Consider the following 144179-nt stretch of genomic DNA (forward strand, 5'->3'; position numbering starts at 1 on the left):
CTGTGTTTGTACTGTGGCATCATTCTTGGTGAGGGTAAGATGCTGCTCAGGGTCATACCAGCCTGGGCTACATAATCAGAGAGCTCCTCTATGTCTCTTTTCATGTAGTCCAGGGAGGTACGTCTCAGGTCATTCACACCGGCATGGACAATGACTGAGTCATATTTGTACTTGATTTGGAGTGACCTGAGTGCTTGTGTTATGTGGTGGATTCTAGCACCCGACAGGCAGCTTACTGTAACCTTTTCCTTGTTCAGTCTGGTGAGCGGGACATCAGTGTGTCTGACTGTGGAGTCAACTTTTACAAGTGTATCAGGCATGTTGTTTGGCCTTAAGGGCTGTGACTGTTTGGCACACTGACTTTGTGAACTATGTGTTGCATGTGCTATGTTTTGAGGTAGTGGTTGCTTGGGTGTCTGCTTTGGAGGCCTCTGTTGTTTTGGTAGATTTTTAATTAGAGCCTCCGGGAATGTTTTTGTGTGTTTATGTGTTTGGTTTGCAGTTGTGATAGGTCTATGTGAGAATGGGTTTGTGGTGTGTGTGGTTACCTCCTCCTGACTGTTTTTGCCAGTACTGAGTTCAGAGAGCTCAGCCTGCAGTTTGGCTAAATAGTTGCATCTCTCACATATATTTGTATTTGTTGGGGGGGGGGGTTGTCTGTGTACATGAGGCAGGTGTAACATTGCCTCAAGATTCCCAGATTCAACATGTTGTAGCTGGCCTTAGAGGATTTTATGTGTGGCCATATTTTTTACCATAATACTGATCAGTAATTACTCCCTTTTTGGGTTTTGCTCTATCATGTAGTAGCTTCCTCCTTCTCTTGCATGGTTTGGTAATGGCTGGGGTCCACCAGGCCAGATGCCTGCGTGTATGGGATTGGGTCTTGGTTTTATTTGGGATTGCATAATCCATGCATTCCTGAATGTGTTCATAGAATACATTTATAAAGGGTTCTGAGGTGTGGCCCATATTTTCCACAGGCACAAGGCCTTTAATGGATTCCACCTCAGTTTGGAGGTGTGCAACTTTTGCTTTACACATGTTTTTCACTGTGGTTTTCTGCCCAGGGACTGGGGTCAGGATGTGAATATCCAGTGAGATTACTCTATGGTCTGATCTTACCAGTGAGGGATACACTTCTCATCTTGGGCATAGAGTACCCATGTTGCTGATTATCACATCCATTTTGCTTACCCCTCTTGTGGGAGTGGTAAGTTGTTCCATAGCATTTTGGTTTATGAATTCTAGGAACCTTTGGCCTAGGGTGTTGGAGCTAGAATAATGCTCCCAGTCTATGTTTGAGTATTTTCAGTTGCCCAATATAATGTTGTTTGGAGAGACCTTGATATTTTCATGTGTTCTGAGGTAGGCCAAGTGCAGTTCCTGGAGTTAGGAGGGTGGTCTGTAGCAGGCTACTAACTGGGAGGCAGTTTTAGCCACTGTTACTTGCCTGTGGATAGTCCATGCTGCTTCTTGCTGTGGCACCAACTTAGGGGTGTGGTTATCCTTGACAATTGTTGATAGTCACCCTCCTTTTGTAGTTTGTTCCATGTTTTGGGGCTGTAAAGCATGGTATGAGGTGTAACCTGGTAGTGTTAGGGTGCTCTTGTGAGCCTTGACCCAGGTTTCTGTTACAGAACAGATATCAACATTCAACATGCTGAGGAGAGTTTGGACTGCATGCATCTTGCAGTTTAGACTTCTGGCATTGGGTAGCATTACTTCTAGGTTCTTATCTCTTGTGATACCTATGGAGGTGGGTTTGTGTTTTGAGCCTTACCTATTCAAGGCACGGTGGGGATGACAACAGCCTTTGCCAGTATCCAAAAGGCCAGGGGTGATAGGTGCAAGCCATCCGTAGCAGGTGGAGCATCGTGTCTTGCTCAGCATGTCATCCCAGGCTGACAGGCATTGGATCCCCTTTGACTAAAAGCAATACTTAAGCCAATTATTGTAATTGATCATCTTGTCTTCATATTGTGGCATCATGCTTGGTGAGGGTAGGATGTTAGTCAGGGTCATCAAGTTTGCATATACTACATGGTGTTACATTGCTTAACACATGGCAGTCATGCCTCAGGTGGTGCTGCAAGGCTGCCTATGTTGGATGCACATACTACACTCCCTGTACATGTTTGAAAGCAGGTTGTGTCAACTTAGGCATCCCTTTTACTATATGTGTGAGTCAGAGACAGGTATCATTTCCAGGGTTCCTACTGAGCCAGTGTATGTGCTATGCGTTGCCTCTTTGCCAAGGCATACTGGGCACGCCTCCTTCTGCCTACTGGGGCAGGCTCAGGCTGTTCCTCCTCCGAGTCACGCTCTGCCTGTGATGGCCTTGGCAATGGTGGGGGGCTGTTTGGCCCAGCCCTATGCTGGTCCTGCTGCAGCTGTTTTCGCAGAATCATATTATGTAGCATAGCACATACCATGACAATTTGGGTACATGTAGTTGGTGAGTACTGCAAGGCTCCACCAGATGTGTCCAGGCACCGGAACCGTGACTTGAGCAACCGAAACACACGCTCGATTACATTTCGTGTTTGTGCATGTGCCTCATTATGGCGTTCTTGTTCAGGTGTGTGTGCATTTCTGATGGGAGTCATCAGCCACGGCTCCAGTGCGTAGCCAGCATCCCCCACTAAGTGACCATGTGGGATGTCCCCATTGGCAAATGTCTGGTACAGCTGCGTCAAATGCCAGATATGGGAATTATGGTAGCTTCCAGGGCAGCCAGCACACACATTCATTATTATGCCCTGGGCATCACACGACCTGGCAGTTGATGGAGGGGAAGCCCTTGCGGTTAATTTAGGCCCTACCCCGCTCACCAGCTGGTGCTTTGATGTGTATATGCGTGCGGTCTATTGCACCCACTACCTCAGGGTATTCCGCTATTTGCTGGAAGAGACGCATATTGCTGGCCAATACCTCACGGGAATCGGGGAAATATACATGATCACCGACATGTGCTGACATGGCATCCAGGAACTGGTGCAGTACCCTGGATGCTGATGCCTGTGATATCCCCATCATATCACCAGTTGGTCTCTGGAAGGTACCAGTTGCTAGTATTCTTAGGCCAACACATACCTTGGTTTCCACTGGGATGGGTTCCCCTCTGTTGGTTCTGTGTGTGAGGTGTGGCCTGCACAGCTCAACAGTTTGCTGTAGGATGTCTCTGTCCACTCTACAGCGCTCCAGTATCTCCAGCTCATGTAACCCCTGGTAGGTGACCCTGGGCCTGTACACTCTTCTCTGTCTCCTCACTGTGGGTTGTCCAGCAGCATTTGTGTAGTCACCACGCATGTTGCGTATGTTTCCTTATAACAGCTGTGGCAGCCCCTAGCATTTTTGGTTACTCCTCTGTTGCAGTGTCTCTTGAGAGAAACATACTGCACTGTTGTTTGCAGAGTTTTAAGTGCTGGGCTGGGCTACTGTTCTGCCTGTGTAATTGCCTGCTTCTGATTATTTTCACCTGCTAGTTCTACCAGTATTCCCTGCTAGCTTCCTAGTATTTCTTCTGCTTCCTTTTCCCTTTCTGTTTCCTCAGGGGGGAGCAATGAGCATACAAGTGCAAACACGCTCACAGCGGCTAACACGTGCGCACACATAGACGGACTAGAATCTGCTTATTCGGGTTAAACCTTATGCACACCAGCGCAAACAAGCTTACAGGTCCTAGAGGCAGAGGGGGCGCGCAGAATCAGGGCAGTCGAGAAACCTTTTCCGACAAGCCCTTTCAGCATCCCTGAGGTGTTGCCTGACTGTCCACCTTCGGAGGCAGTCGGGGGAAGATTATCTCTGTACCCTGAAGCCTGGCTTTCCCTAACTCAAGACAAGTGGGTACAGTCTATCATTTCCGAAGGCTACAGAATCCCATTCTTTCTCATTCCAAAGCAATCCAAAAAAATCCCTTCCCGACGTTCCACCCAGTCAAGGGGAGCAAGCAGCACTAGAAATTTCAAAGCTGCTTGCAAAAAGAGCCATTCAGCCAGTTCCAGCAGACCAACAAGAATCTGGAATCTACTCCAAATTCTTTTTGGTTCCAAAGAAAACAGGGGACTGGAGACCCATTTTGGATCTCAGCAACTTGAACAAGTTTGTCAAGAAAACAAAGTTCCGGATGGTCACACTGCAGTCCATTCTACCCCTTTTGGGGCGGGACAACTGGATGTGCTCAATAGATCTCCAGGATGCGTACTATCACATCAGAATGAGTCGACGTTCCAGGAGATTCCTCCGCTTCAAGCTGGGAACCAGTCACTTCCAATTCAGGGCCCTGCCCTTTGGACTCACTACAGCCCCCCGAGTGTTTACCAAATGCATGGCAGTGGTCGCCTCTCATCTGAGACGACAAGGATTCCAAGTGTTTCCGTATTTAGACGACTGGCTCCTTACAGCCCCCACCAAGCATCTTTTGCTTCTTGCCAGAGACTACACTTTTCACACATGTCAAACACTAGGCATTTCAATAAATTACGAAAAGTCTGTCTTGTCGCCTTGTCGTGTTATTACCTTCATAGGCGCAAATCAAGACACAGTCAACATGTCAGCCAGACTCACAGAGCAGAGAATAGCAGACATACACAGACAGGTCTCTCTTGTCTTGCAGAGCAACAAAGTCAAAGCCAGATTGATCCTGAAGGTCTTGGGGATTATGGCGGCGGCCATCCCTCTTCTAACATTAGCTCGCTTCCATATGAGAATCTTACAATGGATGCTCTTCACACAATGGTCTTTCCAACGACTTCCAATGTCCCATCCTATTCGGATAACACAATCGTGCAAGAATCATCTATCTTGGTGGATCACATCTCCCCAGCTCTTCCTAGGGAGACCTTTCGTCCCTTCCCCTCCGGTTGCTACAGTGACAACGGGTGCCTCCCTGATCGGGTGGGGGGGGGTATTACCAGGGCAGGACGGTCCAAGGCATGTGGCAACCTTTCGAGTGCCACTTGCACATAAATGTCCTAGAGATGAGAGCAGTGCTTCTAGCGTTGCAAGCCTTACAAGACTCTCTTCCCAAGGGAACTATAGCAATTCAGACAGACAATATGTCTGTAGTGTGGTACATCAACAAACAAGGCGGAACCAGATCTTACCCCCTATGTCGAGAGGCACTCAGACTGTGGCAATGGGCGATTTCTTCACAGCGGTTTCTGTTAGCAACGCACATTCCGGGAAGTCCAATGTGATTGCGGACAAATTGAGCAGAGCTATTCTCATGCCTCACGAGTGGTCTCTGAAGAATTCAGTGTTGGAGAAAGTTTTTCGAAAGTGGGGCCGGCCTTGCTGCGACCTTTTCGCTACTCCCCAAAACAGCAAGTGCGATTTTTTCACCCTCTTTCCCCAACCAGGCCACCCCAGCAGAGCTCTAGTACACGATTGGCCCCGGGGACTTCTGTATGCTTTTCCTCCCTTCCCACTGATATCTCAGCTAATACAGAAAGCCATCGCTCAGAAAGCTTCCATGATCCTCATTGCCCCTTACTGGCCTTGACAGGTTTGGTTCCCATTTCTCCACCGTTATCTGTTAGAGCAACCTTGGCATCTGGACCCAGTTCCAGATCTCTTGACCCATCAGTCGGGTCAGTTGCACCACTCCCTCCCTTCTCTGAACCTCACAGTGTGGTTCCTCCAATTCCAACTCTAGCCAGGCTTCCTCTAATATCTCACTCAGTTCGAGATATTTTGATAGCCTCTCATAAATCTTCCACTCGGAAGATTTATCATAGTATGTGGAAACGTTTTTCCTGTTGTGCGCAGTCAAAGAATATAGATCCTTTCACTGCTTCCATTCAATCAGTTTTAGACTTTCTAGCCGAACTTTTCCACTCAGGTTCGTCTCCGTCTACCATCAAAGTTCAATTGGCAGCAATATCGAACTTTCATGTTGGAGTCTCAGAGTCCTCCATTATGTCTCACAAACTCTGCAAAGCCTTTTTAAAGGGAGTTTTTCTCCTCAAACCACCTATCAGGGATCCTCCTCCTCAATGGGATCTCAACTTGGTTTAGCGTCCTTAATTCTTCCCCCCTTTGAACCTGCGGCTTCATGTTCAATGAAGTTACTATCTTGGAAAACACTCTTTTTAGTAGCTATCACTTCAGCTAGAAGAGTCTCTGAACTCCATGCTCTGTGTAGTCGACCCCCTTATCTTTTGTTTCATAAGGATAGGGTGTCCTTACGTACTAACCCATCCTTTTTGCCTAAGGTAGCTTCACTGGCAAATTTGAATCAAACCATTGATCTTCCTGTGTTCTTCTCTAATTATTCGAACAGGTCAGAACAAAAATTACATTGCTTAGACGTTCATCGCCAACTTAGGTACTATTTAGACAGGACCAAACAATTCAGGAAGTCTGATCAACTGTTTGTTTCTTATGCAGAAGGTAGAATGGGCCTTCCAGTTTCTAAAGTATCTCTCTCTAGATGGCTTACTTTGTTGATTACCCTTGTGTATGAGATCAAACATCAACAGTTGCCATCCAAACCCAGGGCTCATTCAACTAGAGCTTTATCCACATCTGTAGCTTTCCAGGATAGGCTGCCTATTGATTCGATTTGTTCTGCAGCTACTTGGGCTTCTCCCCATACCTTCATTTCTCATTATAAGTTGGACTTGGCCTCTAGGGACCGAGCCAACTTTGGTTCCACTGTACTCAAGAGTCTGTTCCGATAGGCCACCCGGGACAAGGTGTTAGGGATGCGGTCCCATCCAGCAAGAATGAAGGCGAGATAGACAACTTAACATTTAGAAGTTATGTACCTACCATAACGTTCCATGTTAGTTGTCTTCTTCTCGCTTTCTTTCTTGCATCCCACCCTCCTTCCCCCTAGCCTGGACAGACCCATAGGAGTTTGTTTTGTTCCTTTTATGGAATTTCCTTGCTGGGCTTAGCTTTCAAACGAGATCTGAGGAGTTACCGCCTAGCATTGTGGGATATAGGGGAGCCTCGAGCCGGTGGAACTAGCTCTCGAGCTTTTAGAGTGGCCGAGTCGGAGCCGAGGATCGGCTCCGAACCCATCCAGCAAGTAAGAAGGCGAGAAGAAGACAACTAACATGGAACGTTATGGTAGGTACATAACTTCTAATTATATGTCTTACACTCAGCTTCCCCCCTTAGCAACCCCTACTCGGTGGCCATGTTGTTTTCAGCCTGCTATTCCCTTACATTGTAAATTCATGCTTTGCATAAAACCCAAATTTTTATTTTTCTGTTTTTTATAGCGCATCCCGTTTGTGCGGCACTGCGCTACATTTAAACATCGTCGATCGCCGGGGGGAAAAAATTTATTTCATTTTTGCATCGGGGTACATTGCCAGTGGCCACATATTTGGCCATTGGCATGCTGCCTGGAACATATGCAACCTTTATTTTGAGCTGACAAGGCACCATTGTGTTATTTGCAGAACGTTACTCAGTTGTCAACTGAGTACATCTCTGCAGATAACATGGCTCTTACACGGGCAGGTTTCTGCTTCCTGGATCGCTAGATTACCTCATTCGCATGCCTTTCGGCTGCAAGTGAGGTAATTAGCATATCCACGCCCTGTCCATGTAAGAGCCGTTTTAGGTGCTCTCTTACACGCAAATACAGGCTGTTCCTGGATCGCTATGGCTGCATGGAGTCTTACACTACTCTTAGACTCCGTGCAAGTCATCATGAATCCTGCCCCTTGTGTTCTGACTGTGCTTCTCAAACATTTTGGAAATATAGAGTATATTTCAGAGCATTTGTTATAACTAGAATTGCCTTAATATTGCTACAACTCAAGTGTTCTAGGTTGCACTGCATCTGAAGTGTTTGTATGTTTTAACTGCTTTTCTGTATATATAGACTTTTTTGTATATGTAGACTAGCTACTTATTCTGCTGTGTTACTTCCTCTTAAATCGTTTTTCAGTTGTGCACTTGCCTTGGTTCATTTAAAAACATTTTAAATTGCTAATTTTGTAGAGTTTTAATTGCATTTACTGTCTAGGACTACACACTCAAGTTTGTAAGCCTTTTCTATGTTTATTTACTGTATTATTGCATTGTTTAGCCTGTTTCAACAAAAAAATACTATCTTGTTTGCTCGTTTCCCACCTTTACTAGCCAGTACATATCCCAGGCTTTGCTTGTCTCAGGACTTTATTTTCTGTGCTCAGAGCTGTCCAGACCTTGCATTGGTAGAGGGAAGTCCTACTGCCTACCAGTGGGACTGGTGAGCATTGTACTGCCTATCTAACGCTAGAGGAGTGGTTTCCAGCTCTGAAATTGTAATTTTATTAGCCTTTTGGGCTGATTTCAATCCCTTTCAACTTTCTGGCTTAAAAACGCGTGTGTTTGCACATTTTTCACATCGTGCAGCACTGCGAGGCTACAGTTAAACTATTCCAGGTGCCAGAAAGTCTGCTCTTCAAATTTTTCCTTAAAACTAGCTGGTTTCTCAGAAGTAGCATTAAAATCTGAACCCCTGTGACTAGCACTTGATCTAGAACCTGCTGGAAAGTACTAAAAAGCCTGAAGCAGATACAAGCACTCAGCTCTCCTTGTCAGTAAAGAGAAATTAATCATAGGCACTAAACAGCCTATAACTGCAAAGTATCTTACAAAGGTAAGGGAAAACAGCTCTTAAACTTTACATAAAAGCACCTAAACAGGCATGTCCAAGGGTCAGCTTCCGTTGATATCTCCTGTCCACCTGGTGAATCTGGGCATACTAGGGCAGTACGGCAACTGCCTCATGTACACAGACAATCCTCTCCTCCTACCACCCAACACTACAACCTGCGAGAGATGCACTTACATAGCCAAACTAGAAGCAAAGCTCTCTCCCGCCAAGATTGTGCTAGACAGTCAAGAGGAGAAGGTTAACACCTGCATCACACCTCAAGCAACTCATAGCCCTTCAAAACCCACACCATCAACACCCACACATAGCAACACTAAACCCACATATGCGGAGTCCCTTAACATTAACCTGCCCAAGCAACAAGGACCTCCGAAGCTGAAACGCAAACACCAGTCACAACCAAAGTGACACATAGCTCACAACACCAGTGTGCCACCCAGCAACAGCCCCTAAGGCAAGACAATGTACCCAACACTTTAGTCATAGGTGACTCTATAGTCAGGCACACTGATGTCCCACTCACCAGACTGGACAAGGAGAAAATTACAGTCAGCTGCTTGTCGGGTGCCAGGATCCGCCACATAACGCATGCACTCAAGTCACTCCACAACAGGTACAAACACGACTCTGTCATTGTCCATGCTGGAGTGAATGACTTGAGATGTACCTCCCTGGACTACATGAAAAGAGATATGGAAGAGCTCTTGGATCATGTGACCCAGGCAGGTATGACCCTAGCCCTGAGTAGCATCCTGCCTTCGCCCAGAATTATAAGGACAAAATGATTGACTTCAGCAATTGGCTAAGCTTCTGTTGTCATTCAGAGGAGATCCAGTATTTGTCTGCTTGGGAAGACATGATCGACAAACCACGATGCTTTGCCAGAGATGGTCTGCACCTGTCACCCCTGGGATTCAGGTTACTGGCTAAAGCTTTTGCCACCCCTATAGTGCCTTTTTAGGCAAGGTTCAAAGGATAAAACCACCACCGTAACAGATAAACAGGCAAAATCTGAAGCTAATGCTACTCAATGCTAGAAGTCTAAACCTCAAAATGCACTCTCTTGAGGCACTCCTAAAAATGGAGAACATCGATATCTGTGCAGTAACTGAGACCTGGTTCAAAGCTCCAGAGAGCACCCCTGCAATTCCAGGCTACAATTCATACCACACTTTTCGGCCACAAAACCAGGACCAAAACACTAAAGGTGGAGGAGTGTCCATATTCACCAAGGATATTCACACCTCCAGGCTAGTTGCCCAACACAATGCATTTGAAATTCTCCAGGTGCAACTAACACTAGGTAAGACTGCAATCCAAATTGTAGCTTGCTACAGATCCCCAACCATGCCCCAAGATTCTCATTACACCTTTCTAAACATACTGGAAAATATTAAGATACAACCAAACACCTTAATACTGGGTGATTTCAACTACCCTGCCATTAATTGGGAAAACTACTCAGGTACCAACTCCTTTTCCCAACAGTTCTTGGAATTCATAAATTCCAACGCACTGGATCAACTAATCCATTGTCCCACCAGGGGCTCCAATATCCTAGACCTGGTCATTACCAACATGGGAGATAGATGCTCCACACCTGTGGTCACCCCCTCATTGGTCAGGTCTGACCATAAGCAAGTCACTCTTGACATCCACATCCCACCCCCACCCCCAGTAAGGAACCCTCCTTAAAAAACTTCTCCAAAGCCAACTTCAAGCTACTGAAGTCAGAAGTGACAAACTTCACAACACCCACGCAGACGGGATCTGGAAGTTCGACTGCAGAATCCTACACTAAGGCACTGTACGAGCACATCCACTCGTGCATGAATCGTGCCATCCCAAATAGAACCAAGATGCTATTCTTCAAAAAAAGGAAGCCAATCTGGTGGTCCCCTGCTATAAACAAACTATACAACAGAAGGAAGAAACTGTTGCAAAAAAGAGGAAAATCCCAGGATGCAAAAAACTCCCTCACCAGCCTCAGTAAGAAGCTAAGATCCCTCATAAAATCCTCAAAAGCTAGTTATGAAAATAAAATTGCCAAAGATTCCAAAGACAACCACAAGGCATTCTATAGTTATGTCAATAATCTAACTGTCAATGCTCAGATCTGCTTTGAATTACAACAGAACGGCATTAAATATACTGATCCCAAGGATATTGCCAATATCCTGGCAGATCGATTTAGTGCCAACTTCACCCCCCTCTCACCCCCTAAAGGGCCCATCTCAATACCAAAAGATTGCCAAATTCCGGTAATCACGGCCACACAGGTAGAAACCGCACTCTCCAAAGCTAAGAATACAGCATCCCTGGGACCAGATGACATCCCAGGCTGTGTACTACATGAACTACAAAATGAACTGGCACCTCACCTAAGTGTCATGTTTAATCATAGCCTCACCTCAGGCTTCGTGCCCACTGAGTGGCGCACAGCTACAGTTATCCCACTCCACAAGGGAGGATCCACCTTGGATCCCGGGAACTACCGTCCCATCAGTCTGACAAGCCTGATTTGCAAGGGCATGGAGCGCATTATCATGGAACTTATAAACAAAGACATTGGCAACTTTCAAACACTGGACCCCACCCAGTTTGGGTTTGTGAAGGGCCGATCTTGTCTCCTGAATCTGATTGACTTCTTCGAATCAGTCTCCAGAGCTGTGGACGAGGGTAAGGCAGTCCACACAGCCTATCTGGACCTCGCCAAGGCCTTTGACACCATCCCCCACTCTGGAATCATAGATAAACGTACTAAGCTGTGCATAAATCCCTACGTCACTCAATGGGTTGCTAACTGGCTTACTGAGAGAACCCAGACATTAAAAGTAGCCGACTCCAAATCCAGCTCCAGACAAGTGACAAGTGGAGTATCTCAGGGTTCAGTCCTGGGACCACTCTTGTTTGGCATCTACTTCTCTGAAGTACAGGCCAACAGTAAGGGACTCTGGCTAACAAAGTTTGCAGATGACTGAAAACTGGGAGCCATTATTGAATCCCCAAATTATGTGGATATTCTACAAAAGGGCCTTACAGAAACAGATGCCTGGTGCCAGAGCCATGGGCTCAAGCTTAATGCCAAGAAATGTATAGTTATCCCCTTTGGAAAAAAACATGTACCCATGAATTACCACATAGGTGGCAGGACACTAAACATCGAAAGTGTGATTAGAGACTTAGGGACACAGGTGGACAGTGGTCTCACTTTCGATAACCACATTGCCACAACAGACAGGAAATCCGTCTATGTGGCACACCTCATCACTAAGGGCTTTTCATCCAGAAAAAAGGAGGTCATTGTCCCACTGTACTCATCCCTCATTAGACCCATTATAGAGTATAATGCCCCGTTTGGTATGTACCTCACAAGACATCTGCAACAGCTGGAAAGGTCACAGAAATACCTCACTAAAAGAATCACAGGCCTAAAGCAGATGCCATATACTGACCGTCTAAAAAAAACTCCAGCTATACTCTGTGGCATATCATCTACTCAGAGGCGATCTCTGCTTAACATACAAGGCCATGTCAAACCCTGAGCTGTTGGACATGCTCCACTTAAAGAAATCCCAATCCCTCAGAGCCACACACTCCAGGGATCTAAACCTTGTCATCACAATGAACAGAACATGCTGGAGGGATAGGTTCCTGACCCAGAGACTCCCCATACTCTGGAATAGACTGTCCATACATATCAAGCAGAGCGCCTCATTGACCCTCTTCAAAAGGAACCTTGATGATTGGATGGGAGATAGGAAATTCACCCCGGGGATCATGTCAGTCGCCCTGCTAGACAGGGGCCCGGGGAAGTAAATATTGTGGGAAGAAATATCCAGGGAATTGTTATGGCTAGGCTTGCATAGGCCCTAGGGCCGATAGCCTAGTACCAACCTATAAACAACAAGGGGCTTCCCTTTACACAACCCCATGCCACCCAGACCCTAACCACAGACGCATCAGACTATGCTTGGGGTGCACATCTGGACGGCAGGTGCATTCAGGGCCACTGGAACCCAAATCAAATTCATCTGCACATCAACCAAAAAGAGATGCTAGTTGTTCAGTATGCTCTGACTGCTTTTAGATCCCTACTGTCTCCATGGTCTCTACTAATAAAAACTGGCAACACCACAGTGATGTGGTACATCAACAAGCAGGGGGAAATCCACTCTTACCCACTCTGCAGGCTATCCATGATCCTTTGGAACATGGCCTCAGCCATGCATATTCACCTGCAAGCTTAATTCCTGCCAGGCAGCCAGAATTCTCTGGCAGACAACTTAAGCAGACATCTCCTAGACCCACATGAGTAGCAATTAAGCCACAACACTTTCAGCCTTGTGACCCAGAAATGGGGTACCCCGAAGTTGGACCTATTTGCCCCCCCCTACAACCACTAGGTCAGCAAATTATGCACCAGGGAACCCACAGCGATGCCTGGAAAGTGGATGCCCTATCCTTCCAGTGGGCAAACCTATCAGTCTATGCATTTCTCCCTCTACCTCTTCTTACAAGAGTTTTACTCAAGATAAGGGAGGAAAGACCCTGGCCATGCCAACACTGGTACCCACTGCTGCGCAATCTGTCACCGTTGCCTCCATGGTACCTCCCTCAGATCCCAACTCTCCTGACTCGGCAGGAGGGACAGTTCTTGCATCCGCAATTGCAGACCCTAAACCTTGCAGCCTGGCTTATTCCTTGACTTCTCCCCCAGTGGCCAGCCTAAGCAAGCAGGTACTGGGTGTCATACGTGAAGTCAGAAGACCCAGTACTAGAAAATCATATGCTGAAAAGTAGAAAAGGTATTGTTCCTGGATCCGGACTAAAGGAGCGGACCCAGCACAGCCCTCCTTACCTCTCATCCTGGATTACCTAGCAGACCTACTCTACAGGGGCCTATCCTTCTCTTCCATTAAGATCCATGCCTCTGCCATCTCTGTTCATTAAAGCACTGAGCCACCTCTCTTCTCACACCCTCTCATCAAGGAGTTCCTGAGAGGGACTAACAACTTAAGGCCACCAAGAAGAGGCCCTACCCCTGCTTGGGACCTTAACTTTGTGTTGGAAAAGCTCACGCTACCCCCCTTTGAGCCTGCAATGTCAGCAGACTTAAACTTCCTCTCTTGGAGAGCAGCCTTGCTTCTGGTCATCACTTCAGCTAGAAGAGTGACTGAGCTACAAGCACATGTCCTTCAAGGATGCAACTGCAGTCCTGACATATGGGTTGTCCTGACTCAGGCAGCCCTTCGGTCAGCTGGATTCCAAAGTCTGGGTCCGGCGTCGGCTGATGTCGCCCTTTCCCCGACGTCAGAGCGCCTGGGGTATAAAAACGTCAGCCGACGCCATCTTCTCCAGTCTTTCTTGCCGCGTGGTGCCCGAAGCAGAAGCAGTTCGCAAGTGCCGGTCGACCAGCTCCTGTGTTTTCAGCTACTGAAGTCTTCAAAAAAGCTAAGTACCCCATTGGGGACCTTTTCTTGCCTCAGCCGATGTCAGATAAAAGTGAAAAAGTTAATAATTGTTTAACTTGTGGAAAACAAATACCTCATAAGGATTTCCACTCTTACTGCTTACCTTGCCTAGGCCCAGAACACAATGTCTCGGCCTGTGCAGCTTGTGCCTCTTTCAATAAACGCACTCTTAGGTGTCGGTCTGAGTTTGCACAGGATTATTTTGGGGAAGATTTCTGTTATATCATGCCGTCGGAGCTTCCGACAGCACATTTGCCTAAAAAACAGAAGGATAAGGACCGACATCCGCGGTCTCGGCCGACACCACGCTTAGGCCTACCGTGAGTATCTCGGTCTCTTCTGAGCCGGTTTCACAACCGCTACAGACCGACGACACCGCTCCACCGGTTACTTCGGTACCGGAGGCCAGCTCGGTGCCGGTTTCTGTGCTCCCCTCTGAGACCGTAGCCCAGGATATTTCTGACACCTTTTCAGTGGATAAGACTACTCCAGCACGTGGGGCTGCCAGGCCTCCAGTGTCTATGTCCATTAAGGCCTACACACGTGCTAAGGCTGCCAAACAGGCTAAGTCTCTCCCTCCAAGATCTGTTTCCCTGGGATCCACTTCTGGTTCTCAAATTTTAAGTTTAGCTGAGGACCTTATTTCTTTGATTAGGGGTTCACAGCCTCATCCAGATAGAGGCTCTAAGCTGCCTTCTGACAAGAGGCCTAGGGTTGAGCAGGTAGACTCCCAGTCCTCCGATGAGGCCTCAGGTGATTCTGCACATTCAGACTACCAGGAGGAGGCCTTCCCGGCCTACGAGGATTCTGATGCGGAGGAATCTATTCCCTCTGCTTCTCCTCCTGAGGAGTTTTCCTTTGGGGAAACACTTCATTCCATCAGGGAGCACTTCAAATGGCAAGGCCAAGAATACTCAGATTCTAGGAAAAGGTTAAGGGAATTTTTAAAGCTACCTCAGCATAGACCCTTAGCTATTCCTCCAGTTTTAAATGTTTTAGATGATGTGTATTTAGAATCTAGTGTTTCCCCTGACTCCCTCCCCCCTGCTCCTGTCAAGCCAGACAGGTACTACAGGGTCCCAGACACACATCAATTTCTGTACAAGGGCCATACTGCTGACCCTGAAACTATTTCTCAGGGGCCTAAAGGGGTTTCCTCCACTACTGCTAAGAACCCACTCCCTTCGGAAAGAGATTCTAGGGCTTTAGAAAGGTGGGGCAAGAAAGTATATACATCTTCCACCCTTTCTATGCGAGCATTAAATTGTCAATTTCATATGATTCAGTATCAGGAATACATGTTGGATGACTTGCAAAAGAAACTGGCTTCCCCTGAACCATTAGATAGAAAGGGTTTACAGGAATTGGTTCATAATACTAAGCAGGTTAGCAGCCATTTCCTTCAGTGTGGATATGATGCATTGGAAGTTTCATGTAGAGCAGCAATGACAGGTGCGGTCATGTGCAGACATGCTTGGTTAAAGGAACAAACATTGCCAGACCATGTGAAAAATTAAGCTTTTGGACGCACCACTAGAGAAACATAAGTTATTTGGTGCTACTGCACAAGAGGTTTTAAAGAAAATAGAGGAAAAGGCAAAATCAGTGTAAATAGTCAAAGATTTCCTCCAGGTACAGCCTCCAAGATTCAGCAGGAATTGGCCTTCTAAACATTGGTCCTTTCCTGACACAGACAAATTTCAAAGAGGCAAAAACAGACGTGGCAGAGGTAGAGGGCAAACTCGAGGCTCCTACAGAGGACATCAATGGCAGCCTCCAAACCAGAGAGGTGGGGCAGGACCTTCCACTGCTCCACCAGGACAATCTCAATGACTTGACTTTGACTCCGCCATCCAGGACTCAATTAGAAGCACCTTTGGGCGGAAAGTTATCTTTATTCTCAAAAAATTGGCACAATATTACAAAGGACAAATGGATACTGGAGATAATAGACAAAGGATACAGGTTCCATTTACACACACTGCCAACAAGACAAGGCAGGCCATACCTGCCACCAAATCAAAGGGCAGAGGCACTCAAACAAATAACAAACCTACTTCAAATAAGAGCAATAGAAAAGGTTCCTTCTGCAGAACAAGGACAAGGATTTTATTCAAGACTGTTCCTTGTTCCAAGAAAAGAAAACCAATGGAGACCCATTCTGGACTTGTCCGCGCTGAATACTTACCTTATTGTGCCAAAATTCAAAATGCTGACTTTACAGCAACTCCTTCCCATGCTGGGCAAGGGGTCTTGGCTGGTAACTCTGGACCTCAAGGAGGCATACCTGCATGTCCCAATCAGACAAAGTTGCAGAAGATACCTCAGATTTTTTGCAGGCTCAGAGCATTATCAATTCTCAGCATTGCCCTTTGGCTTATCTACTGCGCCCAGAGTGTTCACGAAATGCCTGGCATCAGTAATTGCACATTGCAGACTTCAGTGGATACAAATATACCCTTATCTGGACGACTGCCTTATACAAGCGGACAGCCAACAAGCCTTATTAAAAAACTTGGACTATGTCATTCACCTACTGCAGGCCTTGGGATACACAGTCAATATTCAGAAATCAAGTCTCGTACCATCCCAACAAATACCTTTCCTGGGTGCCACGCTGGACACAAACACCCAGATGGCGTTTCTGACAAAAGAAAAACAAAAACAATTACCAGAATACTTCAGGAGATTGGCAACACACACCCAGATGACTGCAAGGAAAATCCTGCAGGCCCTGGGTTTCATGGCATCTTGCATTCTTCTGATTCCACATGCAAGGCTGCATATGAGGAAACTACAATGGTACCTAAAAAGTCTATGGTCTCAGCACAGCCACAGCCTGGAAACATTGATTCCACTCATTCCATGCCTTCAAAAGGAATTTCTGTGGTGGGCTCAAGCAAGCCATAAAAACAAAGGTCTGCCTTTCAGCAAGCCTCATACAAGTCAAACCATAACAACAGACGCCTCAGACCATGGATGGGGGGCGCACATGGAGGGCAGATGCATTCAAGGACAATGGACACAAAAAGAAAAGCACCTGCATATCAACCAAAAAGAAATGCTGGCAGTGATACATGCAATCAAGGCCTTCGAAAAGTTCATGCATCAGGGCCATCTACTAATAAAGACAGACAATACCACAGTTATGTGGTACATAAACAAGCAAGGAGGTACCCATTCCTACCCTCTTTGCAGACTGGCAGTGAATCTCTGGGATATTTCCCTACAATTGAAAATAGAGCTACAATCCCAGTTTGTACCAGGGAAGGACAATGTTCTGGCGGACAGCCTAAGCAGAAACATCATGGATCCACACGAATGGATGTTGCATCCAGACATTTTCTTACAAATAGCTCAAGCATGGGAAGGCGGATATAGATCTTTTTGCCTCCCACTTCAATCACCATCTGAAAAAGTTTTGCACAAGGACATACCATCCTCAAGCATGGAAGGTGGACGCTCTCTCCTTCAGTTGGAACTCTCTAACACTATATGCCTTCCCACCTTTTCCTTTGATGACCAAGGTGTTACTAAAGATCAAGATAGAGCAACCGAAAGTCATACTGATAGCTCCAGACTGGCCAAGACAACACTGGTACCCACTGCTACGGAGCTTGACACACACCATTCCGTGGCTCCTTCCTCAATGGCCACTTCTTCTGACACAGCACAATTACAGGACACTACACCCCAGCTTGAAAACATTGAAGCTGACAGCTTGGAAGATTCCATGACTATTACTCAGGATACACTTTCCAAAAGGGTAAAAGATATTATCCTGGAGGCGTGCAGACCTTCCACTAGAAAAACATACTCAGCAAAATGGAAAAGATTTCTTATCTGGAACAGCAAAAAGGGGCAAGACCCATCAGTGATGAGCATTCCACAGATCCTGGAATACTTGGCTGAAATGCTCCACAATGGCATTTCATATTCTTCCATAAAAATACATGCTTCAGCAATATCTGCCAAATATAACACTGATCCGCCTGTATTTTCTCACCCATTGCTAAGACAGTTTCTAAGAGGTATAAAGAACATCAACCCTCCAAGGAAACCACCAGTGCCTGCATGGGACCTCAACTTCATGCTGGAAAAATTAACTCTTCCTCCCTTTGAACCAGCAGCATCTTCAGAGTTGCAATTTCTGTCTTGGAAGACAGCCTTCCTTCTGGCAGTAACCTCAGCAAGAAGAGTCTCTGAGCTACAGGCCCTTATGGCAATACAACCATTTCTCATTTTTCACCAGGACAGAGTTTCATTGAGAACCAATCCGTCATTCATGCCAAAGGTGGTATCCAGGGTGTCCCTGAATCAAGCTATTCACCTGCCTACCTTCTTTCCCAATCCTCAAAATAAAGGAGAGAGACTTCTGCACAACTTGGACATACACAGACAGTTGCGCTACTACTTGGACAGAACAAAGTCTTTCAGAAAATCTGACCAGCTTTTTGTAGCTTTCGCTGCTGGATTGCAGGGAAAAGCAATTTCCAAACAGACAATTTCTAAATGGATTGGAAATTGCATTCGATTCTGCTACTCTTTTCATGGAAAAATGTGCCAGCTGACATCAGACCACATTCCACCAGAGCTACAGCCACCTCCACAGCCTTTTTAAGAGGAGTGGCAACAAAGGACATTTTAGAAGCTGCTACATGGAGCTCCGTGCATACATTTTCCAAACATTACAACCTGCCTTTATACTCCAGGTCCAGAGCAGGGTTTGCCTCTGCAGTCCTGCAGGGCATTTTAGCTACACCATCTTTGTCTTAGTGCCTACCACCCCCAGGTTGGCTATGGTATTCAACCCATATGTCAGGACTGCAGTTGCATCCTTGAAGGACATAGTACAGTTTTGTACCTACCATAAATGTAGATGTCCGATAGGTATGCAACTGCAGTCAGGTTTTCCCTCCCACCTACCCCTCTGTGGTATACTTTTGGGTTTCTACCCCTCATTTTAGCTACCTGGGGTAATCTTTTATGGTGTATTTGTTTTTATGCTGTTGTACTTGTCTGGAATTTTTCTCTATTTTTCAAAATTTAGCCTTCCTTAGAGGGCACCTGGCATCTGGGGCAAGAAACACTGAAGAAGATGGCGTCGGCTGACATTTTTATACCCCAGGCGCTCTGACATCGGGGAAAGGGCGACATCAGCCGACGCCGGACCCAGACTTTGGAATCTGGCCGACCGAAGGGCTGCCTGAGGCAGGACAACCCATATGTCAGGACTGCAGTTGCATACCTATCGGACATCTACATTTATGGTAGGTATAAAACTGTACTTTATGGCTGTGGAACCCTTCATCATTTTTCATGCTGACAGGGTCTTCCTCAGGACTACCCCAACTTTCATGCCCAAAGTGGTGTCCTGTGTGGCTCTCAACCAATCTATCCATTTGCCCACCTTTTTCCCAAAGCCTCAAAATAAGGGGGAAATGATCCTACACTCTTTAGATGTGCACAGACAACTTAGATTCTATCTTGATAGGACTAAGCCCTTTAGGAAATCTGACCAGTTACTTGTCAGAGGGCAAGGCCGTATCAAAACAAGCCATCTCCAAATGGATAGCATGCTGTATCCATTTCTGTTACAAGCACCATGGGAAGCCACCCCCTCAGCGGGTCAGAACACATTCCACTAGGGCAACTTCAACCTCTACAGCCTTTTTCAGAGGAGTCCCTACCAGGGACATTCTGGAAGCTGCAACTTGGAATTCTGTTCATACCTTCACCAAGCATTACCACCAACTTATCTTTTCCAAATCCAGGGTGGGTTTTGCAATCACAGTCCTGCAAGGCATACTAGCCAGCCCCCAACTCTTTTTGACTGCCTCCACCCATTCTTCAGCTTTGGGAATCAAGCCAAGTGTGATGACTGCAACAATGAAACATGAAGAACATAGTACAGTTGTGTACACTTACCATAAATATAGATGTTCAAGTGTATTCACTGTTGCAGCCCTGGCTTCCCACCCTCCAGCCCCCTTCTCTCTCTCTCTTTCTTCCTCACTCCTTACAGGGCTATTGTTTTCTTTTTACCGGAGGTGTCTTTCCACCATAACTTAGCTCCCTATTTGGGGTCTCTTGACATTTGGGGCAAGAAAAACTGATGTAATGGCGTTGGCTGCCTGTTTTTATACCACTGACGACCTGATGTCAGTACTGAAACGACAACTAACGCAAAAATATTAAGCCTCTGGTATTCAGGGCGACTGAGGGCTACCCCTGGCTGGATAACCCCAAGTGTGATGACTGCAACAGTGAATACACTCGAACATCTACATTTATGGTAAGTGTAAACAACTGTACTTTCCAAATTGACAGCCACAGATAGACTTGAAATAACCTAAAAGAAAGGTTATCCATTAAGATGCATGGTACAACCTGTGCTTCTTCTAAGTGCTGTCCGGCTTTGTCTTATCTTTATAGCTGTTTCAGCTGGGAAAATGCTTAAATGCTTTCAGAAAACATTTTCTCCAAGCCATTTCTCTTCATCTGATTATTTCCTAGAGACATGAGAACCAGACACAAAACTGCCAAGCATGCATTTGTTTACTAAAAAAACTCTTATAATATTAAATTTTATTTTTCATTTACTTGCTTTCCCTTAAAATGTGTTATTAGATTAAGCTAAGGAGCTTAACCCAGTCTCTCTCCTATGCAAGAATGACAAAAAGCACATTCATTTTTTTCTTTAGTAATGCTGTTTTAACCAGACTTTTTTTACATTGCAGTGCCTATATTTCTTAAAACTGAACAAGGAGAAAGAGAGAAGAAGGAAGAAAGAAAAGAGAAAAAAACAGGAGCACCTATTTACATTAGTATTCCCAGTACACTTAAAAGTAACTGAGAAAACTTTACTTTATTGGATGCAAAAAAAAAGCATGCACTATTAAATTAGTACTATTAAGAAAATAATTTGATCTGATATTGTCAATCTTCATTTAATCATTGACTGTGGGTTTGGTTCCATATATCGGGCTTTAAGAAATGTAGCACTTGTGGGCAGAAAATCCCAGTTTCTGATGCTCAGCTTTAATCAACAGGCACTCATTGATAGGTGCAACAAGCTGATATTGAAAGGCCTCCTATCACTTCATCTTCAGGCACTCCATCCATTTCAGGGGCTCAACCCCCCTCTTAAAAACATAAGCAGAAGAGATCACCCAATAGATCCTGTCATTTAGGGGAACATCTCGCCAAAACTTGTAGACCTTCAGAGCCGACCACTTCAGCTCCTATAATCCTCAGGGCCTCCCCTCTGCACCGGAGCTGAAGATTCTCCCTGGAGCCGATGGCAGCCAGACCCAAGTCCCCTCTTCTCCAGCAACCCAGGCCCTCTTCCAGGCCTGTTTTTTTAGTTTCTTCCATTAGGTCCTCCCGAAGCTGAGGTGGACAGCATGATGGTCATATTGTTCAAGGCACAAATTCATCTGGGGATCTTGCTTGCTCCGTTCCCTCTCGGATCCACAAGCAATATTCCTACCTTCACCCCTATCTCTCCTTCTCTAATCCGACTCCGGGTTTCAAAGTTATTGAGTCCGAGCCTTCCTGGAGCTGAGATGTAGAAGCCAATAGGTATGGTTACCTCTACTCCAATGGCCTCCCTGATTTGCTCAGCTCTGACTGTTTCAGAGCCAAGCAACGCTTGTAGCTGTAGCTTTGGCTTTGGTTCAGAGGGGGTGACATCAGCAGCAACATTTTTGGAGCTGTCTCTTCCTCTCAGGGCTTCGGCATTGGAGAGCTCGGATTCATCTCCTCACTCGGATCCTGGGGCAGTAGGGGTTCATGGAGCTTCCCCATCAACAGCTTCAGCTCTGGTGGGGTGCCTGTGGTGTCCCAATCTCCCTTGGTGTTTGAGGTGATGGAAAGCGTTTTCTCTGTACCCAGAAGAGCCGTGACTCTACCTGCTTTGGATCCTGGCCCCCCTTCAGCAGTTTTTGTGTTTGCGACATCTACTCTGTCCCTTCCTGGACAACCTACCCAAAAGGACTTCGTCTATTTCCCAATTAGGACCCCTGGAGTCTTCCGATACCTCTCCAGAGCACCCCACTGAGGAGGTCCCACAGAAGCACCAGTGCAAAAGTAGACACTTGGATTCCCCTTTGGAATCCCTGACTGTGGACACCAATCTCGATGAAGTGGAAGGGTCCCACAGATCACCACCCGAGGATGTCTCCTTTGGAGACATCATGGAAATCCTTCACCAAAAGGTTGGTTGGTCTTCCAAAAGCCCTAACCCAAAGGAATCCGTGTTTCTGGAAGCCTTTGGGTCAGGCCCATCTACTTCTTGGGTCCCCCCCCCAGGCCCCCTTATTGTCCTTGTGTCTTGCAGAGCGTGGAAGGAACCAGACACAGTGGAACATATTCTTAAGTGAGCCGATAAGATCCTTAGAGCCTTTTCTGACCTTCCACATTGGACTAAGGGTTTTCCCGTCAATGCCAGGGTCATTGCAGCTGCCATCAAAAAGAGCTGGCTCAGCAAAGCTCCACTGTCCATCCCCGTAACAGGGAGTCTAGGCCTTTAAACAGGTTCAGGAAGTGGGTTTATGCTTCAACGACCTTCGCATTGCAAGCGCTGAACTGCTTAGAACATGTAACCAGGCTAAAGAGGGTCTTAGTTAAGGAACTCTCTAGTCCTGTCCCAGGGTTCATGTCTGCCATGGAACAGATTAACTTTTCCTCAAGAATGGCCACCCTACAGTCTACCTGCAGTATGTCCATGAGGTTGATCTGTCATGTTGCAGAGGGTGCCTCACGGGAGGCTGGATCAGGCATTGCCATCAGATGCCACACCTGGATGTGGCTGTGTGATTTTTGCGGAACCCTATAAGGTGTATTTTGTCGACGCTGCTTTCAATAGAGCAACAGTTTTTGGTCCAACAGTTAAAGACACACTCTGCCAAAGTGAAAAGGATGGAAAGACCTTGTCTGCCATCGGGATACTCTTCTCTACCCCACAGCAGACCTTTTCCAGGAACCAGGATGGAGGTAAGAAGTTATGGTTCCGTAAATGTCAAGGTCCTTTTCAGGATTCACAAGATGACATGTCTCCCAGAAGCACCAGGGGAAATGGTTATAATAGCAGATGCCACACCCTTGACAGAGAGGGTCTGATGAACCAAGGGTCTCAAGATTCTTTCTCGAACAGACCCAATCAGTAATCCTGAAGAATTGGCCCACTGCCATACTATGGAGCCAGTCGGGGGATGTTTGTCTCTACACCCAACACCCTGGGAAGCCATCACAAGATCATTGGATGTAAAAAATTATATCCAGAGGCTATTCTATACCCTTTTTCCAAAAACTCCTCACCAAACAAAATCCTCCTCGATGTTCCACTCAATCAACGGGAGGTGGCAGCATTAGAGATTTTAAAGCTGCTGTCAAAATGAGTCATCCAAAGTGTTTTCCCAGACCAATTCGGATCAGGCATTTACTCCAGATTCTTTTTAGTGCCCAAAAAGATGGGGTACTCAGACCCATTCTGGATTTCATCTGTAAACAAGTCGGTTGCCCACTCAAAGTTCCGAATGGTCATGATACAGTCCATTCTGCCCTTCCTGCAGAAGGACGACTGGATGTGTTGTACAGACCTTCAGGACGCATACTATCACCTCAAGATGAACAGGCGCTCAAGATGGTATCTTCGCTTTAGGCTGGGAGCCAATCACTATCAGTTTAGAGCACTGCCCTTTGGTCACATCACAGCCCCCAGGGTGTTTACCAAGTGCATGGCAGTCATAGCAGCTCACCTGAGACTACAAGGATTCCAGGTGTTTCCTTACCTAGATGATTGTCTCCTAACTGTTGCCACCAGTCATTGACTTCTTCAAGCTAGAGAATATGTATTCCATCTAGCCTCGACCTTTGGTATTTCTATCAATCTAAAAAAAGTCCAATCTTCATTCAGTTCAAGTCATAGACTTCATTGGAGCTTGTTTGGACACCACTTCATCTCTAGCCCTTCTAACTCCAGACAGGATTTTCAACCTGAGATCTCAAGTCAAACAGATAATGGGCATTCCTTCCCCCCAAGCAAGTCTTGTTCTTAGGGTCAGTGATGGCTACAATTACTCTGGTGCCATTAGCCCACCTTCACGTGAGTGTACTTCAATGGACCTTAGCCACTGGTCTCTCCTTCACTGTCTATTAAACTACCCAATCAGGATCTGACAAGCTTGCAAACAGTCTCTCATCTGTTGGATCCAATTCAAAGATCTTCTCTAAGGCATTCCTTTCGTCGTCGTCCCCTCCACCACTATAACTACAGATGTGTCCCATCTTAGGTGGGGGGGCATTATCTGGGATAGATGGTCCAAGGCACATGGTCCTCCCTAGAGACCAATTTGCATATAAATGTTCTGGAGGTGAGAGCAGTGCTTCTTGAGTTGCAAGCCCTTCATTCCTCTCTCTCCTTGTGGGAACTACTGCTATTCAGACAGACAACTTGTCAGTTGTCTGGTATATCAACAAGCAAGGAGGAACCAGGTCTTATCCTTTGTGTCTAGAGGCCATGAGGTTGTAGCAATGGGCGATCTCTTCCAACTGCTTTCTCATAGCAACCCACATTCCAGGTAAGTTGAACATACTGACAGGATCAACAGGGCCATTCTAATGCCTCATGAGTGGTCTCTCAATCCTTCAGTGGCAAATATGATCTTCCAGAGATGGAGTCAACCTTGCTACGACCTGTTCGCATCTCCCTCCAACACCAAGTGCAGCGAGTTTTTTTGCCCTGATCCCTCCTCAGGGACATTCACCAAGAGATGCTGTAGTCCATGCTTGGCCCCCTGGTCTACTCTGTGCCTGTCCTCCTCTTCCGCTTATTCCCAAATTTCTGCAGAAAGCTCAGAGGTTGAAGTGCCAAGTCATACTCTTTGGCCCATAGAGTGTGGTTCCCCTTCCTTTCGTCTCATCCAGTTCGTCCACCTTGGACTCTGGATGCCTCTCCAGATCTGTTGTCCCATCCTTTGGGACACTCCCATCCAGATCTTCCAAACCTGAAATTAACTTCTTGGTTTCTCCACTTCCAATGATGGCTAGATTTCCCCAGTCAGAAAAATTTTGATTACGACACACAAACTGTCCACTAGACAGTTATACAACAGTAAGTGGAAGAGGTTCTCCATCTGGGCTTGTAAGAACAATTTAGATCCCTTTTCTGCTCCAGTTTCAGGTGTGTCGGACTTGTTGGCATATCTTTTTAGCAAAGGGGCAAGTTTTTCAGTGGGGAAAGTGCAACTGGCGGCCATTTCCAATTTTCAAATAGGGGAGAATTCTTTCTCTCTAGCTTCATCTAAATTGTGCAAGGCCTTCTTAAAAGGTCATTTTCTTCTATGTTCTCCTGTTAAGGATCCTGCACTTCCCTGGGACCTGACCTTGGTTTTATAGGCTTTAGTTTCGCCTCTATTCGAACTTTCAGCAAAGGTAGACATAAAGTTGCTGATGTGGAAAACTATTTTCTCAGTGGCTATTACTTCATCCAAGAGAGTATCTGAGTTACAGGCTTTGTCTTGCAAGCCTCCATATTTGATTTTTCACAAAGAACAGAGTTATTTTGTATACTAATTCTTCTTTTTTGCTCAAGGTCGCTTCTGAAGCTAACTTAAAGCAAGTCATCAGTCTTCCTCTTTTCTTCCCAAATTTTCAAAACAAAGAGAGCCTCTGCTTCATACGTTGGATATACATAGACAACTCCCGTTCTATTTAGATAGAACCAAAACCCTTAGGAAATCTGACCAACTCTTTGTGTCCTTTTCCAAGTCCTGGTTGGGTAAATCAGTTTCCAAGGTTACCCTAGCTCATTGGATAACTAGTTGTATCAAACTTGCATATTCCACTAAGGGCATTCCCTTACCTTGCCACATTAAGGCCCATTCTACTAGATCTGTTTCTACCTCTTCAGCCTTTTGGTCTAAACTTTCCATTGATGAAATTTGTTCAGCTGCTACTTGGTCAAATCATCATACCTTTATTTCCCATTACAAACTGGACGTTATTTCTAGGAACAGGGCTTCCTTTGATTCTGCTATGCTCCAGAATATCCTTCTTTGAGGGCCTTCCAAGTTCTTTCTGTAGCTGGGGACTCTGTTCCATAGGTTGAAGAGCAGATGAAGGCAACAACATCAGATAAAGAAGTTATGTCCTTACCATAATATGTCATCTGTGTTGTTGCCTCTCATTTGCTGTTCAACCTTCCCTCCCTCCATCTCCCTGCCTTTTGAAGGACCTAACGGAAATTTTTTGGGCAGATACTTCTGTTCTCCTTCGAGCTACTGAAGTATTATTTCTACGTAATTTCTTTTTCTTTATTTGTATCATGATTATGTGATATTCTATGTTGCAGCAAACTTGATCCGAGGGATTTGGAGGAGATGAGCGTTATGGGTAGGGGAGGAGCTCAGATGTTGGAGCCTACTCCTTTGATATGCAGCTGAGTTGGATCTGATGCCCAGATCCGAAACCCATAGGTTGAAGAGCAAATGAGAGGCAACATCACAGATGGAACATTATAGTAAGTACATAACTTATTTTTCATTCAAGTTGCTTTTGAACAGAATAAATACTTTGCTTTGTGTAGTGAAAGACTTCCATAGAAGCAGTTCTGTCTGTGATGCAAAATCTTCCTGGAAGCATGTTTTATTTTGTAAAAGAGATAGAGGTAGCTTGAGCAGGTGTTTGATACCATTGGACTTGCAAAGCTGTAATAGGTCTGGCAGTATGGTCTGTTGAAGATCTATGTGGAAGTCAGAGGTCACCTCCTCAGTTTGTATGATGCTGAGGAGAATGACAAGGCTTTGAGACAGTGTGCATAGTCTACAATTTAGGCCCTTCACTTTTTTGTGACAAAGCATTGTAGTTTCAGTTGTGACATGTTTTTGGACAGGTACATGCCAAAGGGTGCACTGTGTTGAGTTATTGGCCTAATGAGTACTGATTTCAGTGGAATGGTTACATTCCTGGACAAAAAACTGTGCAATAAGGAAAAAGAAATACTGGACATGTAGTGATTAAATGACAGGCCACTGTCAAAGTAGGTTGCCAGATGCCTAACTATGGAATCAGTTTTCAGGAGGTTGTTAATGTGGTAGTTACAAGAGGAGTCATATTGCTAAAAGATACAATTGCACACTTCTTTCATTTAGTTTTAGTGCATGGTGTTGACACTAGTTATTTGATTGGGATAAGGCACTCTTGGAAACTTTTATTGTCCTCTGGGTGAGGAGTTTATTATGGCACTAAGTTAGCAATTGTGCAGATTTATTTATCCACAAACCCTTAACATTATCTTCGACCTCTGGAAAGTAAATGCCAAAGAGGAGTTGCCCAAGAAATGAACCTCTTCTGAAAGAAATAGAGCTCCCGACCCTAATTTCCTGGGTTCTGCTTATCTGTAGGTTATGTATATCCTTTTTAATTCTATAATTATCTTTTCTGTAACCTTACAGATACGACTATTCAGGACTGGGTGCAATCACCCAATCAGTTGAAGCCCCGCCTTTGTGCAAGAGAATGCCTTTTGCTGTCCTTCGTTAATCCATCATGAATCTTGTGTCAAGATGGAAGGGGTTAAATCAGACCACGTCAACCACATTCACCATAAGATTGAAGGCCGAAGCATCTTTTCAATTCCTCAGTTTTAATCTTTGAAAACTGAGGTACTGACTGGTGCTTGTGGCTTCAATCTTAGGGTGAATGTGGTTGACATGCGTCTGATTTAACTAGTGAGGAAGTTCCAGCTGGACGCAGAATGGTGTCAAAATGCTGTTTTTGGCAGATTTCTCTTTGTACAGACTTGCATTGATCCCATGTTTTTGCTATTTCTCAGATCATGTGTGGACACTGGAACAACAGGACCTATCACTTACCTGCCTTCTAATGACAGCAGTGAACTCCTTAGAAGCTCAAGCTCCTCCCTACCCATAATTCTTCCTGCTGTAAGTTCTACAGATCTTGTTGCCACCTGCAGGATGAGTTCTTCAGGGCTTGGGTGCATAGAAAACATTTTCAGTGTATTTCTGGGTATTTTCTGCTTACAGACAGGGGTATTTGACTTTTTTCTTCCACTCTACTTGGTTGCCCTTTTTCTCCATTTTTAACCATTGATGATTTTTTATTCTTGTGTTCTCCTTCTCAATCACATTTCAGGCTTTGGCCCATCCCTTTCAGTACTTCTCTCACTTGTAGGGGTCTCGAATTGTAGCACATTAGAAAAGGAAGAGAGAAAAAAACATTTTTCTTTGCAATTATCGTAGGTTAGAAAGTGTGGAAAAAGAAACAAAACAATTTTTCTTCAAATGCAAGATCCAAATTGTGGCCCCCAAGGTTCTTTGTGATCTTTGTTTGTTTGATTAGGAGCTGTACATTTAGATGCTGACTGCACCATTTTTAATAGATTTAGTGCCAGGACCCCTGCAGATTACAGTAGCAAACTAGTGGCCAAGGCAATTATCCTTGCCGATTCTGTTTTGCCAGACTCATTTCCATGATGTCCTATTGAAAAAAGAAAAGAGAAAACTGGGGAAACCATTAGTGCTGGAGGGACTTTCACAACTGTAAGTTACCCAGGTTAGTCACCTCCACATCTAGCGAAAATCCCTCCTGTGCTTGTCCCCTCCAGGTCCTAGGGCCTTTCCTAAGCAAGCTTCTTGACCTCCAGGGTTTCCTTTGGCAGCAAGGATGATTCCCCTCCTTGTCTGCTATTGGGAATTTTCTGTTCAGAGAGAGAACTGTCAAAATGGAGACTTCTTTCCAGTTTAAGTAAACTCTCATATGTCTTGAATAAGCGGAATCGGACAAAGCAGCTACAGCATATGTCCCTGAAGAGCCCTACACAGCTGGATTGGGAACGCGTGTTGCTAGCTGTTGTAAGATCCAGATTTGTTACAGCGGCATCCTGGCCCCATCAGTTCCTTTATCTGTTTTTCCTCCTCTTGACGCAGGTTGGGCACAGGCAGTGTGTGGATTGGTTCTGAGTGTAGTGCCAGCAATGTTGGTGTGGATTGATCTCACTTCTCCAACGCAGGTTACTTTGGCACCATAACCTTGACACTGATCCTTTCAGTGTTGATGGCCACCAGTCCTCGATGGTCAGCGTTAAGCCCGCCCGCACCAATTATAATTGGGTCCTTCTCAGTGTCAGAAAGATCGGCTGTCGACTGCTCAGGACTGATGGTCTCAGCACCGATGGTGGATGCTGGATTCCCTCCTTCAACTCCAGTATTATCTTCGGCACCGATTCCAACTGGCCTAGATATTTCAGAAGAGACATACATGCAGAAGGGTACTGTTCCAAGTGCATTTGTGCCTATAGCTACAGAGACACCAATGCTTCCATTAAATGTCAACAAGTTTGGACCCATGCACAGGGCATCACAGTTGCCCTCACAGTATACGAGAATGCATAAGACAAAACCGATGAAGTCAAGGTTTCCTCCTCGTCATACAGTTCTGAGGAAACTCATCAGCCTAGCTCCCCCGTGGAAGAGGAAGTGCAAGAAGAAGCACAAAAGACTCCCTTTCTGAGTGGCCCACTCAGGCTAGAGATTTGGATGAAGAAAAGGTTTCTTCCAAATACCCTCAAGAAGGCCCTTCTTTTAATGAAATATTAGAGATGAAGCAGAGGGGCTCATCACCAGCAGACCTTACCTGTCTAGACTGACGTGTTAACATGGCATTTTCTAAGGTGTGGAAAGAGCAGGACATGAATGAGCCTATCGCCAGAAAACTTGATAAGATTTTGTGTACCCCAAAGACAGACTGTTTTTGAGCAAAGAACTCCCTGTGAACTCTACTGCTGGGGCTGCAGCTACCAAGAGGAATATCCCTAAGGATGCTCAGTCCATTCATCCTCCCAGTAAGCAGTGCAGTGTGGAGTCATGTTTATATGTCAAGTACATTTTAAGTCGGACCCATGAACTGCATAACACGTATGGGGAGGTTTCAAAGGGTCATTTTACAGAATACGGTGGACACCTTGAAACAGCTACTGGTAGGTGAACCATTCCCAACTGAAACCCAGGCAGCTGCTATGAGTGCAGTTTCTTTTGTGTCCAGATGTTATTTCATAATGTGATGGATGGATCAGCAAGGTCAGCACAGTCAAGCTTAGGTGAAGAAAGAGGCTTGGCAGTGCTTGATAGATTTTCCTGGACTTTTTCAAAGTGGCATCCATTATTGCTCCATTTGATGGCATATTTTTCAGGCTATGTGTCAAAGACAGGCTGGCTACCTGTAAGCAAGAGGGCAAGACACTTTCAGTTGTTGGGATTAACTTCTCTACTCCTTAAAGGAGCTTTCAAAGCAACCAAAAAGGGGGTAAGAATTTATGATTTTGCAAATCCCATTAGGCCTGAGTCTGTTCCTGGACAGAAACTCTTTGGGAGTTCCAGACTGGTTGCCAACCTTGCAGTAGAGGTGGTCCAAACAACCAGGGAGGTCGAAGATCCTTTTTAGGACTGCATTCCTATGATCACTTAAGGTTTGCCTGACTGCCCCTCAAGGCAGCCAGGGGGCATCTCTCCTTGGATATTCTGGCATGGCTGGACATCTTTTTAGATTTATGGGTAAGGAGAATCCTATCCAGAGGCTGATTTATTCCTTTTTCACACCTCCACCAGTCTATCCTTCTCATCTTTGAGCAGTACCACCCAGACATAGTGAGGCAGCCATAAAGGAGGTGCAAGCACTTGTAAACAAAAGAGCCATCCAGTAGGTACACCAGACCACATAGGATCTGGATTTTATTCCAGATTCTTTTTAGTACCCAAATCGACTCAGGACCCCATGCTCATACTGGATCTCAAGTCAGCTGAACAAACAAATAAAGATGAAGACTTTACGTCAGAGTGCAGTCAGTTTTGGCAGGGAATTCAATGTACTCTGTGGATCCTTAGGATACTTTACATAAACATATGTCATCCAGGAAGTACCTTCTCTTCCAGGATGGAGCCAATCATTTTGAAGTTTGATCCCTGACATTCATTCTCACCTCAGCCTAATTGGTGTTAACCAAATGCATTGCGCCAGTCATGGCACACATGCTACTTCTAGGGATATGACTTTCCTGTACTTGGATGAGTGGCTCGAGTAGTTAGTGGCAGCAAGACAGTACTTGCTCAATATCTGTCAGCCTTTGGGGATTATCATCAACGTGACCGCATCTAACTTTCCACCCTCTCAGCACTTAATATTCATAGGCTGTCTGACCAACACATTAGATCAAACTGGCAAACTTACCTGAAGTGATAGTCACAACCACAGTTAAAGAAGTGACACAATTGGTGACCCAGGGCAAACATTCAGCAGGGAGCATTTTATAGCTATTAGGGTTGATATCAGTCTCCATTAAAATGGTACCTTAGGCCAGGCTAAGAATGAGGATCTTTTAAAAGACACTATAGACTCAGTGGGATTAATCTTAAGCAGATGCTGTTTCACTCAATGACTTTTGTCGAATGCTGTCAATATGAGCCTAAAGTAGTGGACTGATTTTCAGAATCTATCATTCGGATGTCCTTTTACCAAGCTGATTCCAAAAGCAACAGTGACAATGAATGTGTCTTTCCTTGAGTGGGAGATGGTCTTCATCAACAAGATTCATAAACGGGAGGAGAGGCCTCCTTTCTCCTAAACGTTCTTCAGATGAAGGCAGTCCTAGCATTGCAGACATTTCGAGAATGCACAGTGGTATGGTACATCAGCAAGCAAGGGAGAACCTGATTATATGCGCAAAAAAACTATGAGGGTATGGGAGTGGGCATTGACCTGTCATCTCTTTCTAATAGCAATGCATATACTGGGAATGTCCAGTGTGACTGTGGATAAGTAAAGCAGACATATTGATCCTTCCAGTAGAACAAGGTGGTTTAGGATTACCTGATTTCAAGGGGTATTTCAGAGCTACACAGTTAAGGCTCAATACATAGCATGAGCAGAAAGCTACAATTCAAAGTGGAAAAGGATGATGATGAAATAAGGAGTGACTGGAATTTTTGATGCAGCTCCTTAAGGAGAATAACAATAACCATACAGAATATTATAAAGTAGGAGAAAGTATTCTAAGAACTAAGCCAACATGGGAATGGAGAAAGGAAATTCTTGTGATAGGGATGACTGCAACTGGGGGAACAGAGAATGTGCACAAGGGAGCTGGAATTTACTGGAGAAAATTGAAAAAGCAACCAAGGTATTGGGAGTAGTTAATTCAAGAGGGAAAGATAATAGAATGGGAAGAGGCTACGGATACATTTGGATTGCAGGTTAGAGATTGCCTTCCCTATCAAGGACTGATATCAGACAATGGGCAAAGAGAAAGGAATAGGAGGATCCTAAGTGACAGCCCAGCACTGGTAGAATTTTAAGTAGCCTGTTTTAAAAAAGGGATGATTAATAGGACATATAAAATATTTCATAGGAATTAGTCAGAGGAGGTTAGAAAGGATTGAGAAGAGAGACTGGATAAGCAGTCCACAAAGAAACAATAGGAAGGATATATGTATGGCTTCGAAATATGCAGTAAAGTAGAATTTGTAGAAGTTTTGCCTAGAAGTGTTTTTATACCCCAAGCAGACTTCAAATATTTTTTCCACAGGTATAGTGCAAATTGTGGAGATGGTGGGAGAACAATGAGGTAAATGGGAACATAATTTTGGGAGTGTAACGAGTTGGCATACTTTAAAAAATCCCTGCAGACTACCCTGTTAGAAATATTGGGTAAGCAAATTGGTGTAACTAAGGAAATTTTTTTTGAGCTGTGATACAGAATCGGAATTGCCTAGCGATAGATAGTAAGTCCTTGCTGAGTCTAATTCTGGTGACTACCAAAAAAGCAATTACTAGAAAAGGGAAATCAAAGTCTAAATCAACACTACTGGAAGTAGTGACTATATAGCTACACAGATAAAGGAACTGGAAGTTGGATCTTTAGAAAACAATTGGAACAAATTACATAGAAAAAAAATGGAAATTGTGGAAAAATATATGCAAAATAATTTTATTTTATTTATTTTACATTTGTTGACCAGGACAGTCTAACTGCATTTATGTCCATTTTCAGTAGAGTCCTGGGGAGATAAGCTCAAACAGATTACTAGACTACTAACATGCAGGTACTAGTTGTTATACAGTTAAACACTACAAATTTTAAACATAGTAGTGCATTGGTGCAGTGGTAGCATTGTTGTCTGACAGCTACATGTTCTCTGGTTTGATTCTTGGCTGGGGTGCCTTACCTTCTGTGTGGAGTCTGTATGCCCTCCCTGTTTTGTGTGAATGACCTGAGACTTACCCTCCCTGGACTACATGAAAAGAGACATGGAGGAGCTCTCCGATCTTGTATCCCAGGCAGGTATGACCCTAACTCTGAGTAACATCCTGCCATCACCCAGAATGATACCACAGTACAAGGACAAAATGATTGACTTCAACAATTGGCTAAGTTTCTGATGTCATTCTAAGGGGATCCAGTATTTGTCTGCCTGGGACAACATGATCGACAGTCCACGATGCTTTGCCAGAGATGGCCTGCACCTGTCACCTTTAGGATTCCAGATACTGGCTAAGGCTCTTGCCATCCCTATAGTGCCTTTTTTAGGCAAGGTTCAAATGACAAATTCACCACCGTAACAGGTACAAGCAAGCAAAATCAGAGGGTAATGCTACTCAATGCTAGAAGTCTAAACCTCAAAATGCACTCACTTGAGGCACTCCTTAAAATGGAGAACATTGACATCTGTGCAGTGACAGAGACCTGGTTTCAAAGCTCCAGAGAGCACCCCTGCATTACCAGGCTACAATTCATACCACATCTTTCGGCCACCTAACCCAGAAAGAAGCACTAAAGGCGGAAGCGTGTCCATATTCATTAAGGATATCCACACCTCCAGGCTAGTTGCACAGCATAATGTATCCAAGATTATCCAAGTGCAACTAACTCTGGGCAAGACCGCAATCCAAATTGTAGCTTGCTACAGACCCCCTACCATGCCCCAGGATTCACACTCCTCATTTCTTGATACACTGGAAAGTATTAGGGTACAACCCAACACCCTAATAATGGGCGATTTCAACTACCCCACCATTAACTGGGAAAACTACTCATGTACCAACTCTTTTGCTGAACGTTTTCTAGAATTCATAAATTCCAACGCCTTGAATCAACGTATTCACACCCCCACCAGGGGCAGCAATATCCTAGACCTGGTCATTACCAACATGGGAAACCGGTGTTCCACACCAGAGGTCAATTCCTTGTTGGTCAGATCCGACCACAAGCTAATCAGCCTAGACATCCACATCCCACCCCCACCCCTAATTAGGGAAACCATCGTAAAAAACTTCTCCAAAGCCAACTTCACACTTCTTAAGACAGAAGTGGCAAACTTCATGACACCCATGCAGATGGACAATAGAGGTATGACTGCCGAATCCTACACAAATGCACTTTATAAGCACTTACACGAGTGCATGGATCATGCTATCCCTAATAGAACCAAGATGTTATCCTCCAAAAAAAGGAAGCCAATCTGGTGGTCCTCTGCCATAAAGAAACTCTACAACAGAAGAAAGAAACTGTTGCAAAAAAGAGTAAAATCCCCATGACTGGAGGAACTCCCTGGTCAACCTCAGTAAGAAGCTGAGATCCCTCATAAAATCCTCCAAAGCTAGTTACAAAAACAAAATTGCCACTGACTCTAAAGACAACCACAAAGCATTCTATAGCTATGTCAAGAATCTAAATAGGAACACTCACATCTGCTCTGAGTTACAGCACAATGGCACTAAATATACAGAACCAACTGATATTGCCAACATCCTAGCAGATAGGTTCAGTGCTAACTTTACCCTCCCTCACCCCCCAGAGGGCCCATCTCTATACCGGACGAATGCAAAGTTCCTATAATCACGGTTGCACAGGTAAAAAACACACTCTCCAAAGCCAAGAACACAGCATCCATGGGACCTGACAATATCCCAGGCTGCGTTCTACACGAACTACAGAATAAACTGGCACCCTACCTAAGTACCATGTTCAATCATAGCCTCACCTCAGGCTTTGTACCCACTAAATGGTGCACCGCGACGGTTATCCCACTCCACAAAGGGGGAGCCACGACAGACCCCGGGAACTACCGCCCCATTAGCCTGACGAGCCTGGTCTGCAAGGCCATGGAACGTATCATCATGGAACTCATAAACAAAGACATTGGTAATCTCCAAACTCTGGACCCTACCCAGTTTGGATTTGTAAAAGGCAGATCATGTCTCTTAAACCTGATTGACTTCTTTGAAGCAGTCACCAAAGCCATAGATGAGGGTAAAATGGTTCACATAGCTTATCTAGATCTCGCCAAGGCTTACGACACCATCCCCCACTCTGGAATTATAGATAAGCTCACTAAACTAGGTATAAATCCCTATGTCACAAGATGGGTTGCCAACTGGCTCACGGACAGAACCCACACTGTGAAAGTAGCGGATTCCAATTCTGACATCAGACCAGTGACAAGTGGAGTACCACAGGGTTCAGTCCTGGGTCCTCTCCTGTTTGGTATCTACTTCTCTGAAGTGCAGGCCAACACAGAGGGTCTTTGGCTAACAAAGTTTGCAGATGACTGCAAACTAGGAGCCATAATCGAAACTCCTGATGATGTGGACAAACTACAAAAGGGCCTCACTGAGACAGATACCTGGTGTCAAAGCCATGGCCTGAAGCTCAATGCCAAAAAGTGTATTGTCATCCCCTTTGATAAAAACTCTGTACCCATGAACTACCACATAGCTGGTAGTCTACTTAATGCTGAAAACGTGATAAGAGACCTTGGGACACAGGTGGACAGTAGTCTCTCCTTTGATAATCACATCGCCACAGTGGTCAGGAAATCCTTCTACGTGGCTCATCTCATCACAAAAGGATTCTCATCCAGAAAAAAAGAGGTTATTGTTCCCCTCTACTCATCACTCATTAGACCCATTATAGAGTACAACGCCCCTTTTGGTATGTACCTCACATGACATCTACAACAACTGGAAAGACCACAGAAATACCTCACAAAGAGGATTACTGACCTCAAACAGATGCTGTATGCAGACTGTCTCAAAAAACTCCAGCTTTACTCCATCGCATATCGCCTACTCAGGGGCGATCTCTGCCTAACATACAAAGCTATGTCAAATCCAGAGCTGTTGGACATGCTCCACTTAAAGAAATCCCAATCCCTCCGAGCTACACGCTCTAGGGACCTAAACCTTGTCACCACAATAAACAGAACATGCTGGAGGGATAGATTCCTGTCCCAGAGACTTCCCATACTCTGGAACAGACTACCTATCTATGTCAAACAGAGCTCCTCATTAGCACTCTTCAAGAAAAATCTTGATGATTGGATGGGAAATTCACCCCGGGGATCATTTCTGTGGCTCTGCTCGACAAGGGCACAGGAAAATAATTTTCTTGGGTGGCGAAAGCCAGGGTACATTTTTTGGCTAGGCTTGTATGGGCCCTAGGGCCGATAGCCTAGTACCTACCTATGAACAGTTCAGGAATCTTCACAGTTTATACAAAAACATGTTGCAAGCATTCGGTAAGATATTTTAGACTTTATGTACAAGACTTCATTAGTAACTAGAAAGTAATTGTTAAACAAATACATTGTTTCAACAGTTCAGCAATGCTCACAGTTTAAACAATAATTGTTGCCTGCCTTAGGTAGGATGCTTTAGAATTATATGCAGAAGAATTTAACTAGGTATTTTAAATTATCTCTATTAGGATAATATATGTTTTTGCCAAGGATAGGCCTTGATCTAAAAAGACACAGATAGAACAGGAATTAGATCTTAAGAGAGGGTATTTGGGATATAGTATGAGATTAGCCTGGATTTGTACAGGGACATAACCAATGGGTTTTAATATAGAGTTTCAGATTGTGTTTAAAAAGTGTAAATGAAGACAGTGATGTAAGTTCATGGGGGAGTTGGTTCCAATACTTTCCAATTGCATTTGAGAACAGAGCATCTCCTGCCATGTTATTAGATTTACATGTTGATACAAGTAGTTTATTAGATGTGTGTAAAGTTGAAAGGTTCTTATATTGGGTAATGAGACTAGAAAGTATTGGGGTATTGGTAGATTGGAAAAGGGTTTTGTGAGCAATGGTGAGTTGTTTAAAGTGAATCTGATTCAGAAGCTGTAACCAGCCTAATTGTTTCAGATTATGGCAGTGATGGGTCCTAAAAGAGGAAGCAGTAGCAAATCTGGCAATGCTATTGTAAGCGTAGGCTAGCTTGTTAAGGTTATTTTTTGACAAGTTAGTATATATGGAAGAAGCATAGAGAAGTGTGGAGATAAGGTGGGAATAGGCAATAGTGGATGTTCATCGTGCATACAGCTGCAGTCATCACACTTGGGTTATCCTGCCGTCAGGCGGGTCCTCGGTCGGCCGAATTCCAAAGTCTAGGTCCGGCGTCGGTTGTCGTCGCTTCTTCCCTGACGTCAGTGTCGCAGGGGTATAAAAGAGGCAGCCGACGCCATTTTCTTCAGTCTTTCTTGCCGCGCGGTGCCCGAAGCAGAAGCAGTTCGCAAGTGCCGGTCGGCCAGCTCCTGAGATTTACGAACAGTATTTCAGCCGAAGTCTTCTTTAAAGCTAAGTACCCCGTTGGGGAAACTTTTCTTGCCTCAGACCGATGTCAGACAAAGTTAATAATTGCATTTCTTGTGGGAAGTAAATACCGCATAAGGATTTTCACTCTTTCTGTATACCTTGCTTAGGGCCAGACCACAACGTCTCGGCCTGCCGTTTTTGTGCTAGGTTTAACAAGCGCACTATTAAGTGCCGGGCGGAGTTTGCCCTTCATTATTTTGGCAAAAAATTTAATTATATCATGTCGTCGGATACACCGACACCAGTTTTAGGCAAAAGACGCAAAGATAAGGACCGACACCCGAGGCCTGCACCGAGTACTGAGACCACGCTTAGGCCGACTACCGGTTCTCCAGTTCTCAGCGAGGCGCCCATGCAGCACCTGACTACCGATGAAACTATTTTACCGGTGACTTCAGTACCCGAGGTCGCAGGTTCCTCGGTCTCCATTCCCACTGCAGATACTGACGCCACTTTTGGCAGGGAAACCGAAAATTTAGCGAGGCCTGCCATTTCTGAAGGCGTCTTCAGGCCTACCACCTTCTCTATTAAATCCTTCACTAAATCCAAAGCTGCAATGAAAACTAAAAAACAGGGTCCTCAGATCTCCTCTCAAGGCCCCATGCCTAAAAAACAGATGCTTAAAATGGCTGAGGATTTGATAACTCTCATCAGGGGTTCTCAACCCCCCTCAGACAAAAGACCCAGGTTGGAGGAAGACTGCCCTTCCTCAGACCAGGCTTCTATTACCTCAGACCATTCTGAGGACCAGGATTACGCCTATTCCCCTTTTGAAGACTCTGATGCTGAGGAGTCTATTCCCTCGGTCTCCCCCCCGAGGACTACTCTTTTGGGGAAACCCTGCATACATTGAGAGAGCACTTCCACTGGGAAGGCCAAGATTACTCAGACTCCAAGAAAAGGTTCAGGGAATTTCTACTGCTCCCCCAGCATAGGCCCCTGGCTATCCCTCCTGTTTTAGATATTTTGGATGATGTGTACGCAGAAGCCAGTCTTAATCCAGACACTTTACCTCCAGCCCCTGTTAAACCAGACATATATTACTGAGTTCCTGATTCTCACCAATTCCTTTATAAAAGCCATACTGCTGACCCAGAAACAATTTCACAGGGTCCCAAGAGGATTAAGGCCTCTACTGCTAGAAACCCTTTACCTTCAGAGAGAGATTCCAGAGCATTAGAAAGGTGGGGGAAAAAGGTGTATACATCAGCCACTTTAACCATGAGGGCATTAAACTGTCAATTTCATATGTTAAAGTACCAATAGTTCTTGTTATCTCAGCTGAAAAGCAAAATGACACAAACAGAACAACCAGATTTGAAAGAGTTGCAGGATTTGTTGCATGGAGCAGAGCAAGTGGGGAAACATACTTTGCAGTGTGGTTTTGATGCTTTAGAGGCCTCATGTAGAGCTGCTGTCACAGGGTCTGTCATACGTAGACATGCTTGGCTCAAAGAGCAAACCTTACCAGATCATGTCAAAGCTAAGTTATTAGATGCACCACTTCAAAAAGATGTATTGTTTGGTGTTAAAGCTGAGGAGGTACTAAAGAAAATGGAGGAAAAAGCGAAATCTATGCAAACAGTTAAAGATTTCTTGCAGGTGCAACCTCCACACTTCAGCAGAAACTGGCCTTCAAAAAATTGGTCCTTTCCAGCCATGGACAGACCCCAAAGGGGCAGATACAGACGCCCAAGGGGTAGAGAACAACCTCAAGGATCTTACAGAGTTAGACAGTGGCAAGCACCAACCCCAAGAGGTGGAGAAGATAGACCACAGTCATTTAGAAAACAGACACAATGACTTCCCCCTATGCCTGCCAAAGAAAGCTATAATGGCAGCACCTTTGGGTGGAAAACTGGCCTTATTTTCGAAAAACTGGCACATTGTTACAAAAGACAAATGGATTCTGGATATTATAGACAGAGGCTACAGGTTCCACTTTCACACCCTTCCAAAAATGAGAGGCATGCCAAACCTGCCACAAAATCAATGGGCAGAGGCACAAAGACAAATTTTCGCTCTCATGGATATGAAAGCAATTCAAGAGGTACCTGCAAAAGAACAAGGTCAAGGTTTTTATTCGAGACTATTTCTGGTACCAAGGAAGGACAAAGATCGGAGACCCATCTTAGACCTATCTATTCTAAACACATATCTAGAGGTACCAAAATTCAAGATGCTCACATTACAGCAGCTTCTTCCCATGCTGGGCAAGGAGTCTTGGCTGGTAACGTTGGACCTCAAGGAGGCATACCTGCATGTCCCTATCAGACAAGATTGCAGAAGATACCTTCGATTTCTTGCAGGTTCAACCCATTACCAATTCTCTGCATTGCCCTTTGGCTTATCTACTGCACCCAGAGTGTTTACGAAATGCCTGGCATCAGTAATTGCCTTTTGCAGACAACAAGGAATACAAATCTACCCATATTTGGACGACTACCTGATCCAAGCGGACAGTAAGGACATTGTATTGCAGCATCTGGCGTTTGTAATAAAACTGTTAAACTACCTGGGATAAACAGTGAACAAAAAGAAATCAAAACTAATACCTTGTCAACAGATAATTTTCCTGGGTGCCAGCTTAAATACAACAACCCAGATGGCCTACCTCACGCCAGAAAAACAAGGGCAACTGTCTCAATACTTCAACAAAATGGCAACTTTAACCAGACTAACTGCAAGGAAAGTCCTGCAGGCTCTGGGGTTCATGGCATCTTGCATCCTACTAATACCATGTGCAAAGCTGCATATGAGGAAACTACAATGGTACCTAAAAAACTTATGGTCTCAACACAGCCACAGCTTGGAAACAATTATACCACTCATTCCATGCCTTCAAAAGGAATTTTTGTGGTGGGCTGAAGCATGCCAAAGAAACACAGGTCTCCCTTTCTGTTTACCTCAAGCAACTCAAATCATCACAACAGACGCCTCAGACTACGCCTGGGGAGCACACATGGCAGATCAGTGCATTCAGGGAAAATGGTCCCAAAAAGAGAAGCACCTACACATCAACCAAAAGGAGATGCTAGCCATGCAAAATGCTCTTATGACCTTCAAAGACCTACTGCATCCAGGCCAACTATTAATAAGGACAGAGAATACCACAGTCATGTGGTACATAAACAAACAGGGGGGGCTCATTCATACCCCCTGTGCAGGCAAGCTATGACCCTGTGGAACACAGCACTGGAATTACAAATTCAACTACAGGCACAATTCCTGCCAGGGAAGGAAAACACACTGGCAGACAACGTAAGCAGAAATATGACAGACCCACACGATTGGAAGTTGCATCCTCAAGTCTTCTCAAAGATAACTCAGGCATGGGGACAGCCAGACATAGATCTATTTGCTACCCACAGAAATTACCAGTTGGAGAAATTCTGTTCAAGAACCTATCATCCACAGGCCTGGAAGGTGGATGCATGCTCTTTCAATTGGACAACATTGACAGTCTATGCCTTCCCGCCTCTACCTCTACTGACCAAAGTTCTATTAAAAACCAGAGCAGAGAGGCCACAAATGATTCTCATTGCTCCAGACTGGCCACGACAGCACTGGTATCCTCTCCTAAAGAGCCTGTCACACTCACCACCATGGATCCTACCTCTAGTTCCTCTTCTATTGTCCCAGCACAACTACAAAACCCTTCACAGCCAGCTCAAAACCTTAAATCTAGCTGCATGGAGAATACCTTAATTTCCCAACAGACTCTCCTCTCCAAGGAGGTGCAGGATGTCATCTTGGAGGCTAGGAGACCCTCTACTAGAAAAACCTACTCCGCCAAATGGAAACGATTTTATTCCTGGAATCAAGAAAATGGCCAGAATCCTTGGGTAATAAATATACCTCAAATTTTACAGTACCTAGCTGAGATGTTAAACAGTGGCCTTTCCTTCTCCTCCATCAAGATCCACGCTTCAGCCATTTCAGCACAATACAATACAGATCCTCCTTTATTCTCACATCCTGTACTAAGGCAGTTCCTCAGAGGGGCAAAAAATATAAAACCCCCACGGAAACCACCAGTCCCAGCTTGGGACCTCAACTTTGTATTGGAAAAGCTGACCCTGCCTCCTTTTGAGCCGGCTTCTTCAACAGAGCTACAATACTTGTCGTGGAAAACAGCCTTCCTTCTGGCTATTACCTCAGCACACAGGGTTTCGGAGCTACAGGCCCTCATGGCTGTGCAACCATTCATCATTTTCCATCAGGACAGGGTTTCATTACGAACCAACCCTACCTTCATGCCAAATGTAGTATCCAGTGTAGCTTTGAATCAGACTATTCATTTACCTACCTTTTATCCAAATCCACAGAACAAAGGAGAGAGACGACTACTACATTCCTTGGACATTCACAGGCAACTTCGTTATTACTTGGACAGAACAAAGTCATTCAGGAAATCTGAGCAGCTCTTTGTGTCCTATGCTACAGGTGCTCAAGGAAAGGCTATTTCCAAACAGACTATTTCAAAATGGATAGCCCACTGCATACGCTTTTGTTATTCATTTCATGGAAAATCAGTGCCTGTATACATCAGATCCCATTCCACCAGGGCTACAGCTACCTCTGCAGCTATCCTCAGGGGGGTCCCTACCAAGGTCATTTTGGAAGCAGCTACTTGGAGTTCAGTGCACACTTTCTCCAAGCACTACCACCTTCCACTATACTCAAAATCTAGAGCGAGCTTTGCCACAGCAGTCCTGCCGGGCATTCTAGCCCCTCCTAATTCCGCTTAGTACCTACCACCCTTACTTATCTTTGGGATTCTACCCAAGTGTGATGACTGCAGCTGTATGCACGATGAACATAGTACAGTTTTGTACCTACCATAAATGTAGATGTTCGAGTGCTCATACAGCTGCAGTCCAGGTTACCCTCCCTCCATCCCCTCTTAGGACAGGGCTTATGACAAACACCTTTATCATACAACCTATTTGGGGTATCCCTTTCTGGTGTATTTGCTTGCAACTACTGTTTTGATTTATCTACTTTGTATGTTTGCATAATATCATGTTTTGCCTTCCTTTCTGGGGGCACCTGACATCTGGAGCAAGAAAAACTGAAGAAAATGGCATCGGCTGCCTCTTTTATACACCTGCCACACTGATGTCAGGGAAGAAGCGACGACAACCGACACCAGAACTAGACTTTGGAATTCGGCCGACCAAGGACCCACCTGACGGCAGGATAACCCAAGTGTGATGACTGCAGCTGTATGAGCACTCGAACATCTACATTTATGGTAGGTACAAAACTGTACTTTGGCTAGTGGGGAGAGAAAGGGTTTTATCCTATAGAGGGAGCCTAGTTTCCTGTTGACAGCTTTTATGGTATTGTTGATATGGGTTTCAAAGTTCAGGTTGTTATCAATGGTTACCCCTAGAAGTTTAGTTATTAGATCGGGAGATATGAGTGTACCATTATTGGATAAGACTGAAAAGTTCATTGGGAGTGATTTATGGGTAGGAGTGAAGAGGAGGAGTTTGATTTTTTGGGGGTTCAAGAGGAGGTAGCATTGTAGAAACCAATTTTCTGTTTTATTGAACATTGTCTGAATTAGAGTCTGTGGTTGGGATTGAGATTTAGCTGAGCAGATTAATGTTGAATCATCTGCGTATTGTATACAGTTAGTTAAAGGAATAGCTAGGTTGAGGTCATTGATGAATATTGAGAAAAGGAGGGGGCCCAATATAGAGCCCTGAGGAACACCTAGGCTAACTGGGAGACAAAGAGGGGGCCCAATATAGAACCCTGAGGAACACCTAGGCTTACTGGGAGATGGGATGAGAGGTTGTTGTCCCATAGCACTGCCTGCTGTCTATTATCAAGGTAGGACTGGAACCATTTTATAGCCTTTGTGTCCAGAGAGAAGGATTTTTGAATATTGAGAAGTAAGTGGTGGTTGATCATCGAATGCTTTTGAAAGGTCGATGAAAAGTGCTGAAAAGAGAAGATTGTTATTACATTTTTTATTGATGCTGTCAGTGAAGGATAGGAGTGCAGTTGTACTGTGGAAAGGCCTGAAGCCATGTTGAGATTGGGCCAGTAAATTGTTCTGGAGTAGGTGGTCTAGTAACTGTCTGTGGATGCACTTTTCCATTATTTTAGCTAATAATATTAGATAATAATATTAAAATAATGATCTGATGTTCTTAATCTTCATTCATTCATTTCTTACTGGTGGGTGTCGGTTCCATCCTCGGAATTGAGTTGGCCTTGTAACATGATCATGCCAGCCAAAAAACTCTCGAGCTAAGCTTTTACCCACAATGCCCTTCTCCCTGTTACCTCAGATCTCGTTTGCTACTTAGCCATAAAGCCGTGTCAAGCCAACTCTCAGCTATGTACTTAGTTTTTTTGATCTAAAACTGTTTTTGTATTTGTTGCTCTTAAATTTCACTCTAAACTTCTTTACTTAATCTATTGCTAGTTTTTTCCCACTCTTAACTATCCCTTTCTATATTTTTCCCTCAAATACCTTATGGTAATCTCTAGTACCATTGTTGGTACAGCCCTTTCCCTTTACCTTCTGTGGTAATCTTCATTACCATTGCTGGTATTTCTCTCCTTCTCTTCACTTTACTACTTAAAAAAAAAAAAATTTCCTCTATTTTTTTCTGTATCGTTGAATACTTGTGGTTTTTTTGATAACATTGAGAAAAAAGGAGCATAGTTTTTTTAAACAATGTGATGAGTGTAGTCGCAAAATACCTAATAGCAATACCCATACTTCCTGTGTATATTGTTTGGGAGTTCCCCATATTTCTGTACAGCCCCATTGCTCTATTTGTCTGGGGTTCAGCTCCCGAACTATTACTGAAAGGAAAAATAAATTGATTTTGAAGGGCCTCCTTAAGACACTCTTCTCAGAGGCTATCTCTGCATCAGAGGGCTCACCGCCTCCCAAAAAAAAGACTGCATTTATTTCTTTCTTCACCCTCCGGTGATAGCAAGCAGGAACCAAGACCAAAAATACCATAAATGACTTCTTCTTCTCCAGAGTCAAAACCAGCCTCTTCGGTACCGTCAACAATTACCATATCGACAGTGCCTAGTTCGGCGCTGACTACTACGTCTACGGCACTGACCTTGCCAAAACTACAAATTTTGATGTCCACACTGATTACGGCACCTGTTTCATCCAGAGCATTGACCTTACCCACAGTGTCTGCCCCAAGTTTGGACACTTCTGTCACACAAGTCTCCAAACTTGAGACATTGGTGCCATTAGACTATGCTGCACGGACCCAGTACTCCCCTTCAGTGGACCCTTTTCTGGGGCAACAGTTTAGCCCTTTTTTAGAATGGCCAGAGTCACCGTCAGGAATATCCACAAGATCGACCAGGAGCCTCTCGGAACCAGACGTGGTGCATCTGGCGGACCAGCTGCTGATGGCCAGAGGAATTGCTACACCTTCTAAGACCCCATTCCCCTTGGGACTTGGGAATTTATCTCCACGGACTCCAGCTTACTCTCCTCCTTTGTCCTCCTTGCAGGCTTCGAAGTATTCGGCACTAACGCTTTTCTCGGTTCCCTCTCCTTCGGTGCCACTAGTGGATCTCACTGTGACCCCAGAGCCGTCCCTTTGGCGTCAACTTATTTAGAGCTGGGCCATCCTCAAGTTCAGGACTGCACTATGGGCTCTTTGGCACCTGGTACGGCTCCGAGTCTTTCTACTGTGCCATCTGCCATGGTTCCAGGAGCACTGTTGGTACCAAGTCCCCTTGAAGCTCCATCCTTGGGAGCAGGCTCGTCAGAGCGGGGTGTGACCCCACTTCTGAGTTTGTCCTTCTCAGTTTCAGGCTCCCATCCCTCTTCATGTGGGCCAGCTTTCCAAGCAATGGAGAGGGCCCTTGCCTCTGCAGGCAAGGCTTTGGTGTCAGAACCCCAGATATGTCCTTCCTCTGAGCCACAGCTAACACAAGCCACTGCTTCAGAACATTTGAGCACAAGAGCTTCCGGATGCCCTACCACAAGGTTCCCCTTCTTCAGAGTCCTCTTCAGAAGCCCCCGCTAAAGAGGTACTGCACAAGAGGATGTGCAAGAGGAAGCATGTGGACTCACCTGAGGAGTCTTTAACCAAGGACACGGATTACAGTGAAGGGGAGGGGTCCCCACGGTCGCCCCCTGATGATGTCTCATTTGGAGACATCCTTGAAATACTGAAACAAAGGGGTGACTGGAATCTCACCAGCCCCTCCTCAGAGGAGTCCGTGTTCCTGCCGGCTTTTCGTGCTTGACCCTCTATTTCCTGGGTGACCCCGCCTGGAGTTGAGCTGGTTCAGCTCATCATGCAGTGTGCTTGGAAGAGTCCTGACAGCATTGAACCGATCCCACAGAGGCCGGAGAAAATTTTATCTTCTCCTGAACAACACCCTCACTGGTCTAAGGGTCTTCCAGTAGACGCGATGGTGGTGGTGGCTGCCATGAAAAAGGAACTGGCCGAGGAGAGCCAGACTGTCCACCTCCCAAACAGGGAGACTCAGGTGGTGGATAGACTAGGCAGTGGGTTTTTGCATCATCAACCTTTGCGGTTAGGTCTTTGAATTATCTGGCACACTTCACCAGGCTTCAGAGAGACTAAGTCGTTGAACTCTCTGAAACCTTAGTAGGAGCTGTTTCTGACGAGGCCTGTTTCAAAGTTGCCTCGCAGTTAGCTACCCTGGAATCCATATCCAACTCCTTCATGTGCCTGATTTCTCACACCACTAAAGGAGCAGCCAGAGCGGCCCGTTCAGGCATTGTCATGAGATGTCACGCCTGGATGCACCTTTGTGACTTTGTGGACCCTTTTAAATCTTCCTTCCTTAATGCCCCAGTTGAGGCCTCTTTCCTTTTTGGCCCAAAAGTGAAAGACACGTTGGCCAGGTGTGAGAAGGACGGTAAGACCCTGTCTGCCATGGACGTACATTTTTCCACTCCTCAGCGTCCATACTCTAGGAACCAGAGGAGCGGAAAGATGTGGCACAAAAAATTGCAGGGTACTTTCTGTGACACTCGTGATGAGTATACTCCCTGGGACAGAGGGAATAACTCATCCATGAGGCACTTCTGTACGGGCAGAGGGTGTACGCGGAACCAGGGCTCCAGAGATTCCTTTTTTGGACAGCCTTATCAGCACTCCTGAGGAGTGGCCCAATTGCTTTCCTCTGGAAGCAGTTGGGAGACATTTTCCTTGCACCCTTCTGCCTGGCTAACTATAACAATGGATCTATGGGTGCAATGGATCATGACCAGAGGATACCACGTCCCATTCAGTCTTTACCCAAGGTCACCAAGTTGCATTCCTGACATCCCACTCAGTCAAAGGGAAACAGCAGCGCTAGAAATTCAAAAGCTGCTTCAAAAAAGAGTCATCCAGACAGTCCCACCAGACCAGATAGGATCCAGATTCTACTCAAGATTCTTTTTAGTGCCAAAAAAGACAGACTGGAGACCAATTCTGGATCTCAGCATCCTAAACAAATTTGTCAAACAGGAAAAATTCCGGATGGTCATGGTTCAGTCTATCCTCCCTTTCATAGAGAAAGACAACTGGATGTGCTCAGTAGATCTACAGGATGCATATTACCACATAAAAATGGACAAGCGCTTTAGAAGATTTCTTCACTTCCGGCTAGGGGCCAATCACTTTCAATTCCCCGTGCTGACCTTCAGACACTCTACAGGCCCCAGAATGTTCACCAAGTGCATGGCAGTGGTAATAGCCCACTTGAGACTTCAAGGATTCCGGGTGTTTCCATATCTACACAACTGGCTCCTCACTGCCCCCACCAAGCATCTACTGGAGATAGCCTTAAGCTACACACTTGAACTAGCAGAATATCTAGGAGTCTCAGTAAACTGGGGAAAATGCAACCTGATTTCCTCTCAATCCTTAGAATTTATCGGGGCGATTTTCAACATAAAAGCTTGTCTAGATGTCCTTCAAGAATGCAACTGCAGTAATAACATATGGGTTGTCCTGCCTCAGGCAGCCCTCGGTCTGCCGGATTCCAAAGTCTGGGTCCGGCGTCGGCTGGTGTCGCCTCCTCTCCGACGTCAGCACGGCTGGAGTATAAAGGCATCGGCCGACGCCATCTTCTTCAGCCTTTCTTGCCGCGCAGTGCCCGAAGCAGAAGCAGTTCGCAAGTGCCGGTCGGTCAGCTCCTGTGTTTTCAGTACCGAAGTCATCTAAAAGCTAAGTACCCCGTTGGGGAACATTTTTTCTTGCCTCAGCCGATGTCAGAACAAATTGAGAAAGTTAATAATTGTTTGTCTTGTGGTAAACAAATACCTCATAAGGACTTCCATTCTTACTGCCTTCCTTGCCTGGGCCCAGGCCACGACGTCTCGGCCTGTGCTGCCTGTGCTTGCTTTAATAAGCGCACTCTCAGGCACTGGGCAGAATTTGCTGAAGACTTTTTCGGCGAATCCTTTGCGTATATCATGCCGTTGGATCTACCGACAGCTCAATCTTCCAAAAAACGGAAGGACCGGGACCGACATCCTCGGCCCGCGTCCTCTACCGATACTACTCCTAGACCCTCCGCTAGTGCTTCTGTCCCTGCGGAAGTGGTAATTCAACCGCTCCAGGCCGACGACACAGCGTTAGCACGTCCTTCGGTCCCGGAGACCTCTCCGGTGCCAGTTGTTGATTTTCCCCCGGAAACCGAAGTTCTGGATTTACCCGACACCATTCCGGTGGACAAGGTCACTCCTGCACGTGGGGCTGCTAGGCCTCCTGTTTCTATGTCCATCAAGGCCTTTGCACGTGCTAAGGCCACCAGCCAGGCCAAGGCCCAACCTAAACCTACTGTCCAGGCCTCCTCTTCTGATAAACAGATAATGTCTCTTGCTGCAGACCTTATTTTCCTTATCAGGGGGTCTCAGCCTCACTCAGACAGAGGTTCTCAGCCTCCTGCAGAGAAAAGGCCTAGAACTGAGCAGACTGAAAACCTCTCTTCAGATGAGGCCTCTGGGGATTCTGAGCATTCGGATACTCAGGAAGAATCCTTCCAGGCCTATGAGGACTCTGATGCTGAGGAATCAATTCCCTCTGCCTCTCCTCCAGAGGATTTCTCTTTTGGTGAAGTCCTGCACTCCATGAGGGAACATTTCCAATGGCAGGGTCAGGAATTCTCCGATTCCAGGAAAAGGCTACGTACCTTCCTCAAGCTTCCCCAGCACAGACCTTTAGCTATTCCCCCTGTGATGGATGTTTTGGATGATGTTTTCTCCGACTCCAGTGCTAACCCTGATTCTCTCCCCCCTGCTCCTGTCAAGCCAGACAGATATTACAGAGTCCCTGACACTCACAAACATCTCTTTAAGGCCCACTCCGTGGATTTAGAAACTATTTCACAGGGCCCCAAGGGAGTGGCTACCTCCACTGCCAAGAATCCTTTGCCAGCGGATAGGGAAGCTAGGTCTCTGGAGAGATGGGGTAAAAAAGTTTATACCTCTACCACCCTAGCCATGAGGTCACTTAACTGACTTTTTCATATGTTTCACTACCAGGATTTTTTACTGGATGACTTACAGAAAAAGTTAGCCTCTCCTGAGCGTATTAATAGAAAGGCATTGCAGGATCACATACATAACACTCAGCAGGTTAACAATCATTTTCTTCAGTGTGGTTATGATGCATTGGAGGCTTCATGTAGGGCAGCTATGACTGGGGCTGTGATTCGTAGACATGCTTGGTTAAAAGATCAGGCACTGCCAGACCATGTCAAAGTAAAGTTACTTGATGCACCTCTGGAAAAACAGAAGCTTTTTGGTGTTAATGCACAAGATGTATTGAAGTCTATTGAGGAAAAAGCTAAGTCAGTGCAGACAGTCAAGGATTTCCTCCAAGTTCAGCCACCCAGATTTAGTAGAAACTGGCCTTCAAAGAATTGGTCCTTCCCAGACTCGGATAAGTTTCAAAGGGGAAAGAACAGGCGTGGCCGAGGCCGAGGGCAATACCGAGGCTCCTACAGTGGCCGCCAATGGCAACCTCCAAATCAAAGAAGTGCTGCAGCCAGTCCAGCTGCACCACAAGGACAATCACAATGACTTGACTTTCTTACCGCCTACAAGGGCTCAGAGAGAAGCACCCTTGGGCGGAAAATTATCCTTATTCTCAAAAAACTGGCATATCTTAACCAAGGACAACTGGATTCTGGATTTAATAGACAAGGGTTACAGATTCCACTTCCATACTTTACCTACAAGACAAGGCATGCCAAACCTGCCACACCATCAAAGGGCAGAGGCACTCATTCAAGTTTCAAAGCTATTAACTTTAAAAGCAATAGAAAAGGTACCTCCTCAGGAACAAGGCCAGGGATTTTACTCAAGACTGTTCCTTATTCCAAGAAAGGAAAACAAATGGAGGCCTATACTGGACTTGTCTACTCTAAATACCTTTCTCATTGTGCCAAAGTTCAAAATGCTGACGTTACAGCAACTCCTTCCCATGCTGGGCAAGGGGCCTTGGCTGGTCACTCTGGACCTCAAGGAGGCATACGTGCATGTCCCAATCAGACAAAGTTGCAGAAGATACCTCAGATTTCTTGCAGGGACAGAGCATTATCAATTCTCAGCATTGCCGTTTGGCTTATCTACTGCGCCCAGAGTGTTCACGAAATGCCTGGCATCAGTAGTGGCACACTGCAGACTCCAGGGAATTCAGATATACCCTTACCTGGACGACTGCCTCATACAAGCAGGCAACAAACAAACCTTAATAAAAAACTTGGACTATGTCACGCAATTACTACAGGCCTTGGGATACACAGTCAACATTCAAAAATCAAGACTACTGCCATCCCAACAAATTATTTTCCTGGGAGCCAAACTGGACACAGAAACACAAATGGCCTACCTCACAGAGGAAAAACAACAGCAGTTACCAGAGTACTTCAAAGGCCTAGCACAACTCTCCCAGCTGACTGCAAGGAAACTCCTGCAGGCCCTGGGATTCATGGCATCATGCATTCTTCTGATACCTTTGGCAAGACTTCATATGAGAAAGCTGCAGTGGTATTTGAAAAGCTTATGGTCCCAACACAGCCAAAGCCTAGAGGACGTAATCCCACTCATTCCATGTCTGCAAAAAGAATTCTTGTGGTGGGCTCAAGCAAGTCAGTTAAACAAGGGCATGTCTTTCAACAAACCTCAAGCAGGTCAAATGATTACAACAGACGCCTCAGATCATGGATGGGGGGCGCACATGGAGGGCAGATGCGTTCAGGGTCAATGGACACCAAAGGAAAGACATCTGCACATAAACCAAAAAGAGATGTTGGCAGTGATACATGCAATCGAGAGTTTCGAAAGATCACTGCAACAAGGACATTTGCTAATAAGGACAGACAACACCACTGTCATGTGGTATATAAACAAGCAGGGAGGGACTCATTCTTACCCCCTCTGCAGACTAACAATGATTCTCTGGGAAAAAGCACTGAGTCTGAAGATACACCTGCAATCCCAGTTTGTGCCAGGCAAGGACAATGTACTGGCGGACAAGCTGAGCAGAAATTTCTTGGATCCACACGAATGGATGCTGCATCCCCACATTTTTTCTCAAATAACAAAGACATGGGGAAGACCGGACATAGATCTCTTTGCGTCTCACACGAATCACCACCTGGAAAAGTTCTGTACAAGGACCCAACATCCTCTAGCCTGGACAACGGATGCTCTCTCCTTCAGCTGGAACTCCCTAAACATTTATGCATTTCCTCCTCTGCCACTGTTGACCAAGGTGATTCTGAAGATCAAAGCAGAACAACCAAGAAGCATTTTGATAGCTCCAGACTGGCCAAACCAACACTGGTACCCATTGCTGTTGAGCATATCTCGGACCAAACCGTGGCCTCTGCCCCTATGGTCCCTGCTTCTAACACAACACAACTACAGGACTGTTCACCAAATCCTGAAAACATTACATCTGACAGCCTGGAGGTTACTATAACTTCTTCCACTCCCTCTCTTTCCAAGGCAGTTCAGGACATCTTATTGGAAGCACGCAGACCTTCCACCAGAAAAACCTATTCAGCCAAGTGGAAGAGATTTAGCATCTGGGCTGCCAACAGGGGTCAGAATACAACAGTACTGAGTGTACCTCAGATATTGGAATACTTGGCAGAAATGTTTCATTCTGGACTCTCATATTCATCCATAAAGATTCATGCCTCAGCAATCTCAGCAAGATACAATTGTGATCCACCAGTGTTTTCACATCCTTTGCTAAGACAGTTCCTAAGAGGGATAAAGAATATCAAGCCTCCCAGAAAACAACCAGTACCTGCATGGGACCTCAATTTTGTATTGGAAAAATTAACTCTTCCTCCCTTTGAGCCAGCAGCAACCTCAGAAATGCAATTTCTATCATGGAAAACAGTTTTTCTATTGGCAGTCACATCAGCAAGAAGAGTCTCGGAGATACAGGCACTCATGGCAGTACCTCCTTTTCTCATTTTTCATCAGGGCAGAGTCTCTCTAAGAACAAATCCTTCTTTCATGCCAAAAGAAATTTCCAGGGTGTCTTTAAATCAAGCTATTCACCTTCCTACTTTCTTCCCCAATCCTCAAAATAGGGGGGAAAGACTGCTAAATACCTTGGATATACATAGGCAACTACGCTACTACTTGGGCAGAACTAAGGCCACCAGAAAGTCTGACCAGCTGTTTGTAGCCTATGCTGCTGGAATACAAGGAAAAGCAATCTCCAAACAAACAATTTCAAAATGGATTGGCCACTGCATCAGATTCTGCTATTCTTACCATGGAAAAAGTGTGCCAGCCAATATTAGGCCATATTCCACCAGAGCTATAGCCACATCCACAGCTTTCCTAAGAGGAGTGGCTACAAAGGACATTCTAGAGGCTGCTACATGGAGCTCCGTGCATACATTTACCAAGCACTACAACCTGCCTTTATACTCCAGATCCCGAGCAGGCTTTGCCTCGGCAGTCCTGCAGGGCATTTTAGCTACACCATCTTTTTCTTAGCTCCATCCACCCCCAGCTTGGCTATGGTATTCAACCCATATGTTATGACTGCAGTTGCATTCTTGAAGGACATAGTACAGTTTTGTACCTACCATAAATGTAGATGTCCGATAGATATGCAACTGCAGTCGGATTTTCCCTCCCTCCTTCCCCTCTTTTCTCTCTTTTGGGTCCATTCCCCTTGTTCCTTTTAGCTGGGGGTATTTCCTATGGTGTATCTGTTTATTACTGTTGTGCATGTCTGGAATTGTTATCCATTCACCAAATTTAGCCTTCCTAGGAGGGCACCTGGCATCTGGGGCAAGAAACACTGAAGAAGATGGCGTCGGCCGATGCCTTTATACTCCAGCCGTGCTGACGTCGGAGAGGAGGCGACACCAGCTGACGCCGGACCCAGACTTTGGAATCCGGCCGACCGAGGGCTGCCTGAGGCAGGACAACCCATATGTTATGACTGCAGTTGCATATCTATCGGACATCTACATTTATGGTAGGTACAAAACTGTACTTTTCTCTTCCGGATCACAGGCTACACAGAATAAGATCCCAGATATGAGTGATACTCTTGTCAAAATCTAGTCCCAGCTCGAACAGTGCTCCAACTCCTGGATTCCATGGCTGCCCTTGGCAAAACTACACATGAGAATTCTCCAGTGGCTCCTTCTAACTCAGTGGTATCCCTTACAACATCCCTTGTCCTTCCAAATACAGATAACTCAGCGATGCAATTGAGATTTAATGTGGTGGATGAAGCCAGATGAACTACAATGAAGTCTCCCATTTTACCTACAACATCCCAGGGCCACAGTGACTACGGACACTTCCCTGATAGGGTGGGAGGGCTTTACCAGGAGAAGACGGTCCAAGGCACTTGGTCAGACATAGAGGCCCATCTGCATGTCAATGTCCTAGAACTGAGGGCATTGCTTCTCGTGTTAAAAGCATTTCAAACCATCCTTCCGTCAGGGACTATTGCTATTCAATCAGACAATGTCAGTAGTCTTGTACATAAACAAACAAGGGGGAACCAAGTCCTACCCATTGTGTCGAGAAGCCATGAGAATTTGGCAATGGGCGATAGCTTCCAACCACTTTCTGACTGCAATGCATATTCCCAGGAGTTCCAGCGTGATTGCAGACAAGGTGAGCAGATGCATCCTACTGCCTCATGAGTGGTCCCTCAATCCTATCATTGTGATGAAGATCTTCAGCCACTGGGGCCAGCCTTGCTGTGACCTATTTGCCTCTCCAGCAAACCACAAATGCAGCAACTACTTTGCCCTAATTCCCCCTTAGGGGGGGGGTCCCCAAGGGATGCTTTGATTCACGATTGGCCCACAGGTCTTCTGTATGCCTTCCCTCCCTTTCCCCTGATCCCCCAATATCTAAAGAAAGCCCTTCATCTGAGAAGCAAAGTAATTCTCATTGCTGAAAAAATGCAGTTATAGGCGCTGTTCTCCAGTAACAATAAAGGTTTTCCTCTTAATAAAACGTGGAAACTCAATTTCAATAAATTCAAGGTCCAAGTCCAACAGACCACTAGGTAAAACGTTTCAAGACACCAATTTATTTGACAAAAAAAAAACAGATTAAGCGCTTTCATCTCCCATGTGGAGACTTCTTCAGAATCTGTTACACATACAAATCTTCAGTTTAAATACATCCAAGTAAAACACACTTAATTAATCTTGACTTCTAATAGGCTGGCCATTAATTGATACTAATTAACATTGAGGTAATGCTGAACCGAACCTTTGGTAATTTACACTTGAATGTTAATACAAAGTTGTAGAGGTTCATAGGAATTCATGATCTTAACATTTCATAATTTTGTTTCCAACTTATATAAATGTTGTAAAAATTAAATATAAGTAAAATCATCAAAGAAATTGTGACAGGAAATACTCATTTCTTATTAATACATTAGTTTGGTGTATAAATACCAATAAATATATAAAAATATAAAAAACATATATAAAATGTATGTAAAATACATATATAGTATAAAAATATTATATGTTAAAACCACATTTATTCTTGTACCTTAAATAGTGTTAACAACTATATTTTAAGCTACATCCTTAATAAAAATAAAATATATTATATGTACATACTCCATAAGGACTGAATCTGAATATTTTATTTATTTATTTATTTATTTGTTTACATAAGTTACAACAGTTAACCATCTATCGATGTCTCTTTGGGTCATCAGCGAGAATCTTAAGGGCTGGGTTGATGGATATGTGGTCATTCAATCCATAATTTCCACATGCGTCCAACCTTAACTGCCAAACCATCTCCCTAAATTCCAGTTTGGTTTCCCAATCCCCCCCCTCTCTCTTGCTTCACCACCTCTTCCAATATCCAAAATTTAAAATCTGCATCTCTACATATCCGGGTATGTCTAAATAAGGCGTTGTTGTCGTTCATTTTGATAATATCTCTATTGTGTTCATATATACGTGCCCTTAAATTACGTTCAGTTTTCCCTATGTAGTATTTCAGACATTTCTTACAGTAACATGAATATACCACCCCTTTTGTGTAACAACTGTAGTATTTACTACCTATCAATTTCAAATTTATATTTGGTAGTTCCAATTCTTTAGTATCTGCCAAAAAACACATTGTGCACACCTACCACATCTAAAAGTACCATATTTACTACTTGCTCCACTTGGAATGTTTTTCTTTTTCTCAAGTATATTTTTCAAATTTCTGTTCTTCCTAAAAGCATATCTAAGTGGTAATTGGAAAACATCTGTCTTATTAGACATTTTACTAAACATTCCCCATGCATCGTTGATGCATTTTTTAATCCATCTGACACCATTAAAGTGTGTCAAAACCAAAAAAGGAAGTTTCTCTTCCTCATCTTTTCTGGTGTTAAACGTATTTTCTACTCCAGTAGTACCTATGTTTGTTAGTAGGGGGTTGTATAATGTATCCAATCTATCTGTTACAACTTTTTTGTTTGATTCAATCATGTGGTCAGGATATCCCCTTTCCTTGAACATATTGTGTAGTATTTCCATTTCTTCCATCAGTTCTGTTTTGTCAGAAGTCATTCTAGCTACTCTAATCATTTGTCCTTTTATTATATTCATCTTTGAGTGGTAGGGATGGTCACTCTTAAAATGTAAAAAAGAATTTGAGTAACATTCCTTCCGAAAAATTCTAGATTTGAATTTTTTATTTATTCTATCTTTTGTCAATTTAACATCCAAATAATGTATTTCTTCTGAGTCTGAATCGTAAGTAAACTCGAGAAATTCCGTACTCTGATTGATGTGTGTAATAAATTTGTTAATTTCATCTTCGGGTCCATCCCACAAAATAAATATATCGTCCAAGAATCTATAATAGCCTACAATATGTTTGTAAAAAGTAGAACTAAAGACAAAATGTTTTTCCCAGAATAACATTATAATGTTTGCGTAAATGGGGGCACAGGCAGATCCCATGGCAACCCCATCTGTTTGGTGGTATAAATCTCCTTGAAAATAAATGTATTCCTATGAATTCCTATGAACCTTTACAACTTTGTATTAACATTCAAGTGTAAATTACCAAAGGTTCGGTTCAGCATTACCTCAGTATTAATTAGTGTCAATTAATGGCCAGCCTATTAGAAGTCAAGATTAATTAAGTGTGTTTTACTTAGATGTATTTAAACTGAAGATTTGTATGTGTAACAGATTCTGATGAAGTCTCCACATGGGAGATGAAAGCGCTTAATCTGTTTTTTTTTTTGTCAAATAAATTGGTGTCTTGAAACGTTTTACCTAGTGGTCTGTTGGACTTGGACCTTGAATTTATTGAAATTGAGTTTCCACGTTTTATTAAGAGGAAAACCTTTATTGTTACTGGAGAACAGCGCCTATAACTGCATTTTTTTCTGTTTGGAAGTTGTGTGCTTTTCGGTTACTAATTCTCATTGCTCCTTACTGGCCGTGAGAAGTTTGGTTTCCCTTCCTTTGGCCTCATCTAATAGATCACACATGGATTCTGGCTCCAACTCCAGATCTGATCTTGCACCCACAAGGGTTGTATCACACAAACACCTCCAGTCTCAAGCTGACAGCTTGATTTCTCCACTTCTGGTAATTGCCAGGCAGAATAACCTTACTTCTCCAGTCCATGGTATCCTTCTGGCTTCACATAAACCATCCACCAGGAAAATCTATTTCAGCAAGTGGAAAAGGTTCCTTATTTGTTCCAACAAAGACAAGTAGACCCTTGTTCAGCCCCTGTTAATGTGGTTTTGGATCATTTATCAAGCCTTCTCTATTCAGGAGCAGCAGCTTCAACCATTCGAGTACACTTAGCTGCCATCTCAAACTTCCATAATGGGTTTTGAGACTCATCTCTAATCTCCCATTGTCTCTGCAAAACTTTCTTAAAAGGTGTATTGCATATTAGACCACCCTTCAGAGAACTCATCGAACCTTGGAATTTGACACTAGTACTTCAATCCCTGACACGTTCACCTTTTGAACCTGCTTCCACCTGCGACCTTAAGTTCCTGTCTTGGAAATTCCTACTTTTGATAGCTGTCACATCAGCCAGATGCATCTATTCAGGCCAGAAATTGAGAAACCCTGTTTCAAAACTAACCTTGTCCAAATGGTGGAGAAACTGTATGTTGTTGATTTACCAATGAAATGAAATTCCTCTATAAAACAAAGTCAGAGCACATTCTACTAGATCGGTAGCAACTTCTAGGGGGTGGGAGGATGGCATAATGGTTAAGGTGTTTACCTTACAGACACAAGGTGCAGGGTTTGATTCTCACATGGGGTAATTGGCTAGGCTTGAAATGGCCCACAAGGGTAGTTAGCCTAGTACTAATCTATGAACTATCTATGAACTATGAACTTCTGTTACATTTCATGCAAAGGCTTCATTAAACGATATTTGTGCAGCTGCATCTTGGGCTACCCCTCATACATTTATCACTCATTACAAATTGGATTTGGCCTCCAAGGGAAGAGCATCTTTTGGTTCAATGGTGCTCAGAAACATCCTTCCTTAAGGGCCTCCCAGGACTAAAAGTAGCTAGGGACTCTGTCCCATCAGTAAGGAATGAATGAAGATTAACAACATCAGATAAAGAAGTTATGTTCTTACCATAATGTTCCATCTGTGTTGTTAAAAGTAGCTAGGGACTCTGTCCCATCAGTAAGGAATGAATGAAGATTAACAACATCAGATAAAGAAGTTATGTTCTTACCATAACATTCCATCTGTGTTGTTCATCTTCATTCATTCATTATGTCCCATCCTCCTTCCCCCTCCAGAGGCTCCTGGGGGATCGAATTGGGTCCTACTCCTGCATTAGGGTTTTTGCTCAGAGACAGCCTCTGCTTTACTTATAATGGGCAAGCTCGATCTGAAGTAATAGGGAGAAGGGCATTGTGGGTAAAAGCTTAGCTCAAGAGTTTTTTTGGCTGGCACAAGCTTGTTACAAGGCTGACTCGGTTCCAAGGACGGAACGGACACCCATCAGTAATGAATGAATGAAGATGAATAACACAGATGGAACGTTATGGTAAGGACATAACTTCTTTTTTTGTAGATGGAATGAGGTTTAGGGGTAGGCAAGAACTGAATGAGCTATTTAATGTTTGATTGACAATGAGTGTATAGAAAATTATATGTGTTGTGTAATATCTGCAACTTAAAATATGTCAATATGGTTTGATCTGATGTTGTCAATCTTCATCCATTTTTGCCTGATGGGTTACAGTTCCTATCCTCGGAACTTATATGGCCTATCTGACATTGTTGTCTTCATTTGATCTTCAATCTGTGGGTATAGGTACTGACATCGGTGCCAAGCCAGCCATAGCCAAGCTACGGTGCCGAAACTGAGCTCCTCCTCTACCCATAATGCTCCCCTGTCCCTCACTACCTCAGATCTCATTTGCCGCCATTCCAGCTACAAGCGGGTCATCTGAGCTCCATCTGTATTGTAAGTTTTTGGCTGTGAGAATCTTACAATTTGCACCCGTCTGGCTAATACATGGGAACTGACACTCTTCAATACAAACAAGTAATTGGGTTTTGGAACTGTACTCTGGTACTGTTTTAAACATCTTTCTTGTTAGTTTCTGAACTTTTCCCTACCCTTTGCATTCTTCGTAGATAGCAATTTTTATTGCTTTAAGTCTCTTTTGGTCAGGTTCCCCCAAACTTTTGTACCATCGAGAAGGGTGTCTTTTGCTGAAACAATTCTGGACCTGAAGTTGTTTACTAGAAAACTTAATCTTGGCTATATTTTCGGCTCAAATAATCCAACAAATGATCCATTTCATGTTTCCAGTACATATTGTCCACCAATGCACCATACTTTGGGTTTGTTCGAATGTGTTTGTGAGCTAGATTTGTTTCAACTTCTGTCACAAAGACAAACTAGGAATGATATATATAATATCACTAGTGAAGAAAACAGGCCCTACTCCTTGTCAGGGAGGCACATGTTAGAGTTATGCAACCAGACAAGGGGGGTGGATTAGTCATCATGGACGTTGATGACTATATGGAAAGAATGGAAAAAATAGTCACGTCCGTAACTTATGAGGAAGTATCAAGAAATAAATTAAATATAGCATATAGTAGAATCCGTTCCCACCTTGAAGAACTGTTTATTGAAGCCAGAATACACTTGAATACGTATATTTTTTTTAATATGCTTTCACCTAGGCTCCCAATATTATTTAGGATACCTAAGGTACATAAATCCATTGAAGACCCCCCCCATGAGACCATTGGTAGATGCTAGGAATAGTATAACATACCCCCTAGCGAAATTCATAGATTTTTACTTTAAAAAATATGTACAACAGCAGACCCAAATATTTAAGGTTTCTTGGTCATTTCTAGCAAATATGCAAAAAATAGGCTTTAGAAATGACCTTAATTTCCTTACAATCGATGTCAAGGATTTATATACTTCCATTCCACAGGATGAAGGAATAGAATGGATTAGGTTACTGTTGGGTGAATTGGGGGCCCCACCCCCCCAAATCACTTTACTATGTGAACTTTTGGACATAGTGTTAACTAACAACTATCTTACACTGAACAACAAGTTGTATATACAGAAAAAAGGGGTGGTGATGGGTCCCCCTGTGGAGCCAGTGTTGCTAACTTAGTGATGGCATATTAGGAGAGGGAGTATATTTTAAGGAAACCTGACATTCAAGGGAAAATATCCTTTTACACATGCTTCTTGGATGATATATTTATGTTAGTGGACGGTGAAGAACAGGAGGCATCCAAGTTAGTAACTTATTTGAATAACACTACTAATTTCCTAAAATTTACACGTGTTTGAAAAGGAAAGAATAGCATACCTAGATGTAGACCTTAGTAAAGACCACATAAACAAACATTATATTGCAAAGATCTATAGAAAAGAGACCTACTCCAATGCCTTACTTCACTTTACTTGCAACCATCCACTCTTCCAGAAACGATCAGTGGTTAAGGGTCAACTGGTCAGGGCAGCCCATATGGTGACCACTGACGTGGACTTTAACATGGAGTGTAGTAGGTTGGAAGATATGTTTGTTAAGAGAGGTTATCCATCCACCTTAGTATTAGACCTTATAAGTGAAGTGAAAGAAAAGAGAACAAGAGGGGTTTACCAACCTATTTTGGGAGGCTCAGTAGGAGCAGATAGCCTCTACAGTTATTCTACTGAGGTTCAACTTAGCATTAATGTGGAGAGGGATACTCATTCATCAAATTTCATAACTACTTTTAGTATGGATGGATATGGAATTAGGTCTATTATTTATAAAAATTGGGAACTAGTAAAATCTGACTATAGCCTGTCCTCTATATGGAGAGATGTACCCAGGGTCACCTTTAGAAGAGGTGCCAATTTAAAAAGTATACTACAAAGAAGCTGGAAACCTTTAAATCCAACGAGTAGAAACGGAATGTGGAAATGTAACGTGTTCATATTGTCCACAGGTAGATGCTGGCCAAAATTTTACAATTAGAGATGTCAGTTATAAAATCAACAAGAAGTTCGACTGTAATTCAAAGTGAGTGGTCTGTCTCGCTCAGTGTAATACCTGTCCTGCCTTTTATGTAGGCAAAACGGACAGGAAACTGAGGGAGAGAATCTATGAACACTTATACAGTATTAGAACGTTAAAAAAGGAAAACGCATTGGCCAGACGTGGAAAGTTTCCTACAGCATTCCTTTAAATTTAAAGTCATAGATGATCAAATTTGTGACTTGAGGGGTGGTCCAACTTCTTTATTGTTGGAGAAAAGGGAGTTGTTATGGCAACTCCAAACTAGAGCCTGTTGTCCTCCGGGCTTGAATTAAATTTATTCTATTTCTTGTATACTGAAGCTTAAAAGCCTCACAAGGTAAATCACTGTGTTCCTTTACTTTTTATTTATAATATATATATATTTTTAGGAAAAATGTCCACTAATTCATATATATACAACAGCATGGCCTCATAGACCAGGTCATTTTGCATATGGTCGGGCATGGCTTCCACCCCCCTCCCCCCACTTGTAAAATTTCCTTTTGGAAGTTTATTTGTGTGATATAACATGTTAAACCATTGCAGCTTGTGTAGGTATATACCAACAAACAACACTAGGTGGTGTTTTAACGTAACTACACAAGCAAAGAGCAATGGAGGCTTGAATAAGATGAACTAGCAGACAATTTTGGAAATTGTTTAAAGGATGGAGTAACAGTGGAGCTTTATTGGACGTTTAGTGGTTCATCTCCACCACACTGGGATCTTTAATGTGGCAACAACAGCGAGGCGAAATACCTTGAACAACTTTGGGTCACATTAATATGTAGCAACATAAGGTGAGTTCTGGAAATATAAAGATGCAGATTTAAATGCAGACATGAGGCATGGAACCTTTATGTATTAGTATATAAGGCAACTGTATGAGCGATGTTTCTCAGTATTCATACAAATAGGAGAAGTTGCTTAGGGTAACTTTATAACTTTATAAGTAAGGACTGCTGAAGAGCCATTTTAGGTGAAGAAGTAAGTTTGGTCAACATGTCAAGAATACGTGAAAAAAAGGAGGTAAACAAACACACAGTCAGGCAGTGTGTGTTGTTTTTGCACTTTTTGTATGTTTGAACAGCACTGCTGGTAACTTGTCAATATAGAAGGGAATATTTCTTTCTTTTGTTTTTTGTTTTTACTATTTTTCATTTTTTACTTTCATGTTTTACTTGTTTACAAAGTCAAATACTATTGAAAGTACAAAATGTGCTGTGTCTTTTATTCTAGGGGGGTTGGCCTTTTCAAATCCCCTTACAGGGAACTAAGCATTTTAATTGAAATGTGATTTCAACTGTAATTGAAATGTGATTTTATTTTAAAAAGTGGAAATTTGTTGATTCTTGTTGTTTGTCTGAAGAAGTCCTGCTAGGAGCAGGACGAAAAGCGGAAATTAAAATTGAAGGCTTTACCTTTTAAAACTTTTATGTTTTGCTTGGTCCATTGAAGGTGGATATCGATACCATTTGGATTGTTTAATAGAAGTGGTGCAGTGAGGGCGTGTTCATTTGTCTCAGTTCTTTTTCTAGTCTGTTTTTTGTGTTTGGATTCCTTATCAGGTTCCCTTTTCTGCCTTTCTGTCATGGTTGATAAGTTGGACAAGTCAGAGAAGGGTGCTGGATTTAAAAAATGCACTGGGTGTGGGCATAAACTCCCACCGTCGGATGGTCACACATTGTGTGTAGTTTGTTTAGGTGTGCCTCACTTAGAGTCTGGATGCTCTGTTTGTGCGGGGTTTTCTTCCCGTACCCTCGCAGACAGATGCAACAAGCTGATTCTTAAGGGTTTGTTACCCAGTTCTTCTGGTATGGGCTCAGGGACTCAACCCCCTGTTAAACCACCCGAGAATAAAAGCAGGGATGTGGAAAAGAAAGCTGAGAGGGAGAAGGAGAGAGAGAAATCTAAAGGTGACCACAGGCCCCTGGAGAAGCGGAAACTTGAAGAATTTTCCCTTGCTGGTGGTGAACCTTCTCCCAATATTCTGACTAGGTTATCTTCCCCTCAGCCTAGGTTCTCTCCCAAGCTCCCAGATTTAGCCTCACCCAGGCACCACTCCCGACCTGTATCTGTGGCTTCCTGTGCCAGGTCATCAATAGCTTATCAGAGAGAGAAGTGGACTGCCTGATGAAACAGTTTCTGTGGGCTCAGATCCAGCTGGGGGTCCTTCCCACCCCTCCCCACTGGGAGCAAGGGGTCCTTCCCTTTCTGGGTGTCCTCCTTTCCCAGGCGCCAGGGCTTTGGAACCTTTGGATGTTGGAGTTGCTGGAGTCGAAGGGCCGGCGTCGGTGTTTTTGGTTTCTTTGACACCATGGACTTGAGATGTTCTTCGTGTTTCACTGTAGCAGTCATTACATTTGGGTAATCTGCTGGCAGGTTGCCCTCAGTCTGCCTGATTAACAAAGTCTTGGGTCCTGCCTCGGTTGCTGTCCCTTCTTCCATGACGTCAGGGGTATAAAACATGCAGCCAATGCCATTACATCAGTCTTTCTTGCCGCGCGGTGCCCGAAGCAGAAGCAGTTCACAAGTGCTGATCGGCCGACTCCAGAAATTTTCGCTTTCAAGTTTCAGAACCGAAGTCTTCAACTAAAAGCTAATTACCCTGTTGGGGAAACTTTTTCTTGCTCCTTACCGATGTCAGTAAAATTAATAATTGCATCACTTGTGGGAAGCAAATGCCTCATAAAGATTTTCATTTGTACTGTATTCCTTGCCTAGACCCTGACCACGATGTACCTTGCTGTCAGTTTTGTGCTTTATTTAATCAGCGCACTATCCGTCGTCGGTACATTTTTGCTTCTAAATATTTTGGTTCTCAGTTTAATTATCCAGAAATGACGTCGGTTAGCCATCCGACTACCGGAATACTGAAAAAACGCAAAGAAAAAGACAGAGACAGGACGTTGAGGTCCAAAACCGCTGACGACACTTCTCCTAAGCCAGTCGCCAGTTCGCCAGTACTCAGTGAGGCGCTTTCCATTGCCCCTGATACCCGCTAATTTTGATTCGCAGGCTTCTACTGAGACCCATTCGGAGTCCGGTATGCCGCGAGATACTTCACCTATGGAACCCGTGGATGTCTCTACCTTGGATGGGTCTGGAACCGCTGTGCAGGCACCGGCTTCTGGGGGTGTATTCAGGCCTACAGACTTGCATATTAAACCGACACCACCTTCAATATCAAGGCCAAAATCTCGATCTATGTCTAAAAAACCGACACCCAGGCCACATGTTCAGGCCCCTATGCCTAAAAAACAAATAATCAAAATGGCTGAAGATTTAATTACTCTAATCAGGGTAGTCAACCCCCCCCCCCCCCTTCTAAGAAGCCTAGGGCAGAACTTGACTATGAATCTTCTGAAAAGGACTCTGTTTCTTCTAACTCATCTAATGAACAGGATTTGTCCATATCTACTTACGAGGACTCTGATGCAGAGGATTCCATTCCTTCTGCTTCTCCCCTTGAGGATTTTTCTTTTGGGGAAACTTTACATACCTTAAGGGAGCATTTCCACTGGGAAAGTCAGGATTTTTCTGAATCTAAAAAGAGGCTTAGGGATTTCCTTCTTCTTCGTCAGCATAGGCCTTTGGCTATACCTCCTGAACTAGACATTGTTGAGGATGTGTTTTCAGAATCCAGTATGGCTCCTGATTCCCTGCCTCCGGCCCCTTGTAAACCATATAAATACTATAAGGTTCCTGACTCCCACAAATTCCTTTTCAAAAATCCTGTTGCGGACCATGAAACCATTTCTCAGGGCCCCAAGGGCATTAAGGCTTCTACTGCTAAAAATCCTACCCCTTCTGACAGAGACTCCAGGGCGCTGGATAGATGGGGTAAAAAGGTTTATATTTCTGCAACCTTGGCAATCAGGCCTGTAAACTGTCAATTCCATATGCTAAAATATCAACAGCATATCATGGGACTGCTTAAACAAAAAATTATGTTGGTTTCTGACTTTGTGGAAAATAAGGGTTTACAGGATTTATTGCATTCAGCTGAACAAGTTGGAAAACTGGTTTTGATTCTTTGGAGTCCTCTTGCAGGGCTGCTGTTACTAGGTCTGTGCTTAGAAGGCATGCTTGGCTTAAGGAGCAATCTCTGTCTGATCATGTTAAAGCAAAACTGTTGGATGCTCCTTTGCAGCAGGACCATCTGTTTGGCAATAAGGCTGTAGAAGTTCTAAAAAGATGGAAGATAAAGCTAAATCTATGCAAACTGTGAAAGATTTCTTACAAGTACAACCTCCAAGATTTAGTAGGCATTGGCCTACTAAGAACTGGTCCTTTCCATTTCCTTCCAGGGCCACTCAAGCCAAACCCAGACATTCCAAAAGCACCAGGTTTTAGTCCCAAGGGACTTTCAGAACTAAGCAATGGGGTGCCTCCATTTCCAAATCTGGAAATAGCAAGACACCTCCCTATGGTAAACAGTCTCAATTACTTTCTTTTAAAATTACCAAGCACTTACCTCTTAGCCGCCCCTTTGGGGTGAAAACTGGCTCTTCATTCAAAAAACTGGCAACTTATAACCCAAGACAAATGGGTTTTAAATATAGTGTCCCAGGGTTACAGATTTAATTTCCACACATTGCCAACTCCAAACGGATGGCCAGACCTGCCTCCAAATAAGTGGACAGAGGCTCAGAAACAAGTACTTTCCTTCCTAAACATGAGGGCAATTCAGCTAGTACCAGAAGGGGAAAAGGGACAAGGTTTCTATTCCAGACTTTTCCTGGTACCCAGAAAAGACAAATCATGGCTTCCAATTCTGGACCTGTCTACTCTAAACACCTTTCTGGACATTCCAAAATTCAAGATGCTGACTTTTCACCAGTTACTTCCTATGCTAGGCAAAGATGCCTGGCTGGCAACTCTAGATTTAAAAGAGGCTTACCTGCATATCCAAATCAGGGAATCTTGCAGAAGATACCTGCGCTTCAAAGCAGGCTACTTGCCTTATCAGTTCTCTGCACTGCCCTTTGGCTTATCTACTGCACCCAGGGTATTTACAATGTGCCTGGCTCCAGTAATTGCATTTTGCAGGCAAATAAATATTCAAATGTATCCATACCTAGACGATTGTCTAATTCAGGCAGAAAACCAGGCCATTCTTCTAAAACATCTGACGTTTGTAAAAAGGGTTGTAACTTGTCTAGGGTACACCATAAACGAAAATATCACAGCTGGCACCCTCTCAAAAAATTACATTCCTGGGTGCAAGCTTGAATACAACTGCTCAGATGGCTTTCTTTATGCCAGAAAAGCAAATTCATTTGGTGACTTACTTCAAACAGGTGGCCACAAAAACCCTGCTATTTGCAAGACAAATACTGCAAGCCTTGGGGTTCATGGCCTCCTGCATTCTTCTAATTCCATATGCAAGACTGCATATGAGGAAATGTCAGTGGTACTTAAAAAGTTTATGGAGTTAACATTGTCACAGCCTGGAAACAATGATTCCTGGCATACCTTGCCTGCAACTAGAGTTCCTATGGTGGGCAGAGGCCTGCCACCAAAACAAGGGACTGCCATTCATACCACCCCCTGCCGCCCAAACCCTAACTGCAGACGCATCAGACTATGCATGGGGGGGCTCATCTGGCAGGGAAGTGCATTCAGGGCAAATGGAGCCCAAATGAAATGAACCTTCGTATCAATCAAAAAGAAATGCTAGCTGTACAGAATGCACTGACAGCCTTCAAGGACTTCCTTCATCCAGGACAACTAATGGTAGTCTGGAAAGTGGATGCTGTGACCTTCTGCTGGAAAAACCTATCAGTCTATGCCTTTCCCCCTCTGCCTCTGCTCTCCAAACTTCTACTAAAAGTCAGACAGGACAAACCAAAAATGATTCTGATTGCTCCAGACTGGCCTCACCAGCACTGGTACCCATTCCTATGCAGTCTGTCTCAAATTTCTCCATGGCACCTGCCTCAGACGCCTTCCTTACTGTCTCAGCAGGAGAACCAAATTTTTCACCCTCAGCTCCAAACATTGAATCTTGCAGCTTGGCTAATCATTTAAATTCCCCCTTAGCATCCCACAGCAAACCTGGGATGGATGTCATTTTGGAGGCGAGAGGACCTAGTACTAGAAAATCTTATGCTGACAAATGGAAAAGATTCTGTGCCTGGAATCAATCTCAAGGGATGAGCACAGCAGTGCCCAATTTACCTCAGATTTTGCAGTACTTAACTGAGATGCTTTACAAGGGCCTGTCTTTTTCTTCCATAAAAATCCATGTCTCAGCCATTTCAGCTCATTACAACACAGAACCTCCCTCTTCTCTCATCCTCTGCTAAAGCAGTATCTCAGAGGGGCCAAAAACTTGAGACCTCCCAGGAGAGCTCCAACCCCTGCCTGGGACCTTAACTTTGTATTGGAGAAACTCACTCTACCTCCTTTCGAGCCAGCTGCTACTGCAGACTTATTTTTTTTTCCTGGAAAATGGCCTTCCTTTTAGCAATCACTTCAGCTAGAAGGATTTCTGAATTACAGGCCCTTATGGCAGTGGAGCCTTTCATCATCTTTCATGCAGACAGAGTGTCACTCAGGACCAATCCATCCTTTATGCCCAAGGTGGTATCCAGTGTGGCTCTTAATCAGTCCATTCATTTGCCAACTGTCTTTCCCATTCCAAACAAGGGGGAGCAGATTCTGCATTCTTTGGATGTACACAGACAACTTAGATTTTACTTGGACAGGACTAAATCTAAACGAAAATTGGAACAACTACTGGTAGCATTTGCTGCAGGGGCAGAGGGAAAGGCTATTTCAAAGCAAACCATTTTTAAATGGATAAGCCATTGTATTAATTTCTGCTATAAGCACCATGGAAAACCTATCCCCCAGGGGATCAGATCCCATTCCACCAGGGCTGCATCTACTTCTACAACCTTTCTCAGAGGTGTTCCTACCAGGGATATTCTAGAAGATGCTACCTGGAGTTCAGTTCATAGTTTCACCAAGCATTATCACTTACCAGTTTTCTCTAAATCCAGAGCTGGCTTTGCCACTGGTGTTTTGCAGGGCCTTATAGCACGTCCTAATGCTGTATAAATCCATCCTCCCAACCACAGCTTTGGGAATCTACCCAAATGTAATGACTGCAACAGTGAAACACGAAGAACATAGTAACAGTTGTGTACACTTAACATAAATGTAGATGTTCGACTGTATTCACTGTTGCAGTCCTGGTTACCCTCCCTCCAGTCCCCTGTTTTTCTCTTACTATGCCTCTACTTTCTTTTGCTATACTTAAAAGCCTTTTTGGTGTATTTGCTTTTGTTTGGAGTTATATTTTTGTGTTTTTAATTATTTATATATTTTGCTCCCCATTTGTGGGGCACCTGACATCTGGGGCAAGAAAAACTGATGTAATGGCATCGGCTGCATGTTTTATACCCCTGACGACCTGACGTCACGGAAGAAGGGACAGCAACCAATGCAGGACCCAAGACTTTGTTAATCAGGCTGACTGAGGGCAACCTGCCAGCAGATTACCCAAATGTAATGACTGCAACAGTGAATACACTCAGTCATCTACATTTCTGTTATGTATACACAACTGTACTTTCCTCGGCCCATTTCTCTTCAGTGCTGGATGGCTGTCAGGGTCACAGTCCACTTGGTGCTAGTTCTGAGGGTTTGGCATTGGCGTTGAGGTTTTCGGGGCCTTCCCTTCCCCTCTGAGCTTCAGCGCTGAGCAGATCGTCACCGACACCCCTGTCAGTGCAGATGAGGTCTGGGTTTTTGGCTCTGCCAGCATCAAGCATCTCAGCACAGGTGCTTGTGGTGCTGATCTCCTGCTGTCAGTCGGCGTTTGACATGATGGAGAGGGTTCTCTCAGCTTTGGTGTCAAGATCCTCAATGCCTCCCCCCTCTGGATCTTCTTCAGCTCCAGCTGGACTCTGGACCCGACATCTCCAGTCCTCCACTTCAACGACAGCCTGCCCCAACCCTCCAGGCTTCTCTCCCTTTGGAGCTCCAGGCTTCTGGTTCCTCCCCAGAATACCCCCCCCCCCCCCGAGGAAGTCCACTGGAAGCACCTGTCCAAGAGGAGGCACACTAACTCCACCCCTGAATCTGTCACCGAAGACATTGACTGGGAGGAAGGTGAGGGCTCCTCCCACTCTCTGCCCGATCATGGAAATTCTGCGTCGGAATGGTGTATGGTCAGCTCCAAAGCCCAATCCAGATGAGTTAGTGTACCTGAAGGTGTTCGGCACAGGCCCATCTACTTTCTGGGTAACCCCTCCCCCCCCGCTTTCGGACCCCTTAGTAGACCTCATTGCCCGCAGGGCATGCAGGGAATCAGACACAGTGGAGCCAGTCCCAAATTGCCATGACAAGGTTCTTAGCCCCCACCAGACAGGGTTTTTTGGTGTAAGAACGTCCCTGTTGATGCCATGGTGGTTGCAGCTGGTGCAAAAAAGCTGGCCCAGGAGAGCTTCTCTATCCATCCGCTAGACAGGGAGTCCAGAGCGATAGACAGACTAGGGAATTGTACATGTCAGCGACCCTCTCTCTCTGAGGGAGCTGAATTACATGGTGTATGTCACTACACTGCAGAGATCACTCATCGAGGAGCTTTCTGTGTCTACCTCAAAGTCCATGTCAGCAGAGTAGAAGATCTTCTCCTCTAGACTGGGCACTGTTAAAGCCATTTCTAACACCTCTGTGAGGCTCCTACCTATGTCATGGAAGGCACATCTAAAGCAGCTGGTTCAGGCATTGCTACTAGATGTCACTCCTGGATGCAACTTTGCAACTTCTCTGAGTCCTTCAATGCGTCCTTTCCAAACACCCCCTTCGATGGATCTTCCCTGTTCGGTCCATCTGTGAAGGATACTTTAGCCCAGTGTAAGAAGGAAGGTAAAATCCTGTCTGCCATCGGAATCCTCTTTTCTACTCCAGGTATCAAAGAGGCAGTAAGAAGCTTTGGTTCTGGAAGTCCAGGGCCTTCCATCAAGATGCACCAGCAGAGTCTTTCCCTAGATGCAGATCGGGGGATGATTTTTTCAGATGCCACCCTAGGGGCAGAAGAGCTTAGAGGAAACAAGGGTCTCAGGACTCCCACCCGGATACGCCTTTCCAGCGGCCCTGAGGTGAAAACGTCTGTTCTACCTGGGAGGCAACCGGGGGTCGCTTTTCTTTGCACCCATCAGCCTGGGGAAGCCATCACATCGGATCATTGGGTGCTGACAGTAATTTCCAAGGGCTATTTGATAAGCTTTCTTCACCCTCCAAAGCCCTGAAAGACTCTGTCGTATGTTCCACCAACTGACAGGGAGACAGCTGAACTCGAAATTTCAAAGCTGCTCAACAAGCGAGTCATCCAACCCATCCCCCCAGGACTATCCAGATCAGGCGTCTACTCAAGGTTCTTTTTGGTGCCCAAAAAGATGGGGGGGGGGAGACAGGCCGATCTTGGATCTCATCCACCTGAACAGGTTTGTCACCAAGACAAAGTTCTGGATGGTTACAATTCAAGCTATCCCTCCATACCTTTTGAAGAACTACTGGTATGTTCTTGGTGGACCTCCAGAACACTTACTATCACGTAAAGATGGACAAGCATCACAGGAGATTCCTACGCATCCAATTAGGAGCCAGGCATTATCAGTTCAGGGTACTCCCATTTGGCTTCACCACAGCCCCTAGGGTGTTCAGCAAAGTGCTAGCAGTACTTGCAGCATATCTCAGGCTGCAGGGAATACAGGTTTTCATCTACCTGGACGACTGGCTTCTAGCTGCACCCACCAAGCATCAGCTTCTTCAGGCCGGGCACCATTTCCTTCAGTTAACTTTGACCTTAGGTATCACGATAAATTTTCCTAAATCGAAATTAGAGCCTCTCCATTCCTTGAAATTCATCAGAGCGCTATTGAAATCATGTCTGTGCAAGGTCTTTCTCACCAGCGACAGGATTCACTCTCTTCAGGGACAGGTGCATTTTCTTCTGGAAATGCCCTTGCCATCAGCAGCCCACATCCTTCAAGCTGTGGGATTTATGGCAGCAACCATTGTGAATTTACCCTTGGCAAGACTACACATGCGAGTTCTCCAATGGACCCTATCAGTTCAGTGGTCACTCCAGGACCAGCCCCTGTCCCATCCTGTTTAGCTGCCTAGAACCTGCAGGTCCTCCCTACTGTGGTGGTTGAACAGTCAGAATTTAGTGGAAGGTCGATCATTCGGGCCTCTGGCTCCTGTGGCCACAGTCACCACGAATGCCTCCTGGCCTGGGGGGGGGGCATTGGCTGGGATGGACTGTTCAAGTGACGTAGTCAGTGTTAGAGACCAATCTACACATCACTGTTGTGGAGATGAGGGCAGTGCTTCTAGCGTTGCAGGCACTGCATTAATTTCTTCCATGAGGAACGATTGTGATACAGACAGACAACATGGCTGTGGTCTGGTATATCTACAAACAGGGAGCAACCAGGTCTTATCCCCTCTGTCAAGGGGCCATGAGATTGTGGGAATGGATGATTTCCTCAGGCCTTCTTATTGCAGTGCACATTCTGGGGAGTTCCAACATTCTAGCGGACAAACTCAGCAGGACCATTTTGTTTCCTCACAAGTGGTCTCTGAAGCTATCAGTGGTGGACATGATTTTCCAGAAATGGGGTCAACTTAGCTGCAATCTCTTCTTCTCACCTTCCAACGCCAAATGCATTGAGTTTTTTTGCCCTGATTCCCCCAGAGGAGGGACTCCCAGTGACACTCTAGTTCATGCTGGGCCCCCCGGTCTGCTGTATGCATACCCTCCTCTTCCCCTTATGGCAAAATTCATTCAGAAGGCTCAGAGGTCAAGGTGTTGTGTGATCCTCATTGCCCCTTTCTTGCCTCGTTAGGTTTGTTTTCCTTTCCTTTGGTCTCACAGTGTCAGTCCGCCTTGGATTCTCGATCAATGTCCAGATCTGATTTCCAGTTTGGAGGGTGATTATCATTCTGATCTGAAAAGCCTGAAGCTCACAGCTTGGCTTCTGCAGTTTCAGTCATGGCTACCAGTTCCTGGGCTTTCATCTCCTGTGAAGCATATTTTGCTTTCCGCTCACAAGTCATCCACCACGAAGATCTGTGCTAGTAAATGGAAGAAGTTTTCCATTTGGGCGTCCCACAGTTTGGTGGATACTTTTACTGCCTCTATTCCTTTGGTTTTAGACTTTCTGGCTTGTGTCTTCAACCAAGGTGCCAGTTTCTCTACAGTTAAAGTCCAGCTAGTTGCCATATCCCATTATCATGTCGGACTAAAGGATTCTTCTCTGGCTACTTCTAGATTGTGCAACGCCTTTTTGAAAGGAACTCTTCTTTTATGGCCTCCAGTTAAAGACCCAACTCCTCCTTGAGACCTAAACCTTTGTACTTCAAGCGCTGGTGTCGTCTCCCTTTTAGCCCTCTGCAAGAGTGGATCTACAGTTTCTGTTATGGAAAATGGCTTTATTGGTAGCTCTTACTTCATCTAACCAGGTTCCTGAATTACAAACACTTTGCATTCAACTCCCATACCTTATTTTTCAGAAAGATCATGTTTCTCTTAGGCCGAATACTTCCTTCATTCCTAAGGTCACTTCAGAGTAGACTATTAATCAGGTCATTCATATTCCTGTGTTTTTCCAGCATTTAAAAACAAAGGGGAATATCAATTACACAAGCTTGATGTACATAGGTAGCTCTGTTTCTGTCTAAATAGAACCAAATATTTCAGGACGTCCACTCAACTGATTACAGGACGTCCACTCAACTGATTATATCATATTCTAAGTCCAGATTGGGATCGCCTGTTTCCAAGATAACCATTACTAACTGGATTGCCAAATGTATTACTTTTATTTATGAGAAGCATGGTGTTCCTCTTTCTTCTGCAGTGAAGTCACATTCTACCAGGACTGTGTCTACTTCATCAGCCTTTTTCTCCAGGGTGCCAGTTGATGTGATATGCACTGCAGCTACATGGGCTAGGTCTGACACCTTCATATCCCATTACAAATTGCATATTTCATCTAGGAGCAGGGCTTCCTTTGGTTTCGCTGTGGTCCGAATCTTCCTTCCATAGGGCCACGCAGAGCTCAAGTAGCTGGGGACTCTGTCCCACAGGTTGAAGATCAAATGAAGACAACAATGTCAGATAAAGAATTTATTTACTCACCATAACGTTCCATCTGCATTGTTGTTCTTCATTTGTCTTCAACCTTCCCTCCCTCCTTCCCCCTTTCCATGAATGATTGGCCTTGCAGAGGAGGCCTGCTGTTCTCTGTCTATATATCCTCTTCTAGAGGTTGTTCACTTTCAACATGTTTCTAGGGGTTTTAGTCAGTAACCTTTTCTCAAGCAAACTCGATCTGAGGGAGAGACTGGCATTATGGGTAGGGGAGGAGCATTTTGGCACCATAGCTTGGATATGGCTGCCTCAGCACCGAAGTTGGTGCCTATAACCACAGGTTGAAGACAAATGAAGAACAACAATGCAGATGGAACGTTATGCTGAGTACATAACTTCTTCTTATATAGCTTGTGCCAGCCAAATACCTCTTGAGCTAAAGGTCTACCCATAATGCCCCTGTGTACACTACCTCAGATCTTTTTTGCCGTTCTTATAGAAAGATGCTTCAGCTGATTCGCTCTTGCAGCTAAGTGGAATTTTTGATTTATTACTAATTCTTCTACATTTATATAATCCTTAACTCTAGATATTGTTCTTTCTGATTTTCTGAACCTGGTCTACCTCCTTTTTTTGTTAGTTTAACTGCTCATCTCTTTACTTATACCACTCCTCGGTATTCTAGCCTACCATAGCTGGTAGTTTCTCTTTCCCTTTTTTTTTTCCTTTACCAGCAGGTAATCTTTCCTACCATTGTTAGTAGGTTCTTTATCGTACATTTACCTTTTCTATCCTATTCTTTCCTCTTAAATAGCAGATAGATCTAAACTTATGACTACTGGATTTAAACAGTGTCAGGAGTGTGACAGGAAAATGCTAAACTCTGACAGACACGAAAAATGTGTGTGTTGTTTAGGTGCTCCGCACCTCGATCTTGAGTGTTCCATCTGCCAGGGCTTTAGTACCAGAACCCTGGTAGAATGTAAAAGTAAACTCATTCACAAAGGGCTCCTAAAAGCACCCTTTGATGAAGCCTTGTCCAAGGCCTACCAGTTTCCTCCAGCCTCTGGTTCAAAATTCAGTCGTTCGGTGCCTACTTCTCCATCAGTACCAATGCCAAAAAAGCATAAAAGCCATTCTGCTGGATCTTCTACGCAACCAAGACCCAAGGATCCAAAGACATCTCAAGGTACTGAATCATCGCCACCGAACACCATCTTAGTAGGTTCATAGGTTCATAGTTTAGTACTAAGCTAACTGCCCATGTGAGCCAATTTAAGCCTAGCCAATTATCCCTTGTGAGACTCAAACCTCAAAATCTTGGTGCTGTTTATCCGTATTATGGTTGCAGCACTGACAACGACACCAGCACTGACTATAACCTCAGCACCAATAACGACATTGGCACCAGCCTGCCAGTACCGGCATCTCTCATGGCACCACAGCCTGTAACTTTTTCCACTATACCAAAAACTGAAATGTCATCTACTCCCAAGACAGGATATTCCCTCACAAGCAACCCCTTTCTGGGTCAACTTCCAAGTCCCTTTTTAGAGAGGCCTGATTCTCTGTCTATCTGAATTTGATGTTGTGAGGTTGGTGGACCAGCTTCTGTCGTCTAGGGGTCTTCCTTCTCATACTCAGCCTCCTGTTCTTCCTGGAGCAGGAGATTTTTTTCCATGCACACTTCCATATATTCCTCCACTGATCTCCTCAGAGGCTTTAGAGCTGTCAACTCCAACCACACAAGCTCCAGTTGTCTCGGCACCGACAACTCTTTTTTGTCTTTGGTTCTGAGCAAGGCTCTGACTCCCTCGGTGCTATCAGAGCAGATGGTCCCTGGGACTGATCTTCTGCCATCAGGTCTGCAGGGCTGGAGTAGTCTCCTGTATTTATTCGTAACTGACCTTACCACTTTGGTCTGCGCTGGCTGTGGGTCCTTCCTTGAATCAGGACTTGGAGGTGGGCCTCTCAGGATGGAGTGTGACCCCAATTCCGAGTTTGTCTCTCTTGGTTCTGGGCTCTCATCACTCCTGAGGGTGGCCTGCTTTCCAAGCCATAGAGAGAGCCTTAGCCACAGCTACTTCTCAGGAAGCTCCTATGGTACCAGAGTCTTACCCCTTGACCTCTGCCTTTCCAGAACTTCCGCCAACCTCAGCGTCTGGACAGCGAGCTCCAAGAATTATTGTCCAAAGACCATCCTTCTCCCGAGTCTTCCTCAAATGTTCCCACTGAGGAGCCCCCTCAGAAGAGACTGTGTAAGAGGAAACACCTTGACTCCCCTAAGAAGTCTCTCACTGAAGATATGGATTTTGATCAGAGGTAGAGTTCCTTCCAGTCAACCCTGTCAAACAGAGGAGTAACTGGAAGTCCAAAGACCCTTCCTCTGAGGAATCTGTGTTACTTACAGACCTTTGAAGCTCGCCCATTTACTTCTTGGGTGACTCCTCCCACTGACGATCTTATTAAGTTGATCACAAAGCGGGCTTGGAAGGCTCCTAATTCAATAGAGCCAATCGTCCGGAGAGCAGATAGGATACTCTCAGCTCCTGAGAATCATCAATACTGGGCGAAAGGATTAGCAGTAGATGTCATGGTGGTAGCCGCTGCCATTAAGAAGGAACCAGCTGAGGAAAGTTCATCCCCTTAACTGAGAGTCCATGGCAATGGACAGATTTGGGAAGTGGGTCTATGCATCATCGACCTTTACTATTAGGTCCTTGAACTTTGTGGTACACTTTACTAGGCTCCAAAGGGATCTGATCAAGGAGCTTTCAGATACCCTGGCGGGAACTGTGGCTGAGGGGGGGGGGGGGTGGGCAGGAAAAAGTGGCCTCCCAACTAGCTACTCAGGAGTCTATATCTAATTCGTCCATGCGGCTCATTGCACATGCAGCCAAAGGGGTGACCAGGTCAGTAGTATCAGGTGTGTTGCTATTCGACAACATGCTTGGATGCGCCTGTGTGAGTTTGCGGAGCCATTAAGGTCTTCCTTCGTCACTGCTTCTTCTGATGGATCATCATTGTTCGGCCCCAAGGTTAAAGAAACTCTAACCAGGTGTGAAAAAGACGGAAAGACTCTATCTGCTGTGGGCATATATTTTTCTGCTCCTCAGTGAGGCTAGTTCAGGAATCAGAGGGGCGGGAAGAGTCCCAGAAGCCTTTCCTGGACACACATGGCACAGGCTCTCCTCGGGGCAGAGGGGGGAGTTCAAATGGAGGATGCCATCCTAGAGGCAGAGGTGGCCCACTGAAACAGAGTTCCAGGGAGTCTTTTTCTGGCTAACCTTATCATCGCTCCTGAATGGAGGCCTGATTGCTTACCTCTGAAAGCAGTCAGGGAAAGACTATCCTTGCACCCTACAGCCTGGTGACAGATAGCTGAGCGCTAAGAATAATTTCCAGAGGTTATTTTATCCCCTTTTCCCTTTACTTAAGAACTCAATCAAGACTCCCTGATGTTCCACCCAGTCAGTGGGACCAAGCAGCCTTAGAAGTACAAAAGCTGCTAGAAAAAAAAGAGTCATCCAATAAGTCCCATCAGAGCAAAGAGGATCCGGATTTTACTTATGATTCTTTTTAGTACCAAAAAATACAGGGGACTGGAGACCAATTTTGGATCTCAGCATTCTAAACAATTTTGTTCAACAGTCCAAATTCCAGATGGTCACGGTTCAGTCAGTGCTTCCTTTTCTAGAAGAAAACCATTGCATGTGCTCTATAGGCCTTTAGGATGCGTATTACCACATAAAAATGGACAAAAGCTCAAGAAGGTTCCTCCACTTCCTGCTAGGAGCCATTCATTATCAGTTCAGGGTGCTGCCCTTTAATCATACCACAGCCCCCAGAGTGTTCACCAAATGTGTGGCAACAGTAGCAGCAGCTCACTTGAGACTGCAGGGATTCAAGTCTTTCCATATGTAGACGACTGGCTCATTGCCACTTCCACCAGACATCTACTGCTACAGGCTATAGAGATCACCCTAAATTTCTTCTTAAATCTAGGGATAATGGTCAATCAAACAAAGTCCCAACTGATCCCTTCTCAGGATATGAAATTTATTGGAGCTCATCTGAACATGCACTCTTGTTTAGCCTCCCTGCCTGTTCACAGGTTGAACAAAATAAGGTTTCAAGTCAATTCGCCTCACCTCAGACAAAGTACAAGCTTGCCAGGTGCTCCAAACCTTAGGGTCCGTGGCAGCAGCAATAACTCTAGTCCATTTAGTGAGATATTACATGAGATTACTTCAGTGGTTGCTAGCGAATCAGTGGTCCATTCTAAGTCACCCAATGAACCGCCCAATATTTATCTCCAGTCACTGCAAAATGGACCTATCCTGGTGGATGGAATCAGAGCAGCTTCTTCTTGCTTCCCCCTTTGTCCCTCCACAACCCAAAGCCATAGTGACCACAGATGCTTCCCAGATGGGGTGGGGGTCATTATCTGGGACAGATAGTCCAAGGCACTTGGTCCACAATAGAGGCCAATGTGCATATCAGTGTCCTGGAGATGAGGGTGGTGCTTCTGGCATTGCAAGGATTTAATTCTGTCCTCCCTCAAGGAACAATTGCAGTCCAGTCAGACAACATGTCCGTAGTCTGGTACATCAACAAGCAAGGAGAACCAGATCCTATCCCCTATGTTGAGAGGCTCTATGAGTGTGGCATTGGGCTATAGCTTCCAACCACTTTCTGATAGCAACGCTCATCCCAGAGAGTTCAGACGTAATAGTGGGCAAACTGGGCAGGTACATTGTTTCGTCTCATGAGTGAACTCTCAATTCCATGATAGCGAAGAAAATCTTTCTTTGCTGGGGCTAGACTTGCTGCAATCTTTTTGCCTCACCCCAAAACAACAAGTGCAGAAGCTACTTTGCCCTAATACACCCTCAGGAGGAATCCCCGAGAGATGCTGTTCTCCTCTGTTGGCCCCTGGGTCTTCTCTATGCCTTTCCCCCTTTTCCTCTGATCTCAGTCTTAAGAAAGCAGCCAGGTTGAGAAGCCAAGTAATTCTAATTGCATCCTACTGGTCTTGACAAATATGTTTTCCCTTCCTATGGCCTTATCTAGTTCACCGTCCATGGATTCTGGACCCAGTTCTAGACCTTCTGTCTCACCCTCAGGGACTGGTGCATCCCAATTTTCAAAGCCTCAAGCTGACTGCTTCGTTCCTCTAATTCCGTAAGTCACCAGGCACAATTATATATCATCCCCGGTAAGAAAAATATTGCTAGCATCGCATAAACCATCCACCAGGAAACTCTACCTCAGTAAGTGGAAGAGGTTTTCAATATGGACTTGTGATAATGGTCTCGACCCTTTCTCAACACCAGTAGAGAAAGTGTTAGAATTTCTGGCAAGCTTTTTTACAAAAGGAGCTTCTGCATCTACTGTTAAAGTCATTCTAGCTGCCATCTCTAACTTTCATAATGGCTTTAAAGACTTACCCTTAATCTCGCATGGACTATTAAGTCTTTCTTAAGGGAACCATTCGATTAAAGCCTTCCTTTAAAGACCCTCTACCCCATGGGACCTAACTGTTGTTCTACCATCAGTGGTACTTTCACCTTTTGAGCCAGCAGCTTCTTGTGACTTGATGCTTCTCTCTTGGAAGACACTTCTCCTTATAGCTCTGATCTCTGCAAGATGAGTATCCAAATTGCAAGCCTTATGTTCAAAGCCCCCTACTTAATTTTCTGTAAGGATAGTTACACTCAGGACCAGTCCATCTTTCCTTCCAAAGGTGGTTTCAGATACCAACATCAATCAGACTATAGACCTACCTATCTTCTTTCCAAATTTTACCAGTTAGGGAGAATACTGCCTACACTTATTAGACATGTACAGGCAGTTATGTTTTTACCTCAACAGAACTATTTCCTTTGCTGGCACATCCTTAGGAAAATCTGTTTCTAAAGTCACTTTGGCAAGATGGCTTAGAGATTGTATTACCACCATCTTGGAGATTGTTTTTCTATCATTGCTGGTGATGGCTCCTTCTACCAGATCGATGTCCACTTCAGCTGTTTTCCCGTTCAAGGGCTTCCCTGGATGACATATGCACAGCAGCCATATCGGCTAGTCCACATACCTTCATCACTCATTACAAATTGGATTTGGTCTCCAGAGGGAGAGCTGCCTTTGGTTCTATGGTTCTTAGGAATATTCTTTTATAGGGCCACCCAAGATCTAAAGCAGCTGGGGACTCTGTCCCATCAGTCAAGAACAGATGAAGTTGATAATATCAGGTAAAGAAGTTATGTCTTACCATAATGTTTCATCTGTGTTGTCGATCTTCATCTGTTCTTGACACCCCCCCCCCCGCCCCAGGACTCCTGATTTAGCAATCTTTGTCCTGAGTATTTCAATTAGGATGTTCCTTGGACATGGCTTTTTCATAGAGGTCAAGTTCCTCTCTTCATGTATATACGTTTATTTTTTTTCTATAAGATTGCAGACTCGATCTGAGGTAATGTACATAGGGGCATTATGGGTAGACCTTTAGCTTGTGAGTTTTTTGCCTGGCGTGAGCTATATAATGGCCGTATTGGTTCTGAGGATCGGAACTGTAACCCATCAGTCAAGAACAGATGAATATCAACAGCACAGATGGAATGTTATGGTAAGACATAACTTCTTTTTTTCATTTATGTAATTGAATGATTGCTTATGTCTTAAGTGATAATGCAATAAAAATGTTTCTTGTTTAAAAGAAAAAGGAAAGCTAAGCAGACAGATCTTGCTGCTTGGTCTCTCATTGTGAAATTATGTGATTAGTCTGTTCAAAAATATTGGGACAGCCGTGTTGCTTTGCCATTCAGTACCAAATGCACTTCTTTTCAGATTAATTCCTTCAGAAGGACAGGATCGCATTTTACCATGAGTGACTCCCCTCCCCCAATTCTCCTTTACTTCTTTTCCCCACTTCCACTGATTTTTGAGACTTCTAGAGCAAGTCGAAGAATGCTAAGCTCATTTTTGTTGCACCGTTTTGCCCATATCTGTGGTTTCCCCTGCTGTGGCCTCACCTAAAGAAGAGACCCTTATCAATTCCTCAGAACCCTGCTCTACTTTCTTACCCATCTGGAATTCCTCATCTGGACATCCACTCCCTCTAACTGCTTTGTTTCTCCAATTCACATGATGGCCAGAAACTCCAAGTTTCCTTCAGAGGTGGGGGATCTCATTACAGCCTTCCAGAAGAACTCCACTAAAATGATGTACAAGGGTAAATAGATGAATGAGTGTTGTGGGCACAAAGAAGTATTTTTCTCCAGCATCTGCATAATAAGTGGAAGTTCTGATATTAAAAAACTAAATAAAAGAGCAAATGACCAATAAACCAAGATCCAAAGTCCAAAGCACAGCAAATGATGAAACACAAGCAGCAATAGCGTACTGATCCTTTAATATCCGCTTTCGTCACAAGACTTCCTCAGAATGCAAAAAAACATCACTACCAGCAACCATTAAATACCTATACTAATTACATACACATTAATCATTAATTAGAAATAAAAATAAAACTAAAAATAATAATCCAATTTTCATGTATCTATTCATAAAAATACCATCTATTGTTAAGTTAATAAACATCTAATATTACTATCTTTAACATGTAACTTCCTATATTTTAAAAAACATTTAACATTAATGGCGTCGTTTAAACCTGGAAACTTATCAGAATTCAATTTAATTTGCCAAATAGTCTCACGTTGTTCCAGGTAGTTTTTATAATCGCCTGCTCTTAAATCAGAACATACAATCTCTAAAACAGAAAATAAAATTTTTTTAAAAAAAGGGCAAACCACTGAATGTTTAAAAAGAGCATTGTTCTCATCCCTGGTTTTAATGCTATAAAGATGCTCCCTAATCCTAGTTTTGAGGCATCTAGTCATCATGCCGACATAAAAAGCCGAACATCCTGAGCAAAAACTTATGTAAACAACCCCCATAGAGTTGCAGTCAACATAACCAGGAACTTTGAAAGTCCTATCAATCGTCTCAATTTTAATGTAGGGACCCTCAGAAATGAATCTGCACATATTGCAAGAATGGCAACAATGCATTCCAATTTTGTTAGTACATAAATTGATAGGATTATGATCTCGAAATTCCAAAATTTTCTTTAAATTATTGTGTTTCCTAAAAACAAATGATGGCTGGTTCCCCACAATTTTTTGAATGTCATTGTTGCCATTTATTATCCTCCAATTGTTAATAACAATTTGTCTGATCTGTCCCCCATCGGAACTCATGTCCAATGAGCACATAATGTGTTTGTTATTATCATACCTTTGGTCTAACTTATTATCAGTCATGTTGCTCAAAATGGGATAATCTAACAACGCTTTGAATGAAATAGGACGTCTACTTAAAATCTCTTCCTTAGTCATGCATAACTCATTAATGCAATAACCTCTCTGACTAAATAGGGAAATGATGATGTTGAATTCATCAATCAAATCACAAAATTTGGAAGTCATCCGACTAGCTCTAATAAACTGGCCGCGAGGAATGTTTTTTACAGCATGCTTGGGATGGTTACTGAGATGGTGTAAGTATCCATTTGTAAAAGTCTCCTTACGTTGAATCCTGCTATGGAATCTTAGTTCAGTTGTATCCCAATATAAAAAAACATCCAAAAAATTAATTTGCAAACCAGAACATCCTTTGGTAAATTTCAAATACTCTGAAGATGAATTAATCTCTAATATCAAAGAATCAACAGTGGATGAATCCCCTTCAATCACAAAAAATAAGTCGTCAATAAACCGACAATATAGCTTAATGTTGAATTTCTGATTTAAAACAGGCATGACCTCAAGCTCCCACCAGGCCATGACTAAATTGGCGAAAGCTGGTGCAGCAGGGGACCCCATGGCCACTCCCTTTCTTTGTCTATAGTAGGTTTGTCCCAACAGGAAAAAATTGTTTTCCAAAATAATTTCAAGAAATAATCTAATAGTTGAAATGGCATTAGTGGTAAAATTAAGATTTTTCCTAATCAAAAAATCACATACAGCGTCAATGCCCATAGTATGAGGAATACATGTGTATAAAGAGACAACATCAATGGTAAAAATAATGTGTCTCGTAGGATCAAACTCACCATTTTGCAAAAATGCCCCAAATTTACTCAAAAAATGCCAGGAATCTTTAATAAAGGAACTTTCACTAGCCAAAACTGGACCCAGTACAGCATCAATAACTAGGGAAATCCCTTCAGTAACCGAATGTGGTGATGAAACAGTAGGTCTGAGGGGAGGGTCACTGATGTTTTTGTGTGTTTTGGGTATACCAAAAATCACACCAATACGTGGCTCCTGCACCATACAGAAATCATAAACGTCACGACTGATGTCACCTGTCATGAACAAGGCATATAACTCAGAATGAATAAAATGCATCCTGCGCTTAATATCGTAAAAACTGATGCTTTCATATTCTTCGTTGTTACTGATAATATCAAACATTTTCTTGTTGTAAGCCTCTTGGCTCATGACAACTATGTTGCCCCCCTTATCACTCTTCATGAATCTAAAATACTTACAGAGTGATTTCAAATTCTTAAGGGCCAACTTTTCATCATTACTTAAATTATGAATGGTGTGACATTTGTGGTTCAAAACCTGAGTAACGTCATGTATGCATTGTTCCTCGAACACTTTGAAAGTATGATGTAAGTGAGGAGTAAAGTCTGAAGGTTTAATTAAAACCCTACTTGTTTGCTCTTTCTCTGACACAAAATTCATTAAATAAAATAAATTCAACTTTCTAGTGAATTTTTTTATGTCAATGATGGTGTTGCTGTAATTAGCCCTAGAAGTTGGAATAAAGTTTAAACCATACTTTAATACATTTACTTCACAGTCAGAGAAACAATGTCCCGTCAAGTTAATGATGCTAAATTGGTCTAATCTTTCTTCTACGTCTCGTCCCCCGACGAGTTTGACCCTAGAAAGGTCCGACTCCTGGTCAATACAGTGTTCCTGCTGTGATGGTTGTTCTTCTTGTTGAAAAAAGAAGAAACACTTGAAGTATTAGCTGGAATATTAGTCCCGGTCCTTACTTTGGGTCTAACTGACCCGTTGGCGTTTGGAGTGTCTCCACTACTGTCTTTGACTTTGTCATTAACAGTCTTCTCAGCATTAACATCATTAACATCTTTATTAGTCAATGTGTTGTCATTACGTTCATTCTCGGGAAAGGAACTAATAGTATTAGTTCCCTTCTGGAGTTCAACATGATCACCTTCGTGAACAAACCCCTGTTGATCATTTAAAAGCGCTGGTTCACTGAACCCAGAGACAACAGTATTGTAATTTCTTTTACCCCAGGCATTAAAAGTACCAGAATGAGCATGGTTCCCTTTCGTACCAGACACGTTCCCCCTAATGGCAAAGTTGCTGTAAGCACTGTTGTTCTCATAAGATGTAACATCACGAACTAATTAGAGCTGTTTACAGTTGGTGACTTCAGCCGTGTGTTGCTCAAGCTCCTCAAAAAATTCACAGTCGTTGATGTCACCCAAAGATTCCTTTAATTCGCCTTCAATAAGGCCTATCTCATCCCTTAAGACGCCCATCTTTCCACAATTGTTGTCAATAAGAAGTTTTAAGAACTCAATGCCAGCGTTGTTGAAAAAATTAATTAAAGTTTTAAAGAATGGCAAATTAGCAGTAACTCCATTAGGGCATAAACATCAGTGACCCTCCCCTCAGACCTACTGTTTCACCACCACATTCGGTTACTGAAGGGATTTCCCTAGTTATTGATGCTGTACTGGGTCCAGTTTTGGCTAGTGAAAGTTCCTTTATTAAAGATTCCTGGCATTTTTTGAGTAAATTTGGGGCATTTTTGCAAAATGGTGAGTTTGATCCTACGAGACACATTATTTTTACCATTGATGTTGTCTCTTTATACACATGTATTCCTCATACTATGGGCATTGACGCTGTATGTGATTTTTTGATTAGGAAAAATCTTAATTTTACCACTAATGCCATTTCAACTATTAGATTATTTCTTGAAATTATTTTGGAAAACAATTTTTTCCTGTTGGGACAAACCTACTATAGACAAAGAAAGGGAGTGGCCATGGGGTCCCCTGCTGCACCAGCTTTCACCAATTTAGTCATGGCCTGGTGGGAGCTTGAGGTCATGCCTGTTTTAAATCAGAAATTCAACATTAAGCTATATTGTCGGTTTATTGACGACTTATTTTTTGTGATTGAAGGGGATTCATCCACTGTTGATTCTTTGATATTAGAGATTAATTCATCTTCAGAGTATTTGAAATTTACCAAAGGATGTTCTGGTTTGCAAATTAATTTTTTGGATGTTTTTTTATATTGGGATACAACTGAACTAAGATTCCATAGCAGGATTCACCGTAAGGAGACTTTTACAAATGGATACTTACACCATCTCAGTAACCATCCCAAGCATGTTGTAAAAAACAATCCTCGCGGCCAGTTTATTAGAGCTAGTCGGATGACTTCCAAATTTTGTGATTTGATTGATGAATTCAACATCATCATTTCCCTATTTAGTCAGAGAGGTTATTGCATTAATGAGTTATGCATGACTAAGGAAGAGATTTTAAGTAGACGTCCTATTTCATTCAAAGCGTTGTTAGATTATCCCATTTTGAGCAACATGACTGATAATAAGTTAGACCAAAGGTATGATAATAACAAACACATTTTGTGCTCATTGGACATGAGTTCCGATGGGGGACAGATCAGACAAATTGTTATTAACAATTGGAGGATAATAAATGGCAACAATGACATTCAAAAAATTGTGGGGAACCAGCCATCATTTGTTTTTAGGAAACACAATAATTTAAAGAAAATTTTGGAATTTCGAGATCATAATCCTATCAATTTATGTACTAACAAAATTGGAATGCATTGTTGCCATTCTTGCAATATGTGCAGATTCATTTCTGAGGGTCCCTACATTAAAATTGAGACGATTGATAGGACTTTCAAAGTTCCTGGTTATGTTGACTGCAACTCTATGGGGGTTGTTTACATAAGTTTTTGCTCAGGATGTTCGGCTTTTTATGTCGGCATGACGACTAGATGCCTCAAAACTAGGATTAGGGAGCATCTTTATAGGATTAAAACCAGGGATGAGAACAATGCTCTTTTTAAACATTCAGTGGTTTGCCCTTTTTTTAAAAAAATTTTATTTTCTGTTTTAGAGATTGTATGTTCTGATTTAAGAGCAGGCGATTATAAAAACTACCTGGAACAACGTGAGACTATTTGGCAAATTAAATTGAATTCTGATAAGTTTCCAGGTTTAAATGACGCCATTAATGTTAAATGTTTTTTAAAATATAGGAAGTTACATGTTAATAAAGATAGTAATATTAGATGTTTATTAACTTAACAATAGATGGTATTTTTATGAATAGATACATGAAAATTGGATTATTATTTTTAGTTTTATTTTTATTTCTAATTAATGATTAATGTGTATGTAATTAGTATGGGTATTTAATGGTTGCTGGTAGTGATGTTTTTTTGCATTCTGAGGAAGTCTTGTGACGAAAGCGGATATTAAAGGATCAGTACACTATTGCTGCTTGTGTTTCATCATTTGCTGTGCTTTGGACTTTGGAGTTTGGAAGTTCTGATATTCCTGACTGAGCTGTATAACAAAGGTTGCTGTGCAAAGGTTCATTTGGCAGCCATTTCCTCTTCCCACAAAAGATTTTCATATCATTCATTGGAGACACACAGGTTTTGTACAGCTATCTGTAAAACTTTCATTTGAGACCTCCCTTATCCAGACAGCACTTGCTTGGGATTTGAATTTCTTGCTAATCTCAAGTGTTCATTCGAATCACCTAGATCAGCAGATATTACGTTTTTTACTTCCTTGGAAGACTGCATTTCTGGTGAGCATCACCTTAGTAAGATGGTTTTCGGAGTTGCAAGCATTGTCAGCATAATTGTCATCTGTGTTTTTTCATTAGGACATGATGTCTGTTAGAACCAAATTGTTGTCATTACTGAAAGTGGCTTTGCAGACTCATCTGAATCAAGGTTTTCATTTAGTTGTATTATTCCCTGAAGTACTGTAATAAAGGGGAGCATTTGTTGCACTGCTTAGATGTTCACAGACAACTGCTTTTCTGTCTGGATCGCACAAAGCCTTCCAGAAAGACGGGTAACATTTTGTTTTTTGCCAAATAAGCTGGGTCACAAGATTTCTGTGATTACACCAGCTAAGTTGATTACTGATTTGTATTTTGTTACAACCAGGCAGACAGGGATATCCCAGTTCCTCCTAAATCACCGTCAGGGCTGAAGCCACATCTATGTCTTTTCTCAGGACTTTTCCTGAATATTACAGCAGGAGCTAATTTTGGTTCTCCTTGCTTACTTTTGTTAAACATTACTGCCTGGATTCTTATTTTTGGGGAAGGGATTCCATCCTGTTGTTCCATTGTCTGGACAGGACCTGAGAAAAATGCAAGTTATGCATGTACTGGAATGTTAGAAATCTCTGATCTCTATCCAGATATTAGACCAACTTGCCCATCATCTCCCTCCAAATTGTCCTTGCCTTTGAGATCTGTGTGGATCATTTGGGGATTATGTTTTTTATCAAGTACTTCCTATAGGATTTTGTCTATAGCAGGCATAGCTGATCTGGAGGACTTAAAGCTTGGGGAATTGTGGGTAGGCAGGAGCTTTAGCTTCGGAGGCATTCATAGCTGTTACTTGAGGGTTCTTAAGAAACTAGTTCTGCTGTTCCAGTGTCTTGACAGAGATGAGAGCAATGTAGCATTCCAGTAAGTTCATAACTTATAATGTCCTTCTTTTTATATGTTGTAGTATTCATAACATGAAGGAGTCTGCCACAGGCAGTCCGGCCAGTATACAAAAGTCTAAAACTACTGTTAGGTATGTGCAATATCTCACAGAGGACCCCGTCTAACGCTGGCCATAAAGTGACTTTGAGTATATAGTAGATGTCTGCATGTACCATCCTCAGAAATTTTCTGCCACCCATCTGAATGTCTTCCCCAGTCATTTGTTCAACAGTAAAGTAGCAGATTCTGAGTCAGATAAGTGCCCCAATGGGGGTTTTCTGTGTTTTTTGTGCTACTGTTGCTTCCTGAGGTTGCATGTCATCTAGGAAGGGCAAGTGGCAGTATGGAAGGCAAATTCCACATAAGGATTCCCACTATCTGTGCCTTTTTTTTTGCCTAGGTCCTAACCATGACTATACCTCCTGTGTTATTTGCAAGGCGTTTGCCCCAAAGATCCTGTGCAGTTATCTTGCTTCTCTTAATTTATATTTAGAGATCCAGTGCCTTAAGAGTTTTGCACCTGATGCCGTGTAAGGTGTGTTGGGCCCTTCAGGGCATCCTGTTTTTAAGAAGGCCAAGAAATCTAGGCCTGAGGTTTCTGCTGCTCCTCCAATTTGGGATGTTTCTCCCAAGGCTGGTGATGGCCTGGAGACCTGTTCAGAAGTAGCTGGTGATTCTTCCAAGGGTACCGCTGTAGAGGCTGCAAAGGATCCTGCTAGAACATCCTCGGGGGGGGGGGATATGCAGATGTCTGCGATGGATGGGGGGGCAGGTTCATCGTCCCTGAAGGCCCTCAAGGCATTAAACAAATCCTTGTTTGTGAACAGGTCCCTAGCAATATTATCTATTGCAGGCTGACGTCGGGTCCCTCGTCCTTCCACCATATGGATGTTCCACTTAAGAAGAAGCAGAAAACTATGCATTTTTCTCCTTCTCAGAATAACCTGCTGATTGGCAAACCTTTTCACAGGGGTTGTTTAATGCCTTTATTCCCCTCAGGCAATCTACAGGGGTCTCTCTCCCTTCTTCTTCCCTTTCTCCAGTTTCTCCTCAGAAAAGGATTATGATTGAGGATTCTTCTGTTGAGGATGATTCCTATGGGGATGATTTTCTGGCATATTCTTCTGGGATGTCTCCTCCATTGGGGTATTCTTCCCCAGTGGAGGAATCAAATGGAACTGAATCTCCAGGGGAGGATATTATCATTGGAGAGACCATTGTGAAGATGAGAGAATTTTTCCAGTGGAACTGCTTTCGGGTTTCTGAGATGCAAAAAAGATACTATGGTCTATTACAGATGGAGTCCCCTTCCCCATCTGCAGTACCTCCAGTGCTTGCATCTCTCTTGGATGCTTTCTCTTTTGCTTCTAAGTGTCCAGATTCACAACTTCCTGCCCCTAAAAGGCCAGACAGGTTCTACAAAGTGCCAGAAGGCTGTAAGTTTTTATTTTAAGTGCTCTTCTGCAGATCTATCTACAGTCTTAGTGGCTGCAGATAATCCCTGTAAGCTTTTCCCTTCTACCTCCCTTCTCCCCTCAGATAAGGAGAACAAAGTTATGGAAAGGCTGGGGGAAAAGTATATACTTCGGCCACATTTGTCTTTAGGGACATAAACTACCAAACGTATATGGCCAAATATTCCTGAGCTTCCAGACTCTAGCACTAAATCTTAGCTTTCTACCATTTTAGGTTCCTCTGCTCAAGTGACATTTCATTTTGTTAAATGCAGCTATGATGCAGTGGAAGTATCTGCCAGAGCTGCTGCATCTGGCTCTCTCCTTTGGATGTACTCTTGGCTGAAACTCCAGACACTATCAGAGGATATCAAAGCTAAAATAATGGATGCTCCACTAGATTCCAAAGTTGTGTCTGGATCTGCAGCTACAGAACTTTTTAAGTCCTTGCAAGAAAGGGCAAGGAGCTCCAGGACCTTAAACAAATTTTTTGTCACCAGTTCCAAAATTTCAAAGGAACTATCCTTCTAAAACTCCATTTGTAAGAAAACTACCCAGACGTCCTTCTTCTAAAAGTAAAAGAGGAGCCAGAAAGCCTTATTCTGCCAAATCTTCTTCTATTACTCCTGTTGCTCAGAAACAGCCCTTTCTGAGCAAGCCTGGTAGTCTGTGACTACCAGCTTGTTTGCAGACAGAGCCCGCTATCCTTAGATCTTTCCCTGTCCCTCCCTGCTTGGAAACAGATCACCAAAGAGTCCTGGTTCATTCTATAACCCTCAGAGGATACTTCATGGTATGGAATTCTCCTCCTTCCTTCAGGGGTATTCCACAACTCCCAAAAGATCAGTTGGTATTTTTTCCTCAAGTGATTCACACCTTGCTTTTTCAGGGTACCATTCAAGAAGTTCCACCTTCCCAAACAGGAAAGGGATTCTATTCAAGAATGTTCCTAGTCCCCAGAAAAAAATGGTCCTTGGAGACCCATTTTAGATCTGTCACATCTAAACACCTTTTTAAAGGTTCCCATCTTCCGCATTCCTTCCTTAAACACTCTGCTTCCTCTCATTCTTCCACAGGCCTTCATGATATCCCTGGCATCAAGGATGCCTATCTTCACATCCCTATTTGTGTTTATAGTAAATTTCTGCACTTTGCTATTGCTTCCGCACATTTTCAGTTTTTCTGCCTTGCCTTTTGGTCTGTATATGGCATCAAGCTTTTTCAAAAAATGCTTAGCTCCTGTTATTGCTTTTTGCAGACTCAGGGGTATTCATATTTTTCCTTACCTTGACAACCTCCTTCTCTAGGTTCATTCTCCAGACATAGTTTTACAAAACCTTCAATGTGAGTGTGTTCAATCTCGCCGTTTGTTCTTACACCTGGGTTCAGAGCCGATCCTCGGCTCCGTGTCGGCCGCTTGGCAAAGCTCTGCATCGAGAAGAAGCTTGAGACCAACCTATCTCCCATAATCCCTCTCTGCCTTTACCTCAGATCTAGTTTGCCGCTGCAACGTTCGCATCAGTTTTGATGAGCTCGGACCACCTCAAGCTAAGATTGCTTTATCTAATATATTTTTTTTGATAAAAATCTCTCTAATTCTTTCATAGTTGTTGTGTATCGAGGGTTTCTTGAGTTCCTATATAACATTTAAATACTTAACTAAATTAGTTCCTTCGGGGCCTACCCCACCCTTTAACTTTTATACAGGATTTGACTTACAGGATTTGACTTTAACTGCAGGATTTGACTTTTATTACTGGATTGGACATATTTACTTGCTATTTCACTGTTTAACTTTTTGGATTTGTCTATACTGTTAACATGTCTGAGAAAGCTAAATCAGGCTTCAAACGGTGCCAATGTGGACATAAAATGTCGGTCACATATAATCATAGTTCCTGCATCTACTGTCTTGGCCCTCTCCATCTGCAAGAAGACTGCTCCATCTGTCATTCTTTCAGTGGAAGGGTCATGACAGATAGGCGCAGGAAACTTATGGATAGAGGCCTTTTGAAGCCTGCATTCCAAGAGGCTCTGGATGCATCGGACCAGACATCTAAATCCTCGAAGGAATCGAAGACGTCGGAGCCCATGTCATTGGCTCCGAGCTCTTCATTTAAAGTTCGCTCACCGGTTCCACAGACCTCGGGGCCGAGTGTTGAACTTTTGTCAGTTACCGAGCCTCGAGTCTTGGAACCGGTGACGGAGCTTCCTCCTCCTGTACTGTTGAGGTCAGCTCCGTCTTCGATTCCTTTGACGCGTTCTTCTAGGCCCCTCTCCGACACCAATGTAGACCGCGTGGTGCAGAAATTGATGGAGAATACGGCCTTGTCCAAACTTATCTCTGTCTCCTCCCAGTTGGTGTCGAGACTCGAAGGCCTTCCCTTATCTCCACCTGTTCCTCCTCCGAGGCCTATCCAGTCTTCGGAGCCGGGAGAGGCTGATCTGATGATTGTGGAGCCCTCGGTGCCGGAACCGTCCTTTTCTCGGTCGGCACCGTTCACCTTGACTCCGACGGACCCAGTACCGGAGTCTCGGAGCCGAAGATCCATCCTTGGATCAGGGACCGAGAGTCGGACCGATGTTTCGGTTCCGACTCTCCCTCTCAGAGCCTCGGCTCGGATCGACTCGGCTCCGTCCTCAGGGTCGATGCCATTGGTGCCTTTCTCGGGGATTCCTCAGTTTTCTTCGGAACCGAGGGATACCTCGACTCAGGACCTGGGGGCCTTCGACCTCATGAGGAAGGTGTTGTCTACTCAGACAACCACTTCGGCAGAAACAGCTTCTCCTTCCCATAAGGGTCCGTTATCCTCCTCTGCACACACGGCTACATCTAAGCGTCGAGCACCAGTGTCTCAACCACCCCTAGAGGGTGCCCCCTCTTCCTCGGAGGCTTCATCGGATGCTCCCCCCGAGGAAGTTCCGAGGAAAAGATTGTGTAAGAGGCGACACTTGGATTCTCCACAAGAATCCTTGACATCGGACACTGACTTAGATGAGTCAGAAGGGTCCCCAAAATCACCCTCAGAGGATGTCTCCTTTTCTGACATCCTGGAGATCCTAAAACAGAGAGGTGATTGGCAAGCCCTACCCCCTTCTGAGGATGAGTCAGTCTTGCTGAAGGCATTCGGTGCTCGCCCTTCCTCCTCCTCCTGGGTCACTCCGCCCTTCGATGAGTTGATGGAATTGATTGCTCGGAGGGTGTGGAAGACACCTGACACGGTGGAACCAGACCCTAAAAAGCCTAATAAATATATTACTGCCCCACAAGACAAGGCTTATCTCACAAAGGGAGTTCCAGTGGACGCTATGGTGGTGGCAGCGGCCACGAAAAAGGAGATGTCTGAATCTTCCTCATCTGTCCATCTGCCTAATAGAGATTCTAGGACTATGGACAGGTATGGGAAGCGCATATTTAGTTCAGCGGCTTTTTCCATGCGATCCCTGAACTATTTGACCCATTTCACACGGTTGCAGAGGGAACTAATCAAAGAGTTGGGAGATACCCTCCAGGGTACTACAGATGCTGCTGTCTCAGAGAAAGTTACAGCACTTCTCAATACCCTTACATCTATTGCAAACTCGTCCATGAGGCTGATATCATACGCAGCCGAAGGATCGAGTAGGGCTGCGGCTTCAGCGATTGCTCTTCGTAGACAATCCTGGATGCGCTTATGTTCCTTTGCGGAAGCCTTCAAGTCTTCCTTTACTAACGCCCCATTTGATGGTGCCACTCTCTTTGGCCCAAAAGTAAAGGAGACCCTTACCCAGTGTGAGCAAGAGGGAAAGACTCTGTCTGCTGTCGGAGTCCGTTTTTCCACCCCATCCAGACCGTACCCCAAAGGGCAACGTGGTGGAAAAGTGTGGTTTCGAAAACCCCAAGGCTCTTTCCCAGGCACACAGGGTGATGCCCCCTCTAGAGGCAGAGGAGGGGGCAGAGGTGGAAGACGTCACCCTGGCGGCAGAGGGGGGTCCGCAAAACCAAGGTGACAGGGATACAATCCCCGGGAAACCTTTCCAGCACTCCTGAGAGGAGGCCCGACTGTCCTGCTCTTGAGGCAGTCGGGGGTCGCTTAGCTTTATACCCTCAGGCCTGGCAAAGTCTTACATCAGACTATTGGGTAAAAAGCATTGTTACCAGAGGTTACAGAATTCCTTTCATATCGCCCCCAATTCCGCAGAAAAGACTCCCAGATGTACCGCCCCATCTGCGAGGCCCTGCAGCTATAGAAATTTCAAAGCTGCTAAAAAAAAGAGCCATCCAACCAGTCCCAGCGGACCAAACAGGATTCAGAACTTACTCCAGGTTCTTTTTAGTTCCAAAAAAGACAGGGGACTGGAGGCCAATTCTGGACCTAAGCAAACTCAATACCTTCATCAAGAAAGAAAAGTTCCGGATGGTCACGCTTCAATCGATCCTTCCATTCTTACAGAAGGACGACTAGATGTGCTCAATAGATCTAAAGGACGCGTACTACCACATCAAAATGGCCAGGGCGTCCAGAGATCACTTGCGCTTCCGGCTGGGAGACAGTCACTTTCAGTTTCGAGCCCTGCCCTTTGGTCTGACCTCAGCCCCCAGGGTTTTCACCAAATGTATGGCAGTGGTAGTGTCTCACTTGAGACGCCTGGGATTCCAGGTGTTTCCGTATCTGGACGACTGGCTCCTTTCTGCCACCACCGAGCGTCGACTGATTCAGGCCAGAGATTACACACTACAGCTCTGTGTTCATCTCGGAATTTCCGTAAATTTCAAAAAATCTTTCTTACAGCCATCACAGCATATCTCATTCATAGGAACAGAATTGGATACGCGTTGCTTAATCCTAAGGCTTCCTCCAGAAAGAATAGCTTCCCTACAAAACCATATATCTCTTCTTCTATTATCCAAAAAATCCCCAGCAAAACTGGTTCTGAAGGTTTTGGGTCTCATGGCAGCCTCCCTCATTGTGGTACCCTTGGGAAGACTGCACATGAGAGTTCTTCAATGGCTGCTGTTTGCACAATTGTCATTCCAACAGTTACCCCTGACACACAAAATTCACATCACGAACATTTGCAAATCGCACCTGTCTTGGTGGCTTCAGACTTGCAATCTCTCCAGCGGGAGACCATTTGTGCTACCCACACCGACAGCTACGGTGACCACGGACGCTTCCCTGATAGGGTGGGGGGGCACCTTTCAGGGACAGACAGTCCAAGGCGAATGGACCAAATTGGAGTACAATCTGCACATCAATGTTCTAGAGATGAGGGCAGTGTTTCTAGCATTGCAACACTTTTCTCCCCTTCTTCCTCTAGGGACCATTGCAGTTCAGACAGACAACATGTCCGTAATCTGGTACATAAACAAACAAGGGGGAACCAAGTCTTATCAACTATGCAGAGAGGCCATGAGAATCTGGCAATGGGCGGAGTCCACGGGTCGCTTTCTGATAGCAACGCACATCCCGGGGTTATCCAACGTCATAGCGGACAGGTTGAGCAGAGCCATCCTGTTACCTCACGAGTGGTCCCTCAAACAATCAATTGCGAAGGAAATTTTTCGCAAGTGGGGCCAGCCTTGCTGCGATCTGTTTGCGTCTCCAATGAATGCCAAATGCAGAAGCTATTTTGCCCTATTACCCCCTCCAGGGGAAGTCCCCAGGGACGGTCTGGTTCACGATTGGCCCCCGGGTCTCCTGTACGCTTTTCCTCCTATTCCTCTGATTGCAAAATTTCTACAGAAAGCCAACAACCTGCAAAGGACAATTATCCTCATTGCCCCATTCTGGCCTCGTCAAATTTGGTTTCCCTTTCTTCTAGCACACCGAATTCGGGAACCCTGGATCCTGGACCCGGAGCCGGATCTGCTGACCCACTCGTCAGGGGCTCCTCACCCGTCGCTACCCTCCCTCAGACTAGCAGCTTGGCTGCTCCGCTTCCCTTCTTAGCCAGGTCTGATCTTCTATCCCCTGCAGTTCAAAATATTCTGGTGGCTTCTCATAAAGCTTCCACTACAAAGCTTTACACTAGTAAATGGAAGCGTTTTGTGCACTGGGCAACTACGCAACAATTGGATCCCGTAATAGCCCCTCTTAACAGGGTCTTGGAGTTTTTAGCCGAACTATTCCACCAAGGTGCTTCTCCTGCCACTTTGAGAGTACAATTGGCTGCCATTTCAAACTTTCATGTGGGAGAAAATGGGGCTCCTATTATGGCTCATAGACTTTGTAAGGCCTTTCTAAAAGGATCTTTCCATATTAGGCCACCAGTTAGAATTCCTACATCACCTTGGAATTTGAACCTTCTTTTATCACAGCTAATGCTACCGCCCTTTGAACCAGCCTCTTCCTGTCCTTTGAAATTTTTGTCATGGAAGACCCTCTTTCTGGTGGCTATCACATCGGCCAGACGGGTATCAGAACTTCAAGCTCTTTCCGTTAATCACCCTTATTTGATCTTTCACCCTGATAGAGTATCTCTTCGCACTAATCCATCCTTTCTTCCCAAAGTTTGCTCCGTTAATAATGTCAATCAGTCCATTGAGCTCCCCACCTTTTTCAAGAACCATTCCAATAAGTTGGAATATATGTTACACAAGTTAGATGTTCATAGACAGCTCAGGTTTTACTTGGATAGAACAAAGGATCACAGAAAAATGGACCAGCTCTTTATAGCCTTTGCAGACAGCAAAAAGGGTATGGCAGTTACGAAACGGACCCTTTCCAAATGGCTTTCCGATTGCATTATTTTTGGTTATACCGCCTCTGAGCAAAAATTACCTGTCAAGCCCAAAGGGCACTCTACAAGATCAGTATCTACATCCCTGGCTCATGCAGCCCGCCTACCATTGGACACTATTTGTGCGGCTGCCACTTGGTCTAAACCACATACATTCATTACTCATTACAAAGTAGACAAGATTTCTAGGGACAGGGCAACCTTTGGTTCCACTGTGCTCAGGAACGTTCTCCCGTGAGTTCCTCAGGAACATGGAGCTAGGGACGCTACCCAGGTGTAAGAACAAATGGCGAGATTGAACACTCCCACATATAGAAGTTATGTCCTTACCATAATGTTCCATGTGGAGTGTTCATCTCGCCTTTGTTCTTACATTCCCACCCTCCCACCCTCAGGAAGAACGTCCAGTTTAGGTGTCTGGTTTGGTTCTCCCGTTTCTGCCTTGTTTACTTGTTATGGCTGTATTTCAGCTATGTTTGTTTGCATGAATGTATCATATTCTCTTCCGTTGGCTTCTGGTTTGATTGCAAACTAGATCTGAGGTAAAGGCAGAGAGGGATTATGGGAGATAGGTTGGTCTCGAGCTTCTTCTCGATGCAGAGCTTTGCCAAGCGGCCGACACGGAGCCGAGGATCGGCTCCGAACCCAGGTGTAAGAACAAAGGCGAGATGAACACTCCACATGGAACGTTATGGTAAGGGCATAACTTCTATTTTCACAGTGTCTCTTCTGGAAAGACTAGGATTCACTAAATTTCCAAAAATCCTTTCTTCTTCCTTGAGAGGACCATGTCTTCCTAGGATGCAGAATTCAATTAGACAAGATGTTGGCTTTCTTACCTCCTCAGAAAGTCATTTATCTAAGTGCTTACTCTCAGGCTATCATTCCATTCCTCTCCCTGACAGCCAGGGAGTTCCTCCGCCTGCTGGTCTTCATGGCATCCACTATTCCCAATTTACTTCTAGCCAAACTCCACATGTGGAAACTCCAGTGGTATCTCTTGTCGGTCTGGATGCAATATGCTCATCCACTAGATTTTGTGATTCCTCTCCTTCTCTGCTTGAAAAAAAGAATTGGAGTGGTGGATTCAACAGGTTACCTTAAATCCAAGGCTTCCCCTGCAATCCCCCTTCCATGTCAGGAGTTGATCACAGATACCTCGGATGTGGGATGGGGGACAACTTTTGCCTCTTGGAAATTTCAAGGCATGTGGTCTCCTTCCCAAATGAAGGAATACATAAACATGAAAAAGATGATAGCTCTCGTTTTTGCCTTGCAAACCTTTCAACGTCTTTGTCAGCCAGGTCCCTTAAAGTGGTTCACAGACAACACCACAGTTCTTTGGTATGTCAACAAGCACTGAGAGATGAAGTCATATCTCCTGTGCAGCTTGGCTGTCAAGGCTTGGGAGTGTCTTCTCATTATCAACTAAACCTTCAGGTAGTTTACATTCCTTCCAGTCAGAATATTGTGGCAGATACATTGAGCAGGTCCATGACTCAATCCCACAAATGGATATTGCACATGGATGTGTTTCTGGACATTGGCCGCCAGTGGGGTACTCCTCATGTAGATCTATTTGCCTCCCATACAAGCAGACAGTTTCCAAAATTTTGTGCCAGAGTTCCCAATCTTCAGGCATGGGAGATGGACGCCCCATCCTTCTCTTGGAAGAGAATGTTTCTCTATGCATTTCCCCCCTTCAGGAAATTCTGTTAAAGATTCAACAGGACCAACCAAAAATCTTGCTGGTGACTCCCTTTTGGCCAAGACAGCATTGATTCCCTCTTCTGCATTTAGTCAAGGGCAATCATCACAAGTTACCTCACAGGGTGGATCTACTCATACAGGACAAGGGATCCTTTCAGATGACACTGTGGGTGATAAGGTTTTGATCCCTTTCAGACACCTATTTTCTGAGGATGTGTTGCACGTTCTGCAGGAGGCCTGAAAACCTAATACTAGGAAATCCTACAGTCTAATGTTGTGCATTTCATTATGCATCACAAATGGGTCTTCTGATCTGTTCTCGGATCCAACTCTGCCATTTTTTCTAGACATATGATCTGAGACTCTTCCGTAATGTCTCACTCCTCTTCAACCTCTCAGATCTTTTTTTGCTGCCGCCCAGCAGAGGTGTGATTTCAAGCCTCCATTCAGATAAGTGATTTTTTTTTTCATTTAACTCTGCTTTATTAATAGACTTTTCTCTTACTTCTAGCTAGTTTTTTAGGTGTTCTGTCTCTGTTAGTGGTATCCTTCCTTCTTAGGTAGCTATCTCCCTGTTCTTGGAGTTGTCGCTGGCATTAGGGTTTTTCTTGCCTTCCATATATATATATATATATATATATATATATATATATATATATATATATATATGTTTGTTGTGAGTACTTACATACTCGAAAAACATTGTCGAAAGTTATGATTGTAACCGAGAAAAAGAACGAACAAACATGTCGACAATTTGAATTTTTTTAAACATACCACATCTGGTGGCATATAATACACGTTTTGCAGGGGTACAAGCCCCCCTGCACCCCCCACACCCACTCCAACTTATATATACAGACTCTAAGATCACACTACAATGCAGGAAATGTATAGTTCTCGATCCTCACTATAGTGCGATTTCCATCCAACATGCCAAACTCACAACAGAGAATGCACACTATCATTCGCTGTTGTGTATTCCGCATGTTACATATAAACCTCTGTAAACTTACTTTCGAATATCCGTTGTCGCACACTGCAGCTGCAACATTGTGGTAAAACATTTATATTTATATATTTAAATATATATATATAACTTTCCCCGTATCTTTAAGTTAAGTTGCTAGTCGATTAGAAGTAGTGCTAGTGTGTGTGTGAGTTGTGGTGTGCTGTTTTTCTTTCAGCATGTCTGACAAACCTGTGAGTTCAGAGAAACCCTCATGTTTTTAGCGGTTTGCTTCTTGTGGGCATAAGATTCCCCAATCGGATACCCACAAGGGGTGTATGTATTGTCTGGGCTTGGGCCACTTGGAGATACCATGTGAAATCTGCTCGGCCTACAATCCCCGCACGCTTGCTGATCAATGAAACAAGCTGATCGTGAGAGATCTCTCATCCTCTGGAACTCAGACTCCTCCCTGTAAGAATCGTGACTCCTCAGCTACCCCAGGGATCACAGCTTCTGCTTCTGAGAAGCATAGGAAACTGTTGGATCTATCATCTTGGATCCCTGTTGTTCCTGTTTCTCTCTGGATCTGAGAGAAGCCTCAGATCCAGTAGAGCTGGCCAAGGCTTCCTCTCTGTCAGACCCTCAACCTTCGGGTCCGAGCAGTCAATTGGATCCCATGGAGATTGTTCAAATCCACACCTCTTCATCTCCAGGGCAGACTCCTTTGAGACAGGCATGACCTGATCAGAGGTCCTGGAGCCATACTCCACATCAGAGTAAATCCTGCTTCCCTGTCCAGACCAGTCTGTCACCGGTCAGGTCTACACATTTCTTTGGTCTCCTGTAGATCCTCTCGGCTGTCCCACTCGGATATGGATAGGATGATGAGGAGTTTTCTCAAAGTCTGGATCCAGCTGGGGATCTTGCCTTCTCTGACCCATGCTGGATCCATGAAAATACCAACCCTGATACTGGAGCCTCCTCCTCTGATCCGACCTTTGGCTTTGGAGTTGCAGGGCCTGGCATTCCTGAGTGGACCATCTTTGGAGTTCGGAATATGTCTTTCTTCGAGTCCGACAGTGTCCCAGACCAGTTTGGCTCCGATACCTATTGAGTGGAGTGAGTCCCAGACTGGAGATGTTGGCACCAGGTCCTTGGGGCTGGTGTTGGCTACGACCTTTTCAGAGCTCTCCCTTCCCCTGGGGGCCTCAGACTTCGACAGTTTGGCGCCAGTGTATTTTGGAGGTGTTGGATCCAAGGAAGTCTTGTCTTTCTCTCCCTTGGCAGCTTTGCCTCCTGGGGTGGGAAGGCAGGTTCTCCCAGTGTCATCTGTCTTCAGGGTGGCAGAGAGGACCTTCTCCACACTGAGAGATGCAGTCCCTCTTCTGCTAGGCCCTACTCAACCCCCTGCAGATCAGAGCTTTGCTCCCACCCATCTGGTCCATGGTCAGCCTCTGCTGGAGAGCCTCCAGCCTCCCCCTCAGCAAGAAGTTCCCCTGTCTTCTGAGTCCTCCTCAGAGTACCCCACAGAGGAGCCCTCTCGGAAGTGTCTGTGAAAGAGGAAGCACCTAGACTCCCTCTGGAGTCTTTGACAGAGGACTCTGATTTTGATGAGGGGGAAGGGTCCCCCCAGATCACCCCCTGATGATATCTCCTTTGGGGATATCTTAGAAATTTTGAAACAAAAGAGTGGCTGATCTTCACAACCCCCTTCCTCTAAGGAGTCAGTGTTCCTGGAGGCATTCGGGAGGGACACATCTACTTCCTATGTGACACCAGTGGCAGACCAGCTCATTGACGTTATCGTCCACCGGGCTTGGGTGGAGCATGACACTATGGAGCCCATCCCCAAACATGAGGACAGATGCCTTAGTCCTCCCAGTGACTGCCCATTTTGGAGTAAAGGTGTCCCAGTTGATGCCATTTTGGTGTTAGCAGCCACTAAGAAGGAGCAAGCTGAGCAGAGCTCCCCTGTTCATCCCTTGAACAAGGATTCTCGAGCTTTGGACAGGCATGGGAAGCACGTGTATGCCTCCGCTACCGTTTAGATGGGAGCATTGAATTATTTGGCAAACATAACACGCCTTCAGAGAGATCTGATTATGGAAATCTCTACCTCTGTGATGCAGTCATTGTCAGAGGAGGACCTCAAGAATTTTCCCCACTCCAACTGACTACTATGTCCTCCATCACTAATTCCTCAATGAGGTTAATTTTCCATGCTGTGGAATGAACCTCTCAAGCAGCTGGTTCAGGAAATATGCCTGGATGAGGCTGTGTGGGTTTGCAGACTCCTTTAAGGCACTGTTCATTAACACTCCCTTTGACGGCTCCTCTTTGTTTGGGTCATTAGTAAAAGAGACTCTTACTCACAGCAAGCAAGAAGGGAAGACCTTATCTGCCACAGGGATCGAGTTTTCTTCCCCCCAACCGACCATCTCCAGGTACCAGTGCAGTGGGAAGAAGATGTGATTCTGTAAGTCTAAAGGATGTTTTCTTTATCATAAGATGAACCATTTTCTAGAGGCAGAGGGAGAGGATTTAATGGTCAGTGTTGTCCCAAAGGGAGAGGGGGTCCACAAAATCAGGGCTTCAGAAAATCCCTCTCCAACAGGCCCTATTAGCACTCCTGAGGTGCTGCCCAGCTGTCCTACTCTAGAGGTTGGGGGCAGACTTTCGTTGCACCCAGAAGCCTGGACAAACATAAAAAATGACACTTGGGTGTTAAATATAATTTCCAAAAGTTACTATATTTCCTTTTCCCTTCCACCTCCCAGTTCTGAGATGCATCTCCCCAATGTGCCACCCAGTCAGAGGGAGAGTGCCCTTGTAGAGGTTTAAAAACTTCTATAAAAAAAAAGAGTCATCCAGCAGGTCCCAACGTAAAACTAGGATGCAGAATTTACTCACGCTTCTTTTGGGTAGCGAAGAAAACAGGGGACCTTTGACCAATCTTGCATCTGAGCAGTTTGAATTTGTTCATAAAAACGTGGTTCCGCATGGTTACTGTACAGTGCATTCCGACGCTTCTGTGCAAGAATGATTGGATGTGCTCTGTAGATGTCCAGGACTTGTACTATCATATCAAAATAGACAGGCAGTCCAGGAGATATCTGTGCTTTAGGCTGCCAGTCATTACCAATTCATAGCACTGCCTTTGGTTTCACCACTGCCCCCCTGGTGTTCACCAAATGCATGGCAGTGGTTGTAGCTCATCTCCGTCTGCAAGAATTCCACGTGTCATCACCCTTTTAGCCCTCTGCAAGAGTGGATCTACAGTTTCTGTTATGGAAAATGGCTTTATTGGTAGCTCTTACTTCATCTAACCGGGTTCCTGAATTACAAACACTTTGCATTCAACTCCCATACCTTATTTTTCAGAAAGATCGTGTTTCTCTTAGGCCGAATACTTCTTTCATGCCCAAGGTCACTTCAGAGAAGATTATTAATCAGGTCATTCATATTCCTGTGTTTTTCCAGCATTTAAAAACAAAGGGGAATATCAATTACACAAGCTTGATGTACATAGGTAGCTCTGTTTCTGTCTAGATAGAACCAAATATTTCAGGACGTCCACTCAACTGATTATATCATATTCTAAGTCCAGATTGGGATCACCTGTTTCCAAGATAACCATTACTAACCGGATTACCAAATGTATTACTTTTATTTATAAGAAGCATGGTGTTCCTCTTTCTTCTGCAGGGAAGTCACATTCTACCAGGACTGTGTCTACTTCATCAGCCTTTTCCTCCAGGGTGCCAGTTGATGAGGTATGCACTGCAGCTACATGGGCTAGGTCTCACACCTTCATATCCCATTACAAATTGCATATTTCATCTAGGATCCGGGCTTCCTTTGGTTTCGCTGTGGTCCAAAACTTCCTTCCATAGGGCCACCCAGAGCTCAAGTAGCTGGGGACTCTGTCCCACAGGTTGAAGATCAAATGAAGACAACAATGTCAGATAAAGAATTTATTTACTCACCATAATGCTCCATCTGCATTGTTCTTCATTTGTCTTCAACCTTCCCTCCCTCCTTCCCCCTTTCCATGAATGATTGGCATTGCAGAGGAGGCCTGCTGTTCTCTCTCTATATCTCCTCTTCTAGAGGTTGTTTACTGTCACCAAGTTTCTAGGGGTTTTGGTCAGTAACCTTTTCTCAGGCAACCTCGATCTGAGGGAGAGAGTGGCATTATGGGTAGTGGAGGAGCATTTTGGCACCATAGCTTGGATATGATTGGCTCAGCACCGAAGTTGGTGCCTATAACCACAGGTTGAAGACAAATGAAGAACAACAATGCAGATGGAACGTTACGCTGAGTACATATCTTCTTCTTATATAGCTTGTGCCAGCCAAATACCTCTTGAGCTAAAGGTCTACCCATAATGCCCCTGTGTACACTACCTCAGATCGCGTTTGATCTTCTTATAGAAAGATGCTTCAGCCGATTCGCTCTTGCAGCTAAGTGGAATTTTTGATTTATTACTAACTCTTCTACATTTATATAATCCTTAACTCTAGATATTGTTCTTTCTGATTTTCTGAACCTAGTCTATCCCCTTTTTTTTTGTTTTTTTTTTTTGTTAGATTAACTGCTCATCTCTTTACTTATACCACTCCTCGCTATTCTAGCCTACCATAGCTGGTAGTTTCTCTTTCCCTTTTTTTTTCCTTTACCGGCAGGTAATCCTTCCTACCATTGTTAGTAGGTTCTTTATCGTACATTTACCTTTTCTATCCTATTCTTTCCTCTTAAATAGCAGATAGATCTAAACTTATGACTACTGGATTTAAACGGTGTCAGGAGTGTGACAGGAAAATGCTAAACTCTGACAGACACGAAAAATGTGGGTGTTGATTAGGTGCTCCGCACCTCGATCTTGAGTGTTCCATCTGCCAGGGCTTTAGTACCAGAACCCTGGTAGAATGTAAAAGTAAACTCATTCTCAAAGGGCTCCTAAAAGCACCCTTTGATGAAGCCTCGTCCAAGGCCTACCAGTCTCCTCCAGCCTCTGGTTCAAAATTCAGTCATTCGGTGCCAACTTCTCCATCAGTACCGACGCCAAAAAAGCATAAAAGCCATTCTGCTGGATCTTCTACGCAACCAAGACCCTAGGATCCAAAGACATCTCAAGGTACTGAATCATCGCCACCGACCACCATCTTAGTAGGTTCATACTTTAGCACTAAGCTAACTACCCTTGTGAGCCATTTTAAGCCTAGCCAATTATCCCTTGTGAGACTCAAACCTCAAAATCTTGGTGCCGTTTATCCGTATTATGGCTGCAGCACCGACAATGACACCAGCACTGACTATAACCTCAGCATCAGTAACTACATTGGCACCAGCCTGCCAGTACCGGCATCTCTCATGGCACCACAGCCTGTAACTTTTTCCACTATATCGAAAACTGAAATGTCATCTACTCCCAAGACAAGATATTCCCTCACAATCAACCCCTTTCTGGGTCAAATTCCAAGTCCCTTTTTAGAGGGGCCTGATTATCCGTCTATCTGAATTTGATGTTGTGAGGTTGGTGGACCAGCTTCTGTCTGCTAGGGGTCTTCCTTCTCATACTCAGCCTCCTATTCTTCCTGGAGCAGGAGATTTTTTTCCATACACACTTACATATATTCCTCCACTGATCTCAGAGGCTTTAGAGCTGTCAACTCCAACCACACAAGCTCCAGTTGCCTCAGCACCGGCAACTCTTTTGTCTTTGGTTCTGAGCAAGGCTCTGACTCCCTCGGTGCTATCAGAGCAGATGGTCCCTGGGACTGATCTTCCGCCATCAGGTCTGCAGGGCTGGAGTAGTCTCCTGTATTTATTCGTAACTGACCTTACCACTTTGGTCTGCGCTGGCTGTGGGTCCTTCCTTGAGTCAGGACTTGGAGGTGGGCCTCTCACGATGGAGTGTGACCCGAATTCCGAGTTTGTCTCTCTTGGTTCTGGGCTCTCATTACTCCTGAGGGTGGCCTGCTTTCCAAGCCATAGAGAGAGCCTTAGCCACAGCTACTTCTCAGGAGGCTCCTATGTTACCAGAGTCTTACCCCTTGACCTCTGCCTTTCTAGAGCTTCCGCCAACCTCAGCGTCTGGACAGCGAGCTCAAAGAATTATTGTCCAAAGACCATCCTTCTCCCGAGTCTTCCTCAAATGTTCCCACTGAGGAGCCCCCTCAGAAGAGACTGTGTAAGAGGAAACACCTTGACTCCCCTAAGAAGTCTCTCACTGAAGATATGGATTTCGATCAGAGGTAGAGTTCCTTCCAGTCAACCCTGTCAAACAGAGGAGTAACTGGAAGTCCAAAGACCCTTCCTCTGAGGAATCTGTGTTACTTACAGACCTTTGAAGCTTGCCCATTTACTTCCTGGGTGACTCCTCCCACTGACGATCTTATTAAGTTGATCACAAAGCGGGCTTGGAAGGCTCCTAATTCAATAGAGCCAATCGCCCGGAGAGCAGATAGGATACTCTCAGCTTCTGCGAATCATCAGTACTGGGCGAAAGGATGAGCAGTAGATGCCATGGTGGTAGCCGCTGCCATTAAGAAGGAACTAGCTGAGGAAAGTTCATCCCCTTAACTGAGAGTCCATGGCAATGGACAGATTTGGGAAGTGGGTCTATGCATCATTGACCTTTACTATTAGGTCCTCGAACTTTGTGGTACATTTTACTAGGCTCCAAAGGGATCTGATCAAGGAGCTTTCAGATACCCTGGCGGGAACTGTGGCTGAGGGGGGGGCCAGGAAAAAGTGGCCTCCCAACTAGCTACTCAGGAGTCTATATCTAATTCGTCCATGCGGCTCATTGCACATGCAGCCAAAGGGGTGACCAGGTCAGTAGTATCAGGTGTGTTGCTATTCGACAACATGCTTGGATGTGCCTGTGTGAGTTTGCGGAGCCATTAAGGTCTTCCTTCGTCACTGCTTCTTCTGATGGATCATCATTGTTCGGCCACAAGGTTAAAGAAACTCTAACCAGGTGTGAAAAAGACGGAAAGACTCTATCTGTTGTGGGCATATATTTTTCTGCTCCTCAATGAGCCTAGTTCAGGAATCAGAGGGGCGGGAAGAGTCCCAGAAGCCTTTCCTGGACACACATGGCACAGGCTCTCCTCGGGGCAGAGGGGGGAGTTCAAATGGAGGATGCCATCCTAGAGGTAGAGGTGGCCCACTGAAACAGGGTTCCAGGGAGTCTTATTCTGGCCAACCTTATCAGCGCTCCTGAATGGAGGCCTGATTGCTTACCTCAGAAAGCAGTCAGGGAAAGACTATCCTTGCACCCTACAGCCTGGTGACAGATAGCTGAGCGCTAAGAATAATTTCCAGAGGTTATTTTATCCCCTTTTCCCTTTACTTAAGAACTCAATCAAGACTCCCTGATGTTCCACCCAGTCAGTGGGACCAAGCAGCCATAGAAGTACAAAAGCTGCTAGAAAAAAAAAAGAGTCATCCAAGAAGTCCCACCAGAGCAAAGAGGATCCGGATTTTACTTATGATTCTTTTTAGTACCAAAAAATACAGGGGACTGGAGACCAAATTTGGATCTCAGCATTCTAAACAATTTTGTTCAACAGTCCAAATTCCAGATGGTCACGGTTCAGTCAGTGCTTCCTTTTCTAGAAGAAAACCATTGCATGTGCTCTATAAGCCTTTAGGATGCGTATTACCACATAAAAATGGACAAAAGCTCAAGAAGGTTCCTCCACTTCCGGCTAGGAGCCATTCATTATCAGTTCAGGGTGCTGCCCTTTAATCTTACCACAGCCCCCGGAGTGTTCACCAAATGTGTGGCAACAGTAGCAGCAGCTCACTTGAGACTGCAGGGATTCAAGTCTTTCCATATGTAGACGACTGGCTCATTGCCACTTCCACCAGACATCTACTGCTACAGGCTATAGAGATCACCCTAAATTTCTTCTTAAATCTAGGGATAATGGTCAATCAAACAAAGTCCCAACTGATCCCTTCTCAGGATATGAAATTTATTGGAGCTCATCTGAACATGCACTCTTGTTTAGCCTCCCTGCCTGTTCACAGGTTGAACAAAATAAGGTTTCAAGTCAATTCGCTCCTCACCTCAGACAAAGTACAAGCTTGCCAGGTGCTCCAAACCTTAGGGTCCGTGGCAGCAGCAATAACTCTAGTCCATTTAGTGAGATATTACATGAGATTACTTCAGTGGTTGCTAGCGAATCAGTGGTCCATTCTAAGTCACCCAATGAACCACCCAATATTTATCTCCAGTCACTGCAAAATGGACCTATCCTGGTGGATGGAATCAGAGCAGCTTCTTCTTGCTTCCCCCTTTGTCCCTCCACAACCCAAAGCCATAGTGACCACAGATGCTTCCCAGATGGGGTGGGGGTCATTATCCGGGACAGATAGTCCAAGGCACTTGGTCCACAATAGAGGCCAATGTGCATATCAGTGTCCTGGAGATGAGGATGGTGCTTCTGGCATTGCAAGGATTTAATTCTGTCCTCCCTCAAGGAACAATTGCAGTCCAGTCAGACAACATGTCCGTAGTCTGGTACATCAACAAGCAAGGAGAACCAGATCCTATCCCCTATGTTGAGAGGCTCTATGAGTGTGGCATTGGGCTATAGCTTACAACCGCTTTCTGATAGCAACGCTCATCCCAGAGAGTTCAGACGTAATAGTGGGCAAACTGGGCAGGTACATTCTTTCGTCTCACGAGTGAACTCTCAATTCCATGATAGCGAAGAAAATCTTTCTTTGCTGGGGCTAGCCTTGCTGCAATCTTTTTGCCTCACCCCAAAACAACAAGTGCAGAAGCTACTTTGCCCTAATACACCCTCAGGAGGAATCCCCGAGAGATGCTGTTCTCCTCTGTTGGCCCCCGGGTCTTCTCTATGCCTTTCCCCCTTTTCCTCTGATCTCAGTCTTTCTTAAGAAAGCAGCCAGGTTGAGAAGCCAAGTAATTCTAATTGCATCCTACTGGTCTTGACAAATATGTTTTCCCTTCCTATGGCCTTATCTAGTTCACTGTCCATGGATTCTGGACCCAGTTCTAGACCTTCTGTCTCACCCTCAGGGACTGGTGCATCCCAATTTTCAAAGCCTCAAGCTGACTGCTTCGTTCCTCTAATTCCGTAAGTCACCAGGCACAATGATATATCATCCCCGGTAAGAAAAATATTGCTAGCATCGCATAAACCATCCACCAGGAAACTCTACCTCAGTAAGTGGAAGAGGTTTTCAATATGGACTTGTGATAATGGTCTCGACCCTTTCTCAACACCAGTAGAGAAAGTGTTAGAATTTCTGGCAAGCTTTTTTACAAAAGGAGCTTCTGCATCTACTGTTAAAGTCATTCTAGCTGCCATCTCTAACTTTCATAATGGCTTTAAAGACTTACCCTTAATCTTGCATGGACTATGTAAAGTCTTTCTTAAGGGAACCATTCGATTAAAGCCTTCCTTTAAAGACCCTCTACCCCATGGGACCTAACTGTTGTTCTACCATCAGTGGTACTTTCACCTTTTGAGCCAGCAGCTTCTTGTGACTTGATGCTTCTCTCTTGGAAGACACTTCTCCTTATAGCTCTGATCTCTGCAAGATGAGTATCCAAATTGCAAGCCTTATGTTCAAAGCCCCCTACTTAATTTTCTGTAAGGATAGTTACACTCAGGACCAGTCCATCTTTCCTTCCAAAGGTGGTTTCAGATACCAACATCAATCAGACTATAGACCTACCTATCTTCTTTCCAAATTTTACCAGTTAGGGAGAATACTGCCTACACTTATTAGACATGTACAGGCAGTTATGTTTTTACCTCAACAGAACTATTTCCTTTGCTGGCACATCCTTAGGAAAATCTGTTTCTAAAGTCACTTTGGCAAGATGGCTTAGAGATTGTATTACCACCATCTTGGAGATTGCAATACCAAGACAAAAACAATCTAAAACTATCATTGCTGGTGATGGCTCCTTCTACCAGATCGATGTCCACTTCAGCTGTTTTCCCGTTCAAGGGCTTCCCTGGATGACATATGCACAGCAGCCATATCGGCTAGTCCACATACCTTCATCACTCATTACAAATTGGATTTGGTCTCCAGAGGGAGAGCTGCCTTTGGTTCTATGGTTCTTAGGAATATTCTTTTATAGGGCCACCCAAGATCTAAAGCAGCTGGGGACTCTGTCCCATCAGTCAAGAACAGATGAAGTTGATAATATCAGGTAAAGAAGTTATGTCTTACCATAATGTTTCATCTGTGTTGTCGATCTTCATCTGTTCTTGACACCCCCCCCCCGCCCCGGGACTCCTGATTTAGCAATCTTTGTCCTGAGTATTTCAATTAGGATGTTCCTTGGACATGGCTTTTTCATAGAGGTCAAGTTCCTCTCTTCATATATATACGTTTATTTTTTTTCTATAAGATTGCAGACTCGATCTGAGGTAATGTACATAGGGGCATTATGGGTAGACCTTTAGCTTGAGAGTTTTTTGCCTGGCGTGAGCTATATAACGGCCGTATTGGTTCTGAGGATCGGAACTGTAACCCATCAGTCAAGAACAGATGAAGATCAACAGCACAGATGGAATGTTATGGTAAGACATAACTTCTTTTTTTCATTTATGTAATTGAATGATTGCTTATGTCTTAAGTGATAATTCAATAAAAATGTTTCTTGTTTAAAAGAAAAAGGAAAGCTAAGCAGACAGATCTTGCTGCTTGGTCTCTCATTGTAAAATTATGTGATTAGTCTGTTCAAAAATATTGGGACAGCCGTGTTGCTTTGCCATTCAGTACCAAATGCACTTCTTTTTCAGATTAATTCCTTCAGAAGGACAGGATCGCATTCTACCATGAGTGACTCCCCCACCCCAGTTCTCCTTTACTTCTTTTCCCCACTTCCACTGATTTTTGAGACTTCTAGAGCAAGTTGAAGAATGCTAAGCTCATTTTTGTTGCACCGTTTTGCCCATATCTGTGGTTTCCCCTGCTGTGGCCTCACCTAAAGAAGAGACCCTTATCAATTCTTCAGAACTCTGCTCTACTTTCTTACCCATCTGGAATTCCTCACCTGGACATCCACTCCCTCTAACTGTTTTGTTTCTCCAATTCACATGATGGCCAGAAACTCCAAGTTTCCTTCAGAGGTGGGGGATCTCATTACAGCCTTCCAGAAGAACTCCACTAAAATGATGTACAAGGGTAAATAGATGAATGAGTGTTGTGGGCACAAAGAAGTATTTTTCTCCAGCATCTGCATAATAAGTGGAAGTTCTGATATTCCTGACTGAGCTGTATAACAAAGGTTGCTGTGCAAAGGTTCATTTGGCAGCCATTTCCTCTTCCCACAAAAGATTTTCATATCATTCATTGGAGACACACAGGTTTTGTACAGCTATCCGTAAAACTTTCATTTGAGACCTCCCTTATCCAGACAGCACTTGCTTGGTATTTGAATTTCTTGCTAATCTCAAGTGTTCATTCGAATCACCTATATCAGCAGATATTACGTTTTTTACTTCCTTGGAAGACTGCATTTCTGGTGAGCATCACCTTAGTAAGATGGTTTTCGGAGTTGCAAGCATTGTCAGCATAATTGTCATCTGTGTTTTTTCATTAGGACATGATGTCTGTTGGAACAAAATTGTTGTCATTACTGAAAGTGGCTTTGCAGACTCATCTGAATCAAGGTTTTTATTTAGTTGTATTATTCCCTGAAGTACTGTAATAAAGGGGAGCATTTGTTGCACTGCTTAGATGTTCACAGACAACTGCTTTTCTGTCTGGATCGCACAAAGCCTTCCAGAAAGACGGGTAACATTTTGTTTTTTGCCAAATAAGCTGGGTCACAAGATTTCTGTGATTACACCAGCTAAGTTGATTACTGATTTGTATTTTGTTACAACCAGGCAGACAGGGATATCCCAGTTCCTCCTAAATCACCGTCAGGGCTGAAGCCACGTCTATGTCTTTTCTCAGGTCTTTTCCTGAATATTACAGCAGGAGCTAATTTTGGTTCTCCTTGCTTACTTTTGTTAAACATTACTGCCTGGATTCTTATTTTTGGGGAAGGGATTCCATCCTGTTGTTCCATTGTCTGGACAGGACCTGAGAAAAATGCAAGTTATGTATGTACTGGAATGTTAGAAATCTCTGATCTCTATCCAGATATTAGACCAACTTGCCCATCATCTCCCTCCAAATTGTCCTTGCCTTTGAGATCTGTGTGGATCATTTGGGGATTATGTTTTGTATCAAGTACTTCCTATAGGATTTTGTCTATAGCAGGCATAGCTGATCTGGAGGACTTAAAGCTTGGGGAATTGTGGGTAGGCAGGAGCTTTAGCTTCGGAGGCATTCATAGCTGTTACTTGAGGGTTCTTAAGAAACTAGTTCTGCTGTTCCAGTGTCTTGACAGAGATGAGAGCAATGTAGCATTCCAGTAAGTTCATAACTTATAATGTCCTTCTTTTTATATGTTGTAGTATTCATAACATGAAGGAGTCTGCCACAGGCAGTCCGGCCAGTATACAAAAGTCTAAAACTACTGTTAGGTATGTGCAATATCTCACATAGGACCCTGTCTAACGCTGGCCATAAAGTGACTTTGAGTATATAGTAGATGTCTGCATGTACCATCCTCAGAAATTTTCTGCCACCCATCTGAATGTCTTCCCCAGTCATTTGTTCAACAGTGAAGTAGCAGATTCTGAGTCAGATAAGTGCCCCAATGGGTTTTTTCTGTGTTTTTTGTGCTACTGTTGCTTCCTGAGGTTGCATGTCATCTAGGAAGGGCAAGTGGCAGTATGGAAGGCAAATTCCACATAAGGATTCCCACTATCTGTGCCTTTTTTTGCCTAGGTCCTAACCATGACTATACCTCCTGTGTTATTTGCAAGGCGTTTGCCCCAAAGATCCTGTGCAGTTATCTTGCTTCTCTTAATTTATATTTAGAGATCCAGTGCCTTAAGAGTTTTGCACCTGATGCCGTGTAAGATGTGTCGGGCCCTTCAGGGCATCCTGTTTTTAAGAAGGCCAAGAAATCTAGGCCTGAGGTTTCTGCTGCTCCTCCAATTTGGGATGCTTCTCCCAAGGCTGGTGATGGCCTGGAGACCTGTTCGGAAGTAGCTGGTGATTCTTCCAAGGATACCGCTGTAGAGGCTGCAAAAGATCCTGCTAGAACCTCCTCGGGGGGGGGGGTATGCAGATGTCTGCGATGGATGGGGGGGGGCAGGTTCATTGTCCCTGAAGGCCCTCAAGGCATTAAACAAATCCTTGTTTGTGAACAGGTCCCTAGCAATATTATCTATTGCAGGCTGACGTCGGGTCCCTCGTCCTTCCACCATATGGATGTTCCACTTAAGAAGAAGCAGAAAACTAAGCATTTTTCTCCTTCTCAGAATAACCCGCTGATTGGCAAACCTTTTCACAGAGGTTGTTTAATGCCTTTATTCCCCTTAGGCAATCTACAGGGGTCTCTCTCCCTTCTTCTTCCCTTTCTCCAGTTTCTCCTCAGAAAAGGATTATGATTGAGGATTCTTCTGTTGAGGATGATTCCTATGGGGATGATTTTCTGGCATATTCTTCCGGGATGTCTCCTCCATTGGGGTATTCTTCCCCAGTGGAGGAATCAAATGGAACTGAATCTCCAGGGGAGGATATTATCATTGGAGAGACCATTGTGAAGATGAGAGAATTTTTCCAGTGGGACTGCTTTCGGGTTTCTGAGATGCAAAAAAGATACTATGGTCTATTACAGATGGAGTCCCCTTCCCCATCTGCAGTACCTCCAGTGCTTGCATCTCTCTTGGATGCTTTCTCTTCTGCTTCTAAGTGTCCAGATTCACAACTTCCTGCCCCTAAAAGGCCAGACAGGCTGTAAGTTTTTATTTTAAGTGCTCTTCTGCAGATCCATCTACAGTCTTAGTGGCTGCAGATAATCCCTGTAAGCTTTTGCCTTCTACCTCCCTTCTCCCCTCAGATAAGGAGAACAAAGTTATGGAAAGGCTGGGGGGAAAGTATATACTTCAGCCACATTTGTCTTTAGGGACATAAACTACCAAACGTATATGGACAAATATTCCTGAGCTTCCAGACTCTAGCACTAAATCTTAGCTTTCTGCCATTTTAGGTTCCTCTGCTCAAGTGACATGTCATTCTGTTAAATGCAGCTATGATACAGTGGAAGTATCTGCCAGAGCTGCTGCATCTGGCTCTCTCCTTTGGATGTACTCTTGGCTGAAACTCCAGACACTATCAGAGGATATCAAAGCTAAAATAATGGATGCTCCACTAGATTCCAAAGTTTTGTCTGGATCTGCAGCTACAGAACTTTTTAAGTCCTTGCAAGAAAGGGCAAGGAGCTCCAGGACCTTAAACAAATTTTTTGTCACCAGTTCCAAAATTTCAAAGGAACTATCCTTCTAAAACTCCATTTGTAAGAAAACTACCCAGACGTCCTTCTTCTAAAAGTAAAAGAGGAGCCAGAAAGCCTTATTCTGCCAAATCTTCTTCTATTACTCCTGTTGCTCAGAAACAGCCCTTTCTGAGCAAGCCTGGTAGTCTGTGACTACCAGCTTGTTTGCAGACAGAGCCCTCTATCCTTAGATCTTTCCCTGTCCCTCCCTGCTTGGAAACAGATCACCAAAGAGTCCTGGTTCATTCTATAACCCTCAGAGGATACTTCATGGTGTGGAAGGCTCCTCCTTCCTTCAGGGGTATTCCACAACTCCCAAAAGATCAGTTGGTATTTTTTCCTCAAGTGATTCACACCTTGCTTTTTCAGGGTACCATTCACGAAGTTCCACCTTCCCAAACAGGAAAGGGATTCTATTCAAGAATGTTCCTAGTCCCCAGAAAAAAATGGTCCTTGGACACCCATTTTAGATCTGTCACATCTAAACACCTTTTTAAAGGTTCCCATCTTCCGCATTCCTTCCTTAAACACTCTGCTTCCTCTCATTCTTCCACAGGCCTTCATGATATCCCTGGCATCAAGGATGCCTATCTTCACATCCCTATTTGTGTTTATAGTAAATTTCTGCACTTTGCTATTGCTTCCGCACATTTTCAGTTTTTCTGCCTTGCCTTTTGGTCTGTATATGGCATCAAGCTTTTTCAAAAAATGCTTAGCTCCTGTTATTGCTTTTTGCAGACTCAGGGGTATTCAGATTTTTCCTTACCTTGACAACCTCCTTCTCTAGGTTCATTCTCCAGACATAGTTTTACAAAACCTTCATTTCACAGTGTCTCTTCTGGAAAGACTAGGATTCACTATAAATTTCCAAAAATCCTTTCTTCTTCCTTGAGAGGACCATGTCTTCCTAGGATGCAGAATTCAATTAGATAAGATGTTGGCTTTCTTACCTCCTCAGAAAGTCATTTATCTAAGTGCTTACTCTCAGGCTATCATTCCATTCCTCTCCCTGACAGCCAGGGGGTTCCTCTGCCTGCTGGTCTTCATGACATCCACTATTCCCAATTTACTTCTAGCCAAACTCCACATGTGGAAACTCCAGTGGTATCTCTTGTCGGTCTGGATGCAACATGCTCATCCACTAGATTTTGTGATTCCTCTCCTTCTCTGCTTGAAAAAAAGAATTGGAGTGGTGGATTCAACAGGTTACCTTAAATCCAAGACTTGCCCTGCAATCCCCCTTCCATGTCAGGAGTTGATCATGGATACCTCGGATGTGGGATGAGGGACAACTTTTGCCTCTTGGAAATTTCAAGGCGTGTGGTCTCCTTCCCAAATGAAGGAATACATAAACATGAAAAAGATGATAGCTCTCATTTTTGCCTTGCAAACCTTTCAACCTCTTTGTCAGCCAGGTCCCTTAAAGTGGTTCACAGACAACACCACAGTTCTTTGGTATGTCAACAAGCACGGAGAGATGAAGTCATATCTCCTGTGCAGCTTGGCTGTCAAGGATTGGGAGTGTCTACTCATTATCAACTAAACCTTCAGGTAGTTTACATTCCTTCCAGTCAGAATATTGTGGCAGATACATTGAGCAGGTCCATGACTCAATCCCACAGATGGATATTGCACATGGATGTGTTTCTGGACATTGGCCGCCAGTGGGGTACTCCTCATGTAGATCTATTTGCCTCCCATACAAGCAGACAGTTTCCAAAATTTTGTGCCAGAGTTCCCAATCTTCAGGCATGGAAGATGGACGCCCCATTCTTTTCTTGGAAGGGAATGTTTCTCTATGCATTTCCCCCCTTCAGGAAATTCTGTTAAAGATTCAACAGGACCAACCAAAAATCTTGCTGGTGACTCCCTTTTGGCCAAGACAGCATTGATTCCCTCTTCTGCATTTAGTCAAAGGCAGTCATCACAAGTTACCTCACAGGGTGGATCTACTCATACAGGACAAGGGATCCTTTCAGATGACACTGTGGGTGATAAGGTTTTGATCCCTTTCAGACACCTATTTTCTGAGGATGTGTTGCACGTTCTGCAGGAGGCCTGAAAACCTAATACTAGGAAATCCTACAGTCTAATGTTGTGTATTTCATTATGCATCACAAATGGGTCTTCTGATCTGTTCTCGGATCCGACTCGGCCATTTTTTCTAGACATATGATCTGAGACCCTTCCGTAATGTCTCACTCCTCTTCAACCTCTCAGATCTTTTTTTGCTGCCGCCCAGCAGAGGTGTGATTTCAAGCCTCCATTCAGATAAGTGATTTTTTTTTCATTTAACTCTGCTTTATTAATAGACTTTTCTCTTACTTCTAGTTAGTTTTTTAGGTGTTCTGTCTCTGTTAGTGGTATAGCCCCTTCCTTCTTAGGTAGCTATCTCCCTGTTCTTGGAGTTGTCGCTGGCATTAGGGTTTTTTTTGCCTTCCAGCTCTCCTTTCCTTTTTTTTTCTTCCTTCTCTTACTCTATATATATATATATATATATATATATATATATATATATATATACCCACAAGGGGTGTATGTGTATATATGTTTGTTGTGAGTACTTACATACTCGAAAAACATTGTCGAAAGTTATGATTGTGACCGAGAAAAAGAACGAACAAACATGTCGACAATTTGAATTTTTTTTAAACATACCACCACATCTGGTGGCATATAATACATGTTTTGCAGGGGTACAAGCCCCCCTGCACCCCCCACACCCCCTCCAACTTATATATACAGACTCTAAGATCACACTGCAATGCAGGAAATGTATAGTTCTCGATCCCCACTATAGTGCGATTTCCATCCAACATGCCAAACTCACAACAGAGAATGCACACTACCATTCGCTGTTGTGTATTCCACATGTTTTTTTTTTCATACATATAAACCTCTGTAAACTTCCTTTCGAATATCCGTTGTCGCACACTGCAGCTGCAACATTGTGGTAAAACATTTATATTTATATATTTATATATATATATATATATAAAACTTTCCCCGTATCTTTAAGTTAAGTTGCTAGTCGATTAGAAGTAGTGCTAGAGTTGTGGTGTGCTGTTTTTCTTTCAGCATGTCTGACAAACTTGTGAGTTCGGAGAAACCCTCATGTTTTAAGCGGTGTGCTTCTTGTGGGCATAAGATTCCCCAATCAGATACCCACAAGGGGTGTATGTATTGTCTGGGGTTGGGCCACTTGGAGATACCATGTGATACCATGTGATATCTGCTCGGCCTACAATCCCCGCACGGTTGCTGATCAATGAAACAAGCTGATCGTGAGAGATCTCTCATCCTCTGGAACTCAGACTCCTCCCTGTAAGAATCGTGACTCCTCAGCTACCCCAGGGATCACAGCTTCTGCTTCTGAGAAGCATAGGAAAATAGGTGGATTTTCTGGTTTACATACCATTGGAGGAGAACCGTGGTCCTGGGCATTCTATATTACTAGTTATTGGTGTTTTCAGAATTGCCGTTCAATTTTGTTATTAAGCATAGGAAACTGTTGGATCTATCATCTTGGATCCCTCTTGTTCCTGTTTATCTCTGGATCTGAGAGAAGCCTCAGATCCAGTAGAGCCGGCCAAGGCTTCCTCTCTGTCAGACCCTCAACCTTCGGGTCCGAACAGTCAATTGGATCCCATGGAGATTGTTCAAATCCACTCCTCTTCATCTCCAGGGCAGACTCCTTTGAGTCAGGCATGACCTGATCAGAGGTCCTGGAGCCATACTCCACATCAGAGTAAATCCCACTTCCCTGTCCAGACCAGTCTGTCGCTGGTCAGGTCTACACATTTCTTTGGTCTCCTGTAGATCCTCTCGGCTGTCCCACTCGGATATGGATAGGATGATGATGAGTTTTCTCAAAGTCTGGATCCAGCTGGGGATCTTGCCTTCTCTGACCCATGCTGGATCCATGAAAATACCAACCCTGATACTGGAGCCTCCTCCTCTGATCCGACCTTTGGCTTTGGAGTTGCAGGGCCTGGCATTCCTGAGTGGACCATCTTTGGAGTTCGGAATATGTCTTTCTTCGAGTCCGACAGTGTCCCAGACCAGTTTGGCTCCGATACCTATTGAGTGGAGTGAGTCCCAGACTGGAGATGTTAGCACCAGGTCCTTGGGGCTGGTGTTGGCTACAACCTTTTCAGAGCTCTCCCTTCCCCTGGGGGCCTCAGACTTCAAACAGTTTGGAGCCAGTGTATTTTGGAGGTGTTGGATCCAAGGAAGTCTTGTCTTTCTCTCCCTTGGCAGCTTTGCCTCCTGGGGTGGGAAGGCAGGTTCTCCCAGTGTCATCTGTCTTCAGGGTGGCAGAGAGGACCTTCTCCACACTGAGAGATGCAGTCCCTCTTCTGCTAGGCCCTATTCAACCCACTGCGGATCAGAGCTTTGCTCCCACCCATCTGGTCCATGGTCAGCCTCTGCTGGAGAGCCTCCAGCCTCCCCCTCAGCAAGAAGTTCCCCTGTCTTCTGAGTCCTCCTCAGAGTACCTCACAGAGGAGCCCTCTCGGAAGTGTCTGTGAAAGAGGAAGCACCTAGACTCCCTCTGGAGTCTTTGACAGAGGACTCTGATTTTGATGAGGGGGAAGGGTCCCCCCTGATCACCCCCTGATGATATCTCCTTTGGGGATATCTTAGAAATTTTGAAACAAAAGAGTGACTGATCTTCACAACCCCCTTCCTCTAAGGAGTCAGTGTTCCTGGAGGCATTCGGGAGGGGCACATCTACTTCCTATGTGACACCAGTGGCAGACCAGCTCATTGACCTTATCGTCCACCGGGCTTGGATGGAGCATGACACTATGGAGCCCATCCCCAAACATGAGGACAGATGCCTAAGTCCTCCCAGTGACTGCCCATTTTGGAGTAAAGGTGTCCCAGTTGATGCCATTGTGGTGTTAGCAGCCACTAAGAAGGAGCAAGCTGAGCAGAGCTCCACTGTTCATCCCTTGAACAAGGAGTCTCGAGCTTTGGACAGGCATGCGAAGCACGTGTATGCCTCAGCTACCTTTTAGATGGGAGCATTGAATTATTTGGCAAACATCACACGCCTTCAGAGAGATCTGATTATGGAAATCTCTACCTCTGTGATGCAGTCATTGTTGGAGGAGGACCTCAAGAATTTTCCCCACTCCAACTGATTACTATGTCCTCCATCACTAATTCCTCAATGAGATTAATTTTCCATGCTGTGGAATGAACCTCTCAAGCAGCTGGTTCAGGAAATATGCCTGGATGAGGCTGTGTGGGTTTGCAGACTCCTTTAAGGCACTGTTCATTAACACTCCCTTTGACGGCTCCTCTTTGTTTGGGTCATTAGTAAAAGAGACTCTTACTCACAGCAAGCAAGAAGGGAAGACCTTATCTGCCACAGGGATCGAGTTTTCTTCCCCCCAACCGACCATCTCCAGGTACCAGTGCAGTGGGAAGAAGATGTGATTCTGTAAGTCTAAAGAATGTTTTCTTTATCATAAGATGAACCATTTTCTAGAGGCAGAGGGAGAGGATTTAATGGTCAGTGTTGTCCCAAAGGGAGAGGGGGTCCACAAAATCAGGGCTTCAGAAAATCCTTCTCCAACAGGCCCTATTAGCACTCTTGAGGTGCTGCCCAGCTGTCCTACTCTAGAGGTTGGGGCAGACTTTCGTTGCACCCAGAAGCCTGGACAAACATAAAAAATGACACTTGGGTGTTAAATATAATTTCCAAAAGTTACTATATTTCCTTTTCCCTTCCACCTCCCAGTTCTGAGATGCATCTACCCAATGTGCCACCCAGTCAGAGGGAGAGTGCCCTTGTAGAGGTTTAAAAACTTCTATAAAAAAAAAAGTCATCCAGCAGGTCCCAACATAAAACTAGGATGCAGAATTTACTCACGCTTCTTTTGGGTAGCAAAGAAAACAGGGGACCTTCGACCAATCTTGCATCTGAGCAGTTTGAATTTGTTCATAAAAACGTGGTTCCGCATGGTTACTGTACAGTGCATTCTGATGCTTCTGTGCAAGAATGATTGGATGTGCTCTGTAGATATCCAGGACTTGTACTATCATATCAAAATAGACAGGCACTCCAGGAGATATCTGTGCTTTAGGCTGCCAGTCATTACCAATTCATAGCACTGCCCTTTGGTTTCACCACTGCCCCCCTGGTGTTCACCAAATGCATGGCAGTGGTTGTAGCTCATCTCCGTCTGCAAGAATTCCACGTGTCATCTCCCTTTTAGCCCTCTGCAAGAGTGGATCTACAGTTCTGTTATGGAAAATGGCTTTATTGGTAGCTCTTACTTCATCTAACTGGGTTCCTGAATTACAAACACTTTGCATTCAACTCCCATACCTTATTTTTCAGAAAGATCGTGTTTCTCTTAGGCCGAATACTTCTTTCATGCCCAAGGTCACTTCAGAGAAGATTATTAATCAGGTCATTCATATTCCTGTGTTTTTCCAGCATTTAAAAACAAAGGGGAATATCAATTACACAAGCTTGATGTACATAGGTAGCTCTGTTTCTGTCTAGATAGAACCAAATATTTCAGGACGTCCACTCAAATGAGTATATCATATTCTAAGTCCAGATTGGGATCACCTGTTTCCAAGATAACCATTACTAACTGGATTACCAAATGTATTACTTTTATTTATAAGAAGCATGGTGTTCCTCTTTCTTCTGCAGTGAAGTCGCATTCTACCAGGACTGTGTCTACTTCATCAGCCTTTTCCTCCAGGGTGCCAGTTGATGAGATATGCACTGCAGCTACATGGGCTAGGTCTCACACCTTCATATCCCATTACAAATTGCATATTTCATCTAGGAGCAGGGCTTCCTTTGGTTTCGCTGTGGTCCAAAACTTCCTTCCATAGGGCCACCCAGAGCTCAAGTAGCTGGGGACTCTGTCCCACAGGTTGAAGATCAAATGAAGACAACAATGTCAGATAAAGAATTTATTTACTCACCATAATGCTCCATCTGCATTGTTGTTCTTCATTTGTCTTCAACCTTCCCTCCCTCCTTCTCCCTTTCCATGAATGATTGGCCTTGCAGAGGAGGCCTGCTGTTCTCTCTCTATATCTCCTCTTCTAGAGATTGTTTACTGTCACCAAGTTTCTAGGGGTTTTGGTCAGTAACCTTTTCTCAGGCAACCTCGATCTGAGGGAGAGACTGGCATTATGGGTAGTGGAGGAGCATTTTGGCACCATAGCTTGGATATGACTGGCTCAGCACCGAAGTTGGTGCCTATAACCACAGGTTGAAGACAAATGAAGAACAACAATGCAGATGGAACATTATGCTGAGTACATAACTTCTTCTTATATAGCTTGTGCCAGCCAAATACCTCTTGAGCTAAAGGTCTACCCATAATGCCCCTGTGTACACTACCTCAGATCGCGTTTCATCTTCTTATAGAAAGATGCTTCAGCCGATTCGCTCTTGCAGCTAAGTGGAATTTTTGATTTATTACTAACTATTCTACATTTATATAATCCTTAACTCTAGATATTGTTCTTTCTGATTTTCTGAACCTAGTCTACCCCCTTTTTTTTTGTTTTTTTTTTTGTTAGTTTAACTGCTCATCTCTTTATTTATACCACTCCTCGCTATTCTAGCCTACCATAGCTGATAGTTTCTCTTTCCCTTTTTTTTTTCTCCTTTACCGGCAGGTAATCTTTCCTACCATTGTTAGTAGGTTCTTTATCGTACATTTACCTTTTCTATCGTATTCTTTCCTCTTAAATAGCAGATAGATCTAAACTTATGACTACTGGATTTAAACGGTGTCAGGAGTGTGACAGGAAAATGCTAAACTCTGACAGACACGAAAAATGTGGGTGTTGATTAGGTGCTCCGCACCTCGATCTTGAGTGTTCCATCTGCCAGGGCTTTAGTACCAGAACCCTGGTAGAATGTAAAAGTAAACTCATTCTCAAAGGGCTCCTAAAAGCACCCTTTGATGAAGCCTTGTCCAAGGCCTACCAGTCTCCTCCAGCCTCTGGTTCAAAATTCAGTCATTCGGTGCCAACGTCTCCATCAGTACCAACGCCAAAAAAGCATAAAAGCCATTCTGCTGGATCTTCTACGCAACCAAGACCCTAGGATCCAAAGACATCCCAAGGTACTGAATCATTGCCACCGACCACCATCTTAGTAGGTTCATAGTTTAGTACTAAGCTAACTACCCTTGTGAGCCATTTTAAGCCTAGCCAATTATCCCTTGTGAGACTCAAACCTCAAAATCTTGGTGCCGTTTATCCGTATTATGGCTGCAGCACCGACAATGACACCAGCACTGACTATAACCTCAGCATCAATAACTACATTGGCACCAGCCTGCCAGTACCGGCATCTCTCATGGCACCACAGCCTGTAACTCTTTCCACTGTATCGAAAACTGAAATGTCATCTACTCCCAAGACAAGATATTCCCTCACAATCAACCCCTTTCTGGGTCAAATTCCAAGTCCCTTTTTAGAGGGGCCTGATTATCCGTCTATCTGAATTTGATGTTGTGAGGTTGGTGGACCAGCTTCTGTCTGCTAGGGGTCTTCCTTCTCGTACTCAGCCTCCTATTCTTCCTGGAGCAGGAGATTTTTTTCCATACACACTTACATATATTCCTCCACTGATCTCAGAGGCTTTAGAGCTGTTAACTCCAACCACACAAGCTCCAGTTGTCTTAGCACCGGCAACTCTTTTGTCTTTGGTTCTGATCAAGGCTCTGACTCCCTCGGTACTATCAGAACAGATGGTCCCTGGGACTGATCTTCTGCCATCAGGTCTGCAGGGCTGGAGACGTCTCCTGTATTTATTCGTAACCGACCTTACCACTTTGGTCTGCGCTGGCTGTGGGTCCTTCCTTGAATCAGGACTTGGAGGTGGGCCTCTCAGGATGGCATGTGACCCCAATTCCGAGTTTGTCTCTCTTGGTTCTGGGCTCTCATCACTCCTGAGGGTAGCCTGCTTTCCAAGCCATAGAGAGAGCCTTAGCCACAGCTACTTCTCCGGAGCCTCCTATGTTACCAGAGTCTCACCCCTTGACCTCTGCCTTTCCAGAGCTTCCGCCAACCTCAGCATCTGGACAGCGAGCTCCAAGAATTATTGTCCAAAGACCATCCTTCTTCCGAGTCTTCCTCAAATGTTCCCACTGAGGAGCCCCCTCAGAAGAGACTGTGTAAAAGGAAACACCTGGACTCCCCTGAGAAGTCTGTCACTGAAGATATGGATTTCAGTCAGAGGGAGAGTTCCTTCCAGTCAACCCTGTCAAACAGAGGAGTAACTGGAAGTCCAAAGACCCTTCCTCTGAGGAATCTGTGTTACTTACAGACCTTTGAAGCTCGCCCATTTACTTCCTGGGTGACTCCTCCCACTGATGATCTTATTAAGATGATCACAAAGCGGGCTTGGAAGGCTCCTAATTCAATAGAGCCAATTCCCCGGAGACCAGATAGGATACTCTCAGCTCCTAAGAATCATCAATACTGGGCGAAAGGATGAGCAGTAGATGCCATGGTGGTAGCCACTGCCATTAAGAAGGAACTAGCTGAGGAAAGTTCATCCCCTTAACTGAGAGTCCATGGCAATGGACAGATTTGGGAAGTGGGTCTATGCATCATCGACCTTTACTATTAGGTCCTCGAACTTTGTGGTACACTTTACTAGGCTCCAAAGGGATCTGATCAAGGAGCTTTCAGATACCCTGGCGGGAACTGTGGCTGAGGGGGGGCCAGGAAAAAGTGGCCTCCCAACTAGCTACTCAGGAGTCTATGTCGAATTTGTCCATGCGGCTCATTGCACATGCAGCCAAAGGGATGACCAGGTCAGTAGTATCAGGTGTGTAGCTATTCTACAACATGCTTGGATGTGCCTGTGTGAGTTTACGGAGCCATTCAGGTCTTCCTTCGTCACTGCTTCTTCTGATGGATCATCTTTTATCTGAAGTAGGAGATTCATTTGTCAGCAACCTGTGGGTATAGATCCGATATCGGATCCGAACCGGCATGGTTTATCCAGCTATGGATCCGAGCCCCTAGCTCCTCCCCTCACCCATAATGCCCTGCTCTCCCTACATGACCTCAGATCTAGTTTGCCGCGTTCATGGTGACAGCTTGATCTTTGAGCTCCTACAGCTAAGTGGAATTTTGTTATTTAATAAGGGTTTTTTCAATCTCTAAGTAGTATATTTGTGTGAAAGTGTTAGGTTCCCCATCCTTTTAAACTGTTTTTGGTTAATTTACTAAAATTTTTGTGTAATTCCCTCCCCTCGCTGGTAGCGTAGTTGTGTGTGCGTGGTCTTTGGGGCCTGTAGTGTGTCTGAGTAGTTAACTTTGTTAACTTGTTAGTTTTTAATTTTTTTCTGTTAAAAAAAAAAAAAAAGAAGAATGTCAGAAGCCCCAAAGGCGATATTCTCGAAATGCTCCGAGTGTGGCCATAAGCTGTCCCCTGCTGATGGCCACACTCGGTGCGTTCGATGCCTTGGGGTTGAACACCTCACTTCTGGATGTTCTATCTGTGCAGGGTTCAACACCAGGGCATTGAAGGAGCGGAGGTCGAAGCTGGTCTTTGCGGGACTTTTGCCCCCGGACTCGGCTTCGGCCTCCACCTCGTTGGCAGTTACCGCTCCTGCGGTACCTGCCCTACCTGCTCCTCCTCCCGGGACTCAAACTCCCTCTACGGGTTCGGAGGACAGGGAAGCTAGGAAGAAGGACCGGAGAGAGAGAAGCACCACAAGCGGTGGGCCGAGACCTCCGTCTCGGCCCCGCCGGCTAAGCGGGCTTCTCCTCCGGCCTCTCTAGCTACTGGTTCTCCTACTCCTCAGCTCTGGTCCCCGACCTTTTCACCGGGACCTGAGGTGGAGGAGACCCGACCTCCTTCGAGGCTATCGAGGCGGTACTCTAGGCCTACCTTGGTAGCCTCTTCGAGGTCCACTTATAGTCTTTCAGACGCCGATATGGACCGGATGATGCGAAGGTTCATCCAGGCCCAGATGCAGATGGGAGTGCTCCTGCCTCCCCCCCCCTGGGGGGGAGCTCGACCCCCTTTTTCAAGCCCATTGCTCCTTCTTCGACCCGCTACCCGGGTTCGGAGCGCTCGGAGCCGGGCAGCTTTGGAGCCGGGGGTGGGTCGGCTCCGATAGTACTGACTACTTCGGATCCGACCCTGCCCTCGAGTATGTCGGATCCGACCTCTCGGAGCCTTGGCCCGAGTTTCGGATCCGAGGGACTCAGTGTGCCTTCGGCGCCGTCCGTGTCGGAGCGCACTGGGCCCTCAGATCCGAGGGGCTCGGCGCCGGCTCGGATCTGAGGGGGAGCCGACTGTCGGATCCTTTGGTCGAGGCTGGCTCCCCTTCGGCTTTTGATGTAGTGGAGAGGGCTCTGTTGAGGGCATCCGGACCCCCGGCACTTGCTTCGGCTCCATCCCGCACTCCATCTGCTCTGGGTGAGGCTTCCATCACCCGGCCACTGGGACAGCCCGTTTCAATGCCCCAAGCAGTTCCCGTGGAACTAGACACAGCTTGCGAGGGTTCCTCGGACAGCCCCCCCGAGGAGGCACCTCGCAAGCACACGTGTAAAAGGAGGCACATAGACTCCCCCGAGTCTTTAACTGAAGATACGGACTTGGAGGAAGGGGAAGGCTCCCCAAGATCACCTCCCGAGGATGTCTCCTTTGGAGACATCATGGAAATGCTTCGTATAAGAGGTGGGTGGTCTGCCCCAAAGTCTTCGGACGAGTCCGTGTTCTTGGAGGCATTCGAAGAGGGCCCGTCTACCTCTTGGGTGTCCCCTCCTGCCGACCCCCTGGTGGACCTCATTACCACCAGGGCGTGGAAGGAACCGGACACCGTGGAGCCAATTCCCAAAAGGCCAGACAGGATCCTCAGCCCCCCTGCTGACCGTGCCCACTGGAGTAAGGGTCCTCCGGTAGATGCCATGTTGACGGCAGCAGCCACCAAGAGGGAACTCACCCAGGAGAGTCCCTCAGTCCATCCTCCGAGCAAGGAGTCTCGGATGATGGACCGCTTGGGGAAGCGAATGTTTAGTTCAGCGACCTTCTCAGTGAGGGCGCTCAACTATCTGGCACATGTTATTAGGATGCAGCGCAATCTTATTAAAGAATACGCTGCATCACCCCCAGAGTCCATGTCGGAGGAGGACAAAGTGTTGCACTCCACCCGTATGGCCACTCTTCGGTCCATTACAAATACCTCTATAAGGTTGCTTTCCTATGCTATTGAGGGAGCTGCTAGAGCTGCAGGAGTAGGCCTAGTCACGAGACGTCAGGCCTGGCTCCGCCATTGCGATTTCATAGAGCCCTTCAAGGCGTCCTTCGCGAACGCCCCCTTTGATGGTTCTGCCCTCTTTGGCAAAACGGTTTGCGACACCTTGGTCCAGAGCAAGAAGGACGGGAAGACGCTGTCTGCCATCGGAGTCCGCTTCTCTGTGCCCCAGAGGTCCTACTCTAGGAGCCAAAAGGGCCAGAAGGAGATGTGGTTCCGGAAGTCGCAGGAATCCCAACCCGCTCCGGACAACCAGTCCTTCCGTGGCAGAGGAGGACAGGGCAGACACCGCCCCAGGGGCAGAGGGGCTCCCAGGAATTTCGGGTCCAGAGAACCTTTCTCTGAGCGGCCCGCGCAGCAACCCTGAGGGGTTGCCCGACTGCTCCACTCTGGAGGCAGTCGGGGGACGTTTTTCGGAGCACCTAGTGGCGTGGGAGTCCATAACAACAGACCACTGGGTCCTCCGTATCATATCCAGAGGATACAAAATTCCCTTTCTTCATGTCCCAAAACCAAAATCCCTCCCCGACGTTCCACCCGATCAGAGGGAGGCTGCTTCAGCAGAAATTGGCTATCTGCTGAGAAAAAGGGCCATCCAGCCCGTCCCCCCAGACCAGATCGGATCAGGGTTCTACTCCAGGTTCTTTTTAGTGCCAAAAAAGACGGGGGACCTAAGACCCATTTTAGATCTGTCCCTATTAAACCTGGCAGTTCCCAAGGAGAAGTTCCGGATGGTCACTTTACAATCTATCCTCCCCCTTCTGGGAGAGAATCACTGGATGTGCTCCATAGACCTCAAGGATGCGTACTACCTCATACTAATGGACTGTCGGTCCGGGAGGTTTCTTCGCTTCCGGCTGGGAGCCAGTCACTACCAGTTCAGGGTCCTTCCCTTTGGTCTCACCACAGCCCCCAGGGTGTTCACCAAAGTACTATCAGTGGTTGCAGCCCACCTGAGGCTTCAGGGGTGCAGGTCTTCCCGTACCTGGACGACTGGCTTCTCACCACCCCAACAAGGCATCTACTATCTTTAGCAAGGGACTCCTTTCTTCAACTAGCTCCCTGGCTAGGTATCACAATAAATGTAGCAAAGTCCAACCTGGCCCCTACTCAGCTGATAGATTTCATAGGTGCCAGGTTAGACACAAGGAAGTTAAGAGCCTTCCTCACAACCGACAGAATTCGGAATCTTCGTCGCCAGGTGCGGGCCATCCTCCACTCCAGCTCAGTTCCAGCGGAATTGGTCCTGAGGGCACTATGGTCCATGGCGGCAGCGATTTCTCTTCTCCCGCTTGCCCGCTTGAACATGCGAGTACTTCAGTGGACACTTCAAGTACAATGGTCTTACCTTTCTCTTCCCCTGCATCATCCCGTTGCAATCAGCAAGGCTTGCAAGCGATCTCTTTTGTGGTGGCTCCATTCAGAGGATCTCCTAGGAGGCCGCCCCTTTTGTGCTTCTCCCCCCCTTGCCACAGTGACCACGGACGCATCCCGCCTCGGGTGGGGGGGGGCACTTTGCGGGACGGACGGTCCAAGGCATGCGGAACGACTCAGAGACCTCCCTGCATATCAATGTTCTGGAGATGAGGGCCGTGCTCTTGGCGTTGCAAGCAGTGCAGGCCTTTCTTCCCCTGGGAACAATTGCGATTCAATCGGACAACATGTCAGTGGTCTGGTACATCAACAAACAGGGGGGAACCAGGTCTTACCCTTTATGTCGGGAAGCCATGAGAGTGTGGGAATGGGCGATCTCCACCAACCGCTTTCTCATCGCAACGCATATTCCGGGTCGGTCCAACATCCTTGTGGACAAACTCAGTCACACCATTCTCTCCCCGTATGAGTGGTCTCTCAATGCTCAAGTAGCGAAACGTATCTTCGCACGGTGGGGAACTTCTTATTGCGATCTCTTTGCTTCTCCCTTAAACACCAAGTGCAACAGTTTTTTCGCTCTAATCCCTCCTCCAGGGGATTCCCCGAGGGATGCTCTGGTGCATGCTTGGCCTCCCGGTCTTCTGTATGCATAGCCCCCTCTTCCTCTGATGCTCCAGGTTCTTCAGAAAGCCTCTCGGTTGGGGTGCAGAATGATCCTCATAGCCCCATTCTGGCCTTGGCAGATCTGGTTCCCTTACCTATGGTCTCACTCAATGAATCCACCTTGGATTCTAGATCCCATCTTGGATCTGATATCACACCCATCGAACCTACCATCTCCGAACCTGGACAACCTGAAGCTAACTGCTTGGCTGCTCCAGTTCCACTCCTAATTAGGACTCCCGGTATTTCATCTCCCGTTAAGGTTATCCTGGTAGCGGCGCACAAACCCCCAACCAGAAAAACTTACCGCAGTAAATGGAAGCGATTCTCCATCTGGGCGGAGAGGCAAGGTCTAGATCCCTTCACGGTACCCCTTCCCATGGTCCTAGATTTCCTTACCACTCTTTTTAATGATGGCGCCAGTAGTTCCACAGTCAAAGTTCAGCTATCGGCCATCTCTCATTATCATGTTGGTCATGACTCTGGACCTCTTATGTCTGCCAATTTATGTAAAATCTTCCTAAAAGGCACCTTTCTGCTTAGACCCCCAGTCAAACAGGCGGTTCCACCATGGGATCTTTCTTTGGTTCTTCAGGCCTTGACCGCTCCCCCCTTCGAGCCTGCGGCCACTGTAGATCTAAAATTCTTATCTCTTAAGACTGCATTTTTGGTAGCCATTACTTCAGCCAAAAGAGTTTCGGAACTTCAAGCCCTTTCCATAAAGCCGCCTTACTTGATCTTCCATCCGGACCGTGTGTACCTCAGGATCAATCCCTCTTTCCTCCCTAAGGTAGCTTCGGAAGCAAACATTAATCAGTCCATCAACCTCCCCGTTTTCTTTCCTAATTATCAGAACAAAGGCGAATACAAGCTGCATTCATTGGATGTTCACAGGCAGCTTCGTTTTTATCTTAACAGGACAGCTGGTCACAGACAATCCGATCAGTTGTTCATTTCCTTTGCCAAATTTAATCTGGGTAAACCAATTTCAAAAGTCTCCTTGTCACGATGGATTTCCCAGTGTATTTTATTAGCTTACCAAGCTTCTGGGAGGCCCGCACCGGACGCAGTTCATGCTCATTCAACCCGGTCCGTTTCTACCTCAGCAGCCTTTAAGGCTAGGATACCTCTGGATGACATTTGTTCAGCGGCCACTTGGGCTTCATCTCATACCTTTATTTCTCATTACAAGCGGGATATCACGTCTAGAGGTAGAGCATCCTTTGGCTCTGCGGTGCTCCGGAATATCCTTCCATGACGGCCGCCCAAGATTCAGGTAGCTGGGGACTCTGTCCCACAGGTTGCTGACAAATGAATCTCCTACTTCAGATTTAGAAGTTATGTACTTACCATAACGTTCCATCTGAGTAGGTGTATTCATTTGTCTGCAACCATCCCGCCCTCCTATCCCCCTGGCCTTGTCAGTTTCCTGCATAGAGTGTGTTACCCTTTATTAGGGTATTTGATACAGGGCAAACTCGATCTGAGGTCATGTAGGGAGAGCAGGGCATTATGGGTGAGGGGAGGAGCTAGGAGCTCAGATCCATAGCTGGATAAACCATGCCGGTTCGGATCCGATATCGGATCCATACCCACAGGTTGCAGACAAATTAATTCACCTACTCAGATGGAACGTTATGGTAAGTACATAACTTCTAATTCTACCATCAGTGGTACTTTCACCTTTTGAGCCAGCAGCTTCTTGTGACTTGATGTTTCTCTCCTGGAAGACACTTCTCCTTATAGCTCTGATCTCTGCAAGATGAGTATCCAAATTGCAAGCCTTATGTTCAAAGCCCCCCTACTTAATTTTCTGTAAGGATAGTTACACTCAGGACCAGTCCATCTTTCCTTCCAAAGGTTATTTCAGATACCAACATCAATCAGACTATAGACCTACCCATCTTCTTTCCAAATTTTACCAGTTAGGGAAAATACTGCCTACACTTATTAGACATGTACAGGCAGTTATGTTTTTACCTCAACAGAACTATTTCCTTTGCTGGCACATCCTTAGAAAAATGTGTTTCTAAAGTCACTTTGTCAAGATGGCTTAGAGATTGTTTTTGTCTTAAATAAAGGTAATACAATCTAAAACTATCATTGCCGGTGATGGCTCCTTCTACCAGATCAATGTCCACTTCAGCTGTTTTCCTGTTCAAGGGCTTCCCTGGGTGACATATGCACAGCAGCCATATCGGCTAGTCCACATACCTTCATCACTCATTACAAATTGGATTTGGTCTCCAGGGGGAGAGCTGCCTTTGGTTCTATGGTTCTTAGGAATATACTTTTATAGGGCCACCCAAGATCTAAAGCAGCTGGGGACTCTGTCCCATTAGTCAAGAACAGATGAAGTTGATAATATCAGGTAAAGAAGTTATGTCTTACCATAATGTTTCATCTGTGTTGTCGATCTTCATCTGTTCTTGACACCCCCCCCCCCCCTGCCCCGGGACTTCTGATTGAGCGATCTTTGTCCTGAGTATTTCAGTTAGGATGTTCCTTGGACATGGCTTTTTCATAGAGGTTAAGTTCCTCTCTTAGGTTCATAGGTTCATAGGTTCATACTAGGCTATCTGCCCAAGGGCATTTATAAGCCTAGCCCATAGTTATTTGGCTTTCGCCACCCCTTTAGTTTGAATAAAACTATGCCTATTATTTTGCTGTGCCTCTGTCAAGCAGTGACACTTAAGTAATCCCTGGGGTATATCTGCGATCCCCCATCCATTGGTCAAGATTCCTCTTGAACAAGGCCAGCGAGGTGCTCTGCCTCACATGTACCGGGATTTTGTTCCACAGCATAGGGAGTCTCTGGGTGATGAATCTGTCCCTCCAGCACGTTCTATTAATAACCGTGTCAATGTTTAAGTCTCCCGCCCTTGTGGTTCTGAGGGATCTAGATTTTTTGAGGTGAAGCATATTCATCAAATCAGGGTTTGACATGGCCTTATATGTCAGGCACAGGTCACCTCTGAGCAAGTGGTATGAGACTGAATAGAGCTGGAGTTCTTTCAGTCGGGCAGCATAAGACATATTTTTGAGACCCTTTATCCTTTTGGTGAGGAACTTTTGGGGCCTTTCCAGCTGCTGCAGGTGTCGGGTCAGATACATTCCGAATGGGGCATTGTACTCAATCATAGGTCTAATGAGTGATGAGTACAGGGGACAATGACCTCCCTTGATCTAGATGTGAATCCCTTCATGATCAGGTGGGCAATGTAGAAGGTTTTCCTAACTACTTTAGCAACATGAGTGTCAAACGAAAGGCTACTGTCAACCTGGGTCCCCAGATCCCTGATGACTTCTTCTGTGCTCAGTGGATTGCCACCTATATGGTAGCTAGGGGTAACCTTGTTTTTCCCGAAGGGTATGACTATGCATTTCTTGGTATTTAACTTTAGGCCATGGCTCTGGCACCAGTTATCCGTTTCTGTGAGGCCCTTCTGAAGGATAACTGTGTCAGATGTGTTTTCGACTATGGCGCCCAGTTTGCAGTCATCTGCAAACTTTGTCAGCCATAACCCTCCTGTGTTTGCTTGTACTTCAGAAAAGTAGATGCCGAACAAGAGTGGACCCAGGACTGAGCCCTGTGGGGACACCACTTGTGACAGGCTTTGAGTCTGACATGGCTCCAGCAACTCTGACCCTGTGGGTTCTGTCACTTAGCCAGTTTGCAACCCATCTTGTGATGTATGGGTTTACATTCAAGCTGACGAGTTTTTCGATGATACCTGAGTGGGGTATTGTGTCGAAGGCCTTTGCCAGGTCAAGGTAGGCTGTATGGACTGCGTTTCCCTCATCAATGGCCTTGGTGACTGTCTCGAAAAAGTCAACCAAGTTTAAAAGGCATGATCTGCCTTTGACAAAGCCAAACTGGGTTGGATCCAAAGTCTGCAAGTTCCCTATGTCTTTATTTATGAGTTCCATTATGATCCTCTCCATGGCTTTGCAGATAAGGCTTGTCAAGCTAATGGGACGGTAATTTCCAGGGTCGGTGGAGGCACCGCCTTGTGAAGTGGGACCACAGTTGCCGTCGCCACTCCTTGGGTACGTATCCTGAGGTGAGGCTAAGATTAAACAGCTGTCCTAACTGCGGGTTTAATTCCTCATTGAGTTCGTGGAGCACACAGCCGGGGACACCATCCGGTCCCATGGATGTTGTGTTTTTTGCTTTGGAGAGAGCAGTTCTCACCTGGGCGTTGGAGATGTTTGGCGGGCTACAATCCTCTGGTATAGATATCTCTCCTTTTGGGGGGGGGGGAGAAGTTTGCACTGAACCTGTCAGCCAGTATGTTGGCAATGTGTGTAGGTTCAGTAATCTTCACATCATTTTGAACTAATTCTGAGCATATCTGGGAGTTTCCTCCTAGTTTTCTAACATAGCTAAAGAAGGCCTTATGATTGTCTTTTGAGTCCTTGGCGATTTTTCTCTCAAAATTTGCCTTGGATGATTTTATGAGAGCTCTTAGTTTTTACTTATAATGATCAAAGGTGTCTTACCTTTCAAGGATTTTGCTCTATCTTGTAGTAGCTTCCTCCTTTTGTTGTAGAGCTTGTTTATGGCTGGGGTCCACCAGACTGGACGCTTGCCTTTGGTACAAAGAGTCTTAGTTTTGTTTGGGATTGCCTGATCCATGCAGTCCTGTAGGTGCTGGTAGAAGGCATTTGTAAGTGATTCAGCGGTTTGAGTAATGTTTACCACTGGCTCAGGGGCCTTAAAGGAGACCACACTAGTTTTAGAAGTGTGAAGTCGGATTTTGAGAAGTTTTTCACTGTGGTCTTTTTATTTCAGGTGGGGGGATGAGGACCTCCAGCGAGATTAGTTTATGATCTGATCTCACCAGTGAGGGGTATACTTCCGGTGTTGAACATTGTGATCCCATGTTCGTGATGATGAGATCAAGTATGTTTTCTCCTCTTGTGGGGATGGTGACTAGTTGTTCCATGGCATTTGAGTTTATGAACTCCAGGAACCTTTGGGCTAGAGTGTTTGGGCTTGAGTAGTGTTCCCAGTCTATATTAGGGTAGTTGAAGTCACCTAGTATGATGGTGTTTGGAGATACATTTATCCCTCCATTGTTTTCAGGAAGGCCATGTGAGGTTCCTGAGTTTGAGAGGGTGGCCTGTAACATGCTACAAATTGCAGAGCAGTCTTGCCTATGGTTAATTGTACCTGGATGGTCTCCGATGCATCGTGCGTTGCCACCAACCTTGAGGTGTGGGTGTCCTTTATGAATATGGACTTCTCCTTTCTTGGTGTTGTCCGGATTTTGGGGCCGGAACGCATGATATGAGGTGAAACCTGATAGTGCTGGGGTGCTGTCAGGAGCCTTGAACCAGGTTTCTGTCACAGCACAGACATCGATGTTCTCCATACTGAGAAGGGCCTCGAGTGCGTGCATCTTGAGATTGAGACTTCTGGCACTGAGCAGCATTACCCTTAGTTTTTTTACTTTTTTGTGTTCTAGGGTGGTAGGTTTAGAATTTGAGCCTTGCCTAAAAAAGGCACTATGGGGGTGGCAAGAGCCTTTGCCAATATCCGGAAGCCTAGCGGTGACAGGTGCAAGCCGTCCCTTGTGAAGCAGCGTGGCTTGTCCAGCATGTCATCCCAGGCAGACAGACATTGGATCCCCTTTGAATGACACCAGAATTTAAGCCAATTATTAAAGCTGATCATCTTATCACTGTATTGTGGCATCATTCTAGGTGAAGGTAGGATACTGCTCAAAGTCAGGGTCATACCTGCCTGGGCTACATAATCAGAGAGCTCCTCAATGTCTCTTTTCATGTAGTCCAAGGAGGTACATCTCAGGTCGTTGACACCAGCGTGGACAATGACTGAGTCGTACTTGTACCTGCTGTTGAGAGACCTGAGTGCTTGTGTTATGTGGCGGATTCTAGCGCCCGACAGGCAGCTTACTGTGACCTTCTCCTTACTCAGTCTGGGGAGCGGGACGTCAGTGTGTCTGACTATGGAGTCACCTATGACAAGTATGTTTGGTGTTGTATTTGGCCTTAAGGGCAGTGACTGCTTTGCACACTGATTTTGTTGTTTATGTGTTGTTTGTGTGGTGTATTGAGTTTGCAGTTGCTTGGGTGTCTGCTTTGGAGGCCTCTGCTGTTTAGGTAAATTTTTACTCAGAGCCTCCGAGTATGTCTTAGTGTGTTTATGTGTTTGATTCAGTGGTGTGGTTGAGTTATGTGAGACTGGTATTGTGGTGTGTGTAGTTGCCTTCTCCTCCTGCCTGGTCTTGCCAGTCCTGAGTTGAGAGAGCTCAGCCACCAGTCTGGCTAAATAGCTGCATCTCTCACAAGTGTTAGTGTTACGTGGGAGGAGGAGAGGGTTGTCCGTGTGCATGAGGCAATTGTAACATTGTCTCAGAATTCCCAGATTCACCAACTGGGCAGGAGAGGACGCCAGCATCTGACCCTTCGACATGCTAGAAAGAATTATGAGTTGGTATGAGACAGAAAAGTAGTGGGCTTAGCAGGGAAGTGGGCACTCCTGGGGGGTTTTGCTAGTGAGAGATTTGTATAATATAGGAGTGCTTGACCTGCAAAGAGAATGCATATAAGACAAGGGATATGCTTATAAGACAAGTGCTGAGCTTTTTGAGAAGAAAAAGCTATTTGGAACAAGTGCTGCACTTTTTAGTGTAGGTGTAAACTGTTTAGGTTCCTAACAGAGCAGTTCTAAGGGAAAAATTGAAGAACAGACTTTCTGGAGCCAGAAAGAGTTTAACCTTGTTTAACCGGCACTGCCCGATGCTGCTCTAGTGGCAACTCCGCGCTAAAGCACGTTAAAGCGTGCTTGATAGCAGGGGCTGGAAAGAAGCAGGAATAGACCCAAAAGGGAAAATAAAACTACAGTTTCAAGTCAGTAACCACCTCTACGGGGCAGGGAAGCTGCTCAATGTTAGTCACTGCCACTGATCAACAGAGAGACCCTCCTTCAGCCCAAGCAAAATGGCCTCACAGAAACTTTCAAACAGTTCAGGAACAGCAAGCCTGTAACTGAACTTTTAACTCTCAGAAAAGTGGGAAAAAGCAAGATTTTTTTTTTGTTTTGTTTCTTACAGAGATAGCAGAGGTTCACAAGTAATATCAAGTTATAACAGTGCAGTAAATGACCCCACACAAGAGTGCTAGGTCAAGGACAGAAAATATACAAGTTTTAAGAAAAAAATGATTTAAAATTAAGTGCAAACAGGAAATTCAGCAAACAGCTTTTGGTTGTGCTCTAAATACAGCTACTAATACAGAAATCAAGTTTAACAAGCCAGAAAATGCTCAAGCTAGGCAGCTATGCAGAAAAACTTAGCAAATAAACAGAGAAAAAATACTTAAAATCTCAAAAGTGGCTCCCTTCTTCTCTCAGCGTTTTTCATGTATATACGTATATTTTTTTTCTATAAGATTGCAGACTCGATCTGAGGTAATGTACATAGGGGCATTATGGGTAGACCTTTAGCTTGAGAGTTTTTTGCCTGGCGTGAGTTATATAACGGCCTTATTGGTTCTGAGGATCGGAACTGTAACCCATCAGTCAAGAAAAGATGAAGATCGACAACACAGATGGAATGTTATGGTAAGACATAACTTCTTTTTTTAATTTATGTAATTGAATGATTGCTTATGTCTTAAGTGATATTTCAATAAAAATGTTTCTTGTTTAAAAGAAAAAGGAAAGCTAAGCAGACAGATCTTGCTGCTTGGTCTCTCATTGTGAAATTATGTGATTAGTCTGTTCAAAAATATTGGGACAGTCGTGTTGCTTTGCCATTCAATACCAAATGCACTTCTTTTTCAGATTAATTCCTTCAGAAGGACAGGATCGCATTCTACCATGAATGCCCCCCCCCCCCCCCCAATTCTCCTTTACTTCTTTTCCCAACTTCCACTGATTTTTGAGACTTCTAGAGCAAGTCGAAGAATGCTAAGCTCATTTTTGTTGCACCGTTTGGCCCATATCTGTGGTTTCCCCTGCTGTGGCCTCACATAAAGAAGAGACCCTTATCAATTCCTCAGACCCTGCTCTACTTTCTTACCCATCTGGAATTCCTCACCTGGACATCCACTCCCTCTAACTGCTTTGTTTCTCCAATTCACATGATGGCCAGAAACTCCAAGTTTCCTTCAGAGGTGGGGAATCTCATTACAGCCTTCCAGAAGAACTCCACTAAAATGATGTACAAGGGTAAATAGACGAAATGAGTGTTGTGGGCACAAAGAAGTATTTTTCTCCAGCATCTGCATAATAAGTGGAAGTTCTGATATTCCTGACTGAGCTGTATAATAAAGGTTGCTGTGCAAAGGTTCATTTGGCAGCCATTTCCTCTTCCCACAAAAGATTTTCATATCATTCATTGGAGACACACAGGTTTTGTACAGCTATCCGTAAAACTTTCATTTGAGACCTCCTTTATCCAGACCAGCACTTGCTTGGGATTTGAATTTCTTGCTAATGTCAAATGTTCATTTGAATCACCTAGATCAGCAGATTTTACGTTTTTTACTTCCTTGGAAGATTGCATTTCTGGTGAGCATCACCTTAGTAAGATGATTTTCGGAGTTGCAAGCATTGTCAGCATAATTGTCATCTGTGTTTTTTCATTAGGACACGATGTCTGTTAGAACCAAATTGTTGTCATTACTGAAAGTGGCTTTGCAGACTCATCTGAATCAAGGTTTTTATTTAGTTGTATTATTCCCTGAAGTACTGTAATAAAGGGGAGTATTTGTTACACTGCTTAGATGTTCACAGACAACTGCTTTTCTGTCTGGATCGCAGAAAGCCTTCTAGAAAGACGGGCAACATTTTGTTTTTTGCCAAATAAGCTGGGTCACAAGATTTCTGTGATTACACCAGCTAAGTTGATTACTGATTTGTATTTTGTTACAACCAGGCAGACAGGGATATCCCATTTCCTCCTAAATCACCGTCAGGGCTGAAGCCACGTCTATGGCTTTTCTCAGGACTTTTCCTGAATATTACAGCAGGAGCTACTTTTGGTTCTCCTTGCTTACTTTTGCTAAACATTACAACCTGGATTCTTATTTTTGGGGAAGGGATTCCATCCTGTTGTTCCATTGTCTGGACAGGACCTGAGAAAAATGCAAGTTATGTATGTACTGGAATGTTAGAAATCTCTGATCTCTATCCAGATATTAGACCAACTTGCCCATCATCTCCCTCCAAATTGTCCTTGCCTTTGAGATCTGTGTGGATCAATTGGGGATTATGTTTTGTATCTAGTACTTCCTATAGGATTTTGTCTATAGCAGGCATAGTTGATCTGGAGGACTTAAAGCTTGGGGAATTGTGGGTAGGCAGGAGCTTTAGCTTCGGAGGCATTCATAGCTGTTACTTGAGGGTTCTTAAGAAACTAGTTCTGCTGTTCCAGTATCTTGACAGAGATGAGAGCAATGTAGCATTCCGGTAAGTTCATAACTTATAATGTCCTTCTTTTTATATGTTGTAGTATTCATAACATGAAGGAGTCTGCCACAGGCTGACCCGAATGTCCGGCCAGTATACAAAAGTCTAAAACTACTGTTAGGTATCTGCAATATCTCACATAGGACCCCGTCTAACGCTGGCCATAAAGTAACTTTGGGTATATAGTAGATGTCGGCAAGTACCATCCTCAGAAATTTTCTGCCACCCGTCTGAATGTCTTCCCCAGTCATTTGTTTGACAGTGAAGTTGCAGATTCTGAGTCAGATAAGTGCCCCAATGGGTTTTTTCTGTATTTTGTGTGCTACTGTTTCTTCCTGAGGTTGCATGTTATCTAGGAAGGGCAAGTGGCAGTATGAAAGGCAAATTCCACATAAGGATTCCCACTATCTGTGCCTTTTTTTGCCTAGGTCCTAACCATGACTATACCTCCTGTGTTATTTGCAAGGCCTTTGCCCCAAAGATCCTGTGCAGTTATCTTGCTTCTCTTAATTTATATTTAGAGATCCAGTGCCTTAAGAGTTTTGCACCTGATGCCATGTAAGGTGAGTCGGGCCCTTCAGGGGATCCTGTTTTTAAGAAGGCCAAGAAATCTAGGCCTGAGGTTTCTGCTGCTCCTCCAATTTGGGAAGTTTCTCCCAAGGCTGGTGATGGCCTTGGAGACCTGTTCGGAAGTAGCTGGTAATTCTTCCAAGGGTACCGCTGTAGAGCCTGCAAAGGATCCTGCTAGCACATCCTCGGGGGGGGGGGGTATGCAGATGTCTGCAATGGATGGGGGGGGGGGTCATTGTCCCTGAAGGCCCTCAGGGCATTAAACAAATCCTTGTTTGTGAACAGGTCCCTAGCAATATTATCTATTGCAGGTTGACGTCGGGTCCCTCGTCCTTCCACCATATGGATGTTTCACTTAAGAAGAAGCAGAAAACTAAGCATTTTTCTCCTTCTCAGAATAACCTGCTGATTGGCAAACCTTTTCACAGGGGCTGTTTAATGCCTTTATTCCCCTTAGGCAAGCTACAGGGGTCTCTCTCCCTTCTTCCCTTTCTCCAGTTTCTCCTCAGAAAAGGATTATGATTGAGGATTCTTCTGTTGAGGAAGACTCCTATGGGGATGATTCTCTGGCATATTCTTCCAGGATGTCTCCTCCATTGGGGTATTCTTCCACAGAGGAGGAATCAAATGGAACTGAATCTCCAGGGGAGGATATCATCATTGGAGAGACCATTGTGAAGATGAGAGAATTTTTCCAGTGGAACTGCTTTCAGGTTTCTGAGATGCAAAAAAATATACTATGGTCTATTACAGATGGATTCCCCTTCCCCATCTGCAGTACCTCCAGTGCTTCCATCTCTCTTGGATGCTTTCCCTTCTACTTCTAAGTGTCCAGATTCACAACTTCCTGCCCCTAAAAGGCCAGACAGGTTCTACAAAGTGCCAGAAGGCTGTAAGTTTTTATTTTAAGTGCTCTTCTTCAGATCTATCTACAGTCTTAGTGGCTGCAGATAATCCCTGTAAGCTTTTGCCTTCTACCTCCCTTCTCCCCTCAGATAAGGAGAACAAAGTTATGGAAAGGCTGGGGGGAAAAGTATATACTTCGGCCACATTTGTCTTTAGGGACATAAACTACCAAACGTATATGGCCAAATATTCCTGAGCTTCCAGACTCTAGCACTAAATCTTAGCTTTCTACCATTTTAGGTTCCTCTGCTCAAGTGACATTTCATTCTGTTAAATGCAGCTATGATGCAGTGGAAGTATCTGCCAGAGCTGCTGCATCTGGCTCTCTCCTTTGGATGTACTCTTGGCTGAAACTCCAGACACTATCAGAGGATATCAAAGCTAAAATAATGGATGCTCCACTAGATTCCAAGGTTTTGTCTGGATCTGCAGCTGCAGAACTTTTTAAGTCCTTGCAAGAAAAGGGCAAGGAGCTCCAGGACCTTAAACAAATTTTGTGTCACCAGTTCCAAAATTTCAAAGGAACTATCCTTCTAAAACTCCATTTGTAAGAAAACTACCCAGACCTCCTTCTTCTAAGAGTAAAAGAGGAGCCAGAAAGCCTTATTCTGCCAAATCTTCTTCTATTACTCCTGTTGCTCAGAAACAGCCCATCTGAAGTAGTTAACTTCATTTGTGCAGCAACCTATGGGAATTTGATCCGACCTCGGATCCGAGCCAGCAGTTTTCAACAGCTTTAGATCCGAGTTCCAAGCTCCTCCCCTACCCATAATCCCCTGCCAACCCTGAGTGACCCCAGATCTAGTTTGCCACAGTTAACCAACAGCAGCTTGATCTAGAGTTCCAGGCGTTAGAGACTTTTTTGTGAGAAAAAAATTTACCTTTTCTTCTCTTTTCTTCAGATTTTGGTTGTGAGTGTTTCCAGGTCCCTTTTTGTATAAAACCCTCTTTAGTTTAACTTTTTATTTTTTGCCATTTACCTCCCCTTCCTTCGTGGTTCCATTAGGGTTGTGTGTGTGTGTTTGGGTCCTAACGTGTGTGGTTTTCACTTTTAGTTAAAATGTCTGAGGCCCCAAAGCCGTTTTTTTCTAAGTGCACCGAGTGTGGCCATAAGCTGTCCCCGGCGGATGGCCACCCTCGGTGTGTGTTGTGCCTTGGGGTTGAGCACCTGTCTTCTGGTTGTTCCATCTGTGCAGCGTTCAACCCCAGGGCACTCAAGGACCGGAGTCTAAGCTGATTCTGGCGGGTCTTCTGCCCCCGGATTCGGCTTCTACCTCCGGTCCTCCCGTGGCTCCCGCTGCAGCTGCCACTCCTGCTTCCCTCCCCCCGGCCGGGACTCAACGTCCCGTCTTAGGCCTGGAGGAGAGGGAGGCCAGGAAAGAGAAAAGGAGGGAGAAACACCACAAGCGGTGGGCCGAGGCCTCCGCTTTGGCACCCCCGGCTAAGCAGTCTTCTCCCTCCAGGACTTCTGGGTCTCCTCCTTCTCTGATCCGGTCCCCTTGCTTTTCACCGGGTCCTGAGGAGGAGGAAACTCGATTTCCTTCGAGGTCATCGAGGCAACACTCACGTCCCGCCTCGGTGGCCTCATCGAGAGCAACCAGAAGCCTCGTGGATGCAGATTTGGACCGGATGATGAGAAGATTCCTCCAGGCCCAACTGCAGATGGGAGTGCTCCTGCCTCCCCCCCCCCCCCTCCGGGGGGGAGCTCGACCCCTTTTTTTTCCCCGATAGCGCCTTCTCCATCCTGCTTCCCGGGCTCGGAGTCTTCAGAGCCGGGCAGCCTTAAAGCCAGGGGTGTGTCGCCGCCGATAGTCTCGGGTACTTCGGCGCCGACACTTCCTCGAGTCTGTCGGGTCCATTTTCTTTGGATCTGAGCTCTCAGAGCCAAGGGTTGAGCTTCGGATCCGGGGGTATCGGTATGCCTTCGGCTCTATCCAGGTCGGAGCATACTGGTCCGTCGGATCCGATCGCTTCGGCGCCGGCCCCGATCCGTCCATCGGATCCAAGTGAGGGTCTGCTTTCGGATCCCAGAGAGAGCAGCTCTCCCTCGGCATTCGACGTGGTGGAGAGGGCCCTGTCGAGAGATTCCTGGCCCCCGGCCCTTGCCACGGCTCTACCCTGCACTCCTTCTCTGTTGGGCCCGACTTCCATCACCCGGCCCCAAGGACAGCCTGCTTCGACGTCCCAGGTCATTCCTTTGGAACAAGACGTGGCTGGTGAGACCTCATCGGACAGCCCCCCCCCCCCCGAGGAGGTTCCTCACAAGCGAAGGTGCAAAAGGAGGCACCTGGACTCCCCCGAGTCCTTGACTGAGGACACGGATTTGGAGGAGGGGGAAGGCTCCCCAAGATCACCCCCCGACGATGTCTCATTTGGTGACATCATGGAGATGCTCAGGATAAGGGGGGTGGTCTGCCTTCTCTGCTCCCCAGAGGTCCTTCTCCAAGAACCAAAAGGGACAGAAGAAGATGTGGTTCTGGAAGTCGCAACAGTCCTGTCACGCTCCGGACTCCCAGCCCTTCTGCGGCAGAGGAGGGCTGGGTGGACACCACCCTAGAGGCAGAGGGGGCCCGCGGAACTTTGGATCCAGAGAACCCTTCTCGGACCAACCCACGCAACACCCCTGAGGGGTTGCCCGACTGCTCCACTCTGGAGGCAGTCGGGCGGGTGTTTCTCGAAGCACCTAGCAGCTTGGGAGTCCATCATGACAGACCGCTGGGTGCTTCGCATTATATCCAGAGGATATCAGATTCCCTTTTCTCTTTACCCACGCAGCCCCAGATACCTCCCCGATGTCCCACCCGATCAGAGGGAGGCCGCAGCAACAGAAATTCAACAGTTGCTGGAAAAAAGAGCCATCCAACACGTCTTCCCAGACCAGTGCGGGTCGGGGTTTTACTCCAGGTTCTTCTTGGTACCAAAAAAGACGGGGGACTTCCTCGACCTCTCCCCCCTGAACCTGTCAGTAACCAAAGAGAAGTTCCACATGGTCACCCTTCAATCCATTCTCCCCCTTTTGCGGGAGAATGACTGGATGTGCTCTATAGACCTCAAGGATGCGTACTACCACATTCTGATGGACAGGCGATCCAGAGGGTTCCTCCGCTTCCGGCTAGGAGCCAGTCATTTCCAATTCAGGGTCCTCCCCTTTGGTCTCACCACAGCCCCCAGGTTGTTCACCAAAGTGTTAGCAGTGATAGCGGCCCACCTCAGGCTCCCGGGAATTCAGGCCTACCCATACCTGGACGACTGGCTCCTGACCGCCCCGACAAGGCATCTACTCTGCGCAGCCAGAAACTACTTTCTTCGTTAGCTCCCTGGCTGGCTCCCCGGCTGGGGATCACTATCAACATAGAGAAGTTGTCTCTTACCTCGACTCAGACCATAGACTTCATAGGGGCCAGATTAGACACAAACAAGCTGCTAGCTTTCTTGACCACAGATCGGCTACGAACCCTGAGGCTACATGTGTGTGCCATTCTACAATCTCCAGCTCCTCCGGCGGGTTTGGTCCTGAGGGCTCTAGGCTCAATGGCGGTGGCAATCAACCTATTGCCAATGGCACGTTTGAACATGAGGGTCTTACAATGGACCCTCCAGGTCCAGTGGTCCTTTCTTCGATATCCTCTAAGCCATCCCATTCCCCTCAGCAGGGCTTGCAAGAGGGCCCTGTTATGGTGGCTCCAATCTCCGAACCTCCAGGAAGGATGCCCCTTTTCTATGGCCCCTCCCCTAGCCACGGTGACCACGGACGCCTCACGCCTCTGGGGGGGGGGGCATTGTTCGGGCAGGACAGTCCAATGCACGTGGGACCTCACGGAGACCTCTCTGCATATCAGTGTCCTAGAGATGAGGGCAGTGCTGTTAGCGTTGCAAGCACTTCCTGTAGGAACGATTGCGATTCAGATGGACAGTGTCTGTTGTCTGGTACATCAACAAACAGGGGGTGCCAGGTCTTACTCACTCTGTTGAGAGGCCATGAGGGTGTGGGAATGGGCGATCTCCACCAACTGCTTTCTTATAGCAACGCACATTCCGGGGCGGTCCAACATCCTAGTGGACAGACTAAGTCGCACCATCCTGTTACCATACGAGTGGTCTCTGAATCCCGAGATAGCGAATCGGATTTTCGCCGAATGGGGTCAACCCTGTTGCGATCTCTTTGCTTCTCCCTCGAACACAAAATGTTACGACTACTTCGCTCTCATTTCCCCCTCCGGGGAACCTCCGAGAGACGCTCTGGTGCATGCTTGGCCTCCCGGTCTACTTTATGCTTACCCTCCTCTTCCTCTGATGCTGAAGTTTCTACAGAAAGCCAGCCGGTTGGGGAGCAGGATAATCCTCATTGCCCCATTCTGGCCTCGTCAAACCTGGTTCCCTTACCTTTGGTCTCATCTGGTGAATCCTCCTTGGATTCTGGATCCCTGTCTGGATCTAATATCCCACCCCCTAGATCTCCCAGTCCCGAATCTGGACAATCTCAAGTTCACAGCTTGGCTGCACCAGTTCCACTTGTAGCTAGGACTCCTGGTATCTCTTCCCCAGTTAAAACTATTCTAGTAGCAGCGCACAAGCCTTCTACTAGAAAGATCTATAGTAGCAAATGGGAACGTTTCTCCATTTGGGCAGAACGTTGAAATTTGGATCCTTTCACAGCTCCTTTGCCCGCTGTATTAGACTTCCTGTCAGGGCTGTTTCATCAGGGGGCTAGCTCCTCCACAGTCAAGGTTTAACTAGCAGCTATCTCTCATTATCACGTGGGAAATGAACTGGGCCCTTTGATCACCACGAAATTGTGTAAGACCTTTTTGAAGGGCACCTTTCTGCTCAGACCTCCAGTGAATGATGTAGTCCCTCCTTGGGATTTAACGCTGGTGCTTCAGGCCTTGACAGCTCCCCTGTTTGAGCCTGCAGCTTCAGTAGATCTTAAATTCTTGTCATGGAAAACGGCTATCACCTCGGCTTCTTAGGGTCTCTGAACTACAAGCCCTCTGTGTAAAACCCCCATACTTGACTTTTCACAAGGATAGAGTTTACCTCAGGACTAATCCCTCTTTTCTCCCCAAGATTGCCTCTGAATCGAATATTAACCAGTCCATCAACCTACCAGTATTTTTTCCTAATTACCAAAACAAAGGAGAATACAAATTTCACTCACTGGATGTGCATAGACAACTTCACTTCTACATCCACAGGACATCTGGTCATAGGCAATCTGACCAGTTGTTAGTCTCCTTTGCCAAATTTAACTTGGATAAATCTGTGTCTAAAGTCACGCTGTCTAGATGGATTTCGCAGTGTATCCTTTCAGCATATGAAAGATGTCCTTCAAGGATGCATCTGCAGTCATCACATATGGGTTGTCCTGCCTCAGGCAGCCCTTCGGTCGGCCGGATTCCAAAGTCTGGGTCCGGCGTCGGCTGATGTCGCACTTTCCCCAACATCAGAGCGCCTGGGGTATAAAAGCATCAGCCGACACCATCTTCCGCAGTCTTTCTTGCCGCGTGGTGCCCGAAGCAGAAGCAGTTTGCAAGTGCCGGTCGGCCAGCTCCTGTAATTCAGCTACCGAAGACTTCAAAAAGCTAAGTACCCCATTGGGGACTCTTTCTTGCCTCAGCCGATGTCAGATAAAGTTAATAATTGTTTAACTTGTGGGAAACAAATACCTCATAAGGATTTCCACTCTTACTGCCTACCCTGTCTAGGCCCAGACCACGACGTCTCGGCCTGTTCAGCCTGTGCTTCCTTCAACCGACGCACTCTTAGACGTCGGGCGGAGTTTGCAGAGGAATTTTTTGGGGCTAGTTTTTCGTATAAGATGCCGTCGGAGACTCCGACTTCTCATTTAGTTAAGAAACGGAAGGACAAGGACCGACACACGCGGGCCGCAGTTTCGGCTGAAACCACGGCCAGGCCTACCACGAGTGTCTCGGTCTCGGCTGAAACCGAGTCCTTGGTACTTCCAATTACCGAAACCGCTCAACCGACTACCTCGGTCCCGGAGGCCCCGGCTGAGTCAGTTATTGAATTTCCAACAGAAACTGGTGTCCTGAAACCTTCCGACACCATTCCCTTAGATAAATCTACACCAGCACGTGGTGCAGCCAGGCCTCCTGCATCCATGTCCATTAAGGCATTCTCCAGGGCTAAAGCTGCTAAACTCTCAAAAGCTTTGCCTCCCAAGGTTATTCCTCAGGGACCCTCTACTGGTTCACAGATTCTAAGCTTAGCAGAGGATCTTATCTCCTTAATTAGGGGCTCTCAACCTCATCCGGACAGGGGCTCTCAACCTCCTCCAGACAAAAGGCCCAGGGTTGAGCCCTCTGATCCCCACTCCTCAGATGAGGCCTCTGATGGCTCTACTCTCTCGGACCACCAGGAGGAGGCTTTTTCGCCTACGAGGATTCTGATGCAGAGGAATCTATTCCCTCGGCCTCCCTCCTGAAGAGTTTTCCTTTGGGGAGACACTACACACCATGAGAGAGCATTTCCAATGGCAGGGCCAGGAATTCTCTGATTCCAGGAAAAGATTAAGGACCTTTTACATTTGCCTCAGCATAGGCCTTTAGCTATTCCTCCTGTTTTGAATGTCATTGATGATGTGTACTCTGACTCTAGCACAACCCCTGATTCTCTCCCTCCGGCTCCTGCCAAACCCGATAGGTACTACAGGGTCCCGGACTCACATCTTTACCTTTACAAGGCCCACTCTGCTGATCCAGAAACTATTTCCCAGGGCCCTAAAGGGGTTGCAGCTGCCACTGCTAAAAATCCTCTCCCCTGTGAAAGGGAGTCCAGAGCTTTAGAGAGATGGGGTAAAAAAGTGTATACTTCTGCTACTCTTTCTATGAGAGCATTAAATTGTCAATTTCATATGATACAGTACCAAGAGTATTTGTTAGATGAATTGCATAAAAAGCTGT

The sequence above is a fragment of the Protopterus annectens genome, chromosome 2.part0 (assembly GCF_019279795.1).
Source record: "Protopterus annectens isolate FY-2018-M chromosome 2.part0, PAN1.0, whole genome shotgun sequence".
In the NCBI taxonomy this organism is placed as follows: domain Eukaryota; kingdom Metazoa; phylum Chordata; order Ceratodontiformes; family Protopteridae; genus Protopterus; species Protopterus annectens.